At 37.0% G+C, this 129,889-nt stretch overlaps 9 protein-coding genes and 1 long non-coding RNA gene across 14 annotated transcripts; 4 read left to right on the plus strand and 6 right to left on the minus strand.

The window, feature by feature from the left end:
• The first annotated feature begins 4,757 nt into the window (after positions 1–4,757).
• Positions 4,758–9,157, plus strand: plin2 (perilipin 2). 2 transcript variants are annotated; one of them, XM_079886296.1, is made up of 8 exons: positions 4,758–5,114; positions 5,499–5,550; positions 5,678–5,873; positions 5,964–6,046; positions 6,143–6,407; positions 7,177–7,298; positions 8,226–8,357; positions 8,500–9,157. In XM_079886296.1, the coding sequence occupies exons 2-8, from the start codon at positions 5,521–5,523 to the stop codon at positions 8,902–8,904; spliced, it is 1,233 nt and encodes a 410-aa protein (XP_079742422.1). In that variant the 5' UTR covers positions 4,758–5,114; positions 5,499–5,520; the 3' UTR covers positions 8,905–9,157. The 2 variants fall into 2 exon arrangements, with proteins under 2 accessions (XP_079742422.1, XP_079742423.1); XM_079886297.1 differs by lacking the exons at positions 5,499–5,550; positions 5,678–5,873 and having other exon boundaries at positions 4,860–5,114.
• A 458-nt stretch (positions 9,158–9,615) lies between these two features.
• igldcp (Ig-like domain-containing protein) lies at positions 9,616–17,687 on the minus strand. 2 transcript variants are annotated; one of them, XM_079886298.1, is made up of 6 exons: positions 17,576–17,687; positions 15,241–15,281; positions 14,803–15,150; positions 11,886–12,155; positions 11,524–11,574; positions 9,616–11,394 (listed from the first exon to the last, which is right to left on the minus strand). In XM_079886298.1, the coding sequence occupies exons 1-6, from the start codon at positions 17,626–17,628 to the stop codon at positions 11,318–11,320; spliced, it is 840 nt and encodes a 279-aa protein (XP_079742424.1). In that variant the 5' UTR covers positions 17,629–17,687; the 3' UTR covers positions 9,616–11,317. The 2 variants fall into 2 exon arrangements, with proteins under 2 accessions (XP_079742424.1, XP_079742425.1); XM_079886299.1 differs by lacking the exon at positions 17,576–17,687 and adding an exon at positions 16,581–17,292 and having other exon boundaries at positions 15,241–15,556.
• Positions 17,688–22,517: 4,830 nt separating this feature from the next.
• Positions 22,518–33,612, plus strand: clptm1 (CLPTM1 regulator of GABA type A receptor forward trafficking). Its single transcript, XM_079885459.1, has 14 exons — positions 22,518–22,617; positions 24,986–25,113; positions 25,817–25,940; positions 26,084–26,242; positions 26,447–26,564; positions 26,745–26,830; positions 27,008–27,128; positions 29,063–29,307; positions 29,926–30,019; positions 30,103–30,293; positions 30,394–30,489; positions 30,587–30,722; positions 32,041–32,208; positions 32,323–33,612. The coding sequence occupies exons 1-14, from the start codon at positions 22,564–22,566 to the stop codon at positions 32,499–32,501; spliced, it is 1,899 nt and encodes a 632-aa protein (XP_079741585.1). The 5' UTR covers positions 22,518–22,563; the 3' UTR covers positions 32,502–33,612.
• Positions 33,613–34,189: 577 nt separating this feature from the next.
• mos (v-mos Moloney murine sarcoma viral oncogene homolog) lies at positions 34,190–35,975 on the minus strand. Its single transcript, XM_079885460.1, has one exon. It carries the CDS (start codon positions 35,585–35,587, stop codon positions 34,595–34,597), a length of 993 nt encoding a protein of 330 aa, XP_079741586.1. The 5' UTR covers positions 35,588–35,975; the 3' UTR covers positions 34,190–34,594.
• Positions 35,976–36,449: 474 nt separating this feature from the next.
• Positions 36,450–46,706, plus strand: relb (v-rel avian reticuloendotheliosis viral oncogene homolog B). Of its 2 annotated transcripts, XM_079885958.1 has the most exons (11): positions 36,627–36,798; positions 37,367–37,378; positions 37,713–37,879; positions 40,994–41,299; positions 41,795–41,955; positions 42,054–42,145; positions 42,631–42,762; positions 42,869–42,973; positions 43,094–43,309; positions 44,323–44,388; positions 44,474–46,686. In XM_079885958.1, the coding sequence occupies exons 1-11, from the start codon at positions 36,756–36,758 to the stop codon at positions 44,941–44,943; spliced, it is 1,770 nt and encodes a 589-aa protein (XP_079742084.1). In that variant the 5' UTR covers positions 36,627–36,755; the 3' UTR covers positions 44,944–46,686. The 2 variants fall into 2 exon arrangements, with proteins under 2 accessions (XP_079742085.1, XP_079742084.1); XM_079885959.1 differs by lacking the exon at positions 37,367–37,378 and having other exon boundaries at positions 36,450–36,802; positions 44,474–46,706.
• Positions 46,707–48,892: 2,186 nt separating this feature from the next.
• On the minus strand, positions 48,893–52,092 carry mrpl28 (mitochondrial ribosomal protein L28). 2 transcript variants are annotated; one of them, XM_079885056.1, is made up of 6 exons: positions 51,719–52,092; positions 51,131–51,433; positions 50,831–50,983; positions 49,408–49,542; positions 49,219–49,305; positions 48,893–49,128 (listed from the first exon to the last, which is right to left on the minus strand). In XM_079885056.1, exons 2-6 carry the CDS (start codon positions 51,416–51,418, stop codon positions 49,033–49,035), a joined length of 759 nt encoding a protein of 252 aa, XP_079741182.1. In that variant the 5' UTR covers positions 51,419–51,433; positions 51,719–52,092; the 3' UTR covers positions 48,893–49,032. The 2 variants fall into 2 exon arrangements, with proteins under 2 accessions (XP_079741182.1, XP_079741181.1); XM_079885055.1 differs by having other exon boundaries at positions 49,219–49,308; positions 51,719–51,849.
• Positions 52,093–53,051: 959 nt separating this feature from the next.
• On the minus strand, positions 53,052–67,449 carry cul5a (cullin 5a). Its single transcript, XM_079886291.1, has 19 exons — positions 66,899–67,449; positions 64,692–64,801; positions 64,493–64,592; positions 64,237–64,413; positions 62,490–62,631; positions 62,237–62,382; positions 61,996–62,076; positions 61,689–61,782; positions 60,891–61,021; positions 60,686–60,793; positions 60,380–60,444; positions 59,191–59,323; positions 58,979–59,110; positions 58,763–58,886; positions 58,100–58,275; positions 57,836–57,997; positions 56,908–57,026; positions 56,699–56,822; positions 53,052–56,586 (listed from the first exon to the last, which is right to left on the minus strand). Exons 1-19 carry the CDS (start codon positions 66,923–66,925, stop codon positions 56,392–56,394), a joined length of 2,346 nt encoding a protein of 781 aa, XP_079742417.1. The 5' UTR covers positions 66,926–67,449; the 3' UTR covers positions 53,052–56,391.
• itgae.2 (integrin, alpha E, tandem duplicate 2) lies at positions 67,414–79,889 on the minus strand. Its single transcript, XM_079886288.1, has 32 exons — positions 79,361–79,889; positions 79,065–79,170; positions 78,858–78,937; positions 78,636–78,712; positions 77,861–77,963; positions 77,728–77,778; positions 77,569–77,640; positions 77,299–77,420; positions 77,047–77,198; positions 76,762–76,915; positions 76,374–76,518; positions 75,812–75,882; positions 75,585–75,705; positions 75,072–75,199; positions 74,458–74,595; positions 74,159–74,362; positions 73,465–73,586; positions 73,180–73,325; positions 72,944–73,089; positions 72,680–72,790; positions 72,040–72,110; positions 71,785–71,908; positions 71,601–71,687; positions 71,418–71,497; positions 71,246–71,326; positions 69,836–69,911; positions 69,642–69,743; positions 69,526–69,555; positions 69,308–69,394; positions 68,855–68,941; positions 68,666–68,776; positions 67,414–68,366 (listed from the first exon to the last, which is right to left on the minus strand). The coding sequence occupies exons 1-32, from the start codon at positions 79,425–79,427 to the stop codon at positions 68,313–68,315; spliced, it is 3,306 nt and encodes a 1,101-aa protein (XP_079742414.1). The 5' UTR covers positions 79,428–79,889; the 3' UTR covers positions 67,414–68,312.
• Positions 79,890–93,591: 13,702 nt separating this feature from the next.
• itgae.1 (integrin, alpha E, tandem duplicate 1) lies at positions 93,592–103,992 on the plus strand. Its single transcript, XM_079886435.1, has 15 exons — positions 93,592–93,720; positions 93,906–94,008; positions 94,133–94,212; positions 94,359–94,435; positions 99,583–99,688; positions 99,754–99,807; positions 99,895–99,966; positions 100,115–100,236; positions 100,337–100,488; positions 100,620–100,773; positions 101,017–101,158; positions 101,599–101,718; positions 101,875–101,961; positions 102,074–102,145; positions 103,212–103,992. Exons 1-11 carry the CDS (start codon positions 93,654–93,656, stop codon positions 101,041–101,043), a joined length of 1,014 nt encoding a protein of 337 aa, XP_079742561.1. The 5' UTR covers positions 93,592–93,653; the 3' UTR covers positions 101,044–101,158; positions 101,599–101,718; positions 101,875–101,961; positions 102,074–102,145; positions 103,212–103,992.
• LOC307167195 lies at positions 96,393–96,873 on the minus strand. Its single transcript, XR_013822747.1, has 3 exons — positions 96,816–96,873; positions 96,563–96,627; positions 96,393–96,456 (listed from the first exon to the last, which is right to left on the minus strand). It is a non-coding gene; the product is annotated as an uncharacterized lncRNA (long non-coding RNA).
• Positions 103,993–129,889: the final 25,897 nt, after the last annotated feature.

Genomic DNA, 129,889 nt, shown 5'->3' on the forward strand with positions numbered 1-129,889 from the left:
TATAACAGTAGGCCAAAAACAATCACGAAACTCAAAAAATCAAATAAAATGAAAAAATTTAAATGTATAATAATAATTAAGCACAGTAAAAAATATATATATAGTCACTCTGAACCATTTAATGTGACAACATTTACAAATAATAATAAGGTTTATGTAGCAATCATATTTATCAAATACACATTTGAACCAATGCATGAAACGGGTCGAATGCTACAAAAACATTCAAAGATTAGTGTTTTACTTAATGCTATAACTAGGCCTATAACATAAGCAAAAATAGTTATTTATTTTATTTTATTATTTAATGCATTTAATACTTTTTAATACCATGTAGTATATTTGATTTTTTTTTTTTTTTTTTTTTTTTTTTGCACATGTACAAGTCTTTTTCAAACTTAACACATTTACTTAGGCTACATGCATAGTCCATTTTAGAGAACTGAAACAGAGGGGCCTCAACAATAATAATAAACCCTTCAACTTGAAGTTCTCCTATGTGAGGCCCATATCTATCTTTAACTTGTTTTTGTTTCATTTTGAAGTTAAGCAGGTCATATGCCCTAACAGAAGCATTTATCACTTATGGCGTATAGTAACCATAGGCAGATGCTAGATTTTCCTGATTTATGTGATTTAATTTGTATTCCCTTTGTATTTGCTGCACCAATTAATCTCATTATTCCTTTATCAACAAATATCATGTCAAACTTTTATTGTCTGCTGATTCCACTTGCATAACTCTATTAGATATCATGGGGCACCTGCAATCGCTAACTGTGTCCTATCTCTAAATGGGCAGAGGCCAGATTCAATTTCCCTGCTAAGCAAATTCTATCAAATGGCCGAGTCAGAGTTTTGTTTCAATGATTCAGTAGAATGACAGTGTGAAGTCTTGGTCTGTGACCTGATCATTATCTTCTCTGCTGTCAGCACAAGATGCCAGCCGCAGTCAACACCACTATGTTTGTCAGCAGAGGAACCTTGAAAATCAAAAGATCTTACTATATGATTGCTTTACTTTAATATGAGGAGGAAAATCATTTCCTGTCAGAACACTGCAATACATGAGCACACTTTGCAGGCTTTTGAGTATTTATGTGCACTGTCCTAAATAGTGCTAACGTGTCTTGTGTCTATACTGACACTCTCTGACATGACACTTTAAGTGAGTGTGTTGTTCTGCTGACTCAAAATGAGATTCATCTTAACAAGCCCCACACTATGACCTATATTAGTCTGACATGCATTTTAAGGCCGACCACATCATAATGAATGATGACTGCAAAGGTAAGAACATTTGTAAGAGTAGAAATGAAATTAATATATTTTATAAATAAGCCTGATATCATACTGAACTCCATGGCTATAACTAAAAGCTAATCTTCAGGTTTCCATCTTGATCACTGTATTTTTGCTTATTTATTATATTGTCTGTATATTGTGTTTCTGATTTTGCCTTATTTGTGTTGGTATATTTAGTATACTTGTATCTTTATTTGCAAATGTATTCAGTTGCTCATCTGTGTCACTGTGCTTGTGTGGTTTTCCAACAACATTGTATATCTTAGTTTGTGTTATATTACAACATAGATCCTAAATGTGTCAATCTGCCATCCAGTATAAACAATTTGACAGGATGGTTTTGATTAATGAGGTCTAATTCCATGTGTTTCAGTGTTTCTTGTTTACTTTTACAAGCCACTATGATTATGGGACATTGGGTTGGTTGGGTGGTCGGTTGGCACAGGGTAAATAATTACTGGTTCATTGGATAATGTACAAAAATATAACATCTGAATGTTTGCCCTCTTGCCCTATGAAAGCCTGTCAAGGATCATACATTAATCATATTATATGTATAAAAAAAAATGTAAATACAAAATCTTGGGTTGGTTGGCACAATTACAAAACATAACTTTAGTCATAAATTATCCGAGTTCAGGAAAAAACTCGAGCATTTAAGCTTTCATCTGCACCTAGTTATCTATTAAGGTTTGTTTCTACCTGAGATATTTATCAAAGAATAAAAATTGTGGCACCAACCTCAGGCTAGCTAGCAGGATGCAAATAGACATGCTAATGCTTCTAAAGGAAAGTTATCAAGAGAAGTTCAGTTCTTAATTCTTTTCATTTAGCTACATCTAGTGGTTATACAATGCAACAACACTCACATGATAGACCTACATTTAAATATTTTGATATTTGTATTTAAAGCATTTACAAATATAACAGTCAATTTTAGGTATGACCTTTTTGCTGAAGTAACAATATAGGCCTTCTTGAACACAATACATAGGCCTGTAGCCTATATCTTATCAAAAAGGTCTAATTCAAGAGAAAAATATATAGATCCTATTAACTATAATTCTGTTGTAGGGTCTTTAATGGTTAACTCGTGGACCAAATAAAATGAAAATATGATATCAGCATTATGTGTGTGTTTGTCAATGAAATAGAAAATCATCTCACTGACTATTTTGAGTCGGTTCTTTTCATTGAATCGGTTCACACACAAGCTGCTTGAACGGTTCGCTTATGAATCATTATTCTGTTTTTCACTCAACAAGTCTTATCCAACTGAACCGAAAAGCGTTTGTTGGGGAGATGCCCTATAATGATCTATAAGAGCATGAGTGAACAGAGGATTTTACTGATATAGAAAAGTAGGCTAAAAGTTAGTTCAATAGACGAATAGTTGAGTTAAAAAAATAAATAAATAAACGCAGTCGTGATAATGATTTGATTGTATGACAGATAACATAGCTTATAGGAACAGAGGTCGTTTTAATAAATAGCGTCTTTTTTCAACTAAGAGATGAAAATAAATTAAAGTAAATGTAGGCTAAATTCTAAGTGACTGTGACCATCCAATCATAATTATAAATTTCCGGTTTTCTGTTGGTAGGCTTATTCTCAAGTGTTTAAGAGGTGTAGGCTATTATATGCCCTGCTAACGGGAAATTCGTTCAAATCTGGTCTTTAATACCAATTAGCACAAAAATGATATAGCTACACTGTCAGAAATAGGGGTAGGGCCTACAGTAGGAGTCCATTTCTGTCCCCCAAGGTACAATCTACTCTAACGTACCCCATAGGGCTTATTATTGGACCTCAAGGTAGGCCTACATATATGTACCCTTTTGAGGGTCAAAAAGCATTAAAGGAATAGTTCACTTTAAAATGAAAAATCTATCATATACTCACCCTCATGTTGTTTCAAACCTGTATGAATTTCTTTCTTCTGCTGAACAGAAAAGAAGATATTTAGAAGAATGTCAGTAACCAGGCAGTTTCTGGGTCCCATTGACTTCCATAGTAGGAAAAAAATATACTATGGAAGTCAATGGGACCCAGAAACTGCCTGGTTACTGACATTCTTCTAAATATCTTCTTTTCTGTTCAGCAGAAGAAAGAAATTCATACAGGTTTGAAACAACATGAGGGTGAGTATATGATGAAAGAATTTTCATTTTAAAGTGAACTATTCCTTTAAAAGGTACATATATGTACCGTTTCTTTTAAAGGTTAAGGTACAATATTGTAGGCCTATACCCTTGACAAGCCCCAGTGACAAGCCATTGTACCCCTAAAGGTACAATTATGTACTTTAATTTCTGAGAGTGTACATCCTTCATGACACGTTTTTTCTTAAACATTTTAGATGGACGTTCGTCTTCAAATGTTTTTACTTTGTTTCAGAATGTTCACATAACATTCAAAAAGTAACGTTCACATGATGTTTGCAGGATGATCCAATTGAATGTTTCCGTACTAACCAATGAAAAACATTTCTGAAGAACATTCAACATTTTCATAACTTAAAAGGGAACTTTAGAAAAAGTTCTTAGAACATATTTTTGTTAGCTGAGTGGAATTGTTCTATATGGAAGCTTGTTTCCGCCACAGAATAAAACATTTTAAAAGATAATTGCGACTTTTTATCTCACAATTGCGAGTTTACATCTTGCAGTTCTGGGACTAGTTATAGAAGTTGTATAAAAACGACGTCTAAAATTAGTCTAAATTTGATGTTGAAAAGACATCCACAAACGACCACATTTGGACTATAAATAACCCTTACACAGAGGTCCCACGGACGTCAACATTAGACGTGCGGTAGTCGTTGAAAAAAGATGTTGCCTGGCGTTACAAAACAACCCCTTCAGTGGACCGAAATTGGACGTCCAAACATTAGCACATAGAAAAGACGTCACTCCGACGTCACATTGCGCAGTGGGGTTATTTCTCACAATTCTGACTTTTTTGCGAGTTTATGTCTCACATTTCTGGGTTTATACACTTTAAGTGAAAATAGCCTATACTTAAAAGTATACTTTATTTATACACTAAAATGTGGGCCAATTTAGTTGTATTGAATTTAGGCATACAAGTAAACCTATAGCCTACTTCTAGTTCTAACAGTGATATTAGTATACTTACTAGTATTCATAAAATATACTTGAACTTTACTTACTGTAAGTGTAGGCCTACTTAATAAAATTAACTTGAAGTATAGGCTACTTATTTTTTTGTAATGGTATGATGATGATGTCAGACAGATTAACACATCTTCAGAATGACAAAGTCCTTTGTTGCGCATTGCGATGATCGATGACTGTAATATTTGAGCTTTTGATTAGTAGGGCAACAATAGGTCATTTAACTTATGTCCCACTTCACCTGAACTCTACAGTTTGTCTGAACTTTCACCCAGATAACCCAGTTATTAGGTCAGCAAAACAGGAAGTTGCTGCAATAAGCCAGATGCTAGTGTTGTCATTATCACAAAACATGTTCCAGTCACAAGTTTAAGGCATGAAAAGATTACTTTAAGCACGAAACCATGAATGTTTCTCACAGCTTCTCTTAAACGTTTGAGAACTACCAGACAATTGTGCTTAACAGTTGACTGATCTTTGTACACTGGATTATGTCATTCATATCGTCTACAGTGAATTCCCCTCAGCACACGACCTTTGGACTACATCACTCGTCGCGACGTCATCCAGTCTGTCGTCAGAATTCCTTCCTATAAAATCCGGAGCAGTCGCTCAATCCTCTTTATAGCAACTGAAAGTCAGCGTATGAATTTTGTTCAGACAGCACAACAGGTAGGCTAAATAATGCTTTTGGTTACACTTTATTTTAAGGTGGCGTAGTTACACTGTTACTCGAATAAGTACTGAGTAATATTAATTAACTTCATGTACTTAGTATAGAGTTATGGTTAGGGTTTGGTTTAGTGTTAGTTACTTGTAATTATGCATAATTTACTGTTATTAGAATACTATAGTAAGTACATGTGTAGTATTGACGTAACTACCTCACCGTATCGTGCTTTTTTCTTTTGCTGATATTTAAACCTTTTATTGTGTTCATTGTTATCTAACCGTTAAAATGTATTTTTGTGAGATGTTATGTAGCCTACTGGATTAAATAATATTTTGATTAAAGTTGAAAGAATTTGCTATGACAGTTTGAATGATCTTTTGCAGATTTTCTGCTAATTACAGTGACATGGCTTCTGTGGACGTTGTGAGTAACCAGGTGTGCCATTTAATCCTCGTTCAAATTAAATTAATTTCTTCCTAATTATTAATACAATGAAAAAATAACATATGTTTGTTGGTTTGAACGTCACTTAATCTGTTCATCCCTGTCCGTTCCTTTCTAGAATGTGGTTGACCGAATAGTTCACCTTCCCTTGGTTATTTCCACCTATGGAATGGTGTCAAATGTGTACTGCAACACTAAGAATAACTTTCCATACTTGAAGTCTGTGTGTGAGGTGGCTGAGAATGGTGTAAAATCCATAACCTCCGCTGCTTTTTACAGTGCTTTACCAATCATTGGCAAACTAGAGCCTCAGAGTAAGTCGATATGTTGTTCAGCCGATTTAAGATCAGGACCGATTACGGTGTGATAATGTATTTACCAAAAGTTATTGTGTCCCTCTGTAGTCTCTATGGCAAATGACCTGGCGTGCAAAGGACTGGATAAGATAGAGAAGACTCTGCCGATCCTACACAAGCCGTCTGATCAGGTATTTAGTAAACTCCACATTAAAATTGTCTAAATGTTAAGCATAAGAAAAGTACCACAGTTTTAACCACTGCTCTGATGCATTGTTCTCTTTCAGATTGTCAAAGAGGCGGTGACGGGAGCCAAGGAAGCTGTCAGCGGTACCATGAACGGTGCCAAAGAGTCCCTCGGTGAAGTGATGGTCCGAACACGAGGGGCAGTTCAGGGCGGTGTGGAAAAGACCAAGACGGTGGTTAGTGGACGTGTCCAAACAGTGATGGAGAGCAAGGCGGTCAAACTGATGAGCAACAGAGTGGACACAGCACTGAGCACATCTGAGACTCTGCTGGAGCAGTACTTACCTGAAACTGAGGAGATGAAAGGTGAGGATAGATGGACCATGTTTTTTGGTACTAGAATGTATTGATTATATTTAGACTGTGACTTGAAGTTGCTCAGCTTTAGAGTAGTTTCTAAAAGATGGCCTCTTTTCTTCCCTATCCGATTGAAACGGCTTGTTTTTAACGTGACTTGATTTTGTCCATCGGAATTGTTTGGATGGTTGTGGTTCGCTATTGGTCGATCTCAAGTGAGTGACAGGTTGCCCCGCCCTCATGCAAGTAAATATGTCATCAGAGAAGAGAAGTTGCTGTAAAATGTTGTTTCACTGACTTTCATTGTATGGACGAAAGTAAAAAAATTCTTTAAATATCATTTGAAAAGACATGATTTTAGCTAAATTATTGCAAAATTTTTAATTTGCGAGCTATCCTTTTGCTCTTCTATAAAATCCTCTTGCACTCTGAAAACTGCATATGTAGCCTACATAGAAGATTCCTCATATCTTGTGATAGTCTTGGGATATGAAAGAATATCCTTACTGTATGTTCTGTTATGATTGTCAAAGACTGCATTTAATACTGGGAATTATTTTCCTGAATTCCATTTTCCTGAAAAAGAAGTATTATTCCCATTAATGCGTGGAACATCAGAATTAAGCACATCTCAAAGAGATCGTTGACAAGGAATCTGAAATGAATTATAGTATCAAGAGCCTCACTAATCTTTATTTATAAAATGCCAATGGAAATTATGAAATTAACAATTGCTTCTTTGTCCTGTTTCTGTGGTTGTCCTTTCAAAATCTCTCAGAATGTGAAGGGAATAACACCGAAGGATTTGAATATAACAGTGATGCACCCAGTTACTACGTGCGACTGGGGTCTCTCTCCAGCAAAGTCAGGGACAGGACGTACCAGAGAGCTGTAGATAAGGTTCGTAATGACATGCAATGCAGTTCAGATCTCTGCTAAACCACACCATGGATAAAAGGTCAAAATTATGAGATAAAAAGTCAAAAATGTCATATTCAGTCCTACTTATTACATAAAAAGTCAAAATTATGACAAAAAGTTGAAATTGAGACATTTTATGTAATAATTGTGACAAAAATTAAATATTTAGAAATGATGACATACCAAGTCATAGTTATGAGATAAAAATGTGAAATTATGACATACTAAGTCATAATTATAACATATCAAGTCATTATAATGAGATGTAAAAAATATATGAGATTTAAAAAATGAGATAAAAAGTCAAAATTATGACTTTCTTTGTCATACTTTTTATGCTATAAGTGACTTAGTATGTCATAATTAGTTTTTAAGTCAGAATTAAATTTTTTTGTAATCTTTTTAATGTCATAATTGACTTTTAAAGCCATAATTTTGATTTAGTGTGTCTTAATTTTGACTTGTCATAATTATGATTTATGTCATAATTTCGACCTTTCATCTTATAAATCACTCAGTATATCATAATTTTGACTTTTAAGCTCATAAATGACTTCATAATTTTGAATTTTCATTGCATAAATTACTTAGTATGTCATAATATCGACTTTTATCTCATAATTATTACTTAATATGTCATAATTATTACTTTTTAAGTCGGAAGTTTGACTTGGTATGTCTTAATCTTGACTTTTTATCTCATAAATGACTTAGTTTGTCATAATTTCAACTTTCTATCTCATACTTATTACTTAGTATCTCATAATTATGGTTTAATGTCATAATTCCGACTTTTTATCTCATACTTTTCAGTATGTCATAATTTACTAAAGCGTTTTGTTTTCTTATGTGAATGGGCTTCCATACAATGGACTGTCTCCTAATGTTATTTCCTTTTCTTATTAGATTGAAAATACCCGGAAGAGCATTGATGTGTCTAACCAGAAGCTACATACGAAACTGAGTTCACTGATGGGCTGGAAGACTGTGACTCAGAGTCAAGAAGAAAACGAGACAGCCACGGACAATGACGCTGAGGTACCCGAGATATCATCTGACTGGAAATTATCTCAAAGATACAGTCGGAATTTCATGTTTTTAGAGACGTGAAGTTCTGTTAACATGGTTAAATGCTTGGATCTCATTTTCTCTTCTGCAAATGTTTTTTGTTTTCAATCAGCAAACAGAATCGCACACACTGACCATTGCCTACAACCTCAGCCTGCAAATTCAGACCACGTATTTGGTCTTGGTGTCCAGCCTCAAAGGTCTCCCTCAGCACGTCCAGGTCCAGGTGGCCTCTGTCAGCCTCTCCGCCATGGAGGTATACAGCAGCTTCAGAAAGAAAGCCGTCATAGGAGATATGTCCAGTAGCATACTCGTCATCAGTCGATCTCAGCTGAGCAGAATAGGAGATTCCATGGATAACGTCATGGACTACCTGCTCAATAATACACCTCTCAATTGGCTGGTTGGACCGTTTTACCCACGCGTGGCACGCAGTACTTCAAACGGCCCTAAATGTAACAAAGAAAGGACCCTTCAGCCTCAAGTGGAGATGCAGTCAGTGAACGAGGACCAATGAAATTCCAGGATATTAAACATTTGTTTATATCTTACAAATATACGTACAATCACACATTCCTGCCAATAAAACCCAGTCAAATATTTTATGTAAACAATCATATTAAATAAACAGCATTTTACTGAATAATATTTCTTAAGCCTGTTTATGCCTAATCCAGTTAGGCATAAATAGTGCCTATTACACACTATTTAATCTGCTGTCTTTTTATTGTTTTTGTACATTTCTAATAAAAAAATACACTTGCAATATTTATTTTTGTTGTGTGTTGTTCTAATGATTGAAATTTTTCACTAGGACAATGCGGATAAATATTTCTATACACGTAACGTTTTACTGAATACTTCGTGTAATGGACATTTGGTTTTGGATCCACAAAATGTCTATGTTGTTAAGATGTGTGGTCTCTAACTCATTCTATAACCCTCATCTTTTTAGTTTCATTCTTTTGTGGATTTAGTCTTTAAGGCTATTGTCTTCTTGAATCTTAATTTTCCGGTACCTCTAATGCTAAGCATTTGTTGGAATAACAAAAGTGAAAAGGCGGTTAACCTTTTTTTGCATCATGTCCAATTTCATCTTTTCAGATCTGGCATCAGAACCCGATATGCTGTGTGTGGAGGGTTCAGAAAACCCTGAGAATGATACAGAGCATCATTTACAAATCAAACAATACTTACTAATACTAATACAATACTAATACTTATTCTTAAAGTCTTATAATTATTTTGCAATCCAATAAACCTTTAAACATATAGTATGTTACGATCACCTTCACCCACACAGTGAGTGAGTGATGCTCAGTGGGTAGCACTGCCGCCTCATATCAAGAAAGTCCCCGGTTCAAACCCCGGCTGAGTCAGGAGTCTTTTCTGTGCATGTTCTTCCAGGTGTTTCCCTGGTTGCTCCGGTTTCCCCCCCATCAGTCCAAAGACATGCAGGTTGGGTGGACTGCATATACCAAAATTGTTGTGCAAGTGTGAATGTTTCCCAGCACTCTCAATGCTGGGTAACTTGTGTCAGGGCATCCGGCGTAAAACCCGTGCCAAATCAAATGTGTGTATGAAGCGGACCCTGCAAATGAGCGGGAATAACTCCAGGAAGATGGATAGACGGATAGACTATCATCTGCACCCAGGATAGCTCTTTTTTTATTCAAAACAATACCAAGAAGAAAAAGTTTAATTTAGGAGAAAAATTTATGTGCCACTAGATGGCGCTCTAATAAAAAGTGGCACAATCCCCACTGTTCACATCACAAAATATTGCATTACAAGAAAAATATTTGTAACTTTACTTTCCAAAGTCACCTTTAAAACCAGGATATGGGATTGTTCTGGATATTATGTATACAGTTTTAACCTCATTCTAGTATTATATTTCATGTCAGATTCTCTGTAAACATTTCAGACCTCTCTAACTCAAAATTTTCTAGAGACTGGTCACATTTTAATTTTATTTATTTAACTGAATTTCTGTGAATTGAATTTGATCAATTGTGGCAACAGTCTATTAACATTGGCTCAATCAGAAATAATACGTTAAGCCAATGGAAAAATTTGATTTACCAAACCGTGTTGTTGGTCCAAAATTAAATGTTTTGAATTGTAGTATAATTGTTTCCCGAAAAGCATAAATACATTAAACAAAACATACAAAACATAGACAACAGGTTTGACATTTACATCTTCAGCACAAGAGGATTCAGAGGATTATAGGCATTGCATAAATATTGCATAAATAAATATTATTTGAACAATTCAATACAGTAAAAGAATCACTACAAAAGTATCCACAAAGGTTTCAGGAAACCACACATTAATTAATTCTTAGTTTAGTGAGCTTTCATAGACAGCCAAGACAGAGAATAATAGTACTGTAAAGTACAGTAGCCTATGTAAAATAACATGCGTCTCACAATTGACCAACTTGTTCCACTAAAATAGTTCAACTAGGAGTTAAAATGGTTTCATTTGTTAACATTAATTAACTACATCAGTTAACATGAACTAACAGTTTACTTACTTAATATTAATTGTAACATTTACTAAAAGTTGCTGCCTTACATTTTTAAGTACAATCAACTTGGATGTTTAAGTCATTTTAACTTAAATTACATTAAACTAACTAAGTTGAATCTTGTATAAAAAAAGTTGAAAAATGCTTAACTTATTTTGATGAGTTAAAGCAATGTAAAAACATATGTTGTCATAACTTATTGATGATATATTTTTTTTACAGTGTACATTATTAAAATAAAACATTGTATCTGTAAATATTATTTAATGGACCTGATCAAATGAACTATGGATGAACAGAAACAAGTTAGTTGATGTTAATTAATTAATGAGACCTTACTGTAAAGTGCTACATTTAAAATAAAAAAACAAGTAAAAATCAGAACAATTTCATTTCATTTGAAAAACATTAGATGAAATGATAGGAAAAGAGTAATGAGGCTCAGCGGAGGCATACTCATTGTGGCTTTACCTAAAGTGAGTGAAGGTGAAAGAAAGAAATAAAGAACAAAATGGTCAGAAACAGAAACTTTCCAATTAAAGGTATGTTTAATTCAAAAAAGCTGTCAAGTAACGATTACACTATCTGTGTACAGCTTACCTAATGCAGAATGTCTTTGCAGAGCATCCGTTTCTTTTGCTAGCACAGGTTCTACAATTAAGAAAAAGACTGAGATTAACACAGGCCATAACAGGTCAAATAAATGTTCCAAAAAGGGAGTTTTCGCAAGCGATGCCATAGAAGAACCATTTTTGGATCCTTTCAGTGAACAGTTCTTAAAAAAAAATTTTTTTCTTCATGTGAAGAACTTTTTAATACTCTAAAGAATCTTTTTCCACTATAAAGAACATTTTGTGAAATGGAAAGGTGCTATGGATATTAAAGGTTCTTCAGGGAACCATAGAAGACAATAAAGAACCTTTATTTTAAAGGGTGTAATGTACTGAACAAAAGTTACCAACCTGTAACTGCGACCTTCACTGTGCTGAGCGCCAGACCCTGTGAGTCAAGAACTTTGTATGTTCCGGCACTGCTGGCCGTAACCGCCCTAAAAATCAACTTGCCGCTTCTCTCTTTCGGATAACCTTTCTTGCTTATGCCTTCACCTCTTTCCCAGAGGACTGACCAGCTGGTGTCATTAATGTTTTGAAAAATCACTTGCTCAGCTTGATGCGTGTACAGATCCAGGATCAGGTCTTCTCCTGGCTTCACAGATTTAATGGTCTTGTGATCTGGGAAGAGACAAGCCAGCATCAATTTAGATATTCTGCTACATGCTATATGGAAACAATGAGTATTTTGACATTTCGTGAGCTTAGAATTATAAGGTTCTATCTCCACTTTTGGTCGAAATTGAGTTTTTGACATAATCTGATCCATTATGTGTTTATTAATGCCTGTGTGGTGTTATTTTTGTAAAAAAAAATTTTTGTTAGTAGTTATTAATAAAATAAAAAGGTTCCATCTCACAAAACATAAACCGAGTTGGGATTATAAGGTTCTATCTCCAGTAGATTCAATATCCAATCAAAACCCTGAATGAACACGGACGGACCAATCAAAACCCACCTCTTAGCTCTGTAGCCTGGACACAGAGCTAAGGGCTGGACATTAGCCTGGACATTTGAAGCCGGCGAAAGATGGCATTTCCATCTTTCTATCTTTTTTTATAACGAATCAATCGTTCTTTCTTTCTCTCTATCTATCTATCTATCTATCTATCTATCTATCTATCTATCTATCTATCTTCAAACTGTTTCTATCTGTCTTCAAACTTTATCTATCTATATATCTATCCTTAATAACTAATCAATCTTTCTTTCTTTTTTACTAATCTCTTTCTTTCTTTCTTTCTTTCTTTCTTTCTTTCTTTCTTTCTTATCTTAATTTCTAGAAGTAACTAATCCATCTTTCTTTCTGTCTTTCTAACTAATCTATTTTTCTTTCTACTAATCTATATTTCTTTCTTTCTTTCTTTCTTTCTAACTAATCCTTTCTTTCTAACTAATCCTTTCTTTCTAACTAATCCATCTTTCTTTATTTCTTTCTTTCTTTCTTACTAATCCATCTTTCTATCTTTCTAACTAATCCATCTTTCTTTCTTTCTTTCTAATATATCTTTCTTTCTAACTAATCCATCTTTCTTTCTTTCTTTCTTTCTTTCTAACTAATCCATCCTTCTTTCTTTCTAATCTTTCTTTCTTTCTTTCTTTCTTTCTTTCTAACTAATCCATCTTTCTTTCTTTCTAATCTATCTTTCTTTCTTTCTTTCTAACTAATCTATCTTTCTTTCTAACTAATCCATCTTTCTTTCTTTCTTTCTTACTAATCCATCTTTCTATCTTTCTAACTAATCTATCTTTCTTTCTTTCTTTCTTTCTAATATATCTTTCTTTCTAACTAATCCATCTTTCTTTCTTTCTTTCTTTCTTTCTTTCTAACTAATCCATCTTTCTTTCTTTCTTTCTAACTAATCTTTCTTTCTTTCTTTCTTTCTTTCTAACTAATCCATCTTTCTTTCTTTCTAATCTATCTTTCTTTCTTTCTTTCTAACTAATCCATCTTTCTTTCTTTCTCTTTCTTACTAATCATCTTTCTATCTTTCTAACTAATCTATCTTTCTTTCTTTCTTTCTTTCTTTATTTCTAATATATCTTTCTTTCTAACTAATCCATCTTTCTTTCTTTCTTTCTTTCTTTCTTTCTAACTAATCCATCTTTCTTTCTTTCTAATCTATCTATCTATCTTTCTTTCTTTCTTTCTTTCTAACTAATCCATCTTTCTTTCTTTCTAACTAATCCATCTTTCTTTCTGTCTTTCTTTCTTTCTTTCTTTCTTTCTAACTTATCCATCTTTCTTTCTTTCTTTCTAACTAATCTATCTTTCTTTCTAACTAATCTATCTTTATTTCTAACTAATCATCTTTCTTTCTTTCTTTCTTTCTTTCTTTCTTTCTTTCTTTCTTTCTTTCTAACTAATCCATCTTTCTTTCTTTCTTTCTAACTAATCCCTCTTTTTATCTTTCTAACTAATCTATCTTTCTTTCTAAATAATCCATCTTTCATTTTTTAAAATGTTTCAGAGCACAGAGGGGGTGGGGTGGAAAGGGATGAAAACATAATTTTCATGATGTTACACAATATTTTGTATGTTTTAATCTACTAAATGAACCGTTTTTAATGTATGTAAGATGCTTCCTAAATGTTTTTACAGTACAGAGGAGTGGGGTGTAGTATGTGAAGAAAACATTTTTTGTTTAGCTGTAATTTTTCCATGTCCATGTTCTTTGAAAATACTTTTTTTTTTTTCTTACAAACTTGCTTGGCTTTGATGTATACTATACTATTATATATTATATTATATACTACAAGCTGTGTGCTTGTATTATAAATATATAAATTGATTAAAATCAATGGTTATATACATTTATTCTTTGAAATGTGGGGTTTTATTTGTAAAAGTGGAGATAGAACCTTATAATTCCAAACAGAATCAGAGCTCTCAGAATTATAAGGTTCTATCTCCATTTGGGCCATCTTAAAAAATCCCATTTCCAAATGTGCCAGGATTTTGATATTCTATCCTCAAAGTACCTGTAGGGTGATGGTCTTGTTGAGCTATAATAGTAGATTATACTACATAACAGTTTTGCCAGCTGGGATGTAAAAACTTTGATGCTCAATATCTCAGAACTACCCTAAACGGAGATAGAACCTTATAATTCTAAGCTCACGATTTACAGATTGGCCCCATTCTCTTCCATTTTAAATGCTCACTGCAACCTAGATTTTTTCCAAACACGGTTGCAAAAGTTTTGCCTTTGATACACTTACACTGAGGCGTGTTTCAGAGTTAAAGTGTTAAGTGTTAAACTCTCACCAATAACTGCAAGCTGGACGCTCTGAATGAATACTCGGTTCTTGATACTTGATTCTCCAACCACCAGGTAACTCTCGTAAATGCCTGCATCGCTGAATCTGACATCCCGCAAGAACAGAGAGCAGTTTCCCCTCATAAGCATTTCCTTAGGCACATCAGCCCGGTTTATGTAATCCTCTCCCTGAAACAGCTCCTCTCCCATTCGCTCGAACACTGAATCCCTTGTGGTCTGCCACTGAATGTGAGGCGCGTGAGCTGTTTCCAGTTGATATGCCACAGTACACGGAAGCACAGCCGGCAGACCAACCTTTGACGAGGTGTGGACAACCATTGAGATCGGAGAGGAGCCTATAGGGATAAATTATTATATGAAAAAAAGCAAAAAATGTGTATAAATAACTTAATAAAGATGGCCTACTTTTAACATTGTCTACTTACCAACACAAATGAGAAGCCATAGCACTAGAAAGGCCGAAACCCTGTGAAGAAACATTATATATTATAATTACAGAGATTTAATTCCCTTGAACCATATCTAATGGATATTAACAAGAGGCTGGTGGTTACGACTGATTGCAGTTAACATGGAACGTTCTCTGAACATTCTGGCAAGGTTCATTCAAAGTTATGAGCAATCATTATTCCAGTAACGTAAACAGAATGTTCATATAAAGTTATCTTGTCTTTAATAATGTTTTCAAAACATTAGCACAAAAACATCCAACATATACCTTACAAAAAAATAAGTATAGGCCTCATAGGCGTAATTCTATGGGGGGACAGGGGGGCACGTCCCCCCCCCAATATTCAAAGAAGGACAATTTGTCCCCCCCAATATTTGATCATACTGTATGATTATGCGGGCAATATCGATGTGATTGCAAATACGTCTTTCTTTCCAGCTCCAAAAATATAAAATCCCGGCCGGTCCATTTCCCAAATCCATTCGACTGGCCTTACACTATACATTAACAAAACCTATTTCTCCTGAAATCCATGTCATGTTTTCCCTGTACCTTTAGTAGCTCGTGCACCATCAGTGAGTTAGGAAAAACCAAACAGAAGAACAGTTAGGAGCGCGAAATCTGACAGACATTTGGCCATACCTGTCAACACTCCCGTTTTTCCCGTGTTTCTCCCGTTTTTTAGCCCTATCTCCCGGACCCCTCCCGGTTTGTTATTTCTCCCGGGAAACTCCCGTAATTTGCATGGCCAAACTTGCCAGATCTTGTATTAAATGCATTATATTCACACAATCCACACACCATATTTCAACCCGTTTGTCACCTCAACCTGGCAACCTAGCCTATAACCCAGTTGCGCAATTTTAAGTTTGAAGGGAGTAAAGCCTCTGTTTAGGCTATTAAGGGAATATAATTTTGCCAAAAGAAGAACTTTTATTTTAAATAAATGTTCATTTTAAATCATCCTATGTCAGTGTGATATGTTACCATATTATCATGCTTAACACTAAGAATTTTAATAATTGTAATGTGATGATCAGATGCAGATATCTAAATCAGAGAATATCATAGGTTCGGGCGGTTTGCGGGTGGATTATTTATTTTTAACAGTGGATTCGGGTGACTCAAAGTGCACCAGATTAATGAATTTACCTTTAAAATGTACAAAATTTTCTTACGGGGGAGCATGCCCCCGGACCCCCCTAGAGGTACCAAGTACACTTAACAGCATGACTGTTGCATGCGCCAACACAAAAAGTCCCACAGCTGTCCCCCCCAATGTGTGATTGACAATTTCGCCCTTGATAGGCCTACTTCAAGTTCATTTGATTAAGTATGCTTAAGTAAAGTTCAAGTATATTTTTAAGTAGGCTATACTTTATATAGTAAGTATACTAATATCAATGTACTAGTAAGTGTACTGTTTCAATACTTGGGACTAAACTGGCCCACTTTTTTCTATAGACTAACATTGCTCGTGGAACGTTTTTTCTGAAACGTTTTAGGACGTTCGTCTAACATTTTGTATATTACTACTTCAGATTGTTTAGAGAACATTCAAACGTAACGTTGCCATTAAATGTTTGCAAAATGATGAAATAAAATGTTCCCTTAAATTCGTATAACCAAGACCAAATGTTTTTTAAAAACATTTTTTTTAAACTAGACGTTTTGAACGTACAGATCATTGATTCAGAATAAGTTAATGTTTTCAAAATGGGAACGTTAGTACACGTTTTTAGAACGCATTTTCGTGCGCACAACTATCAAGTTTCTATTCTATAGCTCAATGTAGGCTATATTCTGTCGGAAAAGTTCTGTCCTTAAATTCATCTGCTTAGGCTATACACAGATGTCTTTTGTCGTTTTTTTTTTTAGCGTCCCGCCAGGCATTTTCAAGTTTAAAATAGTCCAACGCGTCTCGAGACGACTGCATTGCTCCTATAGTGTTTGAATTCGCTTTGCTTTGAACCCGTCTTGCTCCCTCAGTTTCAGTTTGCAGCAGCTGCGGTGACGCTTTTAGCGTAAACGAAACTTAACTCAATCTAACCAGTAGTAGGCTAATCCTGCAGTAGCCTACTGGAGGCTGCAGTGTCCGTTTTTTGTTGCTGTTTTTAAGCAGTTTATACTATTTTACAGCACTTACCATTCAGTCATGTGGGCTATTCGGATTATGCTACTCAATCAAGAGACAACTTTAAAAGACCAACAAGCGATGTTGATTCGAATGTTTACATTTTAACAATGTGACAATTTCCTCAGAATATCACCTAGTCTTCTAATGTGTTGTTATTAAAGAGGTTTCTCACCTGTTACTTCTGTCCATGTCGCATTTGTGCAGGCTCCTGCTCCTGTCATACATGCTATGACTGTAAACAGCTCAGCAGAGGCTTTATATCTAACGTTCCCTCTCCATTTCGCAAAAACGAAACTTATGCTGTAGCCTATTGGTTTAACCGTTACCACCTTGATTTTTCCCTTCATAGCCCAAATTTCATATTTGATGAATGGCTATATCTGAACATCATAATTTGTCAGATTTAATCAAGTCAAAATAGTTTTGAGGTTAACTGATCTAATTTTGTGTCTATCTTTAATGAAGGATTTGTGGAGCAAAAACAATATTTTTATTTTGAAGTGGAAAGATAAAACAAGACAAGTCAAAGCTTCATACCACCACCATTGAGTGATCCTGCCTGTCAAAAAGGTCTGGGCACGCACTGTCTGCAGCTTAGTTGTTTTTAGACATTTGTGAATTTCTGGAATGAGTGTGTGCTCAATGTTTCAAGATTAATGTTTTAGTTTGTTTAATCACACCATCCATTGCTGTTCAAAAATAAAGGGATACAAAATGTTCAATCAGCCCCTGGATGTTGTTTCTATTCTATATGTTGGATGTCAATCTAGTAATACAATATAGACCTATATGTGTAATCTGGACAGAATAAGGAATAAAAGTTGTCCCGTGCCAAGTAATTTAGCCTACTCATGTGTGTGAACTGAAATAAAATAAAAACAAAAATATAGGCTACTTATAAACTAAAATTTTAAAATTATCGGGTCCAAGCACAAATGGCCCATTTGAATAGCGATCCAACTGAAACTTATGATGTAGTTTTTATAGCATAGTCCTTGAATCTTGAATGATCTAATTTTGATGTTTGTTTAAGTTTGATGATATATGTGGTGTATGTGTGGACTCATTCAATCTCATAAATTAGGATGTCACAGGACAATTTAAAATGAATGCGAACATTTGCAGCTCAAAACCTTATTTATCTGAAGCATTTATCTTAAGTCCCTTTTCATTTTTATAATTCATTTCTATGTTTCTATAACCTAATGTTTGCAGTTTAACACATAAGTGTTTGTTTTATTATTCACACCACAGCAATGCATGTCTTTATAGAAATTTTATAATATAGGCTATATTGTGAAAAATACATAGGCCTATAAAATTGTCTCTTCATTTTAAATGGACAGCATTTAAACTGTGTCTGGTTTTATTGGTGTCATGTCTAGTTTGGTTGTTTTATATTCATGTTTCATATCTTTTATTTTGAAGTTTAGTCACAGTCATGGTTCCTGTTTGTCATGTGATTCCTATGTGATCATCATGTGCTTCCCTAGTTTCGTGTTGTTCTCGTTGGTTGTTGTGGTCATGTGTCCTGCTTTCTCATTGTTTGGTTCATTGTTTGATTAATCACATGTGTTCCTTGTTAGTCATTACTATTAGTCTGCTGAATCCGAAATCGTCCCCTATACCCTCAAATGGGGCACTATTTGAGGGGACAGCCATTTGTAGTGGTGTCCGAAACCAAACTGCATGTTATTGAGTGCACTTATTTAATCCCACATTGCACTACAATAACGAGTGTACAACCGATGCTCAACGGCTGTCCGAATTCGCTCTCTCGTTTTTATTCACTCCTTCAAGTGAACAGTATTAGTGGACTAATTTAGGGAAAAGTGAATGAGGGTTTAGGGAGCGATTTCGGCTTATGAAATATGAGACCTGACGTTCTCGACACAAGCTTCGATGCCTCGGCATCAGGCGTAACATGTGCTTAAGTCTACGTTTATGGTTATTTTCAAGTCAAGTTGTATTTTAGTTAAGTTCTTCATGTCTACGTTTGTTTATGTTTGGTATCACATCAATAAACTGCACATCACATTTGCCTTCAGTGGACTATTAGCCTACGTTACAATTGGGGTCTAAAAGGGTTAAAAATGTAATGATCAATAAGCATTTTACAGATTTATATGTACACTAATTATTTAAAACTATACTATCAGTACATCATACTTATACAAATGAACTTTCGACTTAAAGGGATGGAAACTGGTAGAGAAAGATTATCCCTTTAATCTTTTGAAATGGCTGATAGTTTAGAATTTGCTGTTAGCCTCCCGAGCATCATGAAAATAAGCATGTTTGTTGAGAATGACTTGTTCATGTACAAAGGTTTGAGAGGTTTTGGACTTTGCATACAAGATTATAGACAAAATTAATAATGGGTCATACCAGACACATATCAAAAAAATTGTATCTCACCTAAACTGTTTAAAATATCAATATTCTTTTGATAAACTTTTATTAGTATAGTCTAGAGCTGATGTGTGCAAAGTTTGGTGAAGGTGATAAACATTGTAGGAGGAGTTCAAAAAAGTTTTTTTTTTTATTTTTTTTATTAGAATGGCGGCTAAAGTTTTTAGATAATCATAAAAGTTAGATTTACTAATAACCGGGCCAAAAGCTAGGATTCAGAAGAAATAATTTTTAATTTAATTTAATTTTATAGTTATTAACTAAAACATAATGTTGCTTAGTATAGCACCACCATGTGGCTGATTTTCACATAAATCGGTACACAAAATAATTTTGTAGAAATATATCCATTTTTGTAATGGTATATATAGTCCAGTCATTTTAAGCCAAAATGGGGGTCAACCTTGAACAAATTGCAACAGAAGCAAACTCAACTGATTTTGTATCCTCAATATGTCCTGAGTAAGGAAAAAAAAAAGCCCAGAAGGGGGAAAGTTTTGAAAAAGACCCAAATATAGCTTATTCATTCATTCTTTTTCTCACGTGAATAGGGTAAAAAGTTTAACCTTTAGATATCACCATGGAAATTACTGAGTTGATTACTTAAATCAAGACAAACAAAAAATGTATTACAAGTTTTTCGAATTTGTTTGTTAACATGGACAAACGGTGGACTTAACATTAAGTATTACTGTCAACAAGATTCAACAAGACATTTTCACCTGGCTATACCCAAGATCTGTTGTGGTATTTATGCAAATTAGCAAATACGTAATTAGATTATGCACCGTTTGTCCATGTTAACAAACATTTTATATCTAAATGTCTAAAGGTTAAAATTTTTACCCTATTCACGTGAGAAAAAGAATGAATAGGCGTATGAATAGGCTATATTTGGGTCTTTTTCTAAACTTTCCCCTAATGGGATTCTTCTGGGCTTTTTTTTTCCTTACTCAGGACATATTGAGGATATAAAATCAGTTGAGTTTGCTTCTGTTGCAATTTGTTCAACCTTTTTTCATAAAATTACTGGACTAATAGGCCATTCAGATGTGACGTTATTAGCTGTTAAAATTGATTGGCTGTTGGCGGCCAAGTTTTTTTATTCATTTTTATTTATATTATATGTTAGGATGTCTACCAAAGAAGATGCATACCAATTTTCACGTTCATGTTGCGGAGTTATAATCGTTTATTTGTTGTAGCGCTCCCTATTGGCAGGATTTTCCGAAACTTGGTGTACGCCCTCAGAATGTCCTGTTGTCTATGGGTACATTTACATGACAACGATGTACTAAAAACGGAAAAGCTTTTCCATTGCATTGTTTGCGTACAGACAACAACGTTGTCAAACCGGTCCCCATTCAACGATTAAATACACTTTATTCTGCTACCAGACCAGTAGTTGGCGAGGTTACTTTGTAAAGAAAAACTATGTGTCCTATAGACTAAACACGTAATATGCATGCATATAACGTCACCGTTTTCACAAATTTGTGTTTTTGTAGTTTACGCAGAGACAAAATGGTATTGTTTTCAAAACTTTGAAACCCATTTTCAAAAGTTTGCGTTTTCAGGCCTCCAAAACCATGTTCTCATGTTAACGAATGGCCAACATTCTGTTTTTAGTTGACAACAGTGTTGTGTAAACGGCCCCATGTGTGTCAAGTTTTGTAACGCTTGGACAACTGCATTCAGTAGCTAAAGGTTAACTCGTAAAAATGGCTGTAGCCTGACCAATTAGTTAACATAACTTTGCAATGCTTTGACGAATCAAAATTCTTTTGATAACGTTTTGCTAGCACCTTCCATGATGTGTGCCTAGGACTAGGAGGAGTTTGAAAAAGTATGTTTTTAAAAAAATTCATAATGGCGGAAACATTTTACTGGCGGAAATGAAATCAGACAAAAATGCTGCATCCGAAATCACATCCTTCCCTACTATAAAGTAGGCAAAAAACAGTATGTGACAAATTATGTCCAAATTCACAGTACTCATAAAAGCGTAGGCAAGAAGAACCCTGGATGACCTACTTCTTGTGAGGCGGTGAAGTGCGCATACCTACTCAAGAAAGTAGGCAGTTTTGTTTCTAGCCCTTAGAGTTCCAAAATTATGATCCAAAATGCAAATTGACTTATTATAGCGCCACCTTGTGTCAAGTGGGTGTTTGTCTGTACACCTGAGTGCACGATTGGGACCATCCTGCAAAGTTTGGGGTCAATGATTTACGGTATCTGACACCTAAGACCCCTAGACTTTTAGGGCAGAAGAAAAAGAAGAAGATCAGTAGGCAACAATACAAACACATCAATGTTCCATCACCTTCTGTGTTTGGACCCTTAATTAATTGTTTTTAAATTAATTCAAACTAAAATTAATTGAAAATGTAAACTAAAACGAACAAACAGCTTTGGTAAGACTAAATACTAATTGGAAAAACTAAATAAAAGTCAAAACTAAACAAACCTATAACCATGCGGTGTGTAGTCTATTTATGTTAAGAGCTGAGCCATAGAATGAAATTGCAACAAATAACTTTATTAACAAAACTTAATAAACAGCATTATGTGTAGGCTACATGGATTTTTGGAACGCGTTGGAGCTTGATGACGTTTTTTGAACCGGTTCTTTGACACGAACTGTTCGAACGAACCGATTCGCGGAAATTGGTAGTTCCCAGACAGAAAATCTCGCGATATATCAGATTACATACCACCACATTACAGTGTGCGATAGAGACAGGTAAGATGGCGGCGCAGGAGACCCAAGCAACACAGCAGCTGTCCGTAAGCAACGGAGAGGTAAGAATATCGAAATAATAAAGTATAGCCGTCAGATGGACTTGTCAACGAACAGCTTTCATATAGTCAAGTTCACGAGAGTAAAGACTTGCTTCCTGTTCGTTTTAAAGAAGAAATCCAGATTGCCGGTGTGAATCAGCGACCCCTTTAATTTAGCATGCAGTGGGGGAGAAAACAATGTTGTCTGAGTCACGCAGGGTCTTGTCCGATTGTGTGACTTATTATTACCACCGGCACATCTCCTTCTTACAAATCTCAATTTACACCATTTTCTATCTCACAGGCTGTAAGTTATTTCAAAAACGAGTAAACTACTGCTCCCTTTGACAGCATTTTAAGGCATCATCACGTTTGAAAGCGTATTTGATGTCCATAAACGCTGTCTAGCTAGACAGCTGACTTGGCTTTAAGAAACAGCCTATATTGTATATGGTGGTTCAGAAACTTCTATATACTGTTATGAGCTGATGTCTATGAGTTGATCATTTTTAGCATGCTGGCTAACTAGCTGCCTAGCTCTTTCGTTAGCTTCACATGTCAAAGCAGTTTAAAGATGGCAGTATTGTGCAATCCTGGTCACTAATCCTCCAGTTAGACCATGTAACGTTAGTGATACAATAGTACGTGTCTTGGGTGCAAATGGAGGAACTGTAGTGGTGGTTAGAAGTTTTGTAATGATTATAGTATGCTGTGTGCCGTCAGCTACTAAGTCAGCTAACGTTACTTGAGTAAATGGCTTAAGTCAGGGATGATCACAGAGATCTGCTTTCATACAGAGATTTCATACTGTAATTTTCTAGTGAACACAAAGACATTTCTGGTGGGGTTGGTCTGAGTTAGACTTAAACGCTTAGGAGGGAGAACTTACTATTGGCCTGCTGCTGAATTAAGCAGCAAGGTTAGCTTCACTCATCTGGATGAATAACCCTGTGGTTACTGATTACACAGGTTATAAAGGTCATATGTGTTATGAACTTACTCAGGTTTACAACACTTTTTCCAAAACAAAAGTGGGCTGCCAAATGTAAACAAGTGGATAACAGTTTCTCAGTATGTTGACTTCTCAATCTTATTTTTATTGGAAACAAAGAAAACTGGTCTGATGTCATTTATACATCTTTTTGAGTTTAATTCATCTTGCTTGGTTTTTTTCATTGTTCATTAGCTCTAACCAAGCTCTAGATGGGGTTTCTGTAAGTGAACTGGTTAAATTGGTTATGTTGACAATATTATCATGACAATACAGCATTAGGGTCTCCACCTTTTCCAGAAAGGCCATTCCATCATCTGTGATTAGGTTAGCCTAACCTTTGTCATATCATCAGAAAGCTACAATGGACTTTGATTTTAGTGTTGAGAACAATAGAGGTCTTCGGACTTAGCCCTGGGGGACCCCGTATTCAGAAAGAGGATTGGCTGCCCACGTTCATTGCCTGAGGTCTGTCAAGAAGAACAGTCCAGGACCCACTAATAGACAGTTTTAAGATTAAAATAAATTCTACACAAGTGCATAAACGTTAATATCATCCCAAGCTTGATTTCTCATGTTGGTTTTGTGTTCAGACCAAAATTTGTATTCTATAATCTATATGTAACTTGGTGACAAGCCTTTTGGGATATATTGTTGTCATGTCAGAGCTGTTATATCTAATCTTTAGACAACTGGATTGTAAACAGAATCATTGTGGTCCCTGGAGTGTGTCAAATCTAAATCATTTCCTAGGCAATTTACTTTTAGCTGATCAAAAAAAAAGGGGGAACAGTGGGAATACAGAGCTAGATGAAAGCTACAGTTATCTCTTTATGAACTTGTGAAAATACATTTATGGTAATCATGATATCTTTCTTTCTTGGTCATGGTTTAAACTGGTCATGCTTAGTTTTCTTTAGATTGAGTTGATGGCAGACTTCTATCAGGCTTTCTCATTTTCAGAAAGCAGCAGCAGTTTTTGTCGGTATAGCACACACACACACACACACACACACACACACACACACACACACACACACACACCAAAAAAATGCCTGTGGCTTTGTTTTCTCTAATTAATATTTCCTGTTTTGTCAGTACTGGTTTAGCTGGCACCCTACCAAATGTCAGAGTTAAGGAAAGTAATTGTAATCATGTATGAAGAAGGCTAGTTGTAAAATTTGGCTATATTTTCTCTGCTTAGTTAATTATCAATTATATAACCAAAACTAAAGTGCAAAATTTGCAGAGATGGTGTAAAAAACAAAAACAAACTGTTGTTAAGGGCACAATGATAAAAGGTTTGTTCTATCTTTTTGTCTAACATCTTTATCACTATGTGTTATATAGTAAATGTTCATGGTAAATTTGTTCATCACTGTTCAATGCTCTGTGCAGGTGAGCAGTAATGGGGCAGCTCCCTCAGGTCAGGACGCTCAGACAGTGGCGACTGCACAGGACCCCCAACAACAGCAGCAGCAACAGCAGCCCAATGCCTGGCAGGTGATTAAAGGTGTCCTCTTCAGGTGAGTCCTTAATGTGAACCTAATTGATTGTTTAACATTATAATTGTGTTTTTTTTTCTCCATGGTGTCCACGCATGTACTTTCAGAACACACTTTGGTCCCCTGACAGAGGTGGTTTGTTTTGTAAAACTCTGTGGATGGCAACTTATAGATCATGTGGTTGAATTTTAGCTTGGTATACTCTGTTTCAATGCACTTGAACAGTTTAATTTGGTAATATTTATGCAAATAAATGACACGGGTTGCTGTGATCAACATTGGTTTTGGATAATTGTCAACATTTATTGGTATTGCCTGCTGAAGATATTGCAACAACCCCAATGTGAGCCCAGAGGGCTATATTACTCAATGGACATCCCGTGAGGGGAAAGCAACTGAACGTCAGAGTTGTTCTGGGTGCTCTAATTGATGTCAGGGGGTTTGCATACTTAAGTTAACATACTTATGCAATATATATATTTTTGGTTTAAATGTTTTATTTATTGTCACAGGTACAGTCATTACCTTCACCAGTGGTATTTCAAATTCACTTTACTCACACTTAAGGTGGGCTGAAATGGACTGTTTTATGGAATACTTTCTCAAATAATAGGTGACAATATAACGCAACTGTGTTGCATCATGAGTTTTGGGATTACTACACCTGAACATCATTTAACTGAAGTCTAATATCAGTTTGCTTTTGTGTTTGTGTATTGCTCAGGATTTTTATCATCTGGGCTATAAGCAGCTGGTTCCGCAGAGGTCCATCAACTCCAGATCCCACCACTCCAGCTGGAGCTCCGCGATTGCCCAGCAGAAACCTCTTCCCCAAGGACACCCTTATGGTATTCATAATCAAGACCTTTCCCATCTGCATTTTACATATATAACCAGGATATATAATCAACCTCCTAACCAAATCCTGAGTAGGGTCAGGTTTGTAGCTGCTTTGATAACACGATGTTCTCTGTTACCTGTCTTTTCACAGGATTTATATGTATACATCTCTGAGGATGAGATATTTACAGATTTTAACAATACAGAAGCATTATTCTGGTACCAGCAAGATCTGGTTTATGGAGACTGGTCTACAGGGGACTTGGGGGATGGCTGCTACGAGCATTACCAAGAGCTGGACATCTCTGAGGTGGGACGTGAATACTTGCTGTAAATGTGAATGCAATATATCTGAGTGATGCATGGTTTTAAAAGAAGTGACATTCATTTTTAAATGAATGAATATAATTATATTTAGTAGGCACTGTAAAAATCCAATAATATAATTTTATGTGTATAAAATCCTTGTGTTGAGTGACTGTTACTGATGGCCCGCCTGTTTTTGTTCATACAGAGTTTGAAGCAGAACGGCTCTATATACATCCACATTTACTTCACCAAGAGTGGCTTCCACCCAGACCCCAAACGGAAGGGCCAGTACCGCAGGCTATCCACGGTCCACACCACTCGAAGTGAGTTTGTCCAGTTTTTGCCTTTGTTTCTTGCACTCTCTCACTCACCTCTGTGACACGCGTGTTTTTGCTGCTCACACGTTTGGCTGTGTCAGCAGGCCTGTAATAACACATTATCAGTGCATGGGTGAACCCACTTTAAAGCCTAGAGCCTGTTTTCACACACTTCCACTTCAACAGTGCTCAACAAGTACAAGAGGAGGAAGTTCCTCAAGACCAAGAACCTGTTGACGGGAGAAACAGAAGCTGATCCAGAAATGATCAAGGTAAGTTTGAGACACAAGCTCTTTTCCAAAACCTTGAGCTTCCTCAGTGAAATAAGTTAATCGACATTGCTCTTGGATCTTCCACCATCCATTTTCCCCATGCTGTGCATTCTGGGATTGCCTTGTCAATGAAGGACACATAGGATGTGAAGTTTTGCTATGTTTGTGCATTCTCAGCGGGCTGAGAGTCATGGGCCTGTGGAGATCATATCCCATTGGCATCCCAACCTCACTATCAACATGGTGGACGATCACACAGCTTGGGTGAAAGGCTCTGTCCCCCCTCCCCTTGACCAGCGTAAGTTATATTTTGTGCTAAACTGCCTCATATTATTATGTCCAGAGCCATAGACCAGGGCTATTCAATTAGCTTCATTCGAGGGCTGGATTATCAAATCGAAAAGTTGAAGTGGGTTGGTTTGGGGGTTTAGCTTATTTATTGAAACATAACATTTTCAATAAATGAGTTAAAGTAACCCTAAAAAAGTATAGTATTTACTTGGAAATGTGGTACCTAACAGTATGCAGATATATAAAACCATAATAAATAATAACTTGATCATTTACAGCTGTGTACAACTATTTTCCTTGGAACAAATAAATTAATTATACAAACTCATAGCTGTTGGTGAGAAATAATAATTATTTTATTTATAATTGTTATGCTTAAATGAAAATATTCTGACTGTGAGACTTGATAACCACACGCTACTCACTCCCACTGTATAAAAATTGCCTAAACACAAGTTAAAAACTATACGAACCTTTACAAAGAAAATGACAATTTCATAACAAACATTAATTATATATTCCTCTACCCACCTAATAAATCTAATGCCATATAAATCACTAGATTTACTATTATACTACATAATATTATAGTATATTTACTATATTTATTTATTACCACATAGTATTCAATATAAATATTACACATTTCTGCCAAACCCATGGTAAATTACTACAGTACATTCATGGTAAATGTTTGTAAGGGTGATTAGGGGATTTAAAGTCTTCTAATTTCGTTCATGCCACAATGTTTCTCCTGCTTTTCTCATCAGTCATGTTGGGAATGAGTAAATTTAGGACACATATAATAACTGCTGAAATATTCGCACGTAAAACGTTTCTCAGGTCAATCGGAGCGAGTATCAAACTAAATTAGCTGCACCGCCAGGAAAAGAGGAGGAGGGAGGTTGGTGCCGTCGGGCCAGATGGAGATGATTGGCGGGCCGCCAATTGAATAGCCCTGTACAGTATAAATTTCTTGGAGTAATTATAAAAAAATAATAATCGGTGAGGGACGATGGGTACAACCGCCCAGATCAGCCAAAGCAACAGCGATCAATGGGATGGTGTCGCAGCCAGATCACCCTCAACTCCCGTCTTAGTGAACGCGCGGCGGGTCTATATATGGCAGACATGACCTGAGTTTCTCTTCGACGGTGACTGGAAATTCAAGTTGCGATTTTTCACGTTGGATATACTCGCGCGATCAAATATAGATGTGTTAAACACATTAAGAACACAAATTCTACGTTTATTCTTTAAAACAGTCGGTATTTCCCACAATGCTTCGCTGCTATGCAGCAGCTATTGGCGTACGTCACGATTACTAAGCGCTGCTATTGGCTTAGGTAATGTTTACGTCACGATTATTAAGTATGTAAGGCGAACGGAACGCATTGACAGGACGGAACGGGGCCAATTCTCTTTAAACGAAACGCGTGAAATTTGACCGCGTCAACAGTCTATGGTCAACACGCACTGTTTGTCGGCGTTAACACGGCAATTTTTACGTGTTTCTTTTGTATGTGTAGACAAGCACCACATTCTGGTCGTAAAAATATTCAGCAGCACAACTGATTTCAACATTGATGATAATAATAATAATTGTTTCTTGAGCAGCAAGTCAGCATATCAGAATGATTTCTGAAGGATCATGTGACACTGAAGACTGGAGTAATGATGCTGAAAATGTATCTTTGCATCACAGAAAAAAAAAAAAAAAAACTTTTAATATATGTCCAAATAGAAACTGTTATTTAAATTTGTAATAATATATCACAATACTGTTGTTTATACTGTATTTTTGATCAAATAAATGCAGGCTGGGTGAGCATAAGAGACTTATTTCAAAAACATTTAAAAATCCAACTGACCCCAAACTTTTGAACGTTAGACTGATCTAGAATCACCTCTGGTTAACCTGAGCCCTTCTGTTTCTCTCAGATGTGAAGTTTGATGCAGTCAGTGGAGACTATTATCCCATTGTTTATTTCAATGACTACTGGAACCTGCAGAAGGACTATTACCCTATAAATGAGACCCTGGAGAATCTGCCCCTTCGGCTCTCCTACTGCCCCCTGTCCTTGTGGCGCTGGCAGTTATATGCCGCCCAGAGCGCCCGCTCCCCCTGGAACTTCCTGGGAGAGGAAACTTATGAGCAGTCAGATGAGGACCAGGATTCTGTTAAGGTCTGTACTGCACTCAAGAGAATATCGGTTTTATTTTATTTGTATATCATTTGCAGCTGATCACTTTTGATGTTTAATACATGTGATATTAGACCGTAGAAAATGTGCTTTTGATTTTTCATAACTACAGGCATTTGTATCTAAAGAATACTACCCATTACACCACATGTAGCCGTATTTATTTAGTGTATTTTTTCATATTAACAAAAAAAAATTATATCCCATAAGCAAAACAATATATTAAATGGTCAAAAAAAAAAAACCCTTTTAGATCACAAAACAACCTGACATAGCGTTAATGATGAAATTATTATTATTATTATATACTTCTCTATATTATCTATATATACTTATCTATACCCCAGGGCTAAGAAAAAGTTTTTCTTTTAGTTTAATTATTGTTAAAATGCAGAAATGAAATGTATTTTCTCTATTGGAACCACAATTTTTTATTGGAAAAAATCTGTATTGTTGTTAAAAGTGTTCAGTTATAACCTCCTCAGCCTGACTCAGAATATTAATTGAGTGATGTAATGTTAAAATTCCAAGCAGAGTAACTACTTTGAGAAATGCCATTAAAAGGTCTTGTGCTAATATGCTTGCTTATTACCTGAACAGGTGGCTCTACTTGAGACCAATCCATACCTCCTGGGCCTGACCATCGTGGTTTCCATTGTCCACAGCATTTTTGAGTTCTTGGCCTTCAAGAATGGTAAATAAATACTGATGTATATACGTGTGTTAATTGATTGAGACTTGTGGGTTCTGGCGTCTCTCATTTCACTTTCTCTGCAGATATCCAGTTCTGGAACAGCCGCCAGTCTCTCGAGGGCCTGTCTGTGCGCTCCATCATATTCGGGGTGTTCCAGTCTCTGGTAGTGCTGCTCTATATCCTGGACAACGAGACCAATTTCGTCGTCCAGGTCAGCGTATTCATCGGCCTGCTCATCGATTTCTGGAAGATTACCAAAGTCATGGACGTCAGGGTGAGATGATGCAACTACCAGGCATTTTGGATTACTTCACTTTAATGCCTAGGCTTGAATTCTTCGATCTCGATGTTGATTCTTGTTTTTCTTTTCCTAGCTGGACAGAGAGAACAGGATTGCTGGAATTGTGCCACGACTGACTTTTAAAGACAAGTCCACATATGTGCAGTCTTCAACCAAAATCTATGATGATGTAAGAGACTTTTAAGCTGCATTTTAGAGATCATTCTTCAAATCCACATCATTTATACAAGTACAAATTAATATTTGTTTGTTTTTTCCCTTCCCAGATGGCCTTTAGGTACCTGTCCTGGCTGTTGTACCCTCTCTTTGGGTGCTATGCAGTTTATAGCTTATTATATGTGGAACACAAAGGCTGGTACTCATGGGTGCTGAGTATGCTTTATGGGTTCTTGTTAACCTTCGGTAAGTGTGGCTTCACTTCCTGTTTGTAATGGCTTCATCTGATTGCATTTCTAATAATTGCAAGAATGCTCAGAGTCTGTGCCCACATCCAATCAGAAACGGTGATTAGATGCTTGAGGAATAAGCTTACAAAGGGGAATTTCACTTTTTAATCTTCAAGGCCCAAAGGATTTTCTACAGTTCTGTAAATAGAAAAAGAGAGCACTGTCTGCAACACGGGCACACAGTCACGTGTGGAATCCAGTAGTTAGCCTGGAGGCAGTTCATGTATGTTGACACATTGATATTTAATGATTTCAAAATGAAAGTAATGGGAAAACTTTTTCTTTTAACACTCAGATGCAGCTTTTTGATATGTTTATATGGGGTTCTGAGTTAGTTTGAACTTCTTGTACTTTACGTTTATGCATTTTGCAGATGCTTTTATCAAAAGCGACTTTCATTGCACTCAAGATTTACATTTTCATGCATTTCCTAGGAATCGAAGCTATGACCCTAGCTTCACTAATCTGTGTCGCTAATAGTGTTGCTTGTAATTCTGTTTGGAGATGCTAGTAGAACAGAAATTACACATTTCAGCATTAAGAAGTTACAAAACTTGTCATTTAAAATATTTTGTGAAGTACTTCCTGTTAACTAATTAACTAACGCTTTAATTAGTGTGCTTGACAGCATGTTTTGCTTGATTTTAGAATGTTTGGGTAGGAAAATGTGTGCATTTAAATTTAAGGACAGCTGTTAAAGCTATGCACATTCAGATTGACCTTTGCCCTGTGTTTTGTGCTTTTAATTTTATTTTGTTTTTAGCTTCTCACCTTGAGCGTTAGATTTTTCTATTGGCGTGTCACGTTAAATAGTCTAGATATAAAAAAAATGCATGTCAAGAATCCTGAATCCTTAAGACTGACTGGTTGTTAAAGAGAACCTATTATGCTTTTTTTACATTTTCATGTTGCTGTTCGAGCATAAAAAGGCTCTGCAAAATTACAAAAGCACAAAGTCACTCCAAAAAGAGTTATTCTCTATATCAGTAAGCACTGTTTCTGAACTCCCTGAAACGCCTACATTGTGGTCTTAAGTTTTCTTACACATCACAATTTTAGTAATTACCGCATAAGGCATACGAAAAAGAGGGCGAGCCCTAGTTGAGTTACGTTAGTGTGTTGAAACTTATGGTTTGATGTGGTTGACCAATCATCACACGCTTTTCCATTGCGCTTTTCAGAAGAAGGGTTTTCATAGAAGCAGAAACTAAAAAGAGCATTACTCACAGACTGGGAAGAGAAGTTGAACTGTACATGCATCATGTTTCCTACAGGCTTCATCACCATGACACCACAGCTCTTCATCAACTACAAGATGAAGTCAGTAGCTCATCTTCCCTGGAGGATGCTCACCTACAAGGCCCTGAATACATTTATAGATGACTTGTTTGCCTTTGTCATCAAGATGCCAATGATGTACAGAATAGGTTGTCTCAGAGATGGTACGTGCTCATACGTTTCCTGTTGACGATATGATTCGGTGTCATGACGATTAGTATCTTAATGCTGCTAGTATTTTCCACTATATAATTAGCTGTGCTGCCATTTCTCCACAGACGTTGTCTTCTTCATCTATCTGTACCAGCGCTGGATTTACAGAGTGGACCCCAACCGTGTCAACGAGTTCGGGACCAGCGGAGTCGACCCGACCAAGGACAGCTCAGCCCAGCCTGGAGCTGCCGAAACAACCGCTGCCATCACAGATAAATCAGAGGGGGAGAAGAAAAATGATTAACCCCTTTTAACCCCCTCTCTTGCCCTCTGGTCTTGTGACGGTGTGATAATGCATCTGCAAGGCTGAATTTATGTTTAATTGTCAGGGAAGGGAACTGGAGTAATGGTATTACGTAAAAGACTGCAGGAAAAAAGTTCAGTTCAACGTTCCTCGTTTGTGTGGGATCCACAGGAAAAGAAATATTTAATGTAGAGTTCCTGAAATCATTCTTTTTCAATCTCCCATATTTTTGCAGTCAAAGTGAAGTAAAATGTGATGTACTGTATTGTATATTTTTGGGTTGGTAACACTAATAATTTGAAGGGTTAGGTGGTCCATAATTAAATCCCATTGGCTGGAGTGAATAGGGTGAGTGCAGTACATATCATTTAGTTTTTTTGAAGAGTTAGGAAAAGAGGCCAAACACAGCCTCGCTGTTCTCCTGATTCTGTGTTCTTATTTTCTGTTCATTCCATGTGTGAAGGGATACCAGGAAGCAGAGTTGTGTAGTGTAGGACGGAGGAGGCCAAGAAAAAAAGAAAAAAAAGCCAATTCTGTTCAAACGCTACCCTGTGCAAGACAGAGACTTTCCACGTTTTTAAAACAAGAATTGATGTTGCAAACTTGAACAAAAAATAAAGAAATAACAGCCTTGTAGGTATTAATATATAAGTATATATTAATATTATTAATAACTGATCATGATTATTTTCTAAGCCTCTAAATTTTCTTTTGTATGTCCTAAAACTGTACAGCATCTCAGCTTGTAAAACGTAATCATGCTGACGTCAAACATCTAGCAATAGCTGAATTGCCAGTTTTCTGAGAACTAGTTGCTGAGAACACACTCCACAGTTGGACCACCATGTCACGTCCGGCTCAACACAGCACAGTCCAAGAATGCGCGAGACGCAATGCCTGTTTTGTTTTTTTTGTGCCGTAATTCTGAATTGATTAAGCTTTTATTTTGGTACGTTGCAAAATTTCATCACTCATGTTTATAGTAAAGCATAAGTGCAGTTTAAAGTGGACATTGTTTTATTCATGTCTCAAGACTTGTGTATTTGCATTTTGGCTTTTAACAGGTGTGACGTTGGTCTCATAAAAACATTAAATACATCCAAGGAACATCCACATTTTGTAAAGATTTTAAACTGAAACCACTCAATGAACCAGGAGAAAAAATGTCAACATTTGGTTGTACCATATGATGTGAATACTTTCTCTTCGGGTTTGGCATGAATATATATATATTTTTTAAATGTATATTGAAACATAAATAGTAAAAGTATTGCTTGAATTCACAGGGCAATGATGGTTTTAGCATAAACTCATGGCAGATTTACATTTGAGCGGCATATTTGGATTTATCAGGGTTGTAAATTAGTGTTTTTATAATAAAGCAGTATGATAATGGGCCCTAAAAAGATAAAAGTATTACCTTCTAGAAAAATCTCTAGAACTGTTTTTGTAAAGCTTGGCAGAATTCTGGATGATACAAATTGAGTCACCAACCTACATTTATTTAAAATACGTGTTTTCACCTACTGTACATTATAAACCAATAATGATCCCGGGAGCTAAACGATCAATTTTTTTGAGCAATGACCATATTCATAAATTTAACACTGAATATGCACAATATTTGAATATTGTGCTGACACCTAGCGCCGTAGATGCAGCATCACGCAAACATTTTGTTTGATGATAAATGCTTTATTCGCCCTCTATCAGTCATAATCATTTATTTAATCATTTTATTATCAAAGTGGCCCATTAACAAAGCAATTCCCAAGATAAATGGAGGAATATTCAATATTCAAACGTAATTTTTATTTACTAATTAATAAAATAAGATCTAGAAATTTTACAAAAGTAAAACTAATTCACAAACGTTCAGCTCTCAACTTCTCACATTTATTTATAAATATGAAGGAAATTTAACCTCAGAAATATTACAAAAGGCTCGATTTAAACAAGCAAACATTTAATTAAAGCTCTTTATATATTAAAAATAATTTTGCTTCACAATAAAAATGGCAAACATTTACAATATTAAACTTACAAAACATCATTACAATAAAACTAATCTAAATATATTTTGTCGTGCAAATTCACAATAAGATCAAAGAAAGTTCATTGACGAGCTGATCTGCGGTCGGTCGGATGTCGGGGTCGCCGTCCCAACACCGGCTGATCAGCTTTTGACATGTCTTTCCAGAAGATGACTGAGTAAAAACATCCCTAGTGAGTGATGGGCGCAGATTATACGCCACAACAGCGTACAGAATACACTGCCTGTCTCCCTCATACGGCGGCTCTCGGGTGAGGAGCTGCCACATTGTGATGCCAAAAGAATAAATGTCCACGCGCGTAGAAACTGCCTCACCTTTCAGCAGCTCGGGCGCGCGGTGAGTGAACGTGCCGCCGATTTCACTCAGATGCGTCACGGTGTCGCTTTTGCTCGATAGTTTTAGAGAACACCCAAAATCTGCAAGCTTACAGACACCCTGTTGTGATACTAAAACATTGGCAGGTTTTAAATCCAAGTGGACTGTGACATGCGCGTGCAAGTGCTGGAGCGCGCGGGCGATGTCTATTGAATATTTCACGCACTTGTCCATAGGCAACGGGGCTGTGAGTCCGTAAATGACCTGATGTAGGTTTAGCGCACCTGCGAACTCCATTACAATCGTTCCGATGTTGTCTTTGGTGTTGAGGTGCGCGGGCGTACACGTGGTAGCCGCAATCACGCGCACAATGTTTTGATGGTGCAAGTGCGCTGCATTGAGTTCCGCCCAGAAACTCTGCCTCGAAGCCAGTTTGTTTTTCACACATCTCACTTTTTTCACAGCCACAGTCTCTCCAAAGTATGTGCCTTTGAACACCATCCCGAATCCACCGCTGCCGATGGGCTCCAGAGCCTGCAGTTCTCGCCAGTGGATCACAGAAGACCACAGTCTGTGGGCGATTTTACCGTGAAACGTGTTTATGGGAACGCGCAGAGTAGATCCACTCGCAGTTTTGGTTAGCGGGCTACTGCACGCGCCAAACTCGAGCCCAAAATCCTTTGGCAACAGTCGGGTAATGGGGATTGGGGACGGCATAGTGCATGGTGACCTCAAAGAGCTGTTGGCTGTTTGCTTCGCGTGGGAGAGTTCACGTGATCATTTTTATGCACGTCTGTCATATGACCATCACATGCCGAGGGAAAATGTCAAGACTGAGAAGTTTTTGTATTACGTACGTAAAAGTTTACTCTAGAGATATAATTTGTATGATATGGGAAACTGTTCTCTCTGTGTAGGCGGTATTTTAACAGAGGCCTAGCGATAAATAAAACATTTATGTAAAATAACTCTAAATCACACGCGTTATTTGTAGCTATTGGCTCACCCGTTTCTATCTTACCAGTGCTGTATTAACCGAGGCTGACGCAATGATGAAAACAACAGGCGCAATGTGCCTCATTACACCCTGTTGCTCTGCAATATTTACTCTAGATCACGTGACTTTCAACACACACTCACTCACTCTCTCTCTCTCTCTCTCTCTCTCTCTCTCTCTCTCTCTCTCTCCGCTATTTGTTGACACTACACTAAGGTGTTCTGTGCGTCCCCGATAATTTAAATATTTATATTAATATATACTACTGCTAATATTATTTGTATATAAGTAATTTAATATATTAAATCATGCATTTTTGATTATTTAACATTTTTATTTTTTAAATAATTGTTGCGTTTATAGGCTATAATATAAAGTAAATAAATGATTATTATTGTTAGGCTACTTGACGTATGGAAAGCTATAGCGCACTTAGGTTATTTAAGGACGGTGTTCATTATTGGGACTGTACCTGATAATAACTGATGCGCTTTCTTGAGAGAAACTCACCTGTTGTTAGTCGTTGACATGGCGACGAATCTTGGGGGTTTCCCCATTTGTGACGTAGGGGGATTTCCACCCACAGACTACTGATGATTATCAAGAGAAAGAAGTGCGAAGACGAACGGTTTATCATGTCATAATCGTTAGTGGGTGAGCAAGAGATAAAGCGGTCTCTCTCTTTTTCTCCAGATTTCTTTCCCAAAAGCTTCCGTTAACTTCAGGGCTTCCAAAAAAACAACCAGGCGAAGCACCCGGAAATGAGTGCGTAACGCGGGTCTGATGATCTTGACGCTGTTTCGGTGGATTTTCAAGCTTAGAGATTCAACACAATAACGACCTACGAGTGCGAGTAGAAACCAAAGAGACTCTTTTATAGTGCTTGCAATGAGAAACATGAGCGTTCGGAACGGCACAGCGGAAAATGGAGGTCAGTTCACTTTCTTACACTTCGGCCCTGTTGTCACTCTGATTCAGCATGTTTTAGGAATATTTGCTTTTACTTTGAGACAGAGCAAATTCTACTGCAAATGACGCATTGAAATTGAACAAATGATAACAATCGCCATGTCACGTTATATTACGTTTTATGATACTAAAGTATAATCGAAAGCGAGTTGTTTTCTAAGAGAAGTGGGTGTTTCCAAAGTTACAGGCCTGTATCGAAACAATAACAGGCCCGCGAATGTCTTATTTTATTGTCTTGAACGGTTATAATGGTTTAGTATGTCTCTACTCTAGTCCTATCGAAATGCATGTTTATCATCTGAAATGTTTTTGACTTGTAAGTAAGCGGGTTTGTTTATTAGCTGATAATAAAGAAAAGCTGTTGCATGCAGACACGTTTTTTTTTTTTTTAAATGACATTGTTTGTCCTTAACTGCTAGTTTTATGTAATATTAATACATAAGTTGCTTTCAGTTTCGTGTTCCGGAAATGCGTATGTTTAACTGTTTTTTGTGTCTTGTTTTTCTCTCCCGTCTCCCTGTGCTGTGCAGCCTTAGACCTAGGTGAGTGTAAAAATGACGTCATTGTGGGGTGACCTTGTTCGTCCACTTTCTGTTCCCTTCCCTAAATATATTAAGTTTTTTGTTTGTTTGTTTGTTAAACTATCCCTTTAACACCATAAAACGATGTCATTATTTATTAACCTTTTTGTCTTTTCCATGGAACAGAAAAGGAGATGTTGTATACAGCGTGACAGCCTCAGTTGCCATCTTTTTCCATACAGTGAAAGTACATGAGATCATCTGCTTTTGTGTTCCATGGAAAAAAGTGAATGACAGAATTGTACTTTTATCTACACCTTGTGTTTATCTTTATGTCAAAACTCTCTCTGAACAGATATAATAGATGAGTACCTTTTGGAGAAAACGACCAAAGAGCCGAGTCAGCCGAGGCTCCCTGGTCCTCCTCCTCCACCTGCGGACCAAGACATCCAGCCTGTTGATCCACCATGTAGAAGCAGGAGGAGCACTCCGCAGTTGGTTCCCAGAGGGTTAGCTCCACATGTGAGTCTTTCTGCTGTTTTTCACATTAAAATCAACAGGAAGAGCGGTTGTCTATAGCAGGCATTACTATTATTATTCTTTTATTCTGTTTTGAAATCCTTAAAGGGAGTTTTCACCCCATAAATAAAATTCTGTTATCTTTTACTCACCCTCATGTCAACTTGTATGACTTTATTCCTTCTGCAAAACACAAAAGAAGAACGTTGTTAACTGAATAGTTTTAGTGACCACTGACTTTAATTGTATGGAAAAAAACACGGAAACATTTCTCAAAATATCTTCTTTTATGTTCCTCAGTTTGATTTGGAACAACATGATGATTTTAAGTTCTGGGTGAGCTTCCCCTGTAACTTTATCAATTCAATTGGGTGCATAACTCATCCCACCTTGTTTGTTCTATGGACATTAAATAAGCCACAGAGTTTATGGCATCATTCGTGTATTCACTTGCCTTACAAGCTGTCTTACGTTTATTGGTATATCGAAACTTGTTCATGACATCAAGCTTTTTTTTTTACCCACTGAAGGATGATTGTAATTCGATGCCTGCTTTCAGTTAGAGTTCTCTCCGCTCATGCTTTTCTCCCCCATACAAAAGGCAGACAGGCACATGCCCTCCTCTCTTCTTCTCACTTTCTCATTGGCTGGTTTTTCATCCAGCTACACGAGCTTCCTGTTTCTTCACCATGCTCTTTCTGGCTCTTCTCAGCGGTTCTTTGTGTAAGCGATCTGAGTCCATTCTCTGGCATGTCCAGACTTGGTGTTTATCTGTTATTTACTCAAAAATTCAACATTCTGAAACTTGTTAATATATTTATTTTTTATAATCATGTTCTTTGTGTTCAGTGTCTTTGAATGTTCTGCATGTGTCAAACAAACTGTTAATCACTCTCTTTTTTTCCCTCCCCCTCTCTTTTGAACACTCACTTTCTCTTTCTCTCTCACTGTTGTTTGACATTGGTTTAAATTTCAATTGCTGATATTGCATAGGGATTTGGATGTGAGTTTGTCTTTCCATTAATGATTTCAGATATTGGAAAGTCCGAAAAGGAACATGTGATTTCAATGTGGTAGTAAAACAAGCTGGTTTTCGAATGTGGTTTTCTGAAGCCTTTTGTGTGGCTGATTCATTGTGCAGGTGTTTGAATATAAATTATTCAGCGATTCGCAGGCCATTTATTTGATCTAAATAAGTAAACCCTTTTTTGGCATTGCTTAAAGTCCAACTGAAATCAAAATTGACCCTATTTACTTTGTTAGCGCATATTACTAGTCTTGTGGTAAAAAAAAATTGTTTGCCGTCGTAATCTTTAATCAAAATCTGAAAAGTTACTTCCGGTCTGGAATGGCGTTTCTTCTCTGATGATGTAGGTTTGACGGCTTGGGTTGGGAAACACCTAACCACTCCCCTCAAACCGTTAGTCTGTTATGAGTGAGAGATGGAGAGGAGGAGTGCTAGAGTAAAACCCTGCCCTCTGTTCAATATTTCTTTTCACTGGGAAATACGTCACAACACTGGAGAAAAGTCGTTTGCAACTTCCGGTTCACGCGGACTTTAATTTATCTGTTTGTTTGAATATTTTGTCTCTTGCTCTATTCATTTGTTTGTTAATTTATTTGATATATAGAAATCCAGCTGTAAATTACAGTGCACACCAAAGACAATATATTATAACAACTATAAAGTTTTAATAATCTTTCAAAACTCTTTAAGAACAGGAAAGTCCACAACAAAACTTACGATAGTGACACGGAGGAAGAGTAAAACTGCCATCCATGTAGTCAATAATCTTACCCCTTAAAACTCATCTTTGATCACTTTCCTTTTCCTGTGAAAAAAAATTATGTATGCCTTAAAATAGCTTGAATGTAACTCTACACCCTTTCTTCATTTAGTATACGCGGAGCCATGAATATGCAAATGAGCCCTGCCTCCACTGACTCATACAGGCTCGTCTACAAGTCGATGTATCAGAATGGTAATGCGTTTTATGTATCGCTCTCTACAACGTCAGAGACGTAACGGTAATTATTATGATTAGCCTTTGGCTTGACTGTTATCAAACGGCTAATAATGTGTTGCTAATGTTCCACAAACCATGTTCCCGTTCGCCATCTCAAAGTCAGACAGCTGCCTTCTTAAAATCATTATCGTTAGAAACGCTTTGAACATCATAGAACATCAGTGGAGAAAGGCATATAGTTCATCATAACAATGTAATATACATCATAGGCTATACATAATTCACCCACTATATTGCTAATTCTACCTGATTTTTCATATAAACAGAAAAATATACCGGGATAACCTGACTTCTCTTGAGACTCCCCTGCTTTGCAGTTAATGATTTGCTAAAGCCCGCCCTCACGTTGATGTGATTGGTTACAAGGTAGTTTGTGGCGTAAAAAACACAGGCGATTTCAAACCGCTTTTTTGAGACTGTCTTTGGTTCACTGCAGTTTTAAGGAGAAATTACTCAGCAATGGTGTTGACTTATGAATTTGCACATAGTTTGTCTTAAAGCATATTAAAAATACCACATAGACATATAAACAATATTTAAAATTTGATTTTCACCACAGAGGGGCTTTAAAAGCCAATCAGAATCCACCCGACTTTAAAGAGAATTTGAAACGTCAGACGACAAACTCCATTGCATGCTTACAATAATTAATGCGCACCAATAATGCCAATAAACACTAGTAATATTATCATTATAGCTATCTTTAGAGTTATTGTTCTTGATGTGAACACCCTTTAATCTGTTAAAAGTGGTTTAGAACTCATTTAGCAACCACATAGCAACACCCTTGTAAGCAGGTGCTTAAAACCACTCAGAACACTTTGCATAGTAACACCCTGGCAACCACCTGTAAAATCCTAGTAACCCATAGTGATGTGATAAAAAACTACAAAGAACATTTTAGCTATATAGTAACACTTTAGCAATAAGGCATAAAACTGGCAACCTTTCAGGACATTTTAGTAACTGTATAGTGACTTAGCAACTGAATAGCAATGTTCCAGCAACCACCTAGAACAACGTTTGTAAGGAGAAGCGCAATTAAATTTCTTCAAATGCAAAAATTTAGTTTGCATCTCTCTTTTCACAGACTCCGTTCATCTTTGACCAGGCCCCAACCACGAAAACTGCTGGGATGGCATCAATGCATCCCATGCGAGGCCACAAAGGGCCTTCTCAGCGACGGGGACAGACATCTGTAGCACCCCAGTGTCTTCATCCTCCGCAGTCTGGGACAGAACATCTGGAGCGCTTCCTGGAAAAGCCTGAGATGGTGGTGGTGGAGCAGCCGAAGGAGCGTGGCATGCGATTTCGCTATGAGTGCGAAGGACGATCAGCGGGTAGCATCCTTGGAGCCTCCAGCACTGACGCCAGCAAAACTCTGCCTGCTATTGAAGTAAGTCTGAGGAAGAACTTTTGACAAGGGTGCTAATGAGCTGACAGTTGTAGTTTTAGGAGTTAAATACATTTTTATCATCATGTTATCATCAGTTAGACCTTGTGAGCCTCTCATTTAATTTCAATTATGCATTCAAGTTTCTCCATTTACATGAATTGCTTTGAGCACCTTATTTAATTTAGTGGGTGTGTCTGGAATGCACCAACTATCCCAAGACAGTGGGGCTTCCCCCGTTATGGTTTGTGGTAATTAAGTTAAACGTGTCTTTGCAGCTAAAAATGAAAGCTCCCTGGAGAGGTGTGCGATGCGTGGGTGCTGACGAAGGGATTTACCTTTAAACCACACAAATAAACATGTTCACCAGTCATTTTTTCCTTTAGGCAAATGTCCATACATGGGTACTTTCAACAAAGGAGCCTGTGCCAAAAATGCAACCACAAAGAAGCCATGCAAAAACAAAAGTAAAACTGTATTTCATCTTTTTACCTTTAGATTAAAGGCCCCATTGACAATATCAAGAAAGTGATGGTCACCGTGTCTCTTGTGACAAAGGACATCCCGTACCGGCCACACCCACACTGCTTGGTTGGGAAAGACTGTTCAGATGGGATCTGTGTCATCCACATCAATCCCCACAGTGCTCGTCGACACAGGTATGTTTCTGGTAACCTCAATGGAACAGCATGCTTAGCAGAACGTGATCTGAGTGTAAGAACGTAATTTCCAGCCTGAGTATGTTGGTGTTTTCCAGCTTTGCAAATCTGGGCATCCAGTGTGTGCGGAGGAAGGAACTTGATGCCTCACTGCTGAAGAGGAGGAATAAGAATATTGATCCTTTTAACAGTGAGTTGTTGAACGATAGTTGTTGACTCACTGGTTGTTTCTCAAACCTAGTGAGCAATTTAGGCAGCATACTAACAGAAATGGGACGTCATACATAAGTAGCAACTCTCTACGCTACATGAAGTGCATAAGAACACTCAAACATCATGTTGCTAAGCTTACAGCACTTTACTTTAAGTACAAAAATACATATTCAGTTAAATTCAAGTTTATTTGTATAGCGCTTTGCATAATACATATTGTTTCAAAGCAAATTCTTGTTTCATGTGTCCCACACAAATTAGGTATTTATCAAACTATTTTTTTAGAAATATTTTGTCTGTATTGAATAAATTATTTTTGAAATCTCACTTTGTCCAGATGTATATTTTATAATGAGGTCAATGCCATATTCTCATTAGGTTTTGGAACAGGTCCTAATAATACTCTTCCACTGTAGCTGAGTATGAACAACTGTTGAATGTTTTTGTCTCGTTCTCCCCCAGCGGGCCACTCTAAGAGCATTGAGGACATGGACATGAACGTTGTGAGACTCTGTTTCCAGTGTGAGCTGGAACGAAAGGACGGAGACAGAATCCCCCTCGCCCCTGTGGTTTCCAACCCAATCTACGACAAGAGTAAGAGCAAGACATATGTGGCCAAAAACATACTCTACCAAAGTACTTCAATTCTCTGTAGTTTCCTGGCAGATGATGATTGGGTTGTTTGTATTTGTCTGATTAGAGGCGACCACAACTGCAGAGCTGAAAATCAATCGGCTTAATGTGGTCAGAGGCCCCTGCACAGGAAAAACCGAAATCTACATGCTCTGTGACAAAGTGCAGAAAGGTAACTGAACATGATACGCCACATTTAATTGCTCAAATTCCTATTATATCTCACTTGATGCTATCTTTACAAAACAGTTGGACTAAAACAACTAATTTGTATATCTGGAATCCTCTATAGATGACATAGAGATAATCTTCAGCATGGAGGACTGGGAGGGCAAGGCGGAGTTTGCTCAGACTGATGTCCACAGACAAATCGCCATTGTCTTCAAGTCCCCACCATTCAGGGAGCAGAACATATCTGAGGAGGTGGAGGTCAACGTGTGTCTACGCCGCATATCTGACCGGATGGACAGCGAGCCAGTCAAGTTCACGTATGTTCCAGACAACGCAGGTGAGTTATCAGACATGGCTGAACGTTGAAAGGAAAGCCACCTCAATATCAAAAGATACAAATATTATTATTAATTTCAAAATAAATTAATTAAAGATTATCCTGTTAAAGACGCTGGATAGGCTCCAGCATCCCCAGGACTCTACTGAGGATAAGCGGGTTGGAGAATGGAATACTATTTAAATTAAATCTGTACACATTTTTCTTCTCTTTATTTAGATAAACAAATGTAAAAAGTATAACAAATTCTACCACAATATTTAACACTACTGTTCAAAAAAAGAAAACAAAAGTCTCTTCTGCTCACCAAGGCTGCATTTATTTGATCAAAATGCAGTAAAAACAGTAATATTGTCAAATATTATTACAATTTAAAATAATTATTTTCTATGTTAATATATTTTAAAGTCATCATGAAATCAAAATTTACCCTATTTAGTGCACATTACTCGTGGTGAACAATTCATCTGTTAATTCACAGAAAAAAAAAAGTATTCCTGTGATTCTTCAGTGTCACATGATCTTCAGAAATCAGACTAATGCACTGATTTGGTGCTCAAGAAACATTTCTTATTATCATTGTTGAAAAATATTTTTTTCTCAGGATTCTTTTGATTTTCTTACGGTGCTGTAACGATCCTAAAAATGTTTCTTATGTGGGGCTTTTAGGTTGCTTGTGTTTTAAAGTAGGAGAATACAAAAGCAGACTAAGCCAAAATGCCTCCGATTCAGAAATGAATCACATCCTCTCTTGCTGGTTTCTAAAATATTGCAAAAGTAGGTGTGTCACCGTGCCAGTTATTCAAGGGGATTTATAATTAGGCAGCATTACTGTAGTTTAAACTGAAAGTATGCATGAGGAAACTGTAATGCTTCATAATAGGTCTTCTGTTGTCTACAGAACACAGATGATTCCTTTATAATCTGTGCTATTTTAGCCAGTGCCATCACATGCTCATGTCACCCTATAACACTGAAGGGAGGTTCATTTGATTTGCACTTTTGATCCGCAGATCCCTACGGAGTGAACCGCAAGAGAAAAATTAAAACAGATGTCAAGTTCAGCGAGCCATGCAGCAGTAAGGACTTTTTTTAATGGAAATCTTAATATCATTCTCTGAAACGTTGTTGACTACATCAGTTTTATCTTCCCTGCTCCCTCAGGTCAAGACCTCATTGTAAACGAACCTGGCATGTCACAGCATTTTGACCCATTCTACACTCACATTCCCGATTGTACCATTCCCAATGCTTCCATGCCAATCACTGTTCAGGACAGAGGCATCCACATGTTATCCCAGGGCATGGAGGAAATTCACTATAATGAAGACTTTAAACAAGAGGACGGTTGTATTAGCATGGACCCAGAGGCTTTGGAAACCTTCTTCCAAAACTTGGTTCAACAAGGTTCAGAGCATTTTTTAAATGAATTTCAGATCCTTGATTTAAACTTATGTTTAGACGGCACAGATACGAACTCAAACGTCAACCAACCCATGATGAACATGGCGTCTATAAATGACGTGCAATTCAGTCAGATGGTGAATGAGAATCAGGCCTATCCAGCAGATTTGGAGAACATCGAAGGCCTTGTTTTCCCCCCTGTGAAGAGCGAGAATGACCTGGACCATTGAAAACCACTGTGGACTTTGGGATTTTGGACATACAGTCGTTGCTGACTAGAAAATCATTCCTGACCAGGAAAAGGCTAAGTAGAACTTGTTATTGACTAAAAAACCAGTTCAGCTGGCACTATGACTTCCAGTTTGGTAGTATGTGCATACAAATGAAGTAAATCACATGCCAACAAAAGGCAGGAGTGGCATGTAGCCATTGCATTTTCTAGTAAAAAGGGAGCAACATATGCTGCTCAACTGCTTCAATTGTGCCAGTTATGAAATATGTCTGTCATTTGCTAATTTATTGTGAGAGTTTTAAAAGCAGAACAGATACGTATCAAGGAAATGGACCCAGAACCAAATTCACTCAAATATTTAAGTGTTATATATATATAACATGATATTTGTTTTGAACATTTCTGCACAGTTCAACTGTTGAGGAATTTCAATTAACAGCATTAAGGGGACAAAATTAGACATGATTCTGAAGTAGCAGTTGGATTAATTCATGTAATTCATACCAATCTGACACCATGTCATTTTTATTTAATTTATTTCATGTAATCATCAACAATTAAAATCCCCCACCAAATCCTCTGCCCATATCTAGCCATTTGTGATTCCTGAACTAAAACATAGTTTGTAATTGTGATATCTGGTTAACCAGTACAGCACTATGCTAAGCTGTAAGGGTTTGTCCACACAAAACGTGTTTTTGCATTCCTCTCTGTTGCTTTTCTATTGTTTTTCTCTGTAAACAAGCGCTAGATGGAAGTTTGGACGTTGCGTTCGTTGAGCTTATGCATGGCGCAACGTTCTAAAAACGTACCGAAGAAGTTCAAAGCTGGTTAACTTATAGATCTGGCTTTTTATCTCATGTTTTTAAATGCAAAAACACGTTCTGTTTGAATGTCCTCTTAACTTGCAAACCAAAATTTCAGTTTTCTAACTGAAAACACAAAGAAAGGGAAATGTTTAATTTGATTTTGTTTGCTTTGGTAGTATAATATCATTTGAAATACACTATTAACATATTTTCATGACATCTCTTATCAGGCACCAAATAGAGTAACCATTAAATATGGTTTCAGCCAATGGAATCACTTTGGCGTCCAAGGGGATTGGATTCTGTTGGGGACTAGTATTTTGCATGACATGATTGGTTTTTTAACACAGGTACTTTAGTCAAGTAGTCAGCAGCTATCATGCAACTAGTTTAAACTAGATTAAACTTCAGCAATTTAATCGCTGTCAATGTGAACACAACTCAAACAGATGGTGAAGAGCAATATGATAATTGGTCAGTTATTGGGATTTCTGGTTAGCCCCGTCCACTGAGAAATTTTAATTGGTCTAAAATTTCACATTAGTTGTATATTAAACATTAAATATGTTCTGATCGGCTGCATTTTAGCTTTAAGTGAGATTAGTAACTTTTCACTGGAAACTTGTCTCATGTCTGGTTACATCATGCTGTGAAGTTAAACAAATGAAATGAATGTAGTCAAAATAAGTCAGTGGCAAAAAGATTTCACCGCTTTTTTCTGTTTTAACTACATTTAAATATCAATGTTGAAGGAAGATGAATTCATGATCTTAATCATTGGAAAGCATTTCGTCCATTTGTACACGCATGTATAATGTCAGTCATACTGCTGTGATTCTCATTGTTTTCTGTAAAAATCCATTAGTTGCCTGCAAATACTGTCGCTTTCTGCTTCTCATAGTATGCTTTTGCTGTTGATATTAAAAATGTGGAAAATGAATATTTTGACTCCATTTGACTGTCCCCATGAATAATTGCTAAAGTCACGGGATGAATCATAATTTCTTCCGATCTTGACTGTAGGCAGAAGTCTATGGCTAAAGTCCTTTCAAATCCACCTCACCACATTAACAGTGTGAATTCAAACCCTTGACTTCATATGCGTTTCCAGATTCAAGCGACATTAGGGAATCAGATAAAGTGTGCTGTTACTTCCTCATTCACTAGTGCTATTGCTGTGCTTTGTTGCACTTCTCTGATACTATATATAGGTTTCAAAACAATAGCCGGCCCACACACATTCAGCATGTCACAATCTCTGACAAAATAGCCTCCTACAGTTTTTCATTGAACTTTAGACATGTTGCTTAAATTGTTGTTCTGTTTTTAAGGTTATTAAAACCTGTTTTTAGGTTATTTTATTCATTATGACCTAATATCCGAATGTCAGTGTTTTTTAACAAAGGATTTGTGTGTGTGTTGAGCACTTGTGAGAAGTGATTTCCCACACTCCAGTCCACATGACTCATGACCTTTAAAAAGTTAGCAGCAGATCTCTCCTCCCCCTCTCTGTGTGTGTATCTGGATAGGCTATAATGCAACTTCAGACTTGCAATCTTTAACATTGACTAGCTCTAAGGAAATGATACCTCACTCACAGAAAGTCCAGTATTAGGCAATGGCTCCACACTGTAATAAATATTTGGCGCCAAAAGATCCAGTATTGGGCAATGGTTCCATCCCCACTGTAATAAAGTATAAGGCGCCAAAAGGAAGGTTGTTAGAAGACACAAAATTTGCATTTTAAAATAACTATTTGCACTATTTCTGTAATGTGAATTTATAAATGAGAATTAGTTTGTTTGTTTTTGACAGAAATGACATTGTAATGTCATACTATCACACTGCTTACTGAACAAGTATCTCACTAGACTGCTTTTGTCACAAAAATGGGATATTACTTTTATACAACAGCTTTAAATCAATAAATGAATCTGTAACTTACAAATTTAGACTTAAAGGAGAACTCCGGTCAATTTTAACATTGAGCTCATTTTTTTGTACATTTGGAGTGCTGTCAATACAGAGAACAACGACAAAAATCGGTGTTGCCTACACCGTGTTATTCTATTTTTAAAATTTGCACCCTGTTGACTTCAATGGGGCAAGTATTAAACCTGCTTTTAGCCTCTTAACATCCTTGATGTGTCATTACAACTGCACAGAAAATGTGAGTGATTCCTTCAGAGTGATCACGAGTGAATCTGACTGCAGTAGATGTGAAAGATATGTATAAAAATGATGTTATTTAAGCCAGCGCAAATACCTGTGTTTACATCCTGTTTTCGGTTGAAGCCCAAAGTAGTCGATTGCCGAGTTCACGCGCATAGGTTTAGTTACCTATGATCACGCGCGCAATTCTCTGTATTGACAGCACTCCAAAATGTACAAAAAAATGAGCTCAATGTTAAAATTGACCGGAGTTCTCCTTTAATATTGCCACTTGTGTATATTTTGTTGTTTCACCGACAACTTTCCAGACGAATTCAAAGTAGAACCGTTGAGTCTCTAAGCAACACAGAGCAATGGCGTTTCTTTCATGTCTTTGAACGAATCGTTTGAGTGAATGATTCAATGAGTCATTCATGAATAGTCACTTGTCGCCACCTACTGGCGTAAATATGTAGCTTGCAGAAAGTGTCTGAAAAATTCTCCCGTCTAATTCACACAACTTTCCTGAACGGGCAAACACAGACAAGCGGACTGATTCAAACCAATTCTGCGACCAGAACTAGCTATTGTTTAACGTGCAATAGCATGAAAGGAAACAGACCATGTGAAATATAAACATCTTAAAATTGTAATTGTATATTAATTAACATCCTCATTATGTTGCATCCAACATTTCTGGTTCCCAGAATGTTCAGGTGTTATACATTTTTCTTAAATAAATAAAACCTAAAAATAACCGTTAGAGAATGTTCTGTATAAAGTCTCATTATTTTTCCACAAAAAAAACCTCCCTCATATGTTTAGTGAGAATATTAGTCTATGGTTACAAAAAAAAAAAAAAAAAAAAAAAAAAAAGAGAACCTAAAGAGAACATTCCTGGTATGTTAGGAAACTAGACTGAAAAAAAATAAATAAAAAAAGCTGTTCCAGAGTAAAAAAACACCACCAGAAAATCAGGTATTCCAGTCAGATTGGCAAATCAATTTATTACTAAGTATAAATGGCATATTTACAGAAGACAAGCACATAGTTGTTGGAGATGGTAATAGAAAATAAATACATTATTGTTTATTCTTCAGACTGTATGGCAGAGAAGAGAACAGTCATCATTTTTTCTCCACTATCTGAGGCTCTGAGAGCTTCTTAATGGTGAGCTCCTCCACAAACTGCTTCACCAAACTCTTGTGAAGAGGCTCTGGATCCTAAGAAAGAAAAAAACGGTGTAAGATTTATCAGATGACAGTGAGCGGACGTGCAGTGCCCGTCCTTCACATTCCCGTTCATTTCATTACCTTCTTTTCCAGAAGTCTCTGTTTCTCAACTGCTTCCTCCAGACTCAACCCCACCCATTCAGCCTCTTCCTCTGCGATCTCAAACTGCTGCTTTTAAGAGATGTGAGTAAGGCAAACGGAAGAAAACACACAGTCTGATTATCAACACCATAGGCTGCAAATGTACATCTTGTAATCAACTTATCTAACCTTGTAGCGGTTGTAGATTTTCTCCCTGCGAGACGGATCATCGGGATACAGATCCGTGTCTTTCCGCGCCAGACGTAAAAGCATCGCACGCTTTAGATCCATTCCAAACTTGGAGTTCAAATCTTGCTTTGGGGTCTGATTCAAGAGAAATACACACAAGATTCAGACCAAATTATGCTTTAAACTTCTCTTGTATAAATCATTAAAAATGGATTTCTATCTGCACTTTTACAGTACATTGAACTGAATAACCCTTCACACAAGACATAATCATTTATTCTTATTGCATTTCATACAAAATAGAATCATTTTTTAATTGTATTAAATGTGTGCATGTTTAGCAAATTACATATTTTATACAATAATGTAATATAATAATATATATTAAATGTATAAATAAATATAAATATGTTTAAATGTAATATATAACATAAAAGTATTATAATTTTGTAAAATAATAAAACATACTAAATGCCAAAGGACTTCATAATTTTGTTAATATAGTAATAAACATACAATAAATATTATAATTATAGGGCTGTCAAAAGATTAATCGCGATTAATCGCATCCAAAATAAAAGTTTGTGTTTACATAATATATGTGTGTGTACTGTGTATAATTATTTTGTATATATAAATACACACACATACATGTATATATTTAAGAAATATTTGCATACATATACTGTATATATATTTATATAGTTTATATTATATATAAATATAATTTTTTTTATATATAAATAACACATTTTTCTTAAATATATACATGCATGTGTGTGTATTTATATATACAAATTTAATTATACACAGTACACACACATATATTATTAAAAACAAACTTTTATTTTGGATGCGATTAATCGCGATTAATCTTTTGACAGCCCTAATTATAATACAAACATATTATTATATAAAATGATTGTAATTTTATCATAATAAATATACAAAATATTTTTAAAACATATTACTATATAAACATACATTACATAAATGCATTACAATTTTGTCAAATAATAAAACATATTAAATGCCACAGACGTGTGGACTTTTTTTTTGTAAAATAATAAAACATACTAAATGCTACAGATGGACTTTATAATTGTGTTATATATTAATAAAAAAAAACATTAAATAAAACTATTTTAAACATTAAATATTACATTATAAACATATATTATTATATAATTTTATTAGATATGTGTGTAGGAGAGAAGAACAAAAAAATCTAAAATATAAAAAACAAAAGGAAATCCTACACACTATCAATACTTGCAAAAAGTATGAAAAAAAATGTATTAGCAACGTTTCGGTCTCATGACCTTCATCGGGCATATATGATAAATAATATATAATAAATAATATAGATATGTAATACATTTTTGTAAAATAATAAAACACACTAAATGCCACAGACTCCCACCTTCAGAATGTAGAAGTCGAAGCCAAAAGCGGCATCAATGAGGTCCAGTGTGCGAGATGTGACGGTTACAGTGAACTTTTGGTCGAGGATCTCACTGTACAGCTCTCTGTTAAACAACTGGGGCTTCCAGGTTTTGCGCAGTCTTGTAGAGAGCTGATGTGATCATTCATATCCACAATGTAAATATCATATAAAAAATATAGGGTAAGTCATATGTCTTCAAGTTGCATTCTAATTTATGTACTATCAATTCACATCAACTTAAATTCATTATTCCAGTAGTTCTCTCTTCGGTCTTACCTTGTCACCTTTGGCATATCTAAAGCCAGAAATCCAGCCTTCTCCACCCCAGAGTCCATCCTGTGATTCTGGCGGATAATAAACTGGGATAGGCACATCCTGGACTCGCTCTCTGTGTCCAGATTTAGGATTGACTCTGTATTTGACACCCAGAGGTTTCCAGTGCACTGGAGTAGCAGGGGTGGTGTCCTGCAAAGAGCGCAGGTAGTGCTGGGGTAGACGGGAATAGATGCCCGTCTGCAGCTTCAGGGCTTCCCAGATTTTAGGTGGATACTTGTGTAGAGGCATTCTGTAGGACAAAACCTTAGAAAGAAGGGTTGAGTAGGTCCATGCATTAGACAATGCACACACACACACAAAAAATACATAATAAAAAATACATATACATAGCCTACATACATTATATATTATATACACACTGCATATATTCTATTGTATGCATATGTTGTATTATATTAAGTAAAACTGTAAACTAGCTGATAAGCTACAGCTTATAAGATACAAATATTTGCTTTATAATACAAAAAGCTGAAATGCAAAAATAATAACTATAAGGAAAAAAGATTGTATACAGTTCATCACTCTTACCGGGGAATGACGCAATCGGAGAATGTTTAATTTAATTTTACATGATCAGTATTAGCCTGCTAGCCTCTCAGTCCAGCACACGCTGTAACGCTAACCAAGGGCACCATACGTCATTTCCCATGACAGATACTAGTGTGAGAATCGCGATTGGTTCAGTGGAGTGTTTACTGCGCTGATTGGATGTTTTCACGGCTGAACTTCCGGGTTTAACAGAAGTTATGTTCTCGTGGTGGTCTAAAATAAAATATTACATTGATATTACACAGTATTATTAAAATTTAATTATCACATATTTGCTGTCTAGTCGCCCGAAAGGTGGAATTGAACCACTCTGCCGCTAGGCAGCTACAGGTTTGAAGCCTGCACCCCGGACCACCGAGGTTCATCCGGGCATTTTAAGGGGTTGGATATACTTCTAAATAAGGGTCGCTGCTCCGCTTTGTGTTACATCTATGGTGAGTTTAATTTATGAAACTGTATTTTAATAGCGTATCATCATTAGGTTATGACATATTAATCATTCACACAGTTTGAAGTTTATGGAAATGTGAAATGTGCAGAAATCTTTCATTAAACCAAGTGTTGGACCACATGCAAATTAAGTACTTGCTATTGGTTCAAGCGTGGGGCGGAGTTTCACAGTCTTTCTTGCATATTTTATTGTTTTGTTAATAATTCTTTGCTGGGACTTGAAACCAAATCAGGCATGCTTGCTATTTCGTTATATATATATATATATATATATATATATATATATATATATATATATATATAGCTTTTTTCTAGAAAGAATAAAAGTATTAACAAAAGTTTTACACAAAACTTTTTCTTATAGTTTTATAAGAACTATAAGAGTTTTTTTTTTAAGTTTTTATACTTTTAACTTCCTATGTAGTATCTTTTTCTAGTCAATTAATAGAGATTCAGCTTAGAGAACCGTTTAACAGTTATCACTAATTTAATTCAGTTTAATACTAATAAATATATAATTCACAACCAATGTGATGTTGTGTAATATATTTATTTTTTGTCAGTTATTACATAAAATATTTATTTGATCATGACCATTAGACTCACTAATCATCTAAAACATCCAAAAATGATTTAACCATGAATTATAATAGCTCTGTTACTTCAAATTAAATATATAATATAAAACATATTACTAAAGCAATTTTCAGCTATTTCAATTATTTTTCATAATGACATACTCTCATTGGTAAAGCAACCCTTCATTTTATTGCACAGGGTTTATGGCATTGACCTTTATTTGCTCTGTGTGGTGGAAACGAGATCCCAAAAAAATAAAAAATAAAAATCAAATCAACTCACATCAGCCTCAATCAAATAATATTTTTTATTTCGCCAGTAAATAAATTATGCAACATAAAAAAAAAAATCCAGTACATGAAAATGGTTCACTCGCACTTAAAGAATAGCATCCGTTCCAGATCTTCACTGTACAATGGCACACATTCACTTCATAATTTTCAAATATTCTTGAAGCTTTAAAGGCTTCAGGCAAGAAATCTTGAAAACAGACAGTCATAGGCAGTGCATATGCACCTTCTCGGAACCACACTTACATTTTGCTTGTTGCAACAGCAGTCTCTCACACTACAGGGAACTTATGTGTTCAGTTTTCTACCAAACTGTTTACCAGAAAGTGTTTGCGGGAATAATTGCAGAACTGTCCTAATGTGTCACACAAACAATGAATAGTGACAACTATGCAGAGAATAGTGATTGGAAACCATCACAAGCACACATCTGACTAAAGTAAAGTGATCTGACTGAGATAATGATTTAAGAATAAACACAAACCTTTACACTTTGGTCAGTGTTTGGATAAAGATCATTCGTTGTTTGTAATGAACAAAACTTTTATGCTGTGACAATAATGGAAGACACTCAACAAAACAGGAGAGTGATAAGACACAAACACCACTCCTCCTGGTATGTGATATAGTGGAGAGACAAAAAGGACAATAAGTACACATTATCATATTAAAATGACGAAAATACTGATGTGCCGGCCATGAAGTTGAAAAATATATATTTATCACCCCATCTCACCATTGCAGTCCAATATAATCAACTTAATAGTGAGTGTTTATATGTGGACACAACTTTATTACAGAATATCCCATCGACAGATTCCAAAATGTTTTGTTTCACGCTCACTTATTGCATTATATCACTGAATGATGTGCACTCTTGTTACTGGAACATTTCATGTGCATCAGAGAAAACAATTTGCAAACAATAAAGTATAATTCATAATTTCATATAGCATTCCCCTGTAAGGTCATTCACAACATTTTTATTCAGTTTCATCATCTTCTACTACAATGAACTGACATTTCAGCTTTTGGGACTGCATTTCATTTGATGTCATTAAAAAAAAAAAAAAAAAAAAATGGGCTCATGAATAACACAAGCACACAACAAACGCCAACCTGTGATTGATAAATATGAAAACCATAGTGCTTGTCCTACTAAAATTATAAGTATCTTCCAATAGTAATTGATAGAGGAAAACATACAGTTGGCAGAAACATCAATTTTAAACTCCAAAAATGAAAATGCAACAGGATATGACATAACCCTGTTGCAAAAGGCTCCTAAGCGTGCACGCACACACACACACACACACACACACACACACACACTCTCTCTCTCGTCCTCTCAAACATGCTTAAGTTATCAATAAATAAAGAGGACAATCGAACTCAAAGTTCTCAAACACCATTGTACATCTGGATCTTATAAACAACGCTTTTGTGAATCAAATGGAACCTTTTCACTATTTTTAGTTACCATGTGAAATCAAACACCAGGGAAACAAATGAGTGACTGATCTGTATTAAAAACTGAAAAAAAACTAACATAACTGACGGGAAATGTTATAGTGGAGATGGAAAGCTGTTCCGCAGCAATTTAATAGAAATATCACTGTGATTTCATTTGGGACCTCCTCAGAAACTCATTATTCGCCCCTTTAGTTTGAGTGTAGATGAATTTAAAATCAAAACTTGATAGCATCAGCCAGTGAAAATGGTAGTTTAGACATTTTTTTCCAGACAACACACTGAATGGCTGATATATGGTTTGATTCAACCGTCATTTGTGAAACCCACTGAAGAAACTACATCCTAGACTGACCAGAGACTGCCTATATACGAAATCTGCCTGGATAATAACATTATCCATATTAATACTTGTATGCAACTTAAACGCTAATAATCATGAGACAGTTCATTTGATTATAATAAACAGCTGATCAGTAATTGCACAAGCGTTTGTTCAGAGACACATAATAGTATACTAACGAATCACGTTTCCCACTAAATGTGGCGACGAATGACGAGGCTTTCTCAGGGAACCTCAAAAATAGAGGGAAAACAATCACTATAATGATTTTAAGATCAGCACTCCTGTGCTTTGCTTTGGCAATGTGTGTTTAGCAAGAACCGCGATGCGCTAATTAAAGTTAGGGTTAGCACAACCTACTAAAATAACTCTGCCCTACTTTACCTGAGGTTGGAGCGGTGCTTGCTTTACTCGGGCTCATGTAACTGCTTTACCGCTTGTGTGTGCTCAGCTGTGATGGGGCAATGAGAATAAATTGTAGTTGTGACTCAAATTCAACAGATTGGCTGTTATTGGACCTTAGTGGAGCCACCTCATCACAGGCTCCTGGAACAATTCAGTCAGCATCTCGGTCACTATTCGAGACAGATAACGGAAAATTCTGAGTCGTAAACGAAAAAAAAAAAAGGACTGAAACTACGTTACACTGACCGTCTCACTTGGCGCTCACTGATAATGCATTTACAGCAAAACAAACAAAAACATATCAAACCGATACGAAAGATTTTCTCTGCAGACCTTGACCCTTTGTGACATCTGAACGCCAGCATTTCCTGGCATTTTGAAGAGTAACTTGTCTAAACTGCAATGAGCCAATCAAATCTTTCGTGGCTTAAAGATGGTTCAACGTTTGCAAACTTCTGACGAAGAAAAAAAAAAAGTGGAAACGAAACCCAAAGATGTGAAAATCAATCCAAATAAATCCATGCTGACATTGTGGCAGAGAGTGTGAAAAGTGCTAATGCTAGTCCTCCATCCCAGCCCGCGCTCCTCAGCGTTCACGGCCAGGTGTTTGCAGTGGCGACGATGGGACGGCTCTCGGCCCGGGCTGTGCGGTGAGGATGGGACGTGGCAGGGTCCAGACGGAGGATGTGGGAAGAAAAAAAACAAAAAAACACTCGTAACACGGCACACACAAGCAAGTCTTCGGATGAATGTGACATTCCCACTGACCGCATGCTGCTGGAGATGTACACACACAAGAGGCCAAACGCCCACCATGCATACTGACTACCAATGGCAAAAATAGAATCCTTTGTCTTTTTTCCTATTTTTTTAATCTCCTATTCTGATCCCCATGTGTCTTCACTGTAAGGTAAGGCAGGGATTTTTTTTTTTTAAATACATTTTTTATCTGATGTGTGACTGTCTGTCGTTAAAACAAGCTCTTGACTACGCCACCAGACCAGCAGCCTAAGCAGTATCTTTGAGACATCACCATCCCTCCCCCCGCTGCCGATCCTCGACAGGTACGTCCTCCTTGGGAACGGTTACAGATCATTTTCGGAGTCGTTTCCGCGCTACGCCATGTAGATGAAGGTGTTAATGTCTGTCTCGTCTCTCTTGATGTACTTGTGCTCAATGAGCCACTCGATCTGTTCCTTGATCATTTTCTTCTGAGGGAGGAACATGTTCTTGAGGATCTCCACCAGCTCGGTCTGCAGCTGAGCGTTTGTGATCTTCTTACGCATCTTCATGATCTGAATGATGGCCTCCTGAAATGTTGCGGTGGAAAAAAAAAATAATAATTAAGCCCAAAGTACACTTGGAGCATAGTGACTAGTTAGTGAACAGAGAGAACTATTAATGATTTTTTAAATTTTGTACCTGTGTTCTTAATATTCTAAGCTGGACGATGCCTTCGTTCTCCTCTTCTCTCATTCGCTCCGTCGTCAGCTGCAATCGGCCGATTAGGTTTATCTTCCCCCTCTTTTGAACCTTGGAATTTTTTCTGAGGAAAAACGGAAAAAAAGGGCAATTTCTAAGCAAATGAAAGAGCGAGTAAAAGTCAAAGCAGGAGATGAGATTGTCCTTACATCAAGGAGAATTCCTGGTTAACGAAAAACAATGTGCTGTCCGTGAAGTCTTTGGGAGAGCTCACTGGCGGTTCATATGACAGCACTTGACGTTTGAGCTTTGGGAAGGCAACAAGAGACTGAACAAAAAGAGAGGGGAAAAAAGTAAATGATGATGTTACCACATCTATAAACAAAGATATTTTAACTTCTCAAAATCAATCGATATTTCTAATTCATTTTTAAAAACACTAGTAATTGAAAAACTGATAAAAGTAATCAAATTTCAAAATGAATATCCATTTTTGTACATTGTACATTATAATGTTGTGATATCGAAATTCACTTTCACTTGTAACATTATGATTGATTTTAGTTCTAAGTGTTTTATTTTTTATTTGTTTACACAAAATAGTATAACATTTTAATATTGGTTATTTATCAGTTATCGACCAGAAAGATAATTATCGGCTTAACCATATCGGTCAGAATTTGAATATCAGTGCACCCATGTTAAAGCAGTGGTTCTCAACCAGGGGGCCGGGGAAGTATAGAAAGTATTTAAATGAATAAATTAATGTCAATATATTCCAATAATTAACACTAATCTAAATTCAGAGAATGAAGCAAACTTTTTTTTCAGGCTACAGAATATTCCTTTAACCATCACTTTATTTAAATACTAGAAGCCAATAGCATTTTAAGTGGATAAGACATTTTCAGCTTTTCTATTGCCAGTTTGTGTAATTTCAAAGTGTTTTCCACTCTATGAACAAAAACTGATATTTTTTGCAACTTTTCAGTGCATGTTCTTTTTTAAAATATTTAATGCAGACAATGTTCTGTTTCAAGTAAACATCTTAACACAAAAAGTGCAATTCTTGTGCAAAAGCTTCCAGAGTGCTTTTCAATTTTTCTTCAATTAATTTGGTGTTGATAAACAGAATACCCAGAGAGTTCGTCTCAGTTCGGCGTCAGGCAGCTCAGTGGCAAGTTTCAGATTCTCAAAGCTGATCTTCTCGCGTGGTCTTTGGTTCCAGGCAAAAAGTACAGCCAGTTGGAAGGTCGTGACCTCCAGGTCGTATTGCCCTACTTCATTCTTGAAAGTGATCTACCGGAGAGCACACAGACTGATTAGCTAGAAGTTGCAAGCATTTACAGTTGCAAATCACTACTAAGCATTAAACACCCAAAGTGTATAAAATACACCCACAATGCCATTAGACATGAGGTGGTGCCAGTGGAGTTTGCGGCCGCTGTGGTTCTTCTTGTAGAAGTCCTCCACCTCAGGGATGAGATCTTCCAGCTCGGTGGGCAGAGACACAAACACTTTCTCTGAACTGCGTGACCAAGCTCCAGCATTCAAGATCTTTATGTTCACAGAGTCCGCTGAGTAACAGAAGGGGAGAGAAAGAGACCTTAGGAACTGCTGTCCAAATGAAAAACAAGCCACATCACATCATCCCTAATATTTATCATAAATGTTCACTATGGTGGAGCTTGACCAAATTTGGTTTAGGGATAGGTTTATGAGTAGAGTTAGGGTGTAGCTAGATGTGAAAGCTCCGCCCCTAACATCCAGAGAGGAGGAGCTGGATGTCAAGCTCCACCCATTGGCTCTGCAGCGAGCAACCTCTCGAATTTTCAGCATCATTACTCCAGTCTTCAGTGTCACATGATCCTTCAGAAATCATTCTAATATGCTGATTTGCTGCTCAAGAAACATTTTTTCAAATGGTTAATGCTGCTTAATATTTTTTGGAAACCATGATACTTTTTTTCAGGATTGATTGATGAAAAATCTCACTGACCCCACACTTTTCAAAGGTAGTGTAAATGCATATATGTATAGAGAAAAACTGGGCTTGTAAGTCACCTGGTAAAGCCAGCTTGTTATGTTTGTGCACCTCCTTGAAAACCTGGTTAAGATCTTCGGACACTTTGATGTCTTGGAACATTCTAGCTAGCTTGTTCACATAGTCAGCGGGCATCCCAACTTCCTGAAGCATGCCAGACCGAAGCAAACAGTGAGCCATTAAAATACAAAACACTCAAATTGAGTTTCAGTCACTCATCTCTCTTTTATTCTCACCCTGAGCCACTCGACCATGTTCTCCTCGATCTCACTGTCCGCTGAGATGTCCAGGATCAGACGCCTGGTCAGGTGGGCTTTGTGGTATCTCATGAACACATCCTTATTCTGGACGTATTTTAGCACAAGCAGCTACAGGAAGGAATTAGTAGTATTACATTTCGAAACACTTGAGGACAACAACAACATGTGACATGTCATAAACGCCTCACCACTTCCTTCAGTTTGAGCTCAATCTCCTCTGAGGTCAGCTTTTTGCTGAGGGGCGTCTTTCTTAGCAGCATGTCACAATAGTTGGCAAGCAGCTCCGGACACTTTGACTCTGGTTGTGTTTTGAGGCCCACTCTGCATTTAGAAACATTAAAGGGTTAGTTCACCAAAAAATGAAAATTCTGTTATCATTTACTCACCCTCATGTCGTTCCAAACCCCTAAGACTTTCATTCATCTTCAAAAGACAGATGAAGATATTTGAATGAATTCTGAGAGATTTCTGTCCTTCCACTGACCGCAAGTACCACTTTGATGCTTCAAAACATTAATAAAGAGATCGTAAAACTAATCCATATGAATTGAGCGGTTTAGTCCAAATTTTCTGAAGAGACACGATCAAGAACCAATGAGGTTCACTCTCGTGTTACGCGGCACGTTTGAGCTTCAGCAAAGAACCAATGAGGTTAGTTCTTGCGCGTCAAGGGTTTCTGTTTATGTCCGCTGATAAATGTATGTGTGAATAAAAGCCTAAATTCAATCTATTCATCATATAGAGTGATCGAGTCTTTTCAGAAAACTTGGACTAAACCGCTCAATTCATATGGATTAGTTTTATGATCTCTTTATGAACTTTTTGAAGCGTCCAAGTGGTAGTTGCATAGCTGTCAATAGAGGGACAGAAATTTCTCAGATTTCATAAAAATATCTTAATTTGTGTTTCGAAGATATACGAAAGTCTTACGGGTCTTTCATTTTTAGGTGAACTAACCCTTTAAAGTGTCATCAAACATGATTGATATAAGCTGATACAACTCTGAAACATGGAACAAGAATGCTCACATGCATACGGACACTTTTCACAGACTGTGAATCTAGAAGTTTATTTTTTCATTTTTAAAAATTGATGTACATTTATAGCACTAAAATTTGAGTTAAATAAAAAAAATTCACCTCTTTTGGAAAGTCATGGAAACATTATCATGGATTTTTTTTCTTTTGCTATTGTAGAAAATGGGAGTGCAAAAAATATATATGTTGTAGTTTCTGTTCACTGCTACAGAAGTTTAGCCAACGATGACGACTTCCTTTTCGGAGAACCTCGTAAATGTGAAAAGGGTCCATTAGTAGCACTCCGCTATGAAGTTAAAAGGAGGATATTTTGTGCTTCTCACTATAAACTGTTACTCACCCCTTCTGTTTTAATGGCAGCTCCAACTTAAATATTGTGGCATCATTTACAACTGCTTTGTATGCCTGGGGGAAATTAAAAACTATATGTTACAAGTCATTAAAAATGACAAACACTTTAGTCAATTCATTTTCCAGTAACATCAACAGTGTTTCTAATGGATTATTGTTGTATAACCTTCCGATGTTCTCCTGTGTCATCACAGATCTCTGGTAACCATCTGCGGTGTGATCTAGTCATGCAGGCTACTTACTGAGACCAACTGTAAGACAGTGAGAAGGAATACGGATGGGGCGGCGTGCTCACTTTGTCTCTGGCTGTCAGGAACCGAGGATCATCCTGGAAAGCTTCCTTTACTAATTTACTAAAGCGATTGAACAGAGTCAGGAGCTGCTCCACATATTTCTCAGAGTCCTGAGGAAAAACATAAACAAGAACGTTAACACCTAATGGTTGAGAATCTGCCATAACACAAAGGTCAGAATTTCAAAGCTTTGAATATAGTTCTCACTGTTGTGATGGTCTCGGCAGCGGCCACCATATCTGCCAGTCCAGCACTGATGATGTGATCCTCTAGGTCTTTCAGCATTGGTTCAATCCCATTGGGAACTTTATCCATGAGAGAGAACATGAGGTGCAGCTCTGTGGATGAAGAGTTCACTGAGGTTTAAAAGATTATATTTAAAGATATTAGATAGCTATTTAGAAAAAATGCAACTTTATGGAAAATACACTACTGTTCAATAGCATAGGGTCAGTAAGATTTTTATTTTAAAAAGAATCCATATTTTTATTCAGCAAGGATGCATTAAATTGATCAAAAGCGTTAGTAAAGACATTTATAATGTTACAAAAGATTTTTTTAGAATTTTCTATTCTTAAAAGAATCCTGAAAAAATCACATTTCCACAAAAATGTTAAGCGGCACAACTGTTTTCTCATTGATAACAAGAAGAAATGTTTCTTGAGCAACAAATCAGATTATTAAAATGTGATAAAAAAATCATGATTCATGTGACACTAAATACCGGAGTAATGATACTGAATATTCAGCTTTGCATCACAGGAATAAATCACATTTTAAAACATATTCAAATAGAAAACAGTTATTTTAAATTGTAATAATATTTCACAATATTACTGTTTTTTACTGTCTTTTAATCAAATAAATGCAGCCTTGATGAGCATAAGAATCTTCTTTCATACACATTAAAAATTCTTACCCACCCCAACATTTTCAATGGTAGTTTATATAAAAAAAACACTAAAGGGATCATTTTAAATATAGATTTCCAAGTCTCATACTCACTGTCAGTCTCATTCCGTTTGATCATGCCTGGACATTCAGCCAAGATAGTTTCTTTAAATGACGTTACAAGCGCATTCACACAACATTCCATAAGCTGGGGAAAAAAACAATCCCACAATTTCAGACTGACATACCTGGCTATGACTTTACATTAAATTAAATATCAAATACTGAATCATTTAAAAATAATATTTTTTTTACATATATATTTACATTTAAAAATACACAAATATTTTAACAATTGATGCCCTATATTGTGAATGAATGAATTATTAATGCATTATTTAAAAGACAATCATATACTCACTGCTTGTACAGAGTTACATTCACGTCGTGTCTCTAAATATCGTAGTGCACGTTTCTCCTCTTCCCTTAACTTAGCGTCAGCCTGTAAACAGAGATATGAGAACACATGACTGCAGACACAAGTATGGAAGAAATGTAGAGTGTTAGCAGGAGTCATAACTCTACTCTTGGCTGTGTAGTTTTTATCTAACATGATTAGTATGGAATACGAAGTCTAAAATCTGATCACTGGCAGGCCGTACATATTTCATGTAGTTTTGTACTCCATTCTGCTGCAGGTAGGACGGTGCCTGGGTCCTGTAGAACCTCTCAGTGGAGTCTAGGTAGGCTTTCTCAAAGTTATCCCTGTAGATCTGCAGTTTATCATCAGGATTGGAGCACAGGTTCACTGGAAGAGAGATTATAAGAGACTTCTAACTAATAACGCCTTACAATTCTTTGAATTTTCAACAAAAAAGTCACTCAATCCAATAAACGAACTGCAGCACATCTCACCATACGACTCTCTGACCCCGATGACCAACTGCGAGTCAAACGCCTCTCCCAGCCGCTCGGCATGGACCAACTTCATTGCACTATCCTGCAATCTATTCTTGATGTTGGAGAATATAGATTCGTTCCAAGTGTCCAGCATCAACTGCAAGAACATAAGCAGAACTAAAGAATAAATCCCATTCTAAGTAAACAATAGTGCTGGGCATTGACACAAATTTCACAATTCGATTAAATTTCAATTCACAGGCTTGTGATTCAATACAGTTCCGATCTCAATTCAATTCGATATTGAATCATTTGGATAAATATCAGGTACAGTACATCAACTAATGCTGTCAATTATTTAGGGATCCCTGTCAGTTGGAACATTACTATAATATTAAAGACTAAAATGAAAGGTATAGCAGAGGATTTTCTTTTTCCGGGTGGATCATCAAGACTATTGGTCCTCCTTAGTGTCAATCATTCTGGTGATATGTTTACGTAAGGCCGTTGTACGTGCTCGTGCACATGATTCACACGATGGCGTGCGCTCAAAACACAGGTTGGGCTTCCCACTGATGCCTCAGTCGCGAAGTTTCTACTTGACAGGTAAAGTTTGGCATGCTATTTGGAGAAATCCATTTAAAATCACTGCTAGTAAAAGTTAATGTAAGCTATGATTAGCTCGTGCATACGTTTAATAGGCGTTCCCTCTCGGGAGCAGGTAGAGTGTTGCGCATGTGCATTTTTTCAAAAAGTGGAGAGGGCGGTTCTTTTCTAAAATTCGGGAAAATCCTCCGCTATACCTTTAATAACTGATTTGTACACCGACATTTGAATTTGCACATAAGGCAGTTTTTTTTTATAACTTGTTTATGACAATTATGTTTCCACTGTTGCTGTCATAAAAACTTGTTTTCATGATGGATTTATTCAAACATACATTAAATATTGATGAACAGGTTAAGTAAAATATAATGAATATGTAATATAGAGCCAATATGGTAACACTTTGTTTTACTGTGTCCTTGTTACATGTAATTATTATACATTATGCATAACTGCGAGCAACTAACCCTGAATCAAACTTAATCCTATCCTAACCGTATATTAACTGCATGTAGTTAATTGATATTAAATGTAACAAGTACACCTTAAAAAACTTTGAACGTCTTTCCATGGTTGAAACATTGATTGTGCAATTACATGAGAAATGGGCCTGGTTTCACAGACAGGGTTTAGATTAAGCCAGGATTAGGCCTTAGTTCAATTAGGACATTTAAGTAGATTTTTTACAATTTTCCTTAGAAAAAAACATTACTGGTGTACATCTCACGACTAAACAATGGCACTGACATATTTTAAGATATTTTAGTGCAAGTTGCTTTCAGTTAAAACAGCTCAAACATGCATTTCAGTCTGGGACTAGGCTTATCCTTGTCTGTGAAACTGGGGGATGATATATTTTGGTAAATTGTACTGTTTCTTTCAACATACTTTCTGACGTTCATTCATGTTTATTTATTACTGTAACTAGTAGTAATGAGAATGAGATGATTAGTTCATGAGCCGCTTGAACTGAGGCGCTACAGCGATCTGTCAAGCCACATTAAAGAGCACAAAAACGGTACAGTCACGCTACAAAATAATGTATAGTGAAGATTTGTTCACACGTTATCTGGAAACAGCATAGACTAAAAGACGGATTCTTAGGATTTAAGTGGTATTTTCAACCCAGCCCTAAAAAATGTTTTATCCCACTGACCTTCCTAACAATGCTGTCTTCCATATTGGACTTTTTGTTGCTGCCCTGTTTGCCCATCAGGGTGATCTCCAGCTGGCAGAACGGTTTGGGAAGAATGTCACACTGCGTGAAGAACTTCCTCCACTCCACAATGTAAGCCTTGAGGAGCGCCGTGTCATCTTGGTGACTGAGCACTCTCTAAACACCAATGTTCAAGAATGAGAGATGACTCTGCTGAAGAACATTAACAGGTCACTTAATCCTGGATCTCTCTTACCGCTTGAGCTTGCTTAATAAAATCTAAGATGTCTTCCTTGAGGGCCTGGTGGATCTTTGCAGGTCCTTTGTCATCCCATAGACAAACTGCATGAACATCTCTATGAGAATGAAGAAGTATAGAAAGACAGACTGAACACTCAGACTTTAGTTAATGTGTAGGATATAAAAAGATCTGAATTCATAATATAAGGTCTTACGAGAAAAGATCGAACCACTGCTGCTTAGTTACAGACTCTTGGCGAAGCAACTTAAGGACAATGGGGCGCATAAGATCCCACTTGTCCTCAAACTGGAGGGAACCCTTGTTCTAAGCAAAAAGACATGGAAGAGGAAACAGATGAACAAGAGCATGCCTGCATTAATATGTGACACAATGAACCAGACATTATGGGAGACTATTGTGTTTACATTTTTCCAGAAAATCTGTGCTTCTCAAAGCATTTACAATAAGGCAAGTAGTTTGTTTCTTTTATTTCTTATGTCTTGGGTTGATTTTTGTTGTTGTTGTTGCTGCTGTTAAAAAACACATTAAAATAGACAATTTCTTTGAATTATTTGAACTCTTTTAGTAGTATTTTGCAGTATTTCTTTGTTTTTATTACTTTTTTGTAATATTAAGGTCACAAAGAAAGATTCTTTACTAATCTTTCAACATGCCATTTGCTACTTTTCAAATACATTTATGTATAGATTTAAAGGGATAGTTCACCCAAAAATGACAATTCTGTCATTATTTACTCACCCTCATGTCATTCCAAACCCTTAAGACTTTCGTTCATCTTCAGAAGACAAATTAAGATATTTGAATGAAATCTGATAGAGTTCTGTCCCACCATTGACTACCACTTGGTTGCTTCAAAAAGTTCATAAAGAGATTGTAAAACTAATCCATATGAATTGAGCAGTTTAGTCCAAATTTTATGAAGAGACTCAATCACTTCTTATGATTGACAGATTTAATTTAGGCTCCCTTGTTTCTGCCTGTCAAGCAGGTTCGGTTGAGCTTTTATGTTTGCTGATCATTGTATATCTACTTGATTAAAATTAATTAGTTTTACGATCTATTTATGATCTTTTTAAGCGTCAAAGTGGTAGTTGCGTAGCTGTCAAGACAGAACTGGCTCAGATTTGCTTAAAAATATCTTCATTTGTGTTCCGAAGACGAACGAAAGTCTAATGGGAGTAATCAATGTCAGAATTTTCATTTTTTGGTGAACTATCCTTTTGTGTTACCATTGCACCAAGACTTAGACTTTCAATCTTAAATTATGAAAGTGCATTAAATATATATTTTAAATAAACCATGACCATTTTAAAATAAATATACAATTTCAAATGTGTCAGTGTGCAGAAATGATGGTGTAATTTCCAGCACAATGAACAATACTGCAACTACTAAAGTTTCTAAAACATTATTGTACTTGTTTACCAAAGAGACAGTGAAGAGCTTGAAATTAAGAGACATGATGAAAACAAAAAAAGTACAAATCAAGGTAAATATCACTTGTGAACACAAAATGCTATTATGCATAATTTCCAATTCTAATAAGTGTAAAAATATTATTTAATTGTACATATTTTGGATTAAAAAAAATGCTAGCTATGAAATTAGTTAACCAGAAAAGAAGTCTGTCATTTTATTTCAAAAATGCTTAAAATGTAATTTCCACCAAATACAGATAGCAAGCAACAGGCTGAACGGTTTTTAAAATCTATCTGATAGTTCATGTCTCTTGACCGCATTTTGGATATCACACTAGTGCGTTTGAACACATATATGACACTCAAAATATTGTCTAGGTAAGCAGATCACTAGGTTCTGACACACAACCACTGTACTTAACTGCATTAAAACAAATTTAAGTCTCTACTCTCTCTAATTAATACTCCAATGATTTCCTCACATATTTTAACTATCTGACCCTAGTGACATGACATGTAAGGCAAGAAAAGATTAGCACATGAAACTCGATATGATCAACACATATAGCCATATAGGAATTTCATTAGCTCAGTCACAACACTGTGTCATTTAATCATTTGCCAAGCTAGCAACATGCGTGCTAACTGTCATCAGGTACATGTCCCTTTATGATATACATTTATAAACAAAATAATAATGAGGGTCAACACCAAGTGGCGTGAAAACTGACTTTAAGTAGTCTGCATGCAGTCCAGCATTATTGTGATTATTGGCTTCATTAATCTCAGCTAGCTCACAGCCTGCTAGCTAAACACAGGCTGCAAGACAGTCTTATAAACTCACTGGACATACACGTAAGAGTCCGAGCAAGCCACTAAACGTCAGTGGTACAACATAGTCATTTGAAGGTTATAGGCGAATACACAGGTTTTTTGACTGTTTCTGGAGAATTTAGAGGCAAAGAGCTAAAGTGTCTCTTACCTTTAACAAATGAGACATCGTCGCCATGTTCCCTTAACTTATCCCCTCGTCCGATCTCGCGAGAATTGGTTCGGTATTAGAACTAGCGATGGGATCTTCGGTTCATTTCTGCAAATGGATTCTTTCGAACCGTCCGTTTTAAAGAACATGTTCAAAAATCCATTCAGTGCTTCTTTTATGTAATGCAGATATAATTCATCTCATGATAGCTCATAATAACATCGTTTTTTAGAACCTATAAATAATTAAAATATGAAAAAACTGAATATATCAAATATTTAACCATTTTGCATTAATAAATGCCATTTATTAAAACATTTTTAGTAAAACTTTTGTTTCGTATATGTCAAAAATGCACAAACATATTTTCATGACCGTATTTGTAGCATTTAATCTATTCGGCTCCCAAATAGCAGCTCACCCATCGGCTCTCGGCTCATTCCTGAACAAATCGTTCAGACCGGTTTTGTGAACTTGTTCAACTGATATAAAAGAACAATAGTGTTCTCAACTTTGAGATACAATAGTCATCTTTATTTATATAGCGCTTTTAACAGATTGTTCCAAAGCGACTTTACAGTGATAATATGAAACAGTGACAATATAAAATCTTCGTGTGTTGTCTACTATTTTCGCACAGACTGTGACAGTGACATTCAATAATCAGATGTATTAAAGCCTAAACATAGCTAGACGTGAGAACTCCATAAAAGGCCATATCACATGACCACGTGTACTGTAGGCCTATGTGTGACTGTTTGTGTGTAGGCCTACACCATGTTGAGCGGGTTGACCACCACTAGTTATTTCCATTTTCAAATTAATAGCTTGTCTCTGCTGGTCTTCCAGCCTGGTCAAGATGGTTAGGCTTGTTTTAGAAGAGGTTTAAGCACTTTTAAACTGGTCAGAATTGTCAGTCAACCTTGACTGCACTGGGAAATCATCTTAAACCAGGGACAAACAAACCGCCAAAAACAGCTTTTGTTTTTTTCATGTATTCATGTAAACAAAATGTGTCTTACCATAGATTTCATATTTTAAACGATGAACCATCATTTTTTTTATTCTTACAACTTTATATGATTCTCCTAAAATTCCTTTTAAAATTATCCTCGAGTTTTCTGCGTGTCTCATCAAATCCTGAGCTCAGTTTCTGCACACTACATCCAGGCTATTAATTAGTGCCTGGTTATGGGGTATTTAGGATTTACATTTATTTAGATAGAGAGATTTTGTCTAACATTCTTTCTGTACACAATATATTAAATACAATCAGTCATTAAAAGCTTCTTAATACTACATTGACAATAAAATAAACAAGGTTATAACTTTTATCCCAAAAACAACCATTTCTTGACACAAACTTAAGCAAGATATATGGGAATATATATTCCCTCCTGAGCTTTGGCAGTCTTCAGTTTGGACTCTGTGCTTGGTCCACTTTATGGCGGCGACGGAAAAAGCCACACTGAAAATAAAATCACATAAAGAGTCAGTGCATGCTGAGATAATGGTTCTGTTCGGAATAGCATCTTACAACTCTTACTATTTCTGTAGTATTGTATGCAGACTGTGCACAGGATGCAAATTTTATACATAAAATACAGATGACCAAATACATTCACCAAAATATGCACTAATACCATTACAGCTTATTGCAAGAAATAATATCCCACATTGCATTGCGCTCGACTTGATCTTCCTAAAGAAAGAACCGTGTGATATCATTATCAAGTGTGGGGACAGAAAGGAAGGGTTAATTTTTACCTTTATGAGAATGATAATAATGATGATAAGGAGCAGAAATCCTCCTATGGATCCTCCAATGATGGCACCTTTAGATGACGTCACGATCAGCTTCGTGATCATCACCTCAACCTGCATTGCAAGAAAAATCTCTCAGCCACCAAATGCTTGATAACATGTTTGCATGCTTGAGAAGGGTCTGCCATTCACCGTAGCGGTCCTTGAAGTATCCTTCGCAGCATAGATGGTCTCATTAAAGCTGTATGTTCCTACGACAGTGATCTTGTCTGATTTTTCCTATAGGTTTGAAAAGTTATATTGGATAAACAGGTTGTTCATGCACGTGATTATCACTATACCAGGACTAATTGCTGCTTTCACGCCATGTCGTAATTACCGTAATTTCGAGATGAAAACACGTGACATTCGCAGCTGTTCACGTCCTCGCACCTGAAATTATGCATTTTTATGACAACACTATCAACACCGAAATGAATCTGCAGTGGTCAGGTGGTACACCGGTCACGTGGTACAAGATTACAAAAATTCCCAGCTTTCAAGTTGTAATTACAAGCTCTATGAGGACGTGAACACTTTTTACATGTTTAAATCTCCTAATTACAGTAATTACGACATGACGTGAACGCACCTATGCAACTATACCTGAACATCACGTATCAAAACATCGGCATCAATGATGATTTTCTGCAGCTCTTTCATGGTACATCTGATGACATAGGGTTCCTGTTCCTACAGACACAAAAAATATAAATATAAAATGTATTTTAAATTGAAAATATTTAAATGATTTAATAATAACAGTTGAACAGTTGAAACAGTTTTTTTGAAAGCATGATCAATGTATCAAGGTAATATCTTACCTTTACTTTATTTCCTTGCCAAAAACACTCCTAATGCAAAAGGAGCAATAAATGTTAATTTGAAAGCCTTCATGCTGTTTATGGTCACTCTATGCACTAAATATTTCATGTGGTACCTTTGGTTTGACACTTTTGATGTGCAGATCGGTATTGTAGGTGTCCTTTGTTATGCTTACAACTACATCGATTTTAGCGCCATACTTATTTTCACCTGCAAACTGAATCAGAATACAATAGAATATATTAAATGTATAATATAAATATATGAACGTAAAAATTAGCCGGTTCTTATGTGATTTATATACTGTACCTGAAATTCAAACTGCATCTGTCGAGTTTCTTTATTTGCACCCTCTTCAATACGGAATCTATTTGGGGAGGCTGTGCTGTTGTTGTGGAATAAATAAATAAATGATAATACATATGCTTCAATATTACAAAATCAAGAGGTTTAAATGGGTCATGAACTGAATTTTTTTTATATTTCCCTAAGTGTACTTATTTTTACATCAAAAATGGTCATCATTTAGAAATAAAAGGCAATTTCTACCCTGATTTTAGCCCTCTGATTTGAATGTTCAAGGGGCATGTCTGCTGTTAAGTAAACGCCCACTGCTGTGATTGGCTTACATCTTCTCATATGAAATAAGTATTATATGTGGAACTATCTGGAAAACTTTACTATGTTTTTACTATTACAGCTGTTGAGATTAATCATGAAAAGTGTTGATTATAGCATTATATTTAGATCTACTCAGATCGCATTAAAGGTTGCAGCAATGAGCATTGTAGCCGACAGATGTGTCTGTTGAGAGCATGAATGCAGTGATCTCATCACTGCAACTCGATTTCTGCACTCTCACACATGTTTTCATCATAACTAATAGTACAAACACAATGTAAATAAGATTCACTGTGCAGTGTAGACAGCGTCATTGATAATAATGGGAGTTTTGGCGAGAGTCCAAAACTCAGTCACTGATAAACTCTTGACAGCTCCAGCGATTATAAAGGGAGGGTTCTTTAAACCGCTTTCTCTATATAATTTGATCACAATTACAATAACAGATTTTTAATAACAGTAGCATTTTCATGCTACTAAGAAAAATTATGTAAAGTTGACCGTTTAGTCACTGGCTTGATTCTGACACATTAACAGCAAAAAAACGATTTTGAGATAAAGAACATCTGACTGTACATGAATCATATCCGAAATCACTGGTCACAGATTAGGCATTAGATTTAACACAGTTACTTACATGTTGTAGCATTACTGTCGGGTCCATATCTTACAGTAAAAGTCTGTTTGTAAAGCCTGTGCCGAAATTGTGACTGATTTACCACATAATCCACAGTGAAATGTACCGAACAAACAAATAATTCTCTACTGAGACATTCACATTTATCTGAAAATAAATAACCACTTTTCTAGCATTAGGATCCTTTGGAAGGTAATGTTATTTTTAGTCCAGTGATCCTGTATCTATAATAAATACATCTCTTCTCTTTACGTCATTACGTCATAATGTGACAAAGTTGTTTTTAGAGCTTGGTTTTAATAAAAGCTGTTTTTGGACTATCTAGGAAGTTTTGATTTCTGAAATTTACAGGATGTTTTTATAGTAAAATGACCTTTACATGTCAAAAGATCAAGAAAATATATTTCTCAATTCATGACCCCTTTAATTCAAAATATTTATCAGGTTGTTTGTTCACTCACCCAGTCAACTGGATTGGTAGGGAATACATCACATTAAATGCATATTTTTTTGAGTCCAGAAGCTGAGAGCCTCCATTCTGACTAAAACCAGAGAATTTTTTTTTTTTTTAATGCACATTTAAAAATTAGTTACTGATTTGTATATAAAGAGCAAGAGAACCAGATCTCAAACCTGGTTAGATTAGCGATAATCTCATAATCCCTCAACTCAGATTTGATGTCATTGAGCTGCCAGGATACAAAGAGGTTGGTCTGGGAAATAAAAATAAAACAACAGCAACAACTTTTCATTACTGGAAAAAAAATCAAGTGCAAATGACATCAGAATTCTTATATTTCAAAGATAAAGTCATACCTGTGTGTCTCTTTTGAAAACAGGGTGTTGAATATTACACTGTATCTGATTGTCATTCTTCACGGGGCAGGTGGCACCTTCTATTTTCTGTAAGTGAGACACCAAAACAGGATATCCTGTATCTACTAAATGCATCAACAGCAGAGATAATTGGCTTTTGCAAGATAAGGTCTTGTTTTTTTACCTTCTGACTGAGTATACTGGGGTAGGTCAATGTCAAGGTGGTCAAATAGGAAGGGTCTTCAGTATTCTTAAGATTGAAGTTGATATTCAAGCTTTGAGTGTCTCCAATTATGATCTTAGTTACACTGCAATGTAAATTATTTTAGTTTAAAAAAAATAAAAAACATAAACTATATTTTTACATTTGTAAATAGCTGTGGCTGGCAGTGAGCTGCCACTTTTAAAAGTTAATTTAATTCATGTAATCAGTACATACCTAATTTGTGAATCAGATAATGTAATACTTGGTTTACAATCTGAAGCATTGCAGTCATTTTTAAAGGAAATCTAAAAATAACAAAAAAAAAAAGTATGCTATGATCATTTTAAATGTTATTACAGAAATTAAAAGTCTTTAAATGAAAAATTGCCTAATATGGATGATGGAATGACAGTGAAAATGACTTTTATATTGTACAAAAGATTTCTATTTCAAATACACGCTGTTCTTTCAAACTTTCTATTTATCAAAGAATCCTTAAAAAATGGATCACAGTTTCCACAAAAATATTAAGCAGCAACTATTTTCAACATTGCTCATAATAATAATTTCCTGAGCAGCAAATCAGCATATTAGAATGATTTCTGAAGGATCATGTGACACTGAAGACTGGAGTAATGATGCTGAAAATCCAGCTTTGCCGTCAGGAAGAAATTACATTTTAAAAAACAGCTATTGTAAATTGTTACAATATTTCACAATATTACTTTTTACTGTATGTATGATTAAATAAATGCAAGAAACTTCTTTCAAAAATACAAAAACTTTTGAACGGTAGTGTAACAAATGGTGAAAGATGACTGTTCACAAGTGCTTGTGAAATTTGAATATTATGAATATCCTGAAAAATATTTACCTCATCTACAACCTCAGTTGGAGTAAATATGTCAAGAATTCTCATAGTTTGGTTGGTATCCAATGAAAACTTCAGCTTGATTTTAATAGCTGAAAAACAATCAAAACATCCCTGAAAAGAAGACAATCAGTCAATATCACAAAGAAAGGATCATAGCTCTCAAATTATTTTTGCAATAAATAATTTGCTGTTCAATGAATACTGACAACTTCTCTGACAAGTTGGGTAGGAAAAAAAAAGTAACCAAACAAAGAAGCAACGTACCAAATATTGTAGGTTTATATGGGTGCACTCTTTTTCTGCCTCCAAAACAAAAATGTTTCCTATTTGATCGCTGTTGTCAACAGTGATACGCTTTTTGTTTACATCAGAATCCAAGTCAATTTGGTACTGAAGAGGGAGTTTTTCAGCTAAAATGACAGGAAGTAAATTGTGGTTAAAATAACCATGAGGATTGTTTTGGATCAAGAATACTCACTGAAATGAAACAGAACACTTACATTTGTTAAGTTTTCCTTTTATCACATTAAAACATACTCCTAAACGTATGCTAAACTTGCTGGATAATTCATTCGTTTGTAGAGTCAGAGGAATTTCTTTTTCAGAAATCGTTATAGCTGGTTTGATAACCATAACAGGGATACTCCTGCAAAAAAATTAGTATAAACATGAAACAACATCCAAAGAGAAGGTTCCCCTATCCTACAATAAAACAGAATGTATACTGAAATTGATATAATTTTAAAAAATGTAACAAAATCGAACAAAATGTTTCTTTTACTCACTCAAAAACAGTCACTCTCCCTTGACTTCCAACAGCGATGCAGGGCTTATTTGAAGCAGAAACGCCACTTATTGACTGACCAAAGTGCACAAGTTTCATTTTAAAATCTGAGGGTGAGATTTTCTAGAGAGGAAACAGCAAATTATATTTGAAAACTTTTCAAGTCACACTGAGATGGAAAGTCAAACTTTAAAGCAACCATCTTAGGTCTATTATTAAAAAAATTGCAAATTCATTTTTAGAATAAAATAGAATATAACAAGGAGCTATATTTTGTGAAGAAGCAGGCTCATAATTGTTCATAACATTTCATAATTTTAGGGTAAATGATAATCAAGCAAAAGATGCAAAATCATGCAGTTGTATTACATATTCAATCACTGAATCACTGGATTATTATGTGAGGTCATGAAGTGTCTATATGAGGAGAGTCCAACTGAAATTTCTGGATATTATCATGGGATATTAATCGTTTTATTATTTGTATTATTTATTATTTCATTTTATAAATTTGACATGAATAAAATGTCTTTAAATAATTAATATAAAATATTGTTCTAATAATTATCTGCACCATGTCTATATGATCATTAGGGGGAAAAACGCAACAATATCTGGAACAAAATTGTCTGGATATTGTCCAAGATTTCTTAAAAAGCTAAAGTGTAAAGAAAATGCACCCAAGTGGTACCCACTTGTGAAAACTGAAGGCCATCTTGGAATCCACTGTAAATGTAAATGCTTCCGGAGGAATCTGTTTCCAGAGGAGCGCCCACTGCTACATCATTGAATTTGTTCCCATCAATATCTCCTATAGAGGCGATGGCTGCACCAAACCTTGCAAAGGTCTGTCCCGCATCACCCTGCAGCTTCATTGTCACGCTCTCAAACCTGTCCTGCTTTAGGATGATTTCAAAATAATCAAATTAGATACAAATCATGTTATGCTTTGGCCCACACGTGTTCATGAGCTGAAAGGAGAGTATGATCTTACCTCATTCAATCTGTACACTAGCACTTTGCCTTCTTCCCCATTTTGATGGAAATGTGGTGCTCCAACTAATAGATGATCTGTGAATTCATTCCCATCAATGTCCAAGGCACAAAGAACTGATCCAAAGTAAGATCCAACCTATGGCAATTATACTTCACTTCATTATTATCATATTAGCAAATGCATACATTTGGGCTTGTAAGTGTAATCAGAAGAAAAACAAAATACTTATGTATGTATTAAATGTATGAAGCATGTATTAAATGTATGAATTCCTAATATGGACTCAATTCAACAATTGAAATGTGTAAATCTTAAAAAAACGGACTGATATATATATATATATATATATATATATATATAGTTTTTTTATATATAGAAGTTTTTTTTGGAAAGAAATTAATCATTTTATTCAGCAAGGATGCATTACATTGATCAAAAGTGACAGTACAGACATTTATTATGTTGCTATATATATATATATATATATATATATATATATATACAGTATATATATATATATATGCGCCTATAATTATTTTAGACTTTTAAACTTTCAAAACTTAAAACAAACAGTCTGGTGTGTTTATATCAATAGTAATAACTACAAATACCTGATCTCCCGGGAGCACATAGTTTTCGGAGCCGGTAAAAATAAATACCCCACCAGTCAGATTATACCGTGGTGCACCAGATATGTAGAGAGTTTTATCGCGTAAATGAGCAGAAGTGACGCTATAACCTGTGATCAGGAAGGAGATTGAACAAACATGAAACAGAGATGACTTTCATTTATCCAGGTGTCCAATATAAAAAAATATATAAAAAAATCAACTGAATATGGATCGATGGATTCCCCCACCGGACAGTATAGAAAATTATTATTCTACTAATACATATATCATTAAAGGCTGCTAGGAAGATGATTACTGTGAACTGGATGACACTGCATTAACCTAAATTACCAGAATGGACATGCAGAAACATACATATATATATTTGTTTCAGTCTGCATGTCCATGATATATAAATATATTTTTCATGAGAAAATTACTGCTGAACTGCAGTTTTTCACTGGAAATATATATATATATATATATATATATATTTTTAATCAACTCACTCACCTAAATATGAAAATTTGGGTCCATTATTAGTGTCATTCATAAATTTCTCAGTGCCTTTGGATTTCAAAATGACCCCACCACTCCAGTCATAGGCACCAACTGCTCCAAAAAGAATAGAATTCTATTCAAAAAGCAAAACAAATGAATGTTAATAGTATATCAAACATCCACACAAAGTTCTTTGTAGATTAAGATAAAAAATATCCGAAGCCAAAAATCCTACTTACGTCCTGCCCGATATGGGAACTGAATCCAGCCTCTGCGAGCTGCAAATGAAATCCTGCACCTTGCTGAGTGCCTGAGACACAAAGTGGTCAGATATTGCATGAAACTCATTTTACTTGGTAAAACTCACATTAATGTTATATTGCATATTCAGTTACAAAACTGTCAAAGTCAGTTTTAGAATATTTGATCTGTTTTTAATCATTCACTCAACAGATTCATTCAACCACACTGATTCACAAAACAATGTCATACATGTGTTGATTGGAGGCACAACGCTTGGCTTAGTTTGGAACAATTTTAGTTGGTGGTGCAAAAAATAGATAAAGTAACTGGAAATGTTTTGTTTGAAATGTTTTACTCAATTTACTGCTTGTTTACGGAAATGTTATCTAAAAGTAGCACTCACAATTTTGTGCTGTTGCACTGAATATCTGCATGGTTCAATTTTACAACAGCTTTTTATTTAGGCTACAGCTGCTCATCCAATTAGATTTTAGCATTGGAACTATTCACCAAACTGCCTTTCTCTATTATATTACAAAACGTTTGAAACTTTCTTACCTTCAACCCCAACTATACTGTTCTCCAGTTTGGACAGAATGTCATCTAATGCAGCATAATTGGAAACATTGAAAAATTGACCAGGATCTGCTATTTCCATCATCTCTTTTATTGCTTTAGGTTTAGTCAGAATGCCGTCACCAACCTAAAGATAAGATGTTATTAAGTGTATGGGTTTTAAGATTTATTTTTTAAATAAAACATACAAATCATTAACTATATAATAACAAACTTTGTGTAATATAGCTGGATATGAGTGTTTTAGTATAGGGCTCAGGCTGTGAACCTAGAAGTATCTACAGGGACAGATTCAATCTGTAATTGTAATTCTAATTGCATTTTAAACATCTAAAATGCTAGAGAAATAAGCAGTAAACAGGACACTTACTCCTATGGAATAGCGATTGAAATCTTTCATTTGTTTCATGTTCAAAACAGTAGTAAGATTCATCGGATCTCCCAAAATTTCGCCGTCAGACAAAACAATCATTATTTTTTTGGAGTTATTTTTTGATCCATTCTCAGGGATTGAAACATTTGTACTGTAAACAACCAATGAAACCAGTCAGACCATGACATTAACGTATAACCAACAAAAGTGCTACATGCTAATCAAACACTTAAGATACAGTATAAAATGTCTAGTATTTCACATCATAAATTGTAAACTCACAGAACATGATAGATGGCCGAGGCAGTCTTTGTGATAGCGCCAATTTGCTTTATTTCCTTGACCTTTTGCAAGGTACGGTTACCGTTCTCATTTTCTTTAAGTGAGAGCTCTGTCTTGGTTATATTGCCATATTGCACTATCGCAAAGTCACACTGAGGAGAGAATTGTTTTGTTAAAGTATAATACCTTTTAAATTGCACTTAAAAAAATAGCTATAAATGTTTGTCGCAAAATCCTTTAGTTAATACTTGCATTGAAACATGTGTTCCAAACTTTTAACATGACATTGTAGATGAAGTCTTTGGCTCTCTCAAAGTCTTCTTCACTAATGCTGCCAGAGCCGTCCAGCACAAAAGAAATCTCTGTCCCAGCATCTAAAAAAGATGTTCTGAAATATCAGTATAAAAATACTGGTTTCTTTTAAAACATTATTCTTTGCATCTGTAGTATGACACAATCAGCATGACATAATTAATAAATAATAATACTCATTTATTTCAAAGGCCAAACATAGACCAGTACCGTCCTCTTCCTCTTCTTCATCTGTTTTCGTGTCACTGTCCGGCTCGGCTTGTCTTCTCATCCTCTGTTTAACTTGTGGATATTGACAGAAATGTAAATTAGCAATCCGATTCTTTAAATGAGCTACAAATTATTTTGTTTTATCTCAGGTGGGCTCACCTTGATCGATACTTCTACCTCGATTGTTGTTGTTGTTGTTGTTGTTGTTGACTGCGATAAAAGAGAGATAGAAAAATCAGAGGTAGGATTTTATCTGTTCGAATCTGAAATACCATTATCAAATCATCCATACCAAATTTAACAGGATTCAGTTTGACTTTATCGGGATTCATCAGTCTGCAATTTCCATTCAAATCCTCAGTTGATGACTTTAGTATGCGAACTTGGTTACACATCTTGGGAGAAAAAAAATACACAACTCTAATTATCTCAATTGTATCTTTCACCGAAGTCATTCCTCTTCGTGTTCGGCTATCATTTCATTCTAACTGAATAAACGGATGTTAATGTCCTATGCTAATAAGAATTAGTGGTAAATGTTTAACTAGGCTACTCACAGTGACAGAATCGCTCTGATTGAAACTTGACAAAGAATACATTGTTTTATTGTAGAGATGTTTTCACTAGGGAAGTGCCGTCACTATATATGGTTTTGGGTGAAGTAACAGTTTGGACTCAAAATGCTTATGACTTCCTCCTGATAGTCACAATACAAGCATCATCCTGAACAATTTCCCCTAATGTCCCAATACAAATAAACAAATACAATTCCCCAGAAATAACTTTGGTATCCCAATATTTCTAGTCCTGTTTATCTTTTCACAAACAATTTTTTCACCATTTTCCTACTCTCTAAAAGACTATTTCCTCTTTAGAAGAGAACCGACACATTTCTGTCTGTCACGTATGTGAAGGGGAAGCCACAATCTCTGCGGTTAATGTAAAAATGTTGTGCGCCAGACACGAACTGTCTGATTACGCAGTTTACTTCTCGTTTGGTATAGCTTTCAATAGCTCAATCATGTTTAGAATAAAACAACTGTCTTTTTTTACGTTTTTATACATACCATGAGGTGCTCCTCTTCTTCTGATATCAGCCTAGAAGCTACAGATGCAACTGATCTCAGGCCTTTTGGTTTTTCATCTTTAAAAGATACATTGATATAATAAGATTTTTCCTATGAAAGTAATTCTGTAAATCAGTGAGGACATTATTATGAAATTAACAAAGTTAAGTTTACATTTTGAGCTTCTCTATAAAAAGATACAAAAGAAAAAGACAAACTTACCGATCAAATTTAAATCGACGCATTCATCTTTTAGAGCGCATCTGAAAAGTTTTCCATTTGATGGGGAAGGAACAAAAATTCTAGAACACGACAAATTAGGACACTTTTACTAAAATAGATGACCTATAAGGTCATTATAAAGAACATTAATTTATCTATTTCAGTAAAACGACATAATTATTTAAAAAAATGTCATAAATAACTAACCCATCTTTTGATTGGATAACAGTTTGTCCAAAGAGTGGATCATCTTTTATGAAATGCTTCACTGGAGATGTATATTGAATATTGAACCCGGTCACACTGCATATGACTGTAACATATAAAATAATGAGTAAAAAACAAAATGTTTCAGACAGCAGAATTTTACACAGTAGTAAGATTATGTTTTTATAATATAGTTTCTACTTTAGCCCAGACATTTTCAGATTCAAATAAATAAGTTATGTTTTAAGATAATGAATTGTAAACACTGATTATCAACACTGTACATAAATACATACCAATCAAAAATAGCAGTCCTTTGTACATTTTGTGAATTCCATCAATTCCACGCTTCAAAAAAAACATATCGGCACACTGAGACAGAAAGCAGCTCGTTGAGGTGTTGAAAGTAGAACAGCACACATGCCTCTGCTGACTGTTAAACCCTCCCTCTTGACATACTTCAGACACAGCACATTTACTCTAGTGAAGGAAATTGAAAATTATTAACTGTTTTTATTTTTTATAGTAAAGACTGTATAAACTCTAAAATAAAAACACAAATTAGACATATTATAAACACTAATTGGAACATCATCAAAGTGATAGCACTCTTCGGGCAATTTTTTTCAGAAAAATCAATGGTTAGTTATAGGCATCCACCAACTATACGAAACAAGGTGGTATAGATATCTTCCTGCTCCTGAAAAGAAAACATGGCTTGGTTCTTTAGTAGGTAATTTTAGATGTGGAGGGTGTAGACATTGTGATAACTTGGTCAGAACAATTACTTTTATGTCTTCTTGGGAAGTGTATCCATTGAGTCCTTTATTAATTGCAATTCCTTGTATGTAGTTTATAGGTTAGAATGTGAGTGCAGATATTTCTATACAGGTCAAAGGAAAAGGAAATTGCAATTAAGAGCGGCTGAACACAAATATGCTATTCGGACAAAAAACATGTTGTATCCTATATGGCGAGGAATTATGGGGTGGGTCATGTTAGTGAGAGTTCCCTTTAAGAGTTACCTTTTTTTGTAATTATTTATGATTGATATAAATTTATATTGTGCTGGTGTCTATATTTATATTTAAATTGTGATGTGTGTATATGTGTAGTTATATATATATATATATATATATATATATATATATAGCTTTGTATATATATATGTGTGTTATAGAGCTTTGTGTGACTCTCATACAGATCTGAAAATAAACTAGGCTAGTTAACAAAGCTGTTGGTTCAATGTTCTGACTGGTAGTCTCAACCACAAATCCATTTGAAATTGTATTTTCTATTAAGAAAATGGGCCACCGGAAGAAAAATGGTGCTTTTATTTTAGAAATCTTTTTAAAGTGAGTGAGATGCCCATTAATTATCACTGGCATACTATAGGTATTCACTAGTTTTGCAAGAGGACATGTACATCTGAGACAACCATATGCTGACTTTGTTACAGGATGTGGTGAATATGAAAACCAGCAACTCTAACTGTGACAGTAAACTAGTCTACCCTCAGCCCTCAGTTTTTAAATTAACCTTAAAATATTTGTGTAATAGTGCTTTAAAGGGGTCATCGGATGCCCAATTTCCACAATTTATGATTCTTTAGGGTCTTCATGTAAGTTTGTAACACACTTTGGTTAAAATTCCTCAATGGTTATGTAAAACAACACGCTTTTTACCTCCTCAAAAAAAGCTCTGTTCACAGCGACCCAGTTCCCTTTCGAAAGGTCTCTCGTATTGCGTAAGGCTAGCTTATGCTATGGGAAAACTCCTTTTCTCGAGAACATTGAAGCCAAATCTTTAAAACGCAGTGCAGCTGCACAGCATACACAGATGAACGGCGAGTACGGTCATTGGCTGTGCTGCGGCAACTGCACAAACCTATGGCTAGGCAGCTCAGACGCGCGAACCAATCAGGACACTTCGCACCCTGGCACGTCAGAGCCCGCCAGAATGGGCGTGGCCTAAGGCTATAAAGCACCCATTCTTTGCCAAGGACCTCAGATTTGATCTCCTACAGCGACTCTTTCTCGCTACTTGTTGTTGTGTGTGCAGGTGGGCATGATCGCTGATCAGTACTGCTGATACGCAGTACCTGCATCTGATCAGCGGCACCAGCTGCGCCTACTTATGCTCACAGTTTCGTCTTGTCTTTGTCAGATCGTTGTTGGATGTTCCCGGTGTGTTTGTCTCCAGCCTGTCTTCATTTCTACTATGTTTGCACCTGTATCCAGTTTTCCTGTCTTCTTCACTCTGCCTTCTTCCACGGAGGTTCTGCTCTTCGGTTCCCAGAGTCCTGGCAGCCAGCGCATCGGAATTGCTTCACCATCGCGACTACTGGGTTGTCAATCAGCGTCCCTGCGCTACCAAGGGCAATTGTTCCTGGACTCTGGCTTCTGACCACTCACTACCTTATCATCAACTGTATTCAATAAACTGAGTTTTACTTGCATTTGAATCCACTGTTTATTAACCATGACAAGCGAAATCACCACTTCGCTGATCTCCGGATAGAAGCCTTCTCGCCGCCATCGAAGAGCCTTCAGTGGAATAAGCAGCTGCTTCGCAGATCTGAGGACGCCGGCTTCCTGACACCGCCTTCAGCCCGCTGTTCTGCTGTGCCATCTGGTGCACCATATCCTTTTAACGCAAGTGTGTTTGCCGCTGCGTCACACTTTTCTAAATGAGAAATTTCTAGGCGTTGTTTCAAATGCAGAGTGCAGAGGCCCTCTCGTCGGTGGAGATCGTCACATCCTTTGCGCTTCCTGTCTGGGCCGTGACCACGCGGAAGCTGCACTCGCCAAGAGCGGCTGCCCTTAGTGCGACATGATGGATCTCTCCACCCTGCGGGCTCGACTGGTTGTTTTCGACGATGAAGACCACGTGCTTCCCGCTCCCTCTCTCCCTTTGCTCGAGCCACGCAAAAAGAAGCTCCGTTCACAAAGGATGCCAGAGCGGACGGAGACGAGTGAGCACACGCCGGCCCAGTCCCCGTGTGCTTCACCTCTCTCCTGAGGAAACCCCCTCGCCTGTCCTGTTCACGCAGGCGGACTAGTGCCCCTCTCTGCGAGCGGCAGGTCTCGTCTCTTTTGGGGCATCGGATGAGGATGAAGAGAAGAATGATAGCCTTTCCATCGCTGCATCCGACTATGACGAGTGGGCGGGCTCCGTTTCCGGCCCCGCACCGCCAACACAAGCCAGCGCGAGAACGGGATTTGATGCAGAGTTTCTCCGTATGCTGACCACGGCCGTTGAAGACCTCGGGCGAAGACCACGCAGCAGGCTGGATGAGTGGTTCCTGCAGGGGCGCCGGCAGGCCGCTCAGCAGAGACCCACCCCCTTCTTCCCAGAAGAGCATGACGAGCTGACTAACAAGCCGTTCGAGCCCACGAATGGCCGAGCTGTCCGCTATATATATTTATATTTATATATATATATATTTCCTCCGGTCACGATGCTACCACAGGTCATCAAACGGATCAGGGAAAGCAAGTGTGCAGTGCTACTAATAGCCCCTCTTTGGAAGACCCAGTTATGGTTCTCCGAGTTGACACAACTGCTGGAAACAGCCCCATGACCAATTCTGCTGAGGAGAGATCTCCTCACGTAGGCGAACGGGAAAATCTGGCATCCCCGTCCCAACTTGTGGGCCCTTCATGTATGGCCTCTCAACGGGTACCCGTGTGTCCCAGATAGGGTGCTAAAAACCATTCCTGAAGCAAGAGCGCCCTCAACTAGGCGTCTCTACGCTCAGAAATGGGTGGTGTTCTCTGGCCAGTGCACAGCACGGAGCCTGGACCCCTACTCATGCGAAGTACCAAGTGTACTCGTTTTTTTGCAAGAGCTCTTGGACGCGGGTCACAACCCCTCCACGCTCAAAGTATATGTGGCGGCCATAACAGCATCTCACGCTCTTGTGGCCGGACAATCGGGAACAACCTCATCGTGCGCTTCCTTAAAGGGGCAAGGGGGCTAAACCCTCGGCGACCCCTCTCTGTGCCTATCTGAATAATATATAAAAAAATAAAATATAAATCACCACAATTATTAGTAGCCTATGTTCGATTGAAAATCTCGAACAAGAAAAAATGTGGGGTGGGACTTGATTTTGATGGTTGTGGTTTGCTATTGGTCGATTTCATGTGAGTAACAGCTTGTCAAGCCCTCGCGCCAGTAAAGGCATTATCAGAGAAGAGAAGTTAAAAGGCATAAAAACAACTAAATTTAATAGAGATTATCGAACTGTCAAAAGATTCATGAGCGATTTAGAGCACAGAAGAACCCCGTCAGATAAAGGCTTATTAAGGGAAGTTTCTGTCAAACAAATTAATTGTATTAAAAGGGCAGTAAAAGTAAAAGCAAAAGGTATTTGAAGCTGCTGTCTGGCTGGCAGTTGTGCATAAAGTTGCATTTCAACCAGCCCAAACCAAAGCTTACAAAGAGAATCATTTACAGGTGTAGAAATACATGAAGACTCGTTTTTAAATAGTTGCATGCCAACTCTCACGCATTCACACAGAAAAATTGCGATGCAAAGAGGAGTATTAGCTTAAAATCTTAGCTCTCAAATTGTCAATCTTATTACGATATTCAAACAATAAATATCGTTTTGGTGCTTGTAAATGTGACGTGACAGATCCCTAGCACATGAACCGATCATCTCTACTAGCTAAATAAACAGGAATGAACAATGTTGAAAGAGACAGTACAACTTACCGAAATGTATATTCCTTATGCATAATATCGATCAATCAGTGTTTTTCAACTGTGGAAAGAGGTCAATAAAACAGCTGGAGAACAATTATGTCCAGGGACGTGCACAGGGGGGTTGCTCAGGTTGCCCAAGCAACTGCCCATATGCCTCGACTCACGTTGCCCTTCCGAGGGGGAAAATAATAAATAAATAAATCGTACAATGGATGCAGAATTTCACGTAGGCCTAGATAAAATTAAAAAAAAAAAAAAAAAATCGCAAAGCCTCATTCACTTCCATTCGGGCACCGAAAGTGAAAGTCAGTGGAGAAACATGGAGAAACTCTGCATCAAAGCCCGTTCTCGCGCTGGTTTGTGTTGACGGTGCGGGGCCGGAAACGGAGCCCACCCACTCATCACAGTCGGATGCAGTGATGGAAAGGCTGTCATCCTTCTTGTAGATAACTGATGATGTGCCATCCAGTTAGTTATAACATACTTAAAGGGGGGGTGAATTGCTGTTTCATGCATACTGAGTTTTTTACACTGTTAAAGAGTTGGATTCCCATGCTAAACATGGACAAAGTTTCAAAAGTTAAGTTGTACGTTTGAAGGAGTATTTTTGTTCCAAAAATACTCCTTCCGGTTTGTCACAAGTTTCGGAAAGTTTTTTTCGAGTATGGCTCTGTCTTACGTAAGATAGGGCGGAATTTCCTTATATGGGTCCTAAGGGCACTTCTGCCGGAAAGACGCGCGCGCGCCCGTACACCAGACAGAGGAGAGAGAGAGAGAGAGAGCGAAAGCAGTACGTTACCTCATCAAAGCGCTCTGCTCAGCTCACCAAAGAAGTGTGTTTTTGGTTGCCAGCCAGGGCAAGACACCCCTGCACAGATTCCCAAAGAACCCAGCGTTATGAACAGTGGTTGCAGATTGTTTTTCCGGGGCAAAAACGGAGTTGTTCGAGACTGTTTGTTCCCTGCATTTCGACGTTGATTGTTTTATAAACAAAGCCCAGATCGACGGATTTGCAGATCGTCTAATGCTTAAGGATCGAGCAATCACAATGATAAAGGTTTGCGATTGCAGGCGGTGAGTAAACTGCTTAAAATGTCTTTCTGTGTTGTTGTTATAGCTCGGTTAGCACAGCTTTAGCTCCGCCCACACGGCCCGCCTCCAGACGCTCGGTTTTTTCCGGAAAAACTCGGTACAGCTTATCTGTCTTTTATAAATATAATAAAACTAAAGACTTTTTGGAGATATAAAGGATGCAATACTACTCTATAGGTACTCAGGATTAGCAGGAGATTGAGTGAAAATTAGCATTTCACCCCCCCTTTAAGTTAGGTTTAAGGAAGCTATGTTCATATATGGTATTTTCCTGTGTTGAACTGCCCCCTGGGAACGAGGGCGGGTTTTGATGTACTGGCATTACTATGTTGCTAGCTCTCCATGATGGCTAATAAATACTGTGTTGTTCTGAAGTATATAAAAAGCCTCCATCTCTATAACGAACTACATGGTGTCAGAAGTTAAAATCAGTCAATAAAAGAAGAGGACATAATGGCTGAAGGATTTCGCCGACCAGACCCGCTGATTTTCGACGGCAACGTAGCGGAAAACTGGCGAAAATTCGAACTGGAATTCGACATATTCATCGCCGCAGCCCACAGCGAAAAGCCAGATAAAACTAAAGCCTACATACTCCTCAATCTTGCAGGACCAGAGGCGATTGAAAGAGAGCGTTCATTCTCGTATGCTCCAGCGATACTGGCTGATAATGGGGAAGATATAGTTACACCAGCGGAGGCAAGGGAGGATCCAGAATGTTTGAAGTGAAAATTCTGAAAAATTTGCAACTCAGAGACAAACGTGACGATGGAGAGACATTCATTCAACACCAGAAACCAAAATCCAGGCGAAACCATCGAGGCCTATGTGAGTACGCTAAAAAACAAAGCGAAAACATGTAACTTCGGTGCTCTCACAGACGAATTAATCAGAGATCGACTGGTGTGTGGCATAAGCAGTGATAACGTGAGAAGAGTATTGCTCAGAGAAAGTGATTTGACTCTTGCGAAAGCGATAAAAATCTGCCAAATCACTGAGTTAACCGAGCAACACACGAAGGTGCTGGCTGCGCCGTGCAGCAGGCCAACGAGCGTTGACGCACTATATACTAGAGGAAAGAAAGGCGTCGTGCACTGGCAGCAGCCGCAACAGAAAAACACAAGCGGAACAAAGAACATTGTTAATTGTAAAAATTGTGGTGGAAATCATCCAGCAAAGCGTGATCAATGCAAAGCTATCGGACAACAATGTCATTGATGTAAAAAGTTTAATCATTTCAAGTCCCAGTGCAGATCTGCACCAAAAGAAAATGTCAAATCCGTCTATCAGATCACTGACGCAAACACAGACAACAGCGAAGAATCATTTCATATCGATGGGCTGTGTCTTGGGGCCAGTGAAATTGATGCAGTTAATCACGATTAATAAACAAGAAATTCACTGCAGCCTAACAGTGAATGGCAAGCCACTTGAGCTTAAAATTGATACGGGAGCAAAGTGCAATGTCATCTCAATTGAAACGTACAGAGCTGTGAATAAAGAAGACAAAATAAATGAGAAGTCAAAAGCAACATTAGTGGCTTATGGAGGCACAGTGATTGAAACAAAGGGAACCGTGATGCTGCAGTGTCTGACCAGCAAACGTAAATCACACCTGTTGGAATTTCATGTGGTTGATAAAAATGTAAAATCATTGCTGGGCCTGCCAGATTGTTTAAAAATGAACTTGATATCCCTCAAAGAAGAAGTGTACGGAATTGATTTCAATAAAAATGGGAGTTTGCCACAAGAAATATTCACAGAATATGCTGAACTGTTTGACGATGAGCTGGGCACCCTACCCGTAACGTACTCGATGAAGATCAACCCAGACATCACTCCAGTTGTCCGGCCCCCTCGTCGAATACCTGTGGCAATGCGTGACATTGTAGAGGCTGAATTGAAAAACATGACAAAACTGGGAGTCATAACACCTATCTCAGAGCCCACTGAGTGGGTGTCCTCAATGGTCGCCACACATAAGAAAGACACTGACAAGATTCGTTTATGCATTGATCCCAGGGATTTAAACGAAGCCCTTATGCGCCCTCATCATCCAATGCGGACGGTAGAAGAGGTAGCAGCACAAATGTCCAATGCCAATATCTTCTCAGTGCTTGATGCTAAGAGTTCATTCTGGCAAATCAAGCTAGACCATGAATCTTCCATACGCACCACTTTTGCAACGCCTTTCGGCAGATATCGTTTTTTGTGCATGCCTTTTGGCATAAATTCAGCATCAGAGGTGTTCCAAAAGGGAATGGAGCAGATCTTTGCAGGTTTCCCATGTGCCATAATCGTAGATGACATCATCGTTGGAGGAAAAGGAGAGAAGGAACATGATAAGAACTTGAGAAAGGTTCTAAGCAGAGCACGAGAAGTCAAACTGAAACTAAACCCACAAAAATGCAAGTTCAGGCTCAAAGAAGTCAGTTATGTGGGCCATCTCTTCACAGAACATGGATTAAAACCAGATCCAGCCAAGATAAAGGCCATTACAGAGATGCCACCACCAGATGACAAAGCTTCCTTGCAGCGCTTCTTGGGCATGGCTAACTATTTGGGTAAATTCATCCCAAATTTCAGTGAACTGTCAGCACCACTTCGACAGCTGTTGCACAGGGATATAGTTTGGTGCTGGTCACATCAACAGCAAGAAGCATTTGAAAAATTTGCTAAATAAATGCATCACATGCCCACCAGTGCTGAAGTACTTTGACGTAAGCAAGCCTGTTACCATCACATGCGATGCTTCTCAGTATGGATTGGGTGCAGCATGCCGTTCAGAATAGTGAACCTATCAGTTATGCCTCACGTACCCTAACAGAAACAGAAAGGAGGTATGCTCAAATTGAAAAGGAGCTACTGGCAGTGGTCTTCGCCTGTCAGAAGTTTTATGACTACATCTATGGAAAACGGGTCTTGGTGGAAACAGACCATCAACCCCTTGTCACAATTCTGAACAAACCCCTTCACACTGCTCCAGCACGACTTCAGCGAATGATACTGAAGCTCCACAAGTTCAACCTGACTCTCACTTACAAGAGGAAAGCAGCTCTACCTGGCAGACACACTGTCACGTGCTCCCAGGACAGTAACAACGGAGGATCTCAAAGATGAGGATGAATTCGAGGTGATGACTGTCCAATGGATTTCGGTCAACCGACTGCAAGAGCTCAGAGAGCACACGGAAAAAAATAGCTCTTTGCAAAGTCTGTATAACACCATCAAGCATGGCTGGCCAAAGAAAATTCAAAGTGTGCCAGTTGCACTAAAACCCTTCTTTCCTTTCCGAGATTAGCTCACTATCAAGGATGGAATCATCATGAAAGGAATAAGAGTTGCAATTCCTCAAAGCCTACAGAGTGAATATTTACAGATCTTGCACAAAGGCCATTCTGGAGCTGAAGCGACCAAACGCAGAGCGCGTGTTACAAAAGCTAATCACTGACAATGGCACCCAGTTTACGAGCCAGATCTTCAGAGACTTTGCAAACGTATGGGACTTCCGTCACTAGCAGTCCTGAGTATCCCCAGGCGATCGGTCTTGCAGAAACAGCCGTTCGTAGTGCAAAGCGCCTGCTAGAAACCACCAAGAGGGATGGGACAGACTTGTATCTGAATTTGTTAAACATCCGCAACATTCCTCGAGATGAGATACTGGGTTCACCGGCACAGAGATTGATGTCCAGTGTAACACGTACCAACATGCCCATCAGCAAGCAGATGCTTAGATCAAGATCAAAGGACACTGTGAAAGTCAAAGCTCAAATCTCCAAAAAGAGACAAATGCAAAAAGTGTACTTTGATAAAAGGAGCAAACCACTCTCTCCACTGCATGAATCCCAAGTGGTACGGATGCAAACAACAAAGGGACACGACAAGATTTGAGTTGTTAGGAGCACTCTCACAGAGCCCAGATCTTATGTTGTGGAGTCAAATGGTAAAGAGTACGGAGGAATCGCCGACATCTACTTCCTGTAAAAGAACCACTCCCACACAGCACAGAAGCTGACCTGGAGGACTTACTGTCACAACTCCCATCTGAGCCAGACAGCAACAATGTGTCTAAAGGCGCACTGCATGCTGAAGAAAACATTCCAGCTGAGCCAACTGCTCAAAATGTTACTATATCGTAATAGATATGGACGGATTTCCAAGCCTAATCCTAAGTACACTGTTTAATGCAAATTGTAAAAAAAATAAAAAAAATAAAAAATTAATTCTGATGTAAGAATGTGTTATTTGTAAGGAATAATTCAGATTTTTTTATTTTATTTTTTATTTTCAGTCACAATTTCAGTTTAGCACTGCGTAAATGTTGCAAAGATGTTTGTGAAATAATAGTGTTTTGATTAGAGGAAAGTATAAAACTAAGGAAAGAGGATGTAGATAACTGATGATGTGCCATCCAGTTAGTTATAACATACTTAAAGGGTAACTAAACCCTAAACCAACTTTTTTTAGTTAATGATCTGTAAGAATGGGGCTTTATTAGTGCTGTTCATTGATTCGAGTAACTTTTTTGACATTTGGGTATAAAGTGTTTTAATTCTACAATATATGGTGTAAAAACGTCTGAGTGCTGCCCTCTTCAGGTTGAACGGTGGCTACTGCAGTTGAATTTTCCTATTGGATGTTGCGGTACTGCGTGACGTAAGCGGTACTGCGTGACGTAAGCAGGTTCCAGCTCACCACGCCCTCCCTTGGTATGAGCTTACCACGCCCTTGGATGAGCTAGCGTAGATTTATCTATATTTAGTACAGTGGTAGGTGTAGTGTTGCTGGGTGCAACAGCACTGCTGGACTGCATAGCTTTCCAGCAGACTTGGAAATTAGGCGCCAGTGTTTGCATGCACTTGGCCTGGAAGACCGTGAGTGTGAAACCTGCATTTTACGCGGAATTGCTTTTCCAACGCAATAGAGGTGGAAATTGGCTTCTCCACACAGCTCGCGCTGAACAGCGACGCAGTGCCAAACGCTGCTCCTCGATCCTGCATGGACTCCACCACCGCAGCGGCGTCTTGATGTGAGTGATCATATATATTTTAATCACAATTTATGGTTAGGCTAAAGTTAATCCTCTGTGGTCGACAAATGCGTCGGCGCATTTTGCTGGATTTTTTCACATAGCAGCGGCAAAATATGAATATGCATATAGAGAGCGCGCGCTATTGACATCAACTCGATAAAACTCATCAGATGCATATTTACGTCGTCTTGCGACCCTGTGAGCAAACTCTCCATTTTAGAGAGTCTGACAGCGGGTCTCAGGTGCACGCCCCCCCGCTCACGGTTTGTCCCCTCTATCTCAGCTGGGGTCTGCCCACTTTTCTAGCATTTTTCAAATATTGCCAGTGGGTGGAGTCAGGCTCTGACCAGGGGTTTAGTTACCCTTTAAGTTAGGTTTAAGGAAGCTATGCTCATATATGGTATTTTCCTGTGTTGAACTGCCCCCTGGGAACGAGGGCGGGTTTTGATGTACTGGCATTACTATGTTGCTAGCTCTCCATGATGGCTAATAAATACCGTGTTGTTCTGAAGTATATAAAAGCCTCCATCTCTATAACGAACTACACTTCTCTTCATCCTCGTCTGATGCCCCAAAAGAGACGAGACCTGCCGCTCGCAGAGGGGCGCTGGTCCTGCGTGAACAGGACCGGCGAGGGGGTTTCCTCAGGAGAGAGCGAAGCATGACATGTGGGGACTGTGCTCATTTGTCTCTGTCCGCTCTGGCATCCTTTGTGAACGGCGCTTCTTTTTACGTGGCTCGAGCAAAGGGAGAGAGAGAGCGGGAAGCGCGGGGTCGTTGTCGTCGAAAACGGCCAGTCGATCCCGCAGGGTGGAGAGATCCATCATGTCGCACTCAGGGCAGCCGCATAGACAGTAAAAGAAATGGACACAGCGACCCCATTGGAACTCAATTGAGACAAGTGAAGCCCATTTTTAGCGATTTCTTAGCACTTCCTTTCCTGACGCGCAGACTCAAACCGAGCAAAGCGTTACACGGACCACGTGAGCAACCCGTCTGTCTTCTAGTAGCTGTGTCAAGAGAAATCTGAATCATTTCCTTCCGAATCTTGCAGAGACGGAGAGTGTGAGTAGGAGCTGTCCATGAGCTAGCAGCAGGAGCAACTTTTGCTAGGTATTCTGATTAATTAATTTGTCATTTTGCCTCCACGTCCCCCCGATTGCCCACGAGCTTCTCCTCCCGTCCATACGGTAATCTCTCTACTGTGCGACAGAGAGTCGTGTGGGTATGACGCAATCGTTAGCCTACTTTTACAAAAACTGCTTCTACGGGGCCATAACGTAAGCTACAAGGTAATGGAGCATTTTATACATTGTTGTGTTTCTTTAGAAATAAATAATGGACAAATGGAGTCTTTAAACGCCTCAGATGTAAAGTTATTCACTGTCAAAGTGACGCCAAAATGAATGGGAGTCAATGGGATGCTAACAGCAGGTGAAGTTCTGCTACAAGATGGCAGCACGCGGCCGGCTTCAACTTCCGGTCGACTTCCTTCCCGCCTGGGCAGCCGCCCTTGGCGAATGCAGCTTCCGCGTGGTCACGGCCCAGACAGGAAGCGCGAAAAATGTGACGATCTCCACCGACGAGAGGGCCTCTGCACGAGGCGCACTTAGTGTGAGGCATTTGAAACAACGCCTGGAAATTTCTCATTTAGAAAAGTGTGACGCAGCGGCAAACACACTTGCGTTAAAAGGATATGGCTTATTCCGCTGAAGGCTCTTCGACGGCGAGAAGGCTTCTATCCGGAGATCAGCGAAGTGGTGATTTCACTTGTCATGGTTAATAAACAGTGGATTCAAATGCAAGTAAAACTCAGTTTATTGAATACAGTTGATGATAAGGTAGTGAGTGGTCAGAAGCCAGAGTCCAGGAACAATCGGCCCTCTTGGTAGCGCAGGGACGCTGATTGACAACCCAGTAGTCGCGATGGTGAAGGAATTCCGATGCGCTGGCTGCCAGGATTCTGGGAACCGAAGAACAGAACCTCCGTGGAAGAAGGCAGAGTGAAGAAGACAGGAAAACTGGATACAGGTGCAAACACAGAAGAAATGAAGACACACCGGGAACATCCAACAACGATCTGAAAAAGACAAGACGAAACTGTGAGCATAAGTAGGCGCAGCTGGTGCCGCTGATCAGATGCAGGTACTGCGTATCAGCAGTACTGATCAGCGATCACGCCCACCTGCACACACAACAACACGTAGCGAGAAAGAGTCAGTGAATTCATGAACCGTGACATCGCTGAAGGAGATAAAATCTGAGGTCCTTGGCAAAGAATGGGTGCTTTATAGCCTTAGGCCACGCCCATTCTGGCGGGCTCTGACGTGCCAGGGTGCGAAGTGTCCTGATTGGTTCGTGCAGTTGCCGCAGCACAGCCAATGACCGTACTTGCCGTTCATCTGTGTATGCTGTGCAGCTGCACTGCGTTTTAAAGATTTGGCTTCAATGTTCTCAAGAAAAGGAGTTTTCCCATAGCATAAGCTAGCCTTACGCAATACGAGAGACCTTTCGAAAGGCAACTGGGTCGCAGTGAACAGAGCTTTTTTTGAGGAGGTAAAAAGCGTGTTGTTTTACATAACCATTGAGGAATTTTAACCAAAGTGTGTTACAAACTTACATGAAGACCCTAAAGAATCATAAATTGTGGAAATTGGGCATCCGATAACCCCTTTAAAGCACTATTACACAAATATTTTGAGGTTAATTTAAAAACTGAGGGCTGAGGGTAGACTAGTGCAAAACTAGTGAATACCTATATAGTATGCCAGTGATAATTAATGGGCATCTCACTCACTTTAAAAAGATTTCTAAAATAAAAGGACCATTTTTCTTCCGGTGGCCTATTTTCTAAATAGAAAATACAATTTCAAATGGGGCTACCAGTCAGAACATTGAACCAAAAGCTTTGTTAACTAGTTTATTTTCAGATCTGTATGAGAGTCACACAAAGCTTTATAACACGCATATATATACAAAGTTATATATATATATAAGTTATACTTTATAACTACACATATACACACATCACAATTTAAATATAAACATATACACCAGCACGATATAAATCGATATAAATCATTACAAAAAAAGGGAACTTTTAAAGGGAACCCTCACTAACATGACCCACCCCATAATTCCTCGCCATAGGATACAACATGTTTTTCGTCCGAATAGCATATTTGTGTTCAGCCGCTCTTAATTGCAATTTCCTTTTTCTTTGACCTGTATAGAAATATCCGTACTCACATTCTAACCTATTACTAGTACATACGAGGAATTGCAATCAATAAAGGACTCAATGGATACACTTCCCCAGAAGACATATCAATAAAAGTAATTGTTCTGACCAAGTTATCACAATGTCTACACCCTCCACATCTAAAATTACCAACTAAAGAACCAAGCCATGTTTTCTTTTCAGGAGCAGGAAGATATCTATACCACCTTGTTTCGTATAGTTGGTGGATGCCTATAACTAACCATTGATTTTTCTGAAAAAAGTTGCCCGAAGAGTGCTATCACTTTGATGATGTTCCAATTAGTGTTTATAATATGTCTAATTTGTGTTCTTATTTTAGAGTATATACAGTCTTTACTATAAAAAATAAAAACAGCTAATAATTTTCAATTTGAGTAAATGTGCTGTGTCTGAAGTATGTCAAGAGGGAGGGTTTAACAGTCAGCAGAGGCATGTGTGCTGTTCTACTTTCAACACCTCAACGAGCTGCTTTCTGTCTCAGTGTGCCGATATGTTTTTTTTAAAGAGTGGAATTGAACAAATTCACAAAATGTATAAAGGACTGCTATTTTTGATTGGTATGTATTTATGTACAGTGTTGATAATCAGTGTTTACAATTAATTATTTTAAAACACAACTTATTTATTTGAATCTGAAAATGTCTGGGCTAAAGTAGAAACTATATAAAAACATAATCTTACTACTGTGTAAAATTCTGCTGTCTGAAACATTTTGTTTTTTACTCATTATTTTATGTTACAGTCATATGCAGTGTGACCGGGTTCAATATTCAGATATCTCAAGTGAAGCATTTCATAAAAGATGATCCACTCTTTGGACAAACTATTATCCAATCAAAAGATGGGTTAGTCATTTGTGACATTTTTTAAAATTATGTCGTTTTACTGAAATAGATAAATAAATGTTCTTTATAATGACCTTATAGGTCATTTATTTTAGTAAAAGTGTCCTAATTTGTCGTGTTCTAGAGTTTTTGTTCCTTCCCCATCAAATGGAAAACTTTTCAGATGCGCTCTAAAAGATGAATGCGTCGATTTAAATTTGATCGGTAAGTTTGTCTTTTTCTTTTGTATCTTTTTATAGAGAAGCTCAAAATGTAAACTTAACTTTGTTAATTTCATAATAATGTCCTCACTGATTTACAGAATTACTTTCATAGGAAAAAATCTTATTATATCAATGTATCTTTTAAAGATGAAAAACCAAAAGGCCTGAGATCAGTTGCATCTGTAGCTTCTAGGCTGATATCAGAAGAAGAGGAGCACCTTGTGGTATGTATAAAAACATGTAAAAAAAGACAGTTTTATTGTTTTATTTTACAGTTTTATGTAAAAAAAGACAGTTGTTTTATTCTCAACATGATTTCACCAAAGATTGAGCTATTGAAAGCTATACCAAACGAGAAGTAGACTGTGCGTAATCAGACAGTTCGTGTCTGTCACACAACATTTTTACATAAACCGCAGAGATTGTGGCTTCCCCTTCACATACGTGACAGACAGAAATGTGTCGGTTCTCCTCTAAAGAGGAAATAGTCTTTTAGAGAGTAGGAAAATGGTGAAAAAATGGTTTGTGAAAAGTTAATTAGGACTAGGAATATTGGGATACCAAAGTTATTTCTGGGGAATTGAATTTGTTTACCGTATATGTATTTGGGACATTAGGGGAAATTGTTCAGGATGATGCTTGTATTGTGACTATCAGGAGGAAGTCATAAGCATTTTGAGTCAAAACTGTTACTTCACCCAAAACCATACACTGTTAGACTTTTCAAGGGTTTTTTACAGTAACTTAGTGGCAACACTGTTGCAACGAAGCTAATCAGTACACTACTAATCATTATTTTTTATTTGTACTAAACAAATTAGATTTCATAATTTTGATATATGATTCATTTTATTTTTATCCTACATAAGTACTACTAGTACTGACATACAAACCAATTAGACAAGTTATCACAAAATACCATTTTTTTTTTTTAAACATTTCATATATATCACAAAATAAACAGTATGCCAATGCTGGAAATGATGTGTGAAATTTTTACACATTAATGGGTGAGTTTAGGGATAACGTTTTTTGTGTTAATTTTAACTCATTCATTGTGTTAATGATTTTAACAAAGTAAATATGTTAGAAATGTTAGCACAAAGATGTGTAAACGTGTTAAATTAACACATTATGTGCTGTCCTTCACTGCACACATTGTTAAAAACATACATAAAACCATAAACAAAACGTTAGCATTTGACAAAATGAATGTAGAGTCACTGGTTGTTTAGCTTATACAAGTATTATAATGAAATATCAACCATTACATTCATAAAACTGCAGAATATAAATACATTTTTAAGCAGTCAAAAAGGAAATGTCCAACACAGGACAAAACACAGTTCTTTTCACAATACAAGACACATAACCCCACCTTAAAAATAATTTCACTTATTTACAAAAATTTGTTGGATTCATGTACACTGGAGGCCAAAAGAAGTATTTAAGTGTCTTAATGTTTTTGAAAGAAGTCTCTTTGATGCTCAAGAAACATTTCTTATTATTATCAATGTCTGACTGTCTACTCGTCCATCTTTTCTACAGCATAGGAGTAAAAGTCATCATCAATAATCTTTAAAAAGCCAACACAATGTTTTTGTCCACCTTAGCGAATAGATGAACTTCTCCAAAGATTGGTTCCTGTTCAGAACTTGATTGACAACATCAGAATGTTCCCTGGTCTGTATGCGTGTCCACAAACACAAATGTGCTCAGTCCTTCAGAGGAGATCATGGTTCCAACACTATATAAAACACACAGAGAGAGAAAGAGAGAGAGAGAGAGAGAGAGAGAGAGAGAGAGAGAGAGAGAGAGAGAGAGAGAGAGAGAGAGAGAGAGAATATTAGTGTCAAATTATTTTAAACCTCCTTTTAAAAAAAATGTATTATTATTTTCACAAAAACTTAAGAATATATATTTGTAAACAGCTTTTGTCAATCAATAGCATACAAAATAACTAAATTAAATTATGCCAGATTAAATTTTAATACTTACAAATCCTAAATTCTGTCCAAAAATGCTGAGATCCATAGAGAGAAAGACTGAAATCGATGATTTTAGCCCATTTCAGCCTTGTCTGCAGTGAAGGGGTGAGGGGTCCCTGTTTGAGACAAATACACAGACACATGCAAGAAATCACTGTGTGATGATCTTTCTCCTTCCTACAGTAGTTAACCCACCTGTGCGCTGATGTTAGGACCTTCCTGTTCAGGTGGGACTGCAATGGTAGAGAGTCTTCTGCCTAATAAAATATCAAAATAATGCAAAAATATAAACCTAGGCCTAAGTAGTTTAGAATGCTAGATTTGGTCTAAATGAATTAGTGAAAGTTTTACTGCAGTGCTTACCTGGATACATTTAATCTGGTTAGACTGAACACAGAAAATGGTCCATCTTCTGATTGGTTCATTTGCTGTGTAATATAAAGTTAGACATGATGCAAAGGTCACTTATTTGATATAAAGTTAGCCAATTTTATAGAGATTTTATAAGATATTGTAATCTACCTAGTCTGCACCAGTGGCTCCAAAGCACTTTTCACATATTGCTAATTATTTCAGCAAACTTATCTCAAAATATATCACAAATGGCCTAAATTACCTCCGGAATCTTGCTAGAAGTCACTGGCGCGAATTGGCGCTTTGTTGCAGTTGCCTTTAAACGCATACAAAAATGGAAGTAAATATTAAATTCCATAAAAAAACTATGTTAGCCTATAGTTTGCAAACTAATGCTAAAACTATAAAGATTCTCATCAGTAGTCCAACATTATCTACAACCAAAACAGAATTTCACATTAGTTAATTTATTGTTAATGTAAACTAAGCATTGCTTGTTGGCATATTTAAAATCGACAATTCAATAATCTAACAAAGTCTGTAAAATGAAACGTTAGCGCAGTTTACCATGGTAAAGTTCGTTACCGCCATGTTGACGAGTAGGCTAACGTTATAACATCTATCTATAAATTACAGAAACGTCTGTCTGTCTGTCTGTGTGTGTGTCTGTTCCTCGCATATCTCTCGAAAAGTTAGTCCGATTGATTTCATACTCGACAGGTGTCTCGCCGCGGGCACGAGTAAGTGCAGTGCCAAGTTTGACGTTGTTTGGATGAGAAATGCAAAATATATAGTTAAATATATCATTTTTAGAAGGTTGTGGTTTAAAAATAAACATTCTGACATTAGAGGGTTGTATCGGTCAAAGAAGCCCCAAGAAGGTTGTGGTTTAAAAATAAACATTCTGACATTAGAGGGTTGTATCGGTCAAAGAAGCCCCAAGAAGGTTGTGGTTTAAAAATAAACATTCTGACATAAACACTCAGTCAGCTACACTGTTTACTTCTGAATATTATAGTTTGGTTCCAGAACGTGATAAATCCATCTATCTATAAATTACAGAAACGTCTGTCTGTCTGTGTGTTATTCGCATATCTCTCGAATGTGAGATAACCACTAAATGTGTGAAAACCGCTATTTTCTGTTTCAAACTTTCACATAGCATCTTCTTTAGGTTATAATAACATAAAAAATTCAAATCCAGACTTTGATTTTCAAAGATTTATTATAAAAACGGATATTTTTTTCCCAAAAATGCAATAAATTCATGACTTTTTTTTCCCAAAATGCAATTAATCCATTGAATCAATATAAAGTTATTTTTGATCATATTGCCATCGCAAGAAATAGGCCCTATCTCCTGAACTTTTGACGGCGATCAGCTCACAAAAACTGATTTTGCACGGGCACTTTGCACTGCTCCCTGAATCGAGGCACTTATTAATTTGTGGATGTAAACTGAATCTGTAAGTCAGCTATGCTGTTTACTTCTGAATATTATATTTCATTCTGGTGCGCTAAACGTTATCGCTACTGCTTAATAGTAGCCTATTCATCAACTATCCTATTCAATGCGTTCACAGTCTCTTTCACGGGCATCATTTGTAGTAGCCTGTTCACAAACTGTTTGCTCAAGCATAGCTTTTTCTCGGAGTTCACTGTGTGCTTTCTACCATGCACAAATAAAAATGTCACTGAACTTTTACTGTGTAATTGTAACAATGAGCACTCAAACACACCAAACCAACAATTACTAAAAACACACACAAAAACTGATTTTGCACGGGCATTTTTTGCACTAGTAGGTTAAACTGAGCACAATCCTGTCAACACACACAGAATGTTTTTTTTTTTTACCTTGCTTGCTGGTCTCTCTCTCGGTGAAGTGAATTTCGTCTCTTCCCCAGGCCAGACATGAACGGCGCGGTCCAACAAAAGACAATCAGACCCCAATGATATTACACTGGATGCTCCGGCACGACAAATCCCAGACAGTGTATAGGCCTAGTGATGCGCCGTTATATTTCTGACGTACGGTAGCCTACTCCGAGTCCAAGCGCTCGCGCTATTTCTGACAAGGGACAAACAGGTTTGCATTTTGTAATGATCCTGTGGTCGCTTCAATGTGTCCAATATAGACAGCCTCTGTCTATTATAGCGTTGTAGACACGCGGTGTAAAGCAAAAATTAGGAAATAAAAAGCATGATGGAATGGTGCCAGCCAGAGAGACCATTACGTCAAATACAGTAGTATAGCCTACAGCAAATTTAAAAAATACAGTAAGTCTCTGTATGTGGTGTTAGACAAATACAGTAGTATACAGCAAATTTTAAAAATACAGTAAGGCCTATTTAGCTGCGTCGAACTCACGCCGTAGCTACGTCGTAGGCTGTGTGCTACACCTACACGTACCCTTCGGCGTACCCTGACGTGCACCTCTCCAAAAATGGAACAAGTGTCAACTCTACGCGGACGCAAGCGCTGTGATTGGTCTGCTAGGAACGCTCCCTCGGGTTTCACACGCTCCCTCTGCATGCGCGTCAACGCAGACAACGACACAGAAGTATAAATGAAAACCAACGCGTTGCCTACAGCGTAGGCTACGGCGTGAGTTCGACGCAGAAGTATAATGAGGTCTTAAGTCTCTGTATGTGGTGTTGGACGTCACAGAAAATTCCCATGATGCAATGGGAATCACAGTTATTTACTGTAAAGAGAAATAGCAGTATAATACTTGGGGATTTAAAGTAAATAACTGTAGAAATTACAGAAAAGTCTAACAGTGTATATAGTGACGGCACTTCCCTAGTGAAAACATCTACAAAATAAAACAATGTATTCTTTGTAAAGTTTCAATCAGAGCGATTCTGTCACTGTGAGTAGCCTAGTTAAACATTTACCACTAATTCTTATTGACATAGGACATTAACATCCATTTATTCAGTGAATGAAATGATAGCCGAACATGAAGAGGAATGACTTCGGTACAATCGAGATAATTAGAGTTGTGTATTTTTTTTCTCCCAAGATGTGTAACCAAGTTCGCATACAGAAGTCAGCAACTGAGGATTTTAATGGAAATTGCACACTGATGAATCCCGATGAGAAAGTCAAATTGAATCCTGTTAAATTTGGTATGTATGGATGATTTGATAATGGTATTTCTATCTCTGATTTTTCTAAATCTCTTTCATCTCAGTCAACAACAACAACAACAACAACAACAACAATCGAGGTAGAAGTATCGATCAAGGTTAGCCCACCTGAGATAAAACGAAATAATTTGTGGCTCATTTAAAGAATCGGATTGCTAATTTATATTTCTGTCAATATCCACAAGTTAAACAGAGGATGAGAAGACAAGCAGAGCCGGACAGTGACATGAAAACAGATGAAGAAGAGGAAGAGGACGGTACTAGTCTATGTTTGGCCTTTGAAATAAATCAGTATTATTATTTATTAATTATGTCATGCTGATTGTGTCATACTACAGATGCAAAGAATAATGTTTTAAAAGAAACCAGTATTTTTATACTGATATTTCAGAACATCTTTTTTAGATGCTGGGACAGAGATTTCTTTTGTGCTGGACGGCTCTGGCAGCATTAGTGAAGAAGACTTTGAGAGAGCCAAAGACTTCATCTACAATGTCATGTTCAATGTTTGGAAAGCATGTTTCAATGCAAGTATAAACTAAAGGATTTTATGACAAACATTTATAGCTATTTTTTTTAAGTGCAATTTAAAAGGTATTATACTCAACAAAACAATTCTCTCCTCAGTGTGACTTTGCGATAGTGCAATATGGCAATATAACCAAGACAGAGCTCTCACTTAAAGAAAATGAGAACCGTACCAGTGCCTTGCAAAAGGTCAAGGAAATAAAGCAAATTGGCTATATCACAAAGACTGCCTCGGCCATCTATCATGTCCTGTGAGTTTACAATTTATGATGTGAAATACTAGACATTTTATACTGTATCTTAAGTGTTTGATTAGCATGTAGCACTTTTGTTGGTTATACGTTAATGTCATGGTCTGACTGGTTTCATTGGTTGTTTACAGTACAAATGTTTCAATCCCTGAGAATGGATCAAAAAATAACTCCAAAAAAATAATGATTGTTTTGTCTGACGGTGAAATTTTGGGAGATCCGATGAAACTTACTGATGTTTTGAACATGACACAAATGAAAGATTTCAATCGCTATTCCATAGGAGTAAGTGTCCTGTTTACTGCTTATTTCTCTAGCATTTTAAATGTTTAAAATGCAATTAGAATTACAATTACAGATTGAATCTGTCCCTGTAGATACTTCAAGGTTCACCAGCATGAGCCCTATACTAAAACACTCATATCAGCTATATTACACAGAGTTTGTTATTATATAGTTAATGATTTGTATGTTTTATTTAAAAAATAAATCTTAAAACCCATACACTTAATAACATCTTATCTTTAGGTTGGTGACGGCATTCTGACTAAATAAGCAATAAAAGAGATGATGGAAATAGCAGATCCTGGTCAATTTTTCAATGTTTCCAATTATGCTGCATTAGATGACATTCTGTCCAAACTGGAGAACAGTATAGTTGGGGTTGAAGGTAAGAAAGTTTCAAACGTTTTGTAATATAAAAGAGAAAGGCAGTTTGGTGAATAGTTCCAATGCTAAAATCTAATTGGATGAGCAGCTGTAGCCTAAATAAAAAGCTGTTGTAAAATTGAACCATGCAGATATTCAGTGCAACAGCACAAAATTGTGAGTGCTACTTTTAGATAACATTTCCTTAAACAAGCAGTAAACTGAGTAAAACATTTAAAACAAAACATTTCCAGTTACTTTATCTATTTTTTGCACCGCCAACTAAAATTGTTCCAAACTAAGCCAAGCGTTGTGCCTCCAATCAACACATGTATGACAGTGTTTTGTGAATCAGTGTGCTTGAATGAATCTATTGTGAAATGGACCCACAAATCCAGTGGAGCTACTGGATAAGGATCATGAATAATGGCAGTATGTACTTTGTACCTCTTCTGTTCAAAGAAGGAAACTTCTCCATCCTCATCCATGATCTGAAGCCTTCATACATCGGCCCGTACTTTTGTGAGCGGAGCAGTGAACGCTGGAGAGTGGAAATCATAGAATCAGAGCCTCCAGTTGAGAGTAAGTTCAGTCCCTGCATGGGAAAGTCTTTCAAATTCATTTAGAGGAGGAATCACAAAATGGTGTGAGGATAACAATTTATTAAAGATAAATATTATAATTATTATGACAATCATTTTACATTTATATAACATAACATTTCTATTTGTGGCACAGAGTTGAACTCTTATCATAACTCCTGGTTATTCTTTTTTGCTGGAGCTGGACTTTTCATTCTTCTTTTTATTGTATTCAACCTCACTGGTGAGCATTATACTTTTCATTCATTATCCAAAGTAAAAACTCAATGAACCAGTATTTACTTAGAGAATTGATGAACTGACTCCAATTTATTTGTTTATAAAACAATATTCAGGTTTAAATAACCGTTGTATGAAATGTGTGAGATCATCCAAATCTTGCTCTAATAATGAAGAACACGATGAAGGTAAGTTCAGTAAAAATTATTTGAATGAGATTTTAAGATCTTTGTTTGTTTGTTTTTCTGAAGAATGGGTTGATAGATTTATTAATGGCACTTATGCCAGTTGATACATTGTTTATACAAAATATATAATTTTTTTTTTCAAAGATGACAAGTTTCCAAGTACGTTTCCAATTGCTGCTAATGTGGTTTGAAAAAAAGCTGATAATGCAATGTGAAACTCCTGTTGATAGCCTATATAAATGTTGTATATATATTATGATGTCATACTCTTTTGTTTTTCAAGAACATGATTCTTCAAGTCAAAATCAGTATTGTATCAGTCAAAAAGAGTATTGATGGGCTTAGAGTGGTGCAGGTATGACATCACTTTGTAGGCCAAAACGCGGAAGCGAGTTAGCATTTTAGCACTTTTAGTTTTGGTTAAATGGCTGAAATAAGGTCTGTGGTGAACACAAGCTCAAGACACTTTCACGTTTTATTCTATGACATAAAATACATCAGTATTACGCAACTAGGGATTTTTTTTAAGCTGGTACGCGTCTTGAAAAAGGCTGTAGCTAAAAAGTGGCTAATTGGGACTACAGAGGCTGTCAAGGAGATTAAACGTCATCACGCGGAAATGTTAAGCTCAGTCCGGCTTTTACAGCATCGTTATGGTTATAATTGTGCTCTTACAAACTATTCAAACTCAAACGCTCAGGGAAAATGTTTTTAGATAAAAACTGAAAGAGTTGTCGGAAGCTTAGTGATGGTGACGTTGAATTAGTGGGACCGTGGTGTAGTTCGTTAATAGCCTACCTTTAGCTTTTTACTTCTGGCAGCTGCATTTAGGCTTCAAAATTCATAAAAGTTGTGTACATCTGTGATAATTATCTTGATGGACAAAACGTGCAAGTATCATAAACTTTTGATGATCACAGAGCTTGTTTTTAGCGATAATCCAAAAGCCTATGGGAAAATCCTATTGGTTTTTTGTCGAGGGAACCAGTGTGATGAGTGACATAATACCTGCACCACACTACTGAGCTAAAATATGCTAATTAAATATTTTATATTTATTTATCAGCATTCAGAACTCCAGATCCAAAGGACTCTACCATAACTACGGTATATGGTAATATATAATGTATGTTTGGAAAACTGTTTCTATCATAAGGACGAGAATAACCTTCAAGATCGTTTCAGTCAACCAGGCATAAAACTGCAAATGAAGAAATGCTGATAACAGTGGGAAATAAAAACAGGATTCCCTATTATAGATGATCAATCATGTCATCTGTTTTGAAATATTTTTCGATTTATTGATTCTTTTAAAAAAGGTTGATAAAAAATGTAATAAATTTGTAAACCACATATGTAAATTGATGTGCAAATGAACTTTTCCTTTGTGTAAGTGCAATGTACAAATCATTTAAATGCAAACAAACAAGAACACTGTTCGGATGTACGATATTTAGGTCACTGTATATTAAAAGTGTCAACTTCTCTATATTTTAGTAATCTTTGTCTACAATTTTTATAAAGGTTATTTTAAACTTGAGACTCAGGGGAAGCTGTGAAAAAAAATGTGTAGGTGAGGTGTTAGGTTTAGTTTTGTTGCCTTTTTGTTTCCACATGTTTGTCTTTTGTGTTTACAGTTCAGTTTAGTCTTGATTAATCCCTAGTTAGTTCCCTTAGTTACTAATTACTTTCACCTGTTGGTCATTTTCCCCTCATTATTCCTTGTGTATTTAAACCCTTATTGTTTCCTCTGTTTATTGTTCTGAGTCATCTGAGTTTTAAATTGTTGCTAGTTCTTTTGAGTATTCTTGTTGGGGATCATTGGATTAAAGAATTGTTTTTGTCATATTTTCTTGAGTCGTGTGCTTCACTTTAGCATGACGATAAGCTACATTTACGTTTAATATAAGCAGGGCTGGAAATGGCTGAGATTCACTGGGGGACTCTAGTTGGTGTTGCAGAAATTATTTATTGGTGAGACTGTAATGAACCAAATCATTCACGAAATGCCTTTTTTCTTGCAAGAATGGTCCCCTGAATTCGCCATTATAGCAGATATAACGACTGAAGCGACAACACTCCAGGTTACTATAGTGCGGCCTGCTACGCAATACTCGTTTCCCTATCTCAGGGAACCGAGGTTACGCTAGTAACCGAGTAGTTCCCTTTCGAACGGTCACTTCGTATTGCGTAGCTATACGCAGTGGGGAGGCCATGCAAAACGCCGCACATAAGTAACTGGCTGCTACTGTAACACTGAACAAGCCAGAAACCCATACGAATATAATATAATATAATATAATATAATATAATATAATATATATATATATATATATATATATATATATATACAGTGAGGAAAATGAGTATTTGAACACCCTGCTATTTTGCAAGTTCTCCCACTTGGAAATCATGGAGGGGTCTGAAATTGTCATCGCAGGTGCATGTCCACTGTGAGAGACATAATCAAAAAAAAAAAAAAAAAAAATTCCAGAAATCACAATGTATGATTTTTTAACTATTTATTTGTATGATACAGCTGCAAATAAGTATTTGAACACCTGTCTATCAGCTAGAATTCTGACCCTCAAAGACCTGTTAGTCTGCCTTTAAAATGTCCACCTCCATTCCATTTATTATCCTAAATTAGATGCACCTGTTTGAGGTCGTTAGCTGCATAAAGACACCTGTCCACCCCATACAATCAGTAAGAATCCAACTACTAACATGGCCAAGACCAAAGAGCTGTCCAAAGACACTAGAGACAAAATTGTACACCTCCACAAGGCTGGAAAGGGCTACGGGGAAATTGCCAAGCAGCTTGGTGAAAAAAGGTCCACTGTTGGAGCAATCATTAGAAAATGGAAGAAGCTAAACATGACTGTCAATCTCCCTCGGACTGGGGCTCCATGCAAGATCTCACCTCGTGGGGTCTCAATGATCCTAAGAAAGGTGAGAAATCAGCCCAGAACTACACGGGAGGAGCTGGTTAATGACCTGAAAAGAGCTGGGACCACCGTTTCCAAGGTTACTGTTGGTAATACACTAAGACGTCATGGTTTGAAATCATGCATGGCACGGAAGGTTCCCCTGCTTAAACCAGCACATGTCAAGGCCCGTCTTAAGTTTGCCAATGACCATTTGGATGATCCAGAGGAGTCATGGGAGAAAGTCATGTGGTCAGATGAGACCAAAATAGAACTTTTTGGTCATAATTCCACTAAACGTGTTTGGAGGAAGAAGAATGATGAGTACCATCCCAAGAACACCATCCCTACTGTGAAGCATGGGGGTGGTAGCATCATGCTTTGGGGGGGGTTTTTGCACATGGGACAGGGCGACTGCACTGTATTAAGGAGAGGATGACCGAGGCCATGTTTTGCGAGATTTTGGGGAACAACCTCCTTCCCTCAGTTAGAGCATTGAAGATGGGTCGAGGCTGGGTCTTCCAACATGACAATGACCCGAAGCACACAGCCAGGATAACCACGGAGTGGCTCTGTAAGAAGCATATCAAGGTTCTGGCGTGGCCTAGCCAGTCTTCAGACCTAAACCCAATAGAGAATCTTTGGAGGGAGCTCAAACTCCGTGTTTCTAAGCGACAGCCCAGAAACCTGACTGATCTAGAGAAGATCTGTGTGGAGGAGTGGGCCAAAATCCCTCCTGCAGTGTGTGCAAACCTGGTGAAAAACTACAGGAAACGTTTGACCTCTGTAATTGCAAACAAAGGCTACTGTACCAAATATTAACATTGATTTTCTCAGGTGTTCAAATACTTATTTGCAGCTGTATCATACAAATAAATAGTTAAAAAATCATACATTGTGATTTCTGTATTTTTTTTTTTAGATTATGTCTCTCACAGTGGACATGCACCTACGATGACAACTTCAGACCCCTCCATGATTTCTAAGTGGGAGAACTTGCAAAATAGCAGGGTGTTCAAATACTTATTTTCCTCACTGTGTATATATATATATATATATATATATATATATATATACACACACATACACATACTAGTCCAGACACCGTCAGATCTAAATATGTATGTCAGTGACCCACCAACATAATATACTAATGAACCCAGACACTGACGGGACAGTTAGCATGTAAAAATAACCGGCCAAAGCGGGTTTTATATATGTGTAAGTGATTATGCACAGTAATATTCCGATTAGACCAGACACCGTCGGGCCCCAATCATACTGATAGCACCCCCGCCTGTAGCGAAGGTACCTCCATATTATAAAACTTCATGAATGTGGAAGGCGAAGACCACCCGGCCGTATCACAAATATCTTGAATGGGAAAACCAGAAGACCAAGCCCATGACGAGGCCATGCCTCTAGTCGAATGAGCCTTAACCCCTATGGGGCAAACCTGACCCACAGAGGTATAAGCCATAGAAATGTCAAGTCAAGTCAAGTCAAGTATATTTGTATAGCGCTTTTCACAATACAGATTGTATCAAAGCAGCTTCACAGTATTAAATTAAAATAATACAACAAGGTTTGTTTCTAGTGGAATTTATTGATTGATAAAATAAAATATCCCCAAAATATCCCCAACTGAGCAAGCCAAAGGCAACAGTGGCAAAGAACCAAAAAACTCCATCAAGTGACCTAATGGTGTCCTAAAACTCCATCAGGTGACCTAATGGAGAAAAAAAAAACCTTGGGAGAACCCAGGCTCAGTCGGGGGCCAGTTCTCCTCTGGCATTTATGAACTAGAGGCCGGATTGTAGTTTGAACTGTAAAATTAAAAATATAATATGAATGCCTGGCTGAAGAGATGCGTCTTTAATCTAGTTTTAAACTGGGAGAGCGAGTCTGAGCAACGAACAGTATCAGGAAGGCTATTCCAGAGTTTTGAAGCTAAATGTGAAAATGATCTCCCTCCTTTGGTTGATCTGGATATCCTAGGTATGACCAAAAGCCTCAAATTTATGGATCTTAAAGAGCACGATGGATTATAGGGCGATAGAAGATCCGTTAAATAGACTGGAGCTAAGCTGTTTAGGGCTTTATAAGTCAGTAGCAATACCTTGTAAATAATACGCAACTTTATAGGTAACTGTGAGGGACCAAGAGGCAAGAACAAGGAACACAAGCTTTGCAAAAGAAAATGGGTCTTTATTTGAACCCAAGAAAAAAATAACTTTACAAACTCATAAACTTCTTACAACAAAAATAAACAAACAGAAAATGAGATCAAAACAATTAGACACAAAAAAAAAAAAAAAAAAAACTACTGACCTGCTCAATTGAACAAAGCAACAGCTTATAAAGGAAAGGATGGGCCCATTACAAATTAAGAGGGGAAACAATTCAACTTTATATTCAACATATAACCATAAGTAAATCAAAATCAAATCAAACAAAGGTATATAGTACATTAAGATAAGAAAAGCAAAATGTAATCAAATATCATAAATGTACAACTAAATAAATCAATTGATAAAGACATTAACATTTCTTCCTCCCCCGGGCAATTCCAGCAAATGGTATGTCCGGGCAGAACCAATAATGCATAAATTCTCTGTTCCTGCCCGGCCCCGGACTCTAATGCTTGTCACGCCAGGATGCGGCTGCAGCGGACCATATCTGAAGTTCATCACGGTAAACTTAAGCCGCTTTTCCACCGAAATTACCCGGAACAATTTGTCCCAGGAACTTTTTTGCCCCAGACCGGTTGCTTTCTGCGTTTACACCGCGGTCTAAAGTACCGGGAAGGTAAACTGCGCGCAACTGCTCCTCCCAGTCTGCGACGGACAGTAATCAGTTTTGAGCGCCACATTTATAAGTTTGGAGGAGATTCAAACTGTGTTGCAGTTATTGGTTTACTAACGAGGTAATTAACATAACAAAATAGACGAGCACTGATACTAAAGCGTGTTCAGAAAGCTTGTATGCGTATAAAATTAAGACAAGGTACGTTGTGAGATGACTGGGAATAACGCGCAAAAATTTCCTTTTGCGTAAATACTCTTTAAAAAAAGCCTGAACCCCGTCTATCAATCATAAATAGTGACAGTCTTGTAAATAGTTGTTTGTTACACCTCAATGCGCTATTTCAATCCTGTTATAGTAAATTTGTAACATGGTTTGCCTTGAAATAGATGACAAATGTGTAAACATAATGACTTAATATTAAAAGCTGTGGCATAAAAGAGACGAGCACTGATAAAGCGTGTTCAGAGCTCGTAATGCTAACGTTAAATATAAAATTGTATGTTATCAGCTATTGCGGACATTGGCCGTGAGATGGCTGTGACGAACGCGCAGAAAGTTTCCTCTTCCACAAATACCCAAATAATAAAGCCTGAAACTCGTCGCCAGTCCCCCAGTTTTTTTTATTAAATTCCATATTTGCAGACAGACAACTTTACTGCATGAAGCCACTTTTTAAAAGGGAGGTTAAAAATAAAGAAAATGCTGCGTGGAGTCATCCAACCAAAATGCGGCGTGAACACAACCAATCAGCTTGTGCAGCGCACAAGTCCCACCCCTGAAAGTTCCTGAACTTTGAAAAAGTACTACCTCGTGAGCAGGGACTATCGGAGGGGGAAATATTTACCCGGAACTTCATTTAGACCCTGGTTCCTGCGGTGTAAACACATCGAGTACCAGCCCAAAGTTCCTAGTTCCTGGGGAAAGTTCCTGCGGTGGAAACGCGGCTTTAAACTCAAAATAGAAACAAATATAAATAACATATATAACGTAACTAATTTGTGTGCACTTCAAATCAGTAACAATGTATATAAAATGTGCTGTAAATGTAAACATATGAAAACCTAACAATAAAGAAATAATATGGTTTATTTAGTGTGAGCTATTATGATCCATCATTATACTGAAACAAATGAATATAAATGACAAAATAAGTTTAAATAAAAGAGTATTCTTAAATGTATGCATGTTGGCGTGTGTGCATGTGTGTGCGTGTATGCATCCACATTACCGCTCTTGTGCGGCCACCACTCAGGCCGTCACAGTAACCAATGCAGCGATGATAAAATCGGTGTTATATGATCATATTTTCTTGATCTAGTAAGAACTCTAGCGGCTGCATTTTGGACTAACTGTAGCTTGTTTATTGAGGATGCAGGACAACCAGCTAATAAAGCATTACAGTAATCTAGTCTCGAGGTCATGAATGCATGAACTAGCTTTTCTGCATCAGAAACTGATAGGATATTACGTAGCTTAGCAATGTTTCTAAGGTGGAAAAAGGCTGTTTTTGTAACATATGAAATATGATTTTCAAAAGACAGGATACAGTCGAGTATAACACCCAGGTCTTTTACTGTAGAGGATAAAGTAACAGGACATCCTACGATATTAAAGTTGTATTGTAAGAGGTTTTGTGGGCGGTTTTTTGAACCGATAAGTATTACCTCTGTCTTGTCTGGATTTAATAAAAGAAAATTACGCGTCATCCAATCTTTTATATCTTTAACACACTCTGTCAATTTGGATAATTTAGCGTTTTCATCCGGCCGTGATGAAATATAGATTTGAGTGTCATCAGCATAACAATGGAAACTAATTCCATGTTTCCTTATAATATTTCCAAGTGGCATCATATATATTGAGAATAATAGAGGGCCCAACACAGATCCCTGCGGCACTCCATAGTTTACTGAAGTTATGATCGATTTTTCTCCATTCAAATAGACAAAATGGTAGCGGTCTGATAAGTATGATCTGAACCAGCTTAATGCTTGTCCTTGAACACCAGTATAATTTTGTAGTCGATCTAAGAGTATTGTATGATCTATAGTATCAAATGCAGCACTAAGATCAAGTAAAACTAGTATTGAGATACAGCCTTGGTCAGAAGCTAAAAGTAAATCATTTGTGATTTTAACGAGCGCAGTTTCAGTGCTATGGTGCGGCCTGAATCCAGACTGAAACTTTTCATAGATGTCATTTTCTTGCAAGAAAGAGCCCAGTTGAGCGGACACAACTTTTTCTAGTATTTTAGACATAAATGGAAGATTTGAAATGGGTCTATAATTTGCTAGATTATTATGATCTAATTGTGGTTTCTTAATGAGAGGTTTTATAACTGCCAATTTAAATGTTCTTGGAACATGACCTAAAGATAAAGACGAGTTAATAATATTGAGGAGAGGCTCTTCAACTACAGGTAACACTTCTTTCAATAGTTTAGTTGGTATAGGATCTAATAAACATGTTGTTGTTTTAGATGAAATGATAAGTTTATTTAACTCTTTTTGTTCTATAGTTGTAAAGCACTGTAATTGTTCTTGCGGGATGATAATTGAGGCTGAATAATAAGGCGCGATTGAAGATTGAACGTTTACAATTGTGGTTCTGATGTTTTCTATTTTCTCAGTGAAGAAGTTCATGAAATCATTACTACTAAACTGTAATGGGATATTTTGTTCGGGTGATGTCTGTTTGTTAGTCTAGCCACGGTGTTAAATAAAAACCTTGGATTATTTTGGTTATTTTCTATTAGTTTGCGGAGGTGCTCAGCCCTGGCCGCTTTTAGGGCCTTTTTATAACGTGCCATACTGTCTTTCCACGCGATTCTAAAGACCTCTAAATTAGTTTGTTTCCATTTACGCTCTAAATTACGGGTTTCTCTCTTTAGAACACGCGTAGTATTGTTGTACCATGGTGCTTTAATTTTCTCTCTGACCTTTTTTAATCTAATGGGTGCAACAATATCCAGTGTTCCAGAGAGAATGGTGCTCATAGTGCTAGTTACTTGTGGCATCCACTATCCATCTAGATCACCTTTGGATCGGCCACCAAAGTCGACAAAAAGCTGTTCTGATTGTCTAAAAGACGCAGAACGCTCCAGATAGATTCTTAGCGCTCTGACCGGGCAGAGAAAATTAACCTCCCCATCCTCAGCCGAAGGGGGAAGGGCCAATAATGTAATAACCTGTGCTCTGAACGGCGTTGAGAGCACTTTAGGTATATAACCATGTCTGGGTTTGAGGATGACCCTGGAGTCATCTGGTCCAAACTCCAAACATGACGGGCTCACAGAGAGCGCCTGTAGATCTCCCACTCTCAGGGCCCCCAGGACCATGGAAAGGTCCCAAGAGGGTACCGAAGGAGGTCTGGAGGGGTTAATCCTCCTATCTCCCCTCAAAAACTGTACCACTAGGTCATTCCTCCCTATTGATTGGTCAGCCACCAGAGCATGATGCGCTGCAATCGCTGCCACATACACTTTGAGCGTGGATGGGGAACGGCCCGCGTCCAACAGCTCCTGCAGGAAGGACAGCACCACAGATACCTCACAGGATTCTTGGTCAAACTTATTTTTCAAGCACCAGCTGGAAAAACCTGACTACTTCAAAGCATATAGGTGCAGAGTAGACGGGGCCCTAGCTTCCGATATAGTGCTCAAGACCTTCTCAGGAAGGTCCCCGGGTATCCGTTTAGGGGCCATACATGGAGGGCCCATAGGTCTGGTCGAGGATGCCATATCGTCCCGTTGGCCTGAGAGAGGAGGTCTTTCCTCATCGGAACCGGCCACGGGGCTGTGTCTGATAACTGAATCAGCTCTGGGAACCACGGCCTGTGCCCGGTTGCATAAAGCACCTTAAGTGTAATTTTCCCTTAAGTTCTCCCTTATGTTTCCCTTAAACCTAAGAATGTTGCAGAAAAAAAAACTTAAGTGTTACTTAAGGATTTCTTTAAGTGAAACGTCATAAACACTTAGAATTTCCCTTAAATGCAGTTTTTTCACTTAAGTAATCCCTTTAAAAGCATTAAGTGTTGCATAAAACCCCTTAACGGTAATTTCCCCAAGTATAACTTAAGGTTTGTAAATCGTAACCTTAAGAGTAACGCGGACAAAAATAAGACGACATGGCTGAATTTATGGAACCAGCTGAAGATCATTATGTGCCAAGAAGAATTTTAGGGATAGGGAGAACCCTTTGGACCATCTTAGCGATGAAAAATTGTTGCAAGAATACCGATTTGATCGACGCACAAATATTTGACATCGCTAACAAACTAGACGGCGACCTTGACCATGTCACACATCGCAACCACTCTTTACCTGCGGTGTTACAACTGCTTATAGCATTGTATTTTTTGCAACTGGGAGTTTTCAGACGGTAGTGGGAGATGTTTTCCACGTACATAAATCGTCTGTCAGCAGAGTGGTTCACCGGGTTGCAGGGGCTCTTTCCCGTCATTTAAACGCAACGGTCAAAAATTTGTTTCTTTTACCATATTCGTCAAGAAGAATACATTTCTCCTCTGTCCAATTAGGCTTTCTTTTTTGTTTTCTTTATCCAGGTTTGTCGATGGAGCAGACCATACTAAATGTTCTGACCGCTCTGAGAACATCAGAAGTTAGAGCGACTGATGGCAGCTGTACAAAGTACACAGGCTACACCGTAATTTAAATTTTAATGGACATTAAAACAAAGGCAGATAACCGTACAATCTGGTAGGTAGCATTATTTGATTGAACACCGGCACAGTAACTTCATATTGACGCGCGGCTAAACAAAGGCAGAGCACCGTAACTCGTAATTTGAGCGTTCCAAAACAAAGCCAAAGAGCGGTAACTGATGTTACGGTGTTCTGCCTTGGTTTCTCATGGGCTTTTGGAAGTTACTGTTAAGACAAATCATTATTTTCTCGAAAAAAAAACGGAATTGATTCTCCACATGATAAAGAAGGTCTTGAATGTGCCAAAAATATAAATAACTCATTTTCGACCAAAAACGAAGTTACGGTCTTTTGCCTTTGCACGGCAGTATAAAGATAACGATAAAGATAACTATATATGCGTCCACACCAACGACCGATAACGGTCTTTTTATTCTAAGCACGCGCGCGTCCGGATGATCCAGATCCATTTTAAATGCGCGAGACCTTTAAATTAGAATGATTCTGATTGGCTGTCAGTGTTTTATCGTTCGACAGCTGGAAAAAAATCGTTCTGAAAGTGATCCCAACGATATCGTTCCTCATATCTTTATCGTTATAGTTGTGGTGTGAACTCTGTTATTCTTTAATATGGAGAACGATTTTTAGAATTATATCTTTATCGTTATCTTTATAGTTATCGTCCTTGGTGTGAACGGGCCTTTACTGTGGATGTTTGTGGATGAGCAAAAAAGCCAGGACTCCTTTTGGACAGAAGACTATTTCAGTATCTGAACCAATCTGAAACGTGTCATTTTGAAATGCAAGAAGTTTTTTGACAAATAGTCATACAAACTACTGGTAAATAAAAAATAAATAAAAATAATCACATTATTATGAAAATGGCAAATGATATTGCATATTAAGTTGATATTATGCAATTGAAAAACATTTTCTGGAGCAGGTCTCTAAACGTAAACAAAACTCAGCAAATATACACACTGGCAAGAGTAATCTTTATAATAATTTAAGTGTTTACTTTTTAATGATCTAATTCAAAACGAAAGAGAATATTCTGTTTATGTAATATATGTCGTTCTCATGGCAACTCAGTATCTGCTAGTCGCCCACTGAAAGCGCGCGCTTTTCAAACACAAATAGTAAGTTATTCTTAAGTGCTTTGTTCTAATCGCAATATAGTTTATATAAACCGCATAAAAACTGTTTAAATATGAATCGCGTGTGTATGTGTGAATGAACGGCACAGATGCTCGCTGTCGTTTACAATTACATCATACTATTTTTACATGAACATATCTAACGTCATAGCTTTTCCCTAACTATATTGCAATACTGCGATGAGTAAAAATCTGCTGAAATGTTCATGAAATATGTTATGTTTAAATAAAATGCAGCGTTTTAAACGTATTAAACTGCAAATTAAAATGTACATGCTTAATATAGCCTATCATAAAAATATGTAGAGACGAAATATGAATGTTTAGACAATACTAATGAATCCTTAACTTTGAAATACGTATGATAAAATGTATGCTTTTTACAAAGAAAAATGACACTTGGAATAGTTCAAATTGTAATTGTTGTTTACTTACATGTGGAAACTTTAATAAAATAGCTAAACTAAAATAGGTCAATATAAGCCTTCTCATTAAATTATTTATTATTGTGTTTTATTAGTGACAAATTTGGGGAGAGGATAAATATTCCAAACCTTTCTGAAAATACAATATGATAATTAACTGCACAATTACTAGAAATGTTTACCTTGGATATTATAAAATTTGCATGCATAAAAATTTGTTTAACTTTAAACCAATTCTATAGAATGGCCCATAGAGCCTATTTGAACAGGATTTGTTTCCAGTTATGATATGACTGGACTCAAAATGTGCTTTTGACTTTCATTTATATTTATATAACTATATGCTAAAAAAATTAAAAGCAATATACTGTGTATGTGCGTATATATATATATATATATATATATATATATATATATATATATATATATATATATATATATATATATATATATAATATAAATTATATTATATATGCCCAGTAATTTTAAGTTTAAAGAGTTTTTATCCAGTCATCAATGGCTTATTGATCATTATAGGTGTTATCAATAATTAAGTTGTTGTTGCTAGTTTGAGTCGAGAAATACACATTTCAGCATTATCATCACTAATCTGTGTGTGCATTTTCCTTGAGAACCAAGCAAGTTGACTCATGAACCCATTTGTTTATTAGCCTATATCTCAATCACAATATTGACCTCAATAATCGCAATATGACATTTTCCCCAAATCGTGCAGCCCTGGCCAAAATTATATAGATCTCTTTGCACTGACTGCTCAGTACAGCAGAGGCAGGAGCTCCGCACTGGAGTTGCTCGAGTTATATGGGCACACAACTTGCTACAAGAGCTATATCCACTATTACGAACAATAAAGTAATATTTGACAAATTTTGTCTTTCAGATTATGAAAGTGTTCAAAGGCCAATCTCAAGATACTCTGGGAGGTCTTTCTCAGAGCAGATCTATCAAATGGTCACTTCTAAGAGGTTTGTTTAATCGATTCCAGAAAACAACAGTGTTCCAAGCCCCCATCTCTTTAATCCACTCTTGGCACTCTTAACCCATGCTACAGTTCCTGTAGATTACCACACACATGTCATTTCTAAATTGTGAATTTGTTTCTTCAGGCTCTTTACCAACCGGCTGATGGCAAAATTCAATATGAAGGGGAAGAAGCAGAAACTGCCTCTGGAGACGACTAAAACTTTTGAAGCAATTAAAGGTACACAGCATTCACAGCAATATTGGAATCAGTAAGCCAAGCACCAAACGATATGATGCATTATGATGTTAATCAGCCTTGGCCGCTTGATATTAATGTTATAATGGAGTTAGTGTTGTGTTTGAGGCCACCGAGTCCGAGTCTACTATTCGAGTCAGTTGAGACGAGTCAAAAAAGCTACGAGTTGCACTCAAGACAGAGTCCATAATAGAGTCTGAGACGAGTCTGGTCAAAACCAGAAAAGGAATCTGGCCTTGAATCTGAATTTAAATGGCAACTGAATGTTCAATAAAGCTTAACTAAGAGACAAATTATGTTAGTATTATTATAATACAATTATACCCAATTGTATTTTTTAACCTACTGAAGAAACTTTAAAAAAAAAAAAATGCAAATTGAAAAGCACATGCTACATGCATAAAGTTTAAAAACACAATGAACTCATTTCTTTGTTTTTATACTTTAAATAGATCTCCAGTTTAACTGACTTTTTTTTTTTTTTTTTTACATTGTTCTATTTTAATAAATTAAAAGCACTCAGATAGACAAAAGTGAGGGTAAGCATTAAGACAAATCATCAAGACAAAGTTATTCATTCAAGGGCTGTGAGTATTTTCTCTTTGCCTTTTGTTTGAGTCACATTAATGGTGCAATCGTCAGAAGGTTTATTAGACTGAATGCAGATCAAATAATACCATTCTCCCCTTTTCTCCAAACTATTTACACAAATTTAATATATGAACTGTGTTTAAGTGAATACTCTCCAATCTGGTCATTTGACATATTTTGTTGTGTATTTTATGGTTAAACGCGCACACAAAGCCTAAAGTATAATTTGCTTGTCTAGTTGCGGTCGGTTTCGGTGCGCACACACATAAGCCACCTTGAAGTTGGAAACAGCGTCCCTTGCTCGGATTATTGTGCTTTATTACATGGGTTGGTTGAATTCTAATGTAGAAAGCGGTCTGTTATTTCTTGATAACAGACCACTGCTAAGTATAACACACCGTTGCCATGAAAAACAGAGCGTTGCTATGGACGCAGGATTCTAACCGTAGAGACGGAACGGACTTTTCTTTAGCGGAAGCAATACAATCGTTTTTAAATCAATAAACTCCTTTTTAAATCAATATTTTGTCAAATTATTGATGTATTTGGTAGGTAGCCATGTAATAAGCGGGATAATGTAGAGCGAGGCGGTTGTTATAGCGAATACAACCCCTTCAGGATTCAAGCTCCGCTTCGCATCGGGGTCCTGATCAGCTTGTTGGGGTCGTATTCACTATAACAACCGCCTCGCTCTACATTATCCCTTTCTTAAATAGCTCTTTTTATTATCAAACACTTCACCGCAATTTAGCAACAGTAGAGACTGCATTTTACAACAACTCTCTTCTGCATTGCAAATATCAAAAATGCATCAGACAGATGATTTAATATTATCGCATGTAGAAACGGCTGGCAAAGATAGAATTTGCAAGATAACATCTATTTATCATTAACAAATAGTAAGTGCATTTTCTCAGTTTCTCCAGTACCGACAGCAGAACTTATAGCGTTGGAACTGGATACTTCACTGGCTTACCTCTTTCTAAACTCATCTACAAGTAATCTAGTATTTGCTAAAATGGAAGTTATAGTATCCAAAAGCATTACATTTAGTAATGAATTCTGTAATGAAATACATTTTTCATTACAGAAATTTTATTATATGCAGTCTCTCTCAATTCATGATTGCTATCTTAAATATCTTGTCACCCCAAGGCCACTGTCTATTGCAGTCTTACACCTTCCTAACATACAGCGATGCGAGTTTACAGAACCCATTTTCAGTCATGTGTTTGCTGCCATGTACCACACCAGTCACCATGGGTCTCTGTAGTATTGCCACTTCAAGGATTAGTTCACCTCAAAATGAACTACTCACCCCAATGCCATACAAGATATTCATGTCTTTCTTTCTTAAGAGGAAAAGAAATTAAGTTTTTGAGGAAAATATTCCAGGATTTTTCTCCACACAATGGACTTCAATGGTAACCAAATTGTTGAAGTCCAAATCAATGCAGTTTCAAGGGGCTCTGCACGATCCCAGCTGAGGAATAGGGTCTTATCTAGCGAAATGATCAGTAATTTTCTAAAAAAAAAAAAAATATTATTGTATATATTTTTTAACCACAATTGTTTGTCTTGTGCTGGTCTGCGATGCGCCAGGCATTACGTAATCACGTTGGAAAGGTCACGCTGGACGTAGGCAGAAGTACTGCCCCATTGTTTACAAAGCGAACTTGCGAAGACTAATACAAACCATTTTAAACAATAAACTGACACAAAGCCATAAATGTCATTCAACATACAATAAATTTGAACAATCCTCCTCCTCCACGCTTGTAAACAATGAGGCGGTACTTTGGCGGTATAAAAATATTGTATGTTAACTTGCATACTGCAATGTAACACTGGTTTTCTTTACATATTTATGTATTTTTTGTTTTTGTTCAACTCTTGCAGCTGCAGTCATGAAATGGGATAAAGAAGCTACAGAGGCTACAATCAAGCATCATGCAGCAGAACATCTTAAACATGTGCCATGGAGGGCATACAGGGGTGGAAAGTAATGAGGAATTTTACATGAGTACTGTAAGGCATGTGTGTTTATTTCTAGTTTAGGGGACTTTATATCTCTCTCCCCCTTCCCAACCACCCTCCCCCAATCTTGGTCTGGAGTAATTTGTTTGTTGTTCACTTGGCAGTTCAGTGTAACCATTAGAGTTGTTTTATTTATCAGCCTGTTAATATTTTGCTGAAAACCTCATTAAAGATGTAAAAAAATATAGTAATTTCAAACATTTCTAATTTTTTTTGTTATCAATAAACAGATGTCACTTATTTCCAATTGCAAAAATATAAGGCTACTAAAATGTATTTGCATATTTTAGACAGGTGCATCAAAGGGATAGGTATTAATTTATTATTTACAATTTTAAAGCAGTAGTTCTGCACATTGCTTTTACTATGACTAGAATGAGTTTTATTGAATACCATGTTGTCATTGGAACAAAAGCCTGTTTGATGACCAATACATGGTTTAATAAAGCTAATAATAGTAAGACAGGATTGAACTCTGGCCTCATTAACAATTAAAATAATATATTTGGTTTGTGACATCTGAAATCAGTTCAAGAAATGCATCTTAAAACTTTTATGAATGTTCTTTAGACATATGAAAGTGACGTAATGACGTTGTGAAAACTTTCATTTAGAACCCTGTAAAGATGTCACTTGGACATCAATAATGAACATTTAAAAGACGTTTAAAAAAGACGTCTAATGAACGTTCACTATGTACGTCAATAGTGAACGCTAAAAAGACGTCTAAAAAAGACATCGCAAAAACTTTCATTCTGGCTCCTCAGTGGACGTCTTCTGAACGTTCACTTTTTATGTCAGTTGGATGTCCATAGTTAACGTTAAAAAGACGTCTAAAAAAGACGTTCATTCTGGCTCTTCAGTGGTTGTCTTTTGAACGTTCACTTTTTATGTCACTTGGACGTCAACAGTGAACGTCAAAAAGACGTCTAAAAAAGACGTCTAAAAAAGACGTTGCAAAAACTTTCATTCTGGCTCTTCAGTGGACGTCTTCTGAACGTTCACTTTTTATGTCACTTGGGCCCTGTCCCAAATGGCGCACTTCATGTGGACTTTCGGTCTCGTGGACTTGAATTGCGCGTGCTCGCTGAGTCTACGAGTCCGTAGGCCGTCCCATTCAGCACTTTACCACTCTGAAGTGTGCTCAGCAGCGCCCCCTTTGTACCCTTGAAGCGGTCTTCCGCGAAGCCCGCATAGAAGCAGGCTTCACGCACTTTAACTACCCAGGAATCCTTGCGAAAGGCCAATCAGACAACGAATGGGAGGAGATTTCGCTCACGGATAATTGTTGACATGGCTGAGAAGAAAATATTACGGTTTTTATGACCTAAATGTACATTTTACCAGTTGTTACCTACAGTTTATACAAACATTATGGTCATCGACCAGTGGTTGATGTCTCAAACATAATAATAGCGCATTTAATAATACGATCGCATTATGATTCATTAAATAAATAGAACCGAATGGCAGGGCTTTACTGAGTCATATGTAAACATAGTATGAATATTGAAACCTGTAAATTCATCTGAAACTCATGCACATTTTCATTATGTTTTAAAATTGCAATCTTAGTTCAAATGGAACATTATGTATTATTATGTACAACTGTATACATCATTTAAATAAGCATGATGTATCTATTGTCTAATGCCCAGGTGATATGCACAATATCAAAATATAGAACTGTAAAATTAGGCTGTGTAGTTGACATGGAGATAAGTCGTTGGAGCCATAGACTGTAAAAAAATATGGACGTAGTGTCCGTGACGTCACCCGTAGGTTTCTGAAGAGCATTTTTGAAGCCTAAAGTGGGCGGAGCCGGCCGTCGCCATCTTGGCTTTGCGTCACTCCCGGATAACAGAAAATAGGCAAACAGGCGGGGCGTGCGTGAGTGGAGCTGAGGAGCTTGGCATCTGAAATCACCTAGCTCGACGTGATCGAGTTAGCTGATGATGTAAAGCCAATTAAACGTTCCTATTTTTGCCCTTCGAAATATTATAATAGTTAAAAGACATGGCTACAAGTGAGACTGTGTATTACTTCGAGAGTGTTTGTGTATGAAGGTGATTTATGTGCATACATGTCAGTCACTCTTTCATGGTCCGTCAGCGCGGCATCGCTCAAGTTCGTAGAGAGCTTATTCAGTCCATTTTAAATTCTGATGTTGGCCGTCTCTCAAATGGGTTATGGTTTAACCGTTAAACCATAGATATATTGCCTTTGAAGTGCAAGTAAATGCGCTAGAAAATCCGCGCTCATTCATGTGCATTTATTGCACGGACGGAGAAAAGCGCCGACGCCTGCATGATTTCATCTGACGGTAACTTACATAAGCATATTATAATCCATCTGTTCCGTGAGAGCAGAACGAACGAGCATTTATTGACGTTTTAAATTTGAAAACCCCAAAAAGCAACGAAATTGCCAGACATCCATTAGTGCATGTTCACAAAGGAAAACAACTGAAATACAGCTCTGGTTTTTCTCTCGAACGATAACGACGGAATCCAAAGACGTGGGCTTTGCAACGTTACCCAAGTATTAAATTGTATGAAATAATAATCCCGAAAAAAAGCACAAACACTGCAGAGATGGCAAGTTCAGCAGCTAACATTGCTGAGGTGAAGTGACGGCTAGTAACAGCAGACAAACGTCTAGCACTGACAGCGGCAATCCATCTGTCACTCAAGTAGCTTGGCCACACCCTTAAATTTAAATATTAATCAACTAAACGGACGAGTTATAAAATAATTCACCCCCCTCACAGTTGTTATGAAGGGCAAAATGAGCTGTATAGACCAAATCCACATACAGACACCAGGCTTTAAACACGTTTTTTTCTGCTGTAAAATTTGGCATTTTAACATGGAGGAGATACAGATTTGACTCACTTCTGACAACAGCCTCAAGCGGCCAGTCAACGAATTGCAGTTTAACTCACTTCCGTGTTGGTTTCAAGAGAGAGACGGGGAGGTTGCCGCTTGGTTGGAGCGCAAAAAAACGTGATTTCTCCTGTCCAACAACAACCAGGCCTGTAATATTTCTGTTAGTAAGGTTATTTTTCACTCTGATGTCTCTGAAAATAAAAAGCTAGATGATATATTAAACTTTTTCTGTACGATGGGTAAATATCATATTCACAAATCCAAGATACCTTAAATTCAAACCTGTTGCAAATTTTTTGCGTATGATTTACAGTTATTCTTCACTTCAAAAAATCCCTTCCAATAAAAGAGCTTAGAAAATATCCTGTATTATAGAACAAGTTTTATATGAATTGTAAAAATATTTTATTTACTGTTATTATTTACTTTCATTTTCTCTGTATCCCCACATGTTCATGTTCATTGTTTTGTATTATTTCCATTGTAATGATTTATATTGTAATGCAAAAAAAAAAAAAAAAAAAGAAAAAAAAAAAAAGAAAAACAGCACGTTATTTCCGGCGTGCTGATCGAGTCTGTCCCAAAAATACCTCTCAATGCGCCCTCGTGGACTCGCGCCAAGGGCCCTATAGGTCTGCACTACATGACGTCACCAAAGTGTGGACTCTGAGGAAGTCCACAAGTCCGGAGTGTGCCATTTGGGACAGGGCCTTGGACGTCTACAGTGAATGTCAAAAAGACGTCTAAAAAAGACGTTACAAAAACTTTCATTCGGGCTCCTCAGTGGACGTCTTCTGAATGTTCGACAAAGACATTAGAATGACGTCTTTTGGACGTGTCTTTGCTCAGTGGGCAGCAGTTTTATTATTATTAATAATTGAATGCCAGGATGATTTAACAAGGTATGGTGGGTGATGATATACATTTTATATATGTATAAATATTAAAATATATAAACTTTGCTGCCGGACTCGCGTGCAAAGCCCGCGAAAACAATAGCGAGTATAAAAGCGGAAGTCAGAGCCAGCGCGTTCACACATCTCGATTGTCTACTCCCTGCTGAGAGGTCTGATAATTTGAGTTTTCTGGAGGTAAGTACTTTAATTATTCGATATACTTCACAAATTATAACTGCAATTATCAATGACGTTTAAAAACATGAGTTTTTAAGTAACAAGTAAATTACAATCTATTAACAGAGGCAAACAACCTGTTGCTCTGTTACGTCACTTGTGCGTGCGCATGTCTGTCATGTTAACGGTTGGCCCTACTTATTAATGATAATTTCAATAAAGTATTTAAAAAACTATGAATATCCTCACAGATGCGAAAGGGAACTGAATTCGTTAAACATAAGTTACTCCTGAAGCGCGGCCACTTCTCAGACAGCGCGTGAACACTGCTCAAGCACCCACAGAAATGGCCGAACGCTCACGGGAAAATACTTTTAACCTCACAGCGGTTCTCGGCGCGTGTGTGGCAGAAACATAATATGTGCCCATGTTATCATTATATCTGCCTGAGAAGTTTTCCTTTGTAGCTTAGATAAAAAAAAAAAAAAATTGAGACCATTTTGTCCTGTAACGTTAAAAAATCAGGGCTTTTCAGAGATACCAAATGTTTGGAGTTTTCATCATGACAACACCCCTATCCTGACTGACATTGATTGGATGATTAAATTCAGCACTCTTATAGAAAAATGATTTGGGCCCGGTTTCCCAAAGCGTTCTTATCTCTAAGTAGTTCTTAACCTATTCCTTAACCTCTCTCTTAACTCTATGGCACGATTCCCGAAACGTTCGTTCGCTAAGTAGCCTATATCTTCTGTAAGTCACACTTTCGTAAGGTTGGTCTGGACCACTCTTAGCTTTACCTTATCACTGTTGCAGGTCTATATGAATATAACTCTGAAGTTTTAATACACCCAGACAGTATTAAATTAGGCTAATTCAAGTGTTTTCATGCAAAGAATAAAATTGTCATTACACTGATTGTTGTTAGATTTTTAATTATATTATTATACAATATTATTAATTTAATTAAAACGCTCTTTTAAAGGCCAGTGAAAGCATAGGCTACTGTCAGTTAAGTCCTATTCGGACGCTAATATTGTTTCTCATGGGCTCGTCCGGTATTTTAAACAGTTACAGGGGTAAGTCGGTGATTTTAGTGCCGTCCGAATCCATAATATCCGTGTTTTTCTCACCCAACCCGCGTAAAAATCCCTGGCCAAATTAGTACCTTCTGTTTTTTGACAAACAGGTCGTGTGGTAATTTAATTGCCGTCTGAATCCACATCTCTGAGTTTACAAGAGATTCAAAATTCACGGTTTAAATCCTTTTTGATCACTGCCGAGCACCGTACGCAAGATGTAAACTTTTATTACTGAAATGCTGGAAAGTATTTACAAGAACAATATTTCATCGCAGCTCCACCTCAGCGAACAAAAATGGGAAAGAGAAGAAGGCACGTACATTTTTGAAAAGGTTATTGTGGCAGCAATATACACTCAAAAAAGTGCTCATGGGCATTCATTGGATGAACATAAATCACTCATTTTAGATCAATTCAAATATTATACATTTATAAGGAGATGTATTTTTGTTTTTTTGAAGAAATGTAAATTACCTAGGTTGTACATGTAATGAGAGTGAATTTACTTGGATCAATGACTGAAATTTACGTTTGTGGCCTGACCCCGCCTACTGCGCGTGTCACTGAGAGCTGTGGACTGTGTTCGAGAAACTTTTTTTGCCGCCATTGATTGGAGTCGAGAACTTTCGACGGATCCTGCTAAAGTTGGGTGAGTAACGTTATTCAAGACATTTCTAACAGTAACAATGCAATTTCATACCCAGTTACAGTTAAAAAAGTATTTTACCCCCTATGTACACTTTGTTAGGCGAAGCTGTATTCCATGGTGAAAAAAAACCGTTTCCGTCGTTGACATTGAAATCAGCAACTTAGTTTTACCATTAGCTTTAAGTCTGTGAGATGTTACAATTGTCTGTATTCTGAGGTGTTTTGTTTTGTGTATTGTTTAAACTATAAGAATCTCATTTTCTGGTGATACAGTAAGGAAGCGATCGCATTACTGACAGTTCTCCGCACTTTGCAACGGTCGTGATATGACGTCACATTCTGCGGCATCTTTTTTAAAAGCATAAATTCAGTAATATATAACAAATAATGATATATATCTAAAATGTAAAAATATACAATCTACTCCAGTGATGGGTCGTTCATTTTGAACGAATCTTTTACTCAGTAATGAGTCGCCAGAGTGATTCGAAGTGCGTTCCAATCGACCGTATAGTGGATTGTAACCAAGCGTGCCGCACAAGCCCTGAAAAGTGAAGCCAAAACGTCTCGATCGCCCCCCGGTGACTGGTCCTAGTATAGGTCATAAGCCCCTCCTCCCCGTGTTATTCAACGGGACGCGAGACCAACTAAACAATTAAATTACACTTCAAATATCTTTTTTCCAAAGGTGGTTTCTTTCATTTGCTGTCGTTTTCATCACGCTGATGTAAGTTCAAGTGTCTGTTTCAAAAATAAGTTGTTTTTTAGTTAGTTACGTGATGCGGTGGTGTAACGTCATGATTGACAGCTGTGATTGACAGGTTCTCCGAGCGAAGTAGTCACTGAAGCACCAACGCACATTTTTTTCGGGATCTTCGGAGGACTGAGGAGATTGTATTTACTTTATTTTAACAAGCCTCTTGTCGTACTGCAATCAATTTTTTAAAAAGTGTGCAGAATGCACTTTCCCTGAGGCGAGTGAGGGCGGAGCGTTGATTTCGCGGCTTTACTTCCTGCTCACTACTGCGCAGGTCTGGTCCCGAAATCGCTACTGCGCAGACTCAAGTTCCAATATGTCAGCGCCATATCGGGACTCTGGCGGCTTCAGTTCTCATCAATGGAAGAGAGCGAAGGGGCGTCGTCCATCTTTTTTTACAGTCTATGATTGTAACAGAGAGCATTCCGCCATCTGAGTGAGATTCGAATCCAAAGGGAGCGAACATGTTTAGTTCGAAGGGCACTGCGAGCCATGCTGCGGACGGCATAGGGAATAATGGAACATCCATAGAGAGGTAAATGCGCACCGTGTCACCATCAGTCAGCACTTACGATGGTCGACTGGTGGACCTCTTTCATATGACTATGAATGGGTATAACAAAGTAAAAGTGTCCAGAAGAAGCTTTGTTTGTCTTTATTTACCTGAGGAATGTATTATGAGGCAGCTACAATGCAATTATTATGACCATGGATTAAGAACACATTCACATGATTAACTAATGATTAACTAAATCAACATTCATTTTCATATTGCTTGCAGGCTCATCAAAGTCTCTTCTGCAGTGCCCAAGGAGTTGTTCAAATAAAGATATACAACATTTTGGCTGTGTTGGATGAGGTATGTTATATTTAAGCTATGCTTAAACACATGTAAATATGTATATCCAATTTCTACACATGAACAGCTATTTCTTAACTTTTGTGTATTTTTTTCTAATATTAAAGTGTTAGTTCACCCAAAAATGAAAATTCTGTCAGTAATTACTCTCCCTCATGTTGTTCCAGCCCTCGTAAGACTTTCGTTCATCTTTGGAACACAAATTAAGATATTTTTGAGGAAATCTGACAGCCGTCTCACTCCTTCAAAAGCTTCTATGTTATTTAAGACAATGTTTTATATAGTCCAAGTGATTACAGTGGCTCAACTTTAAGTTTATCAAGCCACGCAAATTTTTAGCATCTTTTAGTGCGCAAACAATATACGACTTCAGTCATTACTCCAAAATAACAACTTTATTCAACTACTCATTTTCTTCTATGTGTGCCTCTGAGTGAGTTCACATAAGCTGGTAAGTCCCGCCCCTTCCGCTAACCCCACTGTATAGAGCTGGTAAGTCCCGCCCCTTCCGCTAACCCCGCTGGACCTCTAGGTTGAAAAATCGTCAATGCAAGTGAATGGGAGAAAATAATTATTTTCTGGTCCCGTTTGAATTGTGCCATGAATGTGAACATATGTTGTCTGTGAATTTTTTTATATAATCTTTCGTGTGAAGAATGCTACAATTTAGCGGGTAGAAGTTTGATACGGTTAGACTTTGTGTGAGAGCACTTTGTGGACTACAACTCTTTGCTGCTTTCGACGCGTTTGAAACGTCACCATCATTCGCACACGGACACTAGCTCACGGATCCCGCTAAACATGGCTGTGTCTTTGGTGCACTTCACCGCCTTCTTTCAGGGAGAGGACAAAATCGTTGAGGTTGGCGAAAACCACGGGTAAGTCAACTTTATGGGGTGACGTCACATATGCGACATTTAGTCTTTCTCGTTATGTCTTTTCCACAACTGCTAGCCGAAAAATCATACCATATACTGTCAAACTCGTAACATGAAAAGTTATATAAAAAATTCACAGACAACATATGTTCACATTCATGCACAATTCAAACGGGACCAGAAAATAATTATTTTCTCCCATTCACTTGCATTGACGATTTTTCAACCTAGAGGTCCAGCGGGGTTTTACGGAAGGGGCGGGACTTACCAGCTTTATAGTGCAACAACGCAGCGCTTATGTGTTGTATGTCACATGCATCACACACATGACCAGCGTCAGCCAATAGTGAGCCTACGTTCTGACGTACAACCCAGAAGCGCTGCGCTGTTACACTATGTGAACTCACTCAGATGCCCACATAGAAGAAAATGAATAGTTAAATAAAGTTGTTATTTTTGTATGTTTTTTGCACACTAAAAGTATTTGTGTCGCTTGATAAACTTAAAGTTGAGCCACTGTAGTCAATTTGACTATTTTAAACATTGTTTTTACTAACTTTCTGGTTTGGCAAGTTTCAATTACAAAGAAGCCTATGAAGGAGTGAGACAGCCCTCAGATTTCATCAAAAATATCTTAATTTGTGTTCCGAAGATGAACGAAAGTCTTACGGGGTTGGAAAAGCATGAGGATGAGTTACTGTACGTTCACATGGCCGCCGGCGAGAGCGGCAAAATTCACTCCCGCCGCCCTGCCAAGGACGCTGAGAAAGATTCGGGGACGCTCCGATGCTCTGACGTAGAACCAAGGCTATCTTTTGATCCAAAATACCACAAAAACAGTAATCCACATATCCAGGATCCACATTCTTTAAATTGTAATTTATTCCTGTGATCAAAGCTGAATTTTCAGCATCATTACTCCAGTCTTCAGTGTCACATGATCCTTCAGAAATCACTCTAATATGCCGATTTGCTGCTCAAACATTTATTATTATCAATGTTGAAAGCAGTTGTGTACAATTTCTTTTCACGATTCTTTGAGGAATAGAAAATTCAAAAGAATAGCATTTATCTGAAATAGAATAAACATAACATAATAAATGTCTATACTGTCACTTTTGATCAATTTAATGCATCCTTTCGGAATAAAATTATTAATTTCTTTCCAAACAGTAGAAGATAATGTTATAAAAGCTTTTATGTGACACTGAAGACTGCAGTAATGATGCTGAAAATTCAGCTTTACCAACACAGAAATAAATTGCATTTTAAAATATATTCAAAAAGAAAAGTTATTTTAAATTGTAAAAATATCTCACAATATTACTGTTTTTGGATTAAATAAATGAAGCCTTGGTGAGCAGAAGAGACTTCTTTTAATACATTTATTTATTTATATATTTATATATATATATATATATATATATATATATATATATATATTTCTGTTTGTAATGCAAGTTTAGTGGGATGTTTTGTTGTTTTGACCATTACACACACACTGTTTGTGTTTCTTGTGTTCTCCAATTTCAAGGATTGTGAGAAGGCTGAGAAAGCAAGCTGAGATGGTCCTAAGGATCTGTGTGGTCCATGCGGAGGGTGCACAACAACCACCAAAAGAAGTGTCAATTGTAATTCAGACTGTGCTGTGTGCCATCACTTTGCTTATGGACATAATTTATTCTCTGGATCTGAGGTACCCATCCAACCTGCAGCATACTTTCGAGGTCTTTCAAAAACTGAATCTGGATGGACAAAGGCTAGCTGAAGATGTTTGGTTTGAGTAGATCAGTTTTTAGTTGTTTTTTTTTAGTTTTGTCTGCATTTCTGTTACAACTGTTTATAGCATTATGAAATGAATAAACTGTTTGACTTGCTATTTGATTTGTTTGCTTTTTTGGTGTGCATACTGTAATGGCATATTTTTAATGTATGCAACAATGTGAAAGACATGCATGGAAGGGAATTCTATGCATGGAATTCTATGATCAGCACAATATAGTCAATTTTGAATATTTGCCATTCTGTTAGACCTATAGAAAAACACATTGGTCAGTGTAATACATAAGTTATATTTTACCCTGGAAAAATTACATTAGTTCAATGTAATACAGTAAGTTTGACTTTCAAGGAAAATTACATTAGGTCAATGTAATACAGTTAAGTTTAATTTTCAAAAAAATTACATTAGGTCAATGTAATACTGTTAAGTTTAATTTTCAAAAAAATTACATTAGGTCAATGTAATACTGTTAAGTTTAATTTTCAAAAAAATTACATTAGGTCAATGTAATACTGTTAAGTTTAATTTTCAAAAAAATTACATTAGGTCAATGTAATTGTGATAATTCAGATAGAAATAGTTTGATTACATCCGACAGACATGATTACAAACAGCTTTATCAATGTAGTAATTTTATGTGGAAATTTGCCACATGATTAATATACATTCAACTGATGAGGTATTTTTTTGAGTGTATGTTACAATTTTAAAATATGTAGGCTAGGCTATTATAGGCTATTATAGTTTGGATTATTTTTTATAATATCCAATAATCATAATAAATTGCAATTTCAACTATTTCTGAAGTGCTTAATTTATAAAGATCACCGCTTTCTCACATAAACAGCCCCTGCACGAGAGAATAATTGATTCTCGAGCCATCGATATCAAACAATTCAGCACCATCGCCACGGACAGCGCCGGGTAACGTCGCACGTAAGAAGGTATATCTTAAGCAGCTTCCTAAGGTATGGTTCGGGGAACACAACTTTGGTAAGATATATCTTTCGAGCTTTCTTAGCGCGCTAAGGGTGAGCGTTATCGGGAAACCGGGCCCAGATCAATTCGATTTTTTTGTAATAAGTTCACATCTTAAGACAACTTTGGGGTTTTAAATAAGAATATGACGTTCTGTTATGAGACATGCATCTGTTTTATTCATGTCCACTGTAGAGGACAACGGGACTTGCTTGTCAGGCATTTTAGGAGACAAGTGAATAGTTAAGAATGCTAAAGATTTATATGAAATGTGAGTATTTTTTTATATATTATAAAAATGTTGTCAATTTATTACTCGTTATATATATATATATGAGGTTGCATAATACGTATCTTTAATAGTTCTCTGAAAAACTTTACGGTATGTTTTAGTTATTGCCAGAAGACGTGAACAAAATCTTCAAAATTAAGCTTGTACACTTGCTTGAGATTGATCATTTAGCTTATTATACAACATAAATTCTAATGTCAACATATTTACAGAAGAAAATCCTAGTTATTTTTTAGGAATGTAAGATGTGCATTTAGAAAGTGTGACTGAATAATTAATTCACAATTGGAATAATCGGACAAAGCAACACATCTGAAACGTTGATAAAATCATAAAATGTAAAATAATTCTGAAATTTGGTGTTCTAAAATTCCAAAGCCAGATTGTAGAGTCGAATCTGTCGAATACAAACTTAGACTGTTCAATGTTGAGTGAAAAATGTACAATGGCTAATAATTGTTCATTTTAAATTAGTAAGTAATTACAACATTTTTATTGAATTAAAATAAAAGTAATATTTATTTGAGAGACTGTCAGAACTGTATTACTGTTTTAGTTATAAACTCAGCAAAAAATGAAACGTCCCTTTTTCAGGACTGTGTATTTCAACAATAATGTTGTAAAAATCCAAATAACTTTACAGATCTTCATTGTAAAGG

This window comes from Squalius cephalus (genome assembly GCF_949319135.1).
Source record: "Squalius cephalus genome assembly, chromosome: 11".
Lineage (NCBI taxonomy): Eukaryota > Metazoa > Chordata > Actinopteri > Cypriniformes > Leuciscidae > Squalius > Squalius cephalus.

What these genes read in the sequence shown, in the direction of transcription:
- plin2 (XM_079886296.1), top strand. Translation starts at nt 5,521, where the DNA reads ATGGCTTCTGTGGACGTTGTGAGTAACCAG. An exon ending in TGGACGTTGTGAGTAACCAG is followed by an intron (nt 5,551 to 5,677) that starts GTGTGCCATTTA and finishes GTTCCTTTCTAG; the next exon opens with AATGTGGTTGACCGAATAGT. An exon ending in TACACAAGCCGTCTGATCAG is followed by an intron (nt 6,047 to 6,142) that starts GTATTTAGTAAA and finishes GTTCTCTTTCAG; the next exon opens with ATTGTCAAAGAGGCGGTGAC.
- igldcp (XM_079886298.1), bottom strand. Translation starts at nt 17,628, where the DNA reads ATGTATGACAGGAGCAGGAGCCTGCACAAATGCGACATGGACAGAAGT. An exon ending in CGTCCAGCTTGCAGTTATTG is followed by an intron (nt 12,156 to 14,802) that starts GTGAGAGTTTAA and finishes GTCTCTTCCCAG; the next exon opens with ATCACAAGACCATTAAATCT. An exon ending in GCAAAGACATTCTGCATTAG is followed by an intron (nt 11,395 to 11,523) that starts GTAAGCTGTACA and finishes CACTCACTTTAG; the next exon opens with GTAAAGCCACAATGAGTATG.
- clptm1 (XM_079885459.1), top strand. Translation starts at nt 22,564, where the DNA reads ATGGCGGCGCAGGAGACCCAAGCAACACAGCAGCTGTCCGTAAGCAAC. An exon ending in CTGATCCAGAAATGATCAAG is followed by an intron (nt 26,831 to 27,007) that starts GTAAGTTTGAGA and finishes GTGCATTCTCAG; the next exon opens with CGGGCTGAGAGTCATGGGCC. An exon ending in GTTCTTGGCCTTCAAGAATG is followed by an intron (nt 30,020 to 30,102) that starts GTAAATAAATAC and finishes CTTTCTCTGCAG; the next exon opens with ATATCCAGTTCTGGAACAGC.
- mos (XM_079885460.1), bottom strand. Translation starts at nt 35,587, where the DNA reads ATGCCGTCCCCAATCCCCATTACCCGACTGTTGCCAAAGGATTTTGGG.
- relb (XM_079885958.1), top strand. Translation starts at nt 36,756, where the DNA reads ATGAGAAACATGAGCGTTCGGAACGGCACAGCGGAAAATGGAG. An exon ending in CAACCCAATCTACGACAAGA is followed by an intron (nt 42,763 to 42,868) that starts GTAAGAGCAAGA and finishes TTGTCTGATTAG; the next exon opens with AGGCGACCACAACTGCAGAG. An exon ending in CTGTGACAAAGTGCAGAAAG is followed by an intron (nt 42,974 to 43,093) that starts GTAACTGAACAT and finishes AATCCTCTATAG; the next exon opens with ATGACATAGAGATAATCTTC.
- mrpl28 (XM_079885055.1), bottom strand. Translation starts at nt 51,418, where the DNA reads ATGCCTCTACACAAGTATCCACCTAAAATCTGGGAAGCCCTGAAGCTG. An exon ending in TCGACTTCTACATTCTGAAG is followed by an intron (nt 49,543 to 50,830) that starts GTGGGAGTCTGT and finishes CTCTTGAATCAG; the next exon opens with ACCCCAAAGCAAGATTTGAA. An exon ending in AGAGACTTCTGGAAAAGAAG is followed by an intron (nt 49,129 to 49,218) that starts GTAATGAAATGA and finishes TTTCTTTCTTAG; the next exon opens with GATCCAGAGCCTCTTCACAA.
- cul5a (XM_079886291.1), bottom strand. Translation starts at nt 66,925, where the DNA reads ATGGCGACGATGTCTCATTTGTTAAAG. An exon ending in TTATTAAGCAAGCTCAAGCG is followed by an intron (nt 64,414 to 64,492) that starts GTAAGAGAGATC and finishes ATTGGTGTTTAG; the next exon opens with AGAGTGCTCAGTCACCAAGA. An exon ending in CTGCCGAGACCATCACAACA is followed by an intron (nt 60,794 to 60,890) that starts GTGAGAACTATA and finishes GTTTTTCCTCAG; the next exon opens with GACTCTGAGAAATATGTGGA.
- itgae.2 (XM_079886288.1), bottom strand. Translation starts at nt 79,427, where the DNA reads ATGTTTTTTTTGAAGCGTGGAATTGATGGAATTCACAAAATGTACAAA. An exon ending in TCGGCCATCTATCATGTTCT is followed by an intron (nt 76,916 to 77,046) that starts GTGAGTTTACAA and finishes GGTTGTTTACAG; the next exon opens with TACAAATGTTTCAATCCCTG. An exon ending in GGCAAGGAAATAAAGTAAAG is followed by an intron (nt 69,395 to 69,525) that starts GTAAGATATTAC and finishes TTGTGTCTGTAG; the next exon opens with GAACAGGAACCCTATGTCAT.
- itgae.1 (XM_079886435.1), top strand. Translation starts at nt 93,654, where the DNA reads ATGTTTTTTTTAAAGAGTGGAATTGAACAAATTCACAAAATGTATAAA. An exon ending in CGTCGATTTAAATTTGATCG is followed by an intron (nt 94,213 to 94,358) that starts GTAAGTTTGTCT and finishes TATCTTTTAAAG; the next exon opens with ATGAAAAACCAAAAGGCCTG. An exon ending in TCGGCCATCTATCATGTCCT is followed by an intron (nt 100,489 to 100,619) that starts GTGAGTTTACAA and finishes GGTTGTTTACAG; the next exon opens with TACAAATGTTTCAATCCCTG.